This window comes from Dermochelys coriacea, chromosome 24 (assembly GCF_009764565.3).
Source record: "Dermochelys coriacea isolate rDerCor1 chromosome 24, rDerCor1.pri.v4, whole genome shotgun sequence".
NCBI classification, from domain to species: domain Eukaryota; kingdom Metazoa; phylum Chordata; order Testudines; family Dermochelyidae; genus Dermochelys; species Dermochelys coriacea.
This window is the reverse complement of record NC_050091.1, coordinates 9,179,355-9,292,473: the sequence shown is the minus strand read 5'-3', so window position 1 is coordinate 9,292,473 and position 113,119 is coordinate 9,179,355. Positions and strand designations below refer to the sequence as shown.

Genomic DNA, 113,119 nt, shown 5'->3' with positions numbered 1-113,119 from the left:
TGTACCTCAGTTTCCCCATCTGTAAAATGGGGATAATGTTACTGACCTTGGCATAGGAGCTGGCCGCTGAGCGGGTGAGGCACCCAGCCTATCTGTGACAGACTCCACTGAGGGGAATGAGCCAACCCAGATCTACCTGTGGTGAGTTAATAGCCTCACTAGCTGGGCAGGCAGTTAATTAGATAAGAAGCTGTTGGGCTTATGAGGACTCCAGGAGGAATTTAGCCCCAGAGCAGAGAAAGGTCCGGAGGACAGAGACTATTTAGGGGAGCTGGTTCGGAAGTGACTCCCAGTGGCGTCTGGCCTCACTGGAGAATAGAAGTTTAGGGAAAGAAGAACAGGTTTCCAGGCAAGGGATCAGAGCAGCCCAGGAGAACCAACTGGGCGTGGGACCTCCTGGGGGAGCTACCACGGTCTGGCTCAACAAGAAGAGGCTGGCATCTGGCCAAACACCCAGCAAAGGCCCAAGCTCAAGGCAGGGAATCCAGCCTGAGCATGCTCTGGTGCTAGAGGGGTGAAACATAAGACTGATTGTCCCAGGGCGGTGGCGGTCCGGTGGAGTAGTTGCATGAAGCTTTCAGTTATGCGTTTGTATTGTGCTTTTTCATTAAATAAGTGAGTCCCTCTGAAGAGGACACTCTTTAAGAGTGGAAACCCTGCATGGACTTGTTTATGCACCAGGTGAAGGGAAACTGAGGCAGGAGCTCACCTGTAGCACTGTGCCTGACCACAGGGGGCATGCTGGGGGACCACTCCCACTGCCCTGGGACAATCAATCTTATGTTTCACCCCTCTAGCCCCATAATAGACCTGGTTTGGTTTGGCCCCGAACCAAAAAATAAATCAAAACAAAACCAAAGAACTGCTTGGCTTGAACCAAAACTGAATATTTTTATTTTTTCTCACCAAAGCAAAACAAATTGTTGGTTTGGTTGGTTCGACCCAAAATATTTGTTGTCGGTATTTGGTGTTTCAGGTCATTTCAGGTTGTTTTCACCCCTTTTGTTGTTTTCGTTTTAGGAACTAGATCAGCTAAATGAAACCCTGCCTCGAAACAAAAAGTTGAAACGGTGCCTTTCCAAATGAACGGTTTCCACTTTTTTGATTCCCCCTTCCCCCCTTTTGCCAAACCTCTTTGCCCAGTTCACCTGAATTCATTCATAGGTTTGGTGCCCTGAAAAATGCATTTTTCAGCAAATTTACTATTGCTCCCACCCTAATATCCATCCTGCTCTAATAAGGACCCCCTCCTGAAATCCAGACCCGAGTACCGAGATAGGGTCTGATTCTCATTTATACTAATGTCCTTTTACTCCACTGTGGCAGGGTGTATGTTAAAGTGGGTGTATGTTACACTGCAGCAGGGGTAGACAATGCTGCTCGTTGGTGGCTCTGTTCCTGTTTCTGGGCTGAATGCTCTTTGCTTCGGGCACCCTCAGGGGAGGTTCTGCAGGGGTGCATTTTGTCTCCCCTCCTGTTCGATAGGAATGAGGGGCCAAGGGGAGGGCTAGGAAGGAGGGATGGGCTGCAGTGCCTTCAGGATGCTCATGATGCTCAGTATCTGATCTAGCCAGTGCTATTAGCTGTCTAGCCCAGGGTTTCAGGGAGATGAGAGCGAGCTGGCTGAAGCTCAATCTGAATCAGACTGAGGTGATGCAGGTAGGATGGTGAAAGCAACTGGATGGGAAGGTGAGTCTAGTATCTCCCGCTCTGACCGGGGGCCTGTGCCCACCACCTGGGACCCAGGGTTCACAATCTTGGGGGTCATAGTGGATCTCCAGCTGCAGTGGGAGGATTTGATAGCAGCGAGGCCCAGGAATGGTTTTTCCCTTCTGCACCTGACCAGGAGATTGCAGCCGTTTCTTCCAGGTGCAGGGGCCATGCAGCGTAATCCACATTTTGGCCAGCTCGAGCCTGCATTGATGCAGTGTGCTCTCCACGGGGCCAGGCCTGGGGCCAGTTTGGAGAGTCAAGCAGGTGCAGAATGCAGCAGCCAGCCCCCTAAGCAATGCCGTTTCGGGGCAGCAAGTCACTGGTGCAACGTGATCTGCGCTGATTGGTGTCCAGACTGAATCTGAGCTGCTGAGTTTGGTCGATAAGGCCTCAATGGGGCTGGGACTTTGCTGCCAGAGAGACCATCCTGCCACAGCTGCGAACAGGGAGACTGGACAGCCTTCCCCAGCGGCCTGAAATAGCCCAGGTCTATTGACCTTCAGGGCCTGCTGCAGGACACATCTGTTTACACCAGCTGCTGCAGAGGTGCGTGGGAGAGGCATCAGGGGAGGGCGGTGGGCTGCTTGGCGGACGATCTCATTTTGTTTTTCTCGATTATAGCAGGGGTGACTAGAGTCTAAGACAGGGCTGCTTTGAATTTTTTTTGTCTAAACCTAATAATCTTTTCCCTACACCTGAAGACTCCTGCGCACTGCCAGAGGAAGGGGAACAGGCCTGGGTGGAAGGAAATGAGAATCAGGCCCATCGTTTTTAATACCTCACTCCTGCCCCACAGTCCTCACCTATTCCCGTGCCGGGCTTCACGTAGTTTTGCTGCTGCTGAACTCTGCTGCTTTGGTGAGCCTAGCTCCTGTCCAACCAGCTCAGGGGAAACACCTAATGCCCGGCCTGCGCCACTCCTTGCTTCTCCAATCTGGCTATCCCATGAGCACTTTGGCCCAATGAGACCAAGCATTGGCTCTGATCCTGCAATAGATCCAGGTGGGGAGGCCCCTGTGCCCATGCAGAGCTCCATTCAGTCAACAGGGCTCAGCACAGAGAGCTGGGCATGTGGAGCTCCTTGCAGGATCAGGGCCTGAGTGGTTTTGGTGAGGTTAGCCAATGGGGATGAAGGCTCCAGCCCTTACTGGGTTGGGCATGGGGAGTGCAACCTGCCCCCCCCATACACACACCTCAACATGCACACATTTTCAAATCAGACAGGATTTGAACCCAGCTCTTCGCCTGCAGAAGGCCTAGCTGGCGGTGCCACTGGCTTCGCTTTTTGAACTCATTTCATTTGCACACACTTTAAAGTGAAATGAGCCCTTTGTGCATTGTATCGGCAAGGCACGACATGGCCCCGTTCAACCCAAGACCTGTGGTGCCCTGCTCTGGCGTGGCGTCTCTGGATTGCCCATTCAGGAGGACACAGCAGCACGGGGCCAGAGGATCTCGTTTTAAAAGCCACCACCACAACTGTGCGGATTTCTTCCAGACTATCTTTATTATCCCATGAGAGGGTACAGTAGCTACGAATCATGGTCAAACCCAAACCAGCTGCTGTCTCAGATTAACAAGAGTCTGGAGAACCCAAAGAGACCAATGAAATAAGATTACTAATGGAGCAACGCAGGGACAAAAGTGCGTGGAAACCCAAGGCTTCGGCTGCCCCTTTCATAGATGACAGCCAGCAGGAGGATGGACGTTAGAGGTGGACATGGACTGTATGTCCCACCTAGCCCATCAACCCGCTAAATCAAGCTCATTTCCTACAGTAGATTTTCTAGGGCTTTAGGCAGTGTCCTTGCACAGAAATCTGCCATGTACCCAGAGAAAAGGGACAGGCTGGACTGCAGAGGTGCAAGATCCACTACAGATATGCTGACCATGCCCTGGAGGGAGCATCAGAGAGGAGTCCAGACACTGATGGCTGGTTCATTCTTTGGCCTCTCTGTTGAGCCTGGCGACCACAAATAAGAAGGCCGAGCAGGGCCGGTGGTTTCTCTGAAATTACAAGGAGCTGGCTATAAACAGCTGATTGTCCTACATTGTTTCAGGAACAACCATCAGCTGTTGCCGTTAAGTTACAATCCACTTGGGCGGGTTGCAAGTTTAGCAATGAAAGGTTCTGTGACCTACCAGGCTGGTCCCTGCAGCTAAGGGTTGCAGACTAACAGGAGAGAGGAAACTTTCTTGACCTGTTTATTTCCTAAAAGCAAAAGAGGAGATGTCTGCTAAAGGGTGGGTGAGCTGGGAGCAAGATTGCTGTGGTTTCAGCCCAGTGCCGTTTCTGGAGAGACCTTCTGCTGCTCTTGTTTTAAAAGTCATGACCCCCATGTCTCCAGGGCTGGTGTTCTCTCCCTTGGGGATGGAGTTAGGAGCTGGTGACCTCACTGGCCCTCTGCAAAGGTGCTGGCCCTTTGCATCTCCCGGTGACCAGTGGGTTTTGTGAGTTCTCAGCACCTTGGAGAATCCAGCCTCGAATTATTCACAGGAGCACCAGCCTCATGGCTTTCCCCACTCACCCAATGCCAAGCTGGGCCAGGTTCAGCTCTGGTGGAAGTGGATCTAGCTGGCTGGAGCAGACATTGTTCTCTTCTGCGCTGAAGATGAACATCATTGTTCTGGAGGAGACGCAGAGGGAATGGCTGGCTCAATGATCGTGACTGAACAGCATTAGCTCTGGCTGAGGCCCCATCGCAGTTTGGAGGGGCTGTCTCAGAAAGCAGATCCTCTCCCCTGAACCACATGATGTTTCTTCCTGCTGCACAACCCAACCCTCCCAGCCCTGGTCGTCCGGTGCCAGCCACCCGGAGCAGGGCTGGACTCGGAGCAGCGGGTGCAGAACGGTGCATTAAGGCAGTAGTAACGCAGTAACCCACGTTGGTTGAGATTTGGCAGCCCACCAGTCAATGAGCATGGAACTGTCCCCGCCGCTCCCTCACAACTCCTCCGACCCCCCGCAGTCCCTGATTTCAAAAGCCAGCGACCGTCGCTGCTGCGGGAGAGGCCCCGCTGCCTCTTCCGTGTCCGACGGTTGCTGGCCGAGCCGGGGCATGCTCAGCCTGCTCCTTGCTGCGGGCACCTGGGCGAAGGGCAGTGGCTCCTGGCCAGGCACCAGGTGCGGTTCGCAGGCCGTGTCAGGCAGTGGCGGATGCTTGCCCAGGGCATCTGGAGACAGTAGCGCGCCGGTGCAGCTCAGCGGCCTCAGGGAGCACTGGCCCACAGGCTTTAGGGCAGGCCTGGGGAACGGCGGGGGCTTCTCCACCTTGGGAGCGCCGTGCATCTCCCGACCATCTCCCACGCAATAGGTCTGCATCCTCCGAACCGGAGCTTGGGCCAAGTGCCTCTCCTTGGCCAGGGCCACCGCCGTGTCGAAAGACATGCTGCCGCCGTTACGCCAGCTGGCTTGCCTCTGCTTCTGGAGGGAGGTCTTGGCGGGCTCACGGCTCTCTGTGCTGCTGGGGCACTTCTCCAGAGCGCCGGACGGGGGAGACTCCTCGTTCGACTCCATGCCCTCTGCGACTCGGCAGCACCCACCCAGGCTGACAGGGTGCGACTGCCTCTGGAGAGAGGCCCCCTTGCCCAGGCCGGTCTCCCCACCACCGGAGCTCTTCTCCGAAGCAGAGAGCTTGGGCCACGTGGATGCTTCACCCAGGTGCATATTCACGGTAGGAGGCATCCTGGCAAACTGGGGCTTGGGGGGCACTATGGGGACGGACTTCACCTGCTGGACTCGGACGGTGCTGGAAGTGACTCTCATGGGGGCACTCCCGTCAGGGCGCACTCCGGCCAGCATGTCAGGCTCGGGGAGAGCGGGAAGGTCTGTGGGGTTCAGGGGCCCAGATTCTAGGGGTAGGCTTGTGGGGCCACTCCCCAGCGATGGGGAAGTGTCAGACCTGGATGCAAGATCCGAGCTAGTCTCAAGCAAGGGAGCAGCCTCAGGGCCACTCTCATACCCAGGGGTGGTGGGGGCTTCATGGCCTATCCCTAGCAAGGAGATGGAGGCCTGGGGACCATTCTGATCCAGGGGGGCAGCGGTGGTCTCGAGGCCTGTCTCTAGAAAGGGGGTAGTGGACATGGGACCACTCTCACATATGGGGACAGCAGGGAGCTCGAGCCCCGATTCTGGTGGGAGGGCAGGCGTGATCTTCATTGCAAGAGGCTGAGAAGGGGCCTTTCCATTCTCCGGCTGTTTGGTCTCTGGCATGGGAGGAGCAGAGTCCCCTTGGCCCTCCTGCACTCTCACTTCCTCTGGGGCACGTCCGTTGGCCTCCTGGCCCTGAGCACATGGAGCCAGCTCTGCCTCCCGTTGCCTCGGGGCCTGCCCCTGCTCATCTCCAGCATGGCTGGCTCGGGCAGCGTGGCCTTCGCTCTCCAGAGCCCATGTGCCCTGGTGCTCCCCAACTGGCGCTACATCAGTGGTGGGCTCAGTTCTTGGTGGGCCAGGGCCTGCTTCCAGACCATCGCCCCCTGTTACCTTTTTGTCTTCTTCTCGCTGGCCGGCTGGGCTGGGCTCCGCGGCCGTTCCCTCAACCCCGTCCCCTTCGAGCCCCTCTGGCTGGCGAAGGGCACCATGGGGATCTTCGGCGGCCTCCTTGCTCCGACGTGGCCTGGCTAGTTCTGAAGCATGAGGGCCATCTGGCAGAGGCACCTTGGTGCTGCTGCCTTCTTTGGACGAAGAGGAGCCATTGGTGTTGCTAGGTAACGGCCCTTCAGCAGGTCTTGGGGGCTGGTTGCTCAGCATCTCTTGAGCCATTTCGCCACCCAGCACACTCTCTGGGAGAGGCATGTCCCACCCATGCGGCGCACTGAGCTGTCGCAGCTTCTCTAGGTCGGGAGCTAAGGGGCTCAGGTCATTGTAGGCTCTCAGGAACGGGTCCTCGGAATCCGTCTCCTTGGAGAGCTCCTCGGTGTCGAAGCAGCTGGTGGCCATGTAGTACTGCTCCTCGTTCATGCACTCCTCGATGGAGAGGTATTCCAGGGGCGGCTCCACTGAGAACTCCAGCTAGGGATTGAAAGCACACAGAAGGGTCACTACGCAGGCTGGTCACGCCATGACTGCAGGCGCTGTCACTGGCACGAGTGTGGCCTTGATTTGACAGATGGAGGTTTTAACAGAAGGGGCAGCTGGGGGTCTTCAGGGCAGGGGTCTTGCCTCCTTCCCTAGCACCCTTTGGGTGCTACAGAGATGGCATGTAGTAATGAGGGGACAGCGTTCCTATGGGGCGGCTGAGACAATGGGCCGATTTGTACCAGGTATGTAACCTGTAATTAACGTGCCTACAGGAAGCAGTAGCTGCATAATACAATCTATCCCCTTCATCTGGAGTGTCTGTCTGTCCATCTATCTAATCTATCCATCCTCCTACTCACCCCTCTGTCTGTCTGTCTGTCCATCCCCATACACAGTCCTTTAGCTGTCCATCCAGCCATGTCTTCCTTCTTCTCCAACACATCCCTCTATTTATCCATCCCCAGCCTCATCCCTCTAGCTATCCATCCAGCCATGCCTCTCTCCTCCCTTCCTCCCCATACATCTGCCTGTTTGCCCATCCTCACACCCACCCCTCTGTCTGTCTGTCTATCCTCATACACACTCCTCTAGCTTTCTGTCTGTCCACCCCCATGCACACCCCTCTAGCTGTCTGTCTAGCCATCCCTTCCCCTCTTCCTACAAATCTTAGCTCATTGCTGCAGTTTCTAATACACGGCTGGTGCTAAAGGCCAGGATCTAGATTTCAGCACAACAAGGAACTTACATTCATGAACCTGCTCTCCATGTCGTCATCCATTCCTTGGAAGCCATCCAGCATCTCCCCAGCAAAATCGGAGGTGGTCTCTTCCAGCAAGCTCTTCTCTGGCTGGTCACCTTCTGTGCTACAGTCCTGCCAGGTGTCCTGGTTGTCGAGAAATGAGAAAGAATCCTGCACCTCCAAGGACAGCCTGTTCTCCTCTGAGTCCAGAGCACTCGCCGGCTTTGTATCTGCTTCAACAATTAAACACAGAAGATGGATTCAGCGAGGGGTCCCCGCAGCCCTTCTAGCTGAAGGGGGTAACGCGGGACGGGTGTTCCTCACAGGGCTGGACTCCAGCCCTAGGCCCAGGAGAAGACTAGGCCTCCCTGCCCCAAGATTGTTCTACAGCAGCCAGGGAATCAGCCACCACAGCCAGTTACCATGGCAGGAGTGGTACCAAAGTTACTGTGAACTATGCCTACGCGGTGTGGCTTTCTGTCCCCCTCTAGCAGGGACTAGGCCAGTTTAAGATTGATGAGCCTGCTCCAGGCTTGGCTAAGTCTCTTAGTTCATGATGAGCTTGGAGGTCCCAGATTCGATCCCCATGCTGAACAACCTGTGCAGGCACATCAGAGTTACATTACCTAGCTTTTCCTTTCCAAAACAAAACCTGATACCAGGAACCCCAGGCAGAGATGGGAAAGCCCTCTCAGGTCCAATCCTGCTCCCCCCGCCCGCAAAAGGGCTGCAGTAGGATTGTTGACAGGTTCTCAGCTGGGCCTAGCTTCTGCACAACACAGCAGACTTGGGGCAGCATCAGAGAGACGGTCCCAGCTGCCTGATTCCCGCCCGTGATACAAGCCAGAGCAGCCTGGAATCTGCTTTAACCCGTGCTAGCTGGGTATGGTCTAGTGCCCAGGAGATGATACACCAGGTGGGGATTGCTGGTGCTCTTCCCACAGCAAACGCTTCCTCTCACCTCAATATGCCCCCTCTTTGCCCATGGCTCTGGGGTGGGAGGTGTAGGAGCCAGCTGTGGCTGTTTGTACCTGCTGGTGACTCGGCCGGAGCAGGAGAGTCATGGGAGGTCTCCACTCCCTTTCCGTTGCCTAAGCGGCTCACTGGGTGCAGATGAAGGCAGAGAATCCACCCCAGCATGTTCTCTAGGGCTTTGTCCAGTTCAGGCTTAGCCCTAGAGGGAGGGGGCTCCTACCACTTCCCCTCGGAGACTGTTCCACTGGCCAATAGACCCTCAGTTGGGGGGGGGAGGGGAATTCTTTCTTGGTGTAACTAGGTGAAGAAATGCTACTGCACCCCTTTACACCAGCAGAGAACTTGGCCCAGCTGCATATTTAACCTAAATTCCCCCTTTTTTAACTCAGGTTCACAGGCCAGCCCAGAATAATTCGTCTCTGTCCGCCGCACCCTCCGGACGCTTGGGGAGTGTTGCGTTATCTCCAGGGCTCTGCATGCTCGAGAACAAGCTAGCCCGAAATTCAGCGACAAGGTCCCTGGATTTGGGGAGGTGCTCCTATGCAGCTGGCTGTGGCGCCTGTAGCAGCTTCGTTTAAATATCCTAAATCTGAGGGTTTTTTAATGAAACATGTAAATGACAAATCGACCAATGGTGCAGCAACTCACGCCCGTTCCTGGGTTATGTATTGTGAAATGCAGCGGGATTTATTTTACGCCGTTCCCGACCCATTGGACGCAATGCAGATTTTGGTACCCACAATGCCTAAATGTTTTGTCGCAGCTGCTGGAAGGAAGCTGGGGGTTTGAGCAACTGGACTGGCAGGAAGGGAGGAAAAAGGAAGGCGTGTGAGACACAAAGGGGGAAGGGAAGTTTGTAGATGTTAAGGCCCAAATGGACCATTAGAACATCAAGTCTGATCTGTAGAGTTTCACCTTCTTCCTCCTGTATTGAGCCCAGTAACTTGTGTTTGGCTAAAGGATGTCTCCCAAAGGGCACCCAGAAGACATTTCGAGCTGGAGAATCCATCACTTCCCTTGGGTGCTTGTTCTGGTGGTTACCCACCCTCACTGTTAGAAATTTGCCTTATTTCTAACTGGAACATACGTGGTTTTAACTTTCAGCCACTGGATCTTGTTTTGCCTTTGGTTGGGGGCGGGGGGCAGGAGACCATTGGGACTTTCAACAGAACTGGGAGCCTTGGCTCTTGGGGGGCATACCCTTGGCCAGAGAAATCCAGTTCAATGTGGGCTCAGAGCATCAGGAGTTCTGTGCTGGAAGGAAGCTGACCAAGGGAGGGAGGGAAGAAAGAAAGAAAGAAAGAAAGGAGACAACAAGTGACTAGGTCCAGCTCTATTGCCTTGAAGTTCTGCTCAGCTTCTCCTGTGCCTAATTCTGGGTCTGCACAGTTAGAAAATTGTTCCTACTAATCCAACTGAAATCTCCCTTGCTGCAATCTAAGATGATTCATTCTTGTCCTCCCTCTTGGTGAATGTAAGAATGGCCAGACTGAGTCAGACCAATGGTCCGTCTAGCCCAATATCCTGTCTTCCGACAGAGGCTGATGCCAGATGCTTCACTGGAAATGAACAGAACAGGGCAACTACTGAGTGATCCATCCCCTCTCAACCAATCCCAGCTTCTGGCTGTAGGAGGTTTAGGGACACCCAGAACGTGGGTTGCTTCCCTGACCATCTTGGCTAACAGCCATTGATGGTCCTATCCTCCAGGAACTTATCTAATTATTTTTGGCACCCAGTTATATTTTTGGCCTTCACTATGTCCCCTGGCAAAGATTTCTACAGATTGAGTGCGGTGCGTGAAGAAATACTTCCTTTTGTTTGTTTTAAACCTACTGCCTGTTAATTTCATTGGCTGACCCCCGGGTCTTGTGTCATGTGAAGGGGTAAATCCTTATTCACTTTCTCTGCACCAGTCAGGATTTTATAGACCTCTTTCGTATCCCCCTTAGTCGTCTCTTTTCCAAACTGAACAGTCCCAGTCTTATTCATCTCTCCTCATGCGGAAGCTGCTCCAGACCCCTCATCATTTTTGTTGCTCTTCTCTGTACTTTTTCCAATTCAAATGTATCTTGTTTTGAGATGGGGCAACCAGAACTGCACGCATTATTCAAGGTTGGGGCGTACCATGGATTTATATAATGGTGTTATGATATTATCTCTTTCTTTCCTAATAGTTCCTAACATTTTGTTACTGTTTTTGACCGCTGCAGCACATTTTAACCTATCGCTTAAATCACCCTCTGTACCAGATGATGGACGGTAGCTAATGCAACATCTATTTTTAAAAAAGTCTCCAGAGGCTATCCCGGCAATTCCAGTCCAGTAAACCTAACTTCAGTACCTGGCAAATTGGTTGACACTAGAGTAAAGAACAGAATTATCAGACATATAGATGAACACAATACATTGGGGAAGAATCAACATGGCTTTAGTAAAGGGAAATTGTGCATCATCAATTTATCAGAATTCTCTGAGGATATCAACAAGCATGTGGACAAGAGTGATCCAGTGGATATAGTGTACTTGGACTTTCAGACCGCCTATGCCAATGTCCATCACTCGTAAGCAAAGTAAGCGGTCATGCGATAAGAGGGAAGATCCTCTGATGGATCAGTAACTGGTTAAAAGATAGGAAAGATAGGGTAGGAAATGGTCAGTTTTCACAGTGGAGAGAGGTAAATAGTGGTGTCCCCCAGGGGTCTGTACTGATACCAGTACTTTCAACATATTCATAAATGATCTGGAAAAAGGGGTGAACAGAGAGAAGGCAAACTTTTCATATGATACAAAATTACTCAAGATAACTAAGTCCAAAGCTGCCTGAAGAGTTACAAAGGGATTGCACAAAACTGGGTGACTAGGCAACAAAATGACAGATGAAATTCAATGTCAATAAATGCAAAATAATGCACACTGGAAAAAAATCATCTCAACTACATGTACGAAATAGATTCATAGATACCAAGGTCAGAAGGGGCCATTATGATCATCTAGTCTGACCTCCTGCACAACGCAGGTCACAGAATCTCACCCACCCACTCCTGTGAAAAACCTCACTATGTCTGAGCTAATGAAGTCCTCAAATCATGGTTTAAAGACTTCAAGGAGCAGAGAATCCTCCAGCAAGTGACCCCTGCCCCATGCTACAAAGGAAGGCAAAAAACCTCCAGGGCCTCTTCCAATCTGCCCTGGAGGAAAATTCCTTCCCGACCCCAAATATGGCGATCAGCTAAACCCTGAGCATATGGGCAAGATTCACCAGCCAGATACTACAGAAACTTCTTTCCTGTGTAACTCAGATCCCACCCGTCTAATATCCCATCACAGACCATTAGGTCTATTTACCATGAATATTTAAAGATCAATTAATTACCAAAATCACATTATCCCATCATACCAGCTCCTCCATAAACTTATCGAGTTTAATCTTAAAGCCAGATAGCTCTTTTGCCCCCACTGCTTCCCTTGGAAGGCTATTCCAAAACTTCACTCCTCTGATGGTTAGAAATCTTCGTCTAATTTCAAGTCTAAACTTCCTGGTGGCCAGTTTATATCCATTTTTTCTTGTGTCCACATTGGTACTGAGCTTAAATAATTCCTCTCCCTCTCCGGTATTTATCCCTCTGATATATTTATAGAGAGCAATCATATCTCCCCTCAACCTTCTGTTAGTTAAGCTAAACCAGCCAAGCTCCTTTCTTTTCATAAGACAAGTTTTCCATTCCTCGGATCATCCTAGTAGCCCTTCTCTGTACCGGTTCCAGTTTGAATTCATTCTTCTTAAACATGGGAGACCAGAACTGCACACAGTATTCCAAGTGAGGTCTCACCAGTGCCTTGTATAACAGTACTAAAACCTCCTTATCCCTACTGGAAACACCTCTCCTGATGCATCCCAAGACCGCATTAGCTTTTTTCACAGCCATATCACATTGGCAGCTCATAGTCATCCTATGATCAACCAATACTCCAAGGTCCTTCTCCTCAGTTACTTCTGATTGATGCATCCCCAGTTTATAACTAAAATGCTTGTTATTAATCCCTAAATGCATAACCTTACACTTCTCACTATTAAATTTCATCCCATTACTATTTACAAGGTCATCCAGATCCTCCTGTATGATATTCCGGTCCTTCTCTAAATTGGCAATACCTCCCAGCTTTGTATCATCTGCAAACTTTATTAGCACACTCCCATTTTTTGTGCCGAGGTCAGTAATAAAAAGATTAAATAAGATTGGTCCCAAAACTGATCCTTGAGGAACTCCACTGGTAACATCCCTCCAGCCTGACAGTTCACCTTTCAGTAGGACCCGTTGTAGTCTCCCCTTTAACCAATTCATTATCCACCTTTCAATGTTCAAATTGATCCCCATCTTTTCCAATTTAACTAATAATTCCCCATGTGGCACGGTATCAAACGCCTTACTGAAATCTAGGTAAATTAGATCCACTGCATTTCCTTTGTCTAAAAAATCTGTTACTTTCTCAAAGAAGAAGATCAGGTTGGTTTGGCACGATCTACCTTTTGTAAAACCATGTTGTATTTTGTCCCATTTACCATTGACTTCAATGTCATTAACTACTTTCTCCTTCAAAAATTTTTCCAAGACCTTGCATACTACAGATGTCAAACTAACAGGCCTGTAGTTACCCGGATCACCTTTTTTCCCTTTCTTAAAAATAGGAACTATGTTAGCAATTCTCCAGTCATACGGTACAACCCCTGAGTTTACAGATTCATTAAAAATTCTTGCTAATGGGCTTGCAATTTCGGGTGCCAATTCCTTTAATGTTCTTGGATGAAGATTATCTGGGCCCCCCAATTTAGTCCCATTAAGCTGTTTGAGTTTCACTTCTACCTCAGATATGGTAATATCTGCCTCTATATCCTCATTCCCATTTGTTATGCTACCATTATCCCTAAGATCCTCTTTAGCCTTATTAAAGACTGAGGCAAAGTATTTGTTTAGATATTGGGCCATGCCTAGATTATCCTTAACCTCCACTCCATCCTCAATGTTTAGCAGTCCCACTTCTTCTTTCTTTGTTTTCTTCTTATTTATATGGCTATAGTACCTTTTACTATTGGTTTTAATTTCCTTTGCAAGGTCCAACTCTACTCGACTTTTAGCCTGTCTCACTTTATCCCTACATGTTCTGACTTCAATAAGGTAGCTTTCCTTGCTGATCCCTCCCATCTTCCACTCCCTGTATGCTTTCTGCTTCTTCTTAATCACCTCTCTAAGATGCTTGCTCATCCAGCTTGGTCTACAACTCCTGCCTATGAATTTTTTCCCCTTTCTTGGGATGCAGGCTTCCGATAGCTTCTGCAGCTTTGATTTAAAGTAATCCCAGGCCTCCTCTACCTTTAGATCCATAAGTTCTTCAGTCCAATCCACTTCCCTAACTAATATCCTTAATTTTTGAAAGTCAGCCCTTTTGAAATAAGAAACCCTAGTTGCAGATATATTTTTGTTAATCCTTCCGTTCAGTTTGAACTGAATTAGCTCATGATCACTTGAACCAAGATTATCCCCTACACCATTTCTGCTATGAGATCCTCACTACTCACCAAAACCAAATCTAAAATGGCATCCCCTCTAGTCGGTTCAGCAACTACTTGATGAAGGAATCCATCAGCTATTGCATCTATCGCAAATCTGAGCCCTATTATTATTACTAGCACTTGTCCTCCAGTCTATATCTGGGAAGTTAAAGTCTCCCATGATCATGCAGTTTCCATTAGTATCTACTACATTAAAAAGGGCTCTATCCATATCCAAATTAGATCCTGGCGATCTATAGCACACCCCAAGCACTATCCCAGGGGATGCTCTACTAGTTTTCTTCCCCAGTGTAATTTTTGCCCAGACGGACTCTGTCTTATCCATTCCATCACTTCTTATTTCTTTACATTCTATCTCATCATTGATATACAATGCTACTCCACCACCTTTACCTTTATTTCGGTCTTTCCTAACCAGCACATACCCTTCAATACCTGTAGTCCAGTCATGACTGCTATTCCACCATGTTTTTGTTATCCCTATTATATCTGGTTTCACTTCCTGCACCAGTAGCTCTAGTTCCTCCATTTTGTTACCTAGGCTTCTCATTGGTGTACAAACATCTTAATTTTTGCTGTTTGGCCTCGCTCACATTCTGTACCCTATTAGGCATGGTCATTCTACAGCCAGTATAACGTATTAGACTGGTATCCACACTGCCCTTCCTCCTTATATACATTCTCCTACCCACGGCTGTATCCTTTCTTACTTCGTCTTCCCTCTCAATGCTAAAATCCGGCATGGAGATTACCTGGACATCTCCCAACCATCTCCCCCAAATTCCTAGTTTAAAGCTCTCTTAATCAGTTGTGCCAGCCTCCATCCTAGAAGTCTATTTCCTTCCCTACTCAGATGAAGTCCATCCCGAGAGAACTGTCCTCTGTCCATGAATGCCTCCCAGTTGCCATACATCCCAAAGCCCTCCTTATAGCACCATTTCCTAAGCCATCTGTTGATAGTCATAATCTTGTCACACCTTTGTTGCCCTTCTCTAGGAACAGGCAGAATCCCACTAAAGATTACCTGAGCCTCGATTTCCTTAAGCGTCTTCCCCAGCCTAGCATAGTCTCCCTTAATACTTTCCAGCGAGAATCTAGCCGTATCATTTGTTCCCACATGAAGGATAATTAGGGGATTCTTTCCTGCTCCCTTTAGGATCCTTTTCAACCTTAGATCTACATCCCATATCTTAGCACCTGGAAGACAGCACAGAAGAAATTATAGGATCTAAATTAGCTGTCACTACTCAAGAAAGATCTTGGAGTCATTGTGGATAGTTCCCTGAAAACATCATCTGCTCAAAAGCTAGGATTGGATGACCAGGGATGGATCACTCGATAATTGCCCCGTTCTGTTCATTCCTTCTAGCATCTGGCACGGGCCACTCTCAAAGATATGATACAGGGCTAGCTGGACCAGTGGTCTGACCCAGTCTGGCCGTTGTTATTTGAATGCAGTTGTGCAGGTGGGAACAAGGAGGCAGCTAAGCACCCCATCACCAGCCCCGAAGTGTCATGACCCACAAGTCGCAAACCCAGGTCTGTAGGAGTCCTGGGAGGGTCATTATGCTCCAAGCCTTCACCCAAACAGTTAGAGGCCTCACCTAGAACTGGGAATCCCCGAAGCCCAGCTCAGCTAGAAGGCTCTACTCCTGGGCCCCAATTGGTGGAACACCAGAGCCTCTGATTGGCCCACTGCCCCTACTTAAGCAAGAAGGTGAAACAGGAAGTTGCCTGTATAATTGGGCTCTGCCCCACTTTGGATTGCTCACCTAACGTTACCCGCTCTTGGTTTCCTCCTGCGGCCTGACTCTCCGTTCCTGACCGGGCCTCTTGGTTCTGAACCTTGGCTGCTGTGGGGACCCTGTCCCCCACCCTATGTTAACCATTAAGCCCAGCTGCCTATGTCCCAGCCCTGACACTTAGTGCTCTGTGGACACAGGTGGTTGTGGACCACTGTTTGGGAACTGCTGGCCTAGTGGTTAAGGCTCAGCAAAGCACTGCAATGCGTGCTTGAGTTTTGACTCCAGCAGAACTACTCACACTTTTAAAGCTAAGCGTGTGCTTGAGTGCTGTCCTGAAATGGGGCCTGCCACACCCGCCTGGGATTCAGAAGACCTGAATTCTCTTTCCACCTTGGCCGCAGATTAATGCTCTGTCTGCACTACGGAGACTATCTGGCAAAGCCCTCTAGCCCAGACGTTGCCCACGCCAGCAGACTGGCTTTTTCTGCTGGCATAACAGCACCACTAACGACACCAGCTATGTTCCCAGAAACCCTCTTTCCCTGACCCCTTAAATCAACAAGGCTTGAGCTGCATTTTGCCGACATGGCGATGCAGGCTAGGAACCTGACAAAAAATCACTCGCCCTAACCGCATATACACCAGGAGAAGAGTGCTTTTGGAAGTGGTGAGGCTGAGTGAAGAACTCTTTTTGCCATCTAGGGGGCTTTGCCAGCACACCTGTAGCAGCCAAGGCTCTGTAGAGTAGCCTTGCCCTCATTGCGTCCAGGTGGGCAGGTCATGCCTCTGTGCCCCTAAATGGGGATAGCAAAACCAACCTCCTTAGCCCAGAGTGCTGTTATCAGGTGTCATTCATGTGTGTCTGGGAAATGCTTGGAGCCCTCCCGTGCAGGGAGGTGCAGAAAGACACAGCATTGTTATGCTTGACAGTCTCTAGGTGCAATTAAACCCTCAAACTCTCTCTGCTGCCCGCCCCCCACAGGACACTGTAGCTAGCTGTGATACTGCTCTGACCTCCGGCACCGCTGCAGCTGAGGCAGGAGCAATGGAAGTGCCCAAATGTGGGAGGGCCACTGGCGCCTGAACCGTGGCCCTGCCCCCCCAAACGGAGCCACCGCCCCCGGGCCCTGCCCCCACACCGCCCCTTCTTTTCAAGCCTCTGTCCTCGTGCCTCCCGGGGCCCTGCCCCATGCCACCTCTTCCCCCCAAGACTCTGCCCCCCGCTCACTCCTCTCCACCCCCTCCCCCGTTCCTCTCCCTTACGGCTGGTAAAAAGTGCGGTGGCCATGTCTCCCTGGTCCCCCCTGTTCCAACATCCCTGGTCTGAGCCCCTCGCAATCTGTAAGGAATTGATCTTCGCCACTAGAGTCGAGTGGAAAATTGATTGGTCAGGGTGGGGGCTGAATCTGAAATAAATTCCCGTTCCAACCCAACCTGAAAAGCTTTGTTTTTTCTCCTCCAAACAGAACAGCAGCGAGCAAAGGAGTTTGGGGGCCGAATGAACCATTTTGTTTGACCTGAAACGGTTTGGTTTGATTTTTCATTTTGTTCTGGGATGTTTTTCACCTTTTTAAATAACTAAAGCTAGCTTTCAAAATGAAATAGTTCGGTTTGACTCGTTTGCATTTATTCAGCCAAAACTTTTTGCTGACTGTGACCCCGATTTGCAGATCATTTCGGTGCCTGCCAAAGTATGTGTGTGAGGGTGTGTGTGTGTGGGGGGGGGTTGGGCACATTTACTCTTCTCTGCTCACAATGCTGCAGTGAGGTAGGACAGGGCTACTGTCTCCATTGCAAAGAGAGGCACAAAGTGACTTGCACAAAGTCACCGAGGCCAGGGAAAGGAACGTTGCCCTCAGAAGTTCCAGGCTGGCACATTAATCACTGGTCGAGCCTGCCACTCTGCACAGCCATGCCCTTGGAGGAACTGCCAAGAAATGCAAACTCGCCAGGGCTGGGCAAACGGCACGGTGGAGACTGGAAGCTTGTGCCAAATTTGGCTACGAGACGACAGCCCTGCCAACTGTGGGGAGGAGAGGGGGGAAGGCCAGGTAAACCCCTAACCTACTCGTGCAGCTGTGGCAGAGGAGGAGAGCGGGAGAGAGGCACATTCAGAAACAACATGGGGTAGAGGAAGGGAAAGTTCCCTAAATACGCCCTGTGGGTCTGAAGTCTGGCTGCCTCATCACTGACCTGCCTCGACTCAGAATGGGGAAGTGAGATGCAACGAACTGCTTCAGAGGGCACGTCACCTGCCTCTCCTCCCACCCGCGCCTGGGTGGCTGTTGATTCTGTTGTGTACCATCTGGGCTGGACTATGAGCTCCCTAGGGCATGGGCTGGCTCCATGATTTGCGTGTACAGCACCTAGAACTATAGGGCCCTGATCCCTTTTTGAGGTCCTTAGACACTGCCACAGCAGAGCAGAACGCAGCCTGCATGTCAACATAAAGACGATTTGACACTGAAGTGGACCCAAGTTTGGGTCCCAGTCATAGGTGCCAATTTCCCCTCTTTCCTGTGGGTGCTCAACCCCCCTCTGCCCCCTCCCCCATTCCACCCCTTCCATGAGGCCCTGCCCCTGCCCCGCCTCTTCCCTGCCCCCATTCCAACCCCTTCCCCAAAGTCCCCACCCCAACTCTGCCCCCTCCCTGCTAACGTTCCAACCCCTTCCCCAAATCCCCGCCCTGGCCCTGCCTCTTCCTCGCCTCCTCCCCTGAGCGCACCATGTTCCCACTCCTCTCCAACCTCCCGGAGCGTGCTAACGCTACCAAACAGCTGTTTGGCGGCGGCCGGGCAGGAAGCGCTGGGAGGCAGGCAGAGAAGCGGGGACGCGGCACGCTCAGGGGGGAGGAGGAGGTGGGGTGGGGGGAAGAGGGGAACTTGGCTGCAGAGCACCCACTAATTTTTTTCTTCGCCTATGGTCCCAGTGCCTTTCGCAAAGTCTAGAGTTCTGGATCCAGGGCTGTCATTCAGGCCGACCTCTAGTTCTTAACAATCTCAGATGTTCCTCATCCTAACCGCGAGGTGAAATTTAAAACCACAAGTTCAGGTAAAACTTAAACACACAACAACTGCTGGGGATAAAAGTCTAATTCAACGCCAGGAGCAGGAAAGTCCTGATCACCCATTCAATTCCCCTGCAAAATACAGCACAATAACACATGCAACCAATGAAACACAAGGCAGGAGCAATCCAGCATCAGAACCAATTCTCACTGGCTGAGAGAACCCTCAGGCAGGGCACTTTACAGCTGATGAGAGCTGCTGCTTCTTACTTTTATAGCTGCCACCCTACATGTACAGCTGTTTCCCTGTCTGAACTTGAGCTCAGGTCCCCGTCGAAGCGGATGCCCTCACAATACTTAATGCACCATGGGCCTCCCAGTTCTGCATTAGGATGCTTCAATGTGGTGCCAGAAATTAGTGCTAGATCATTTGTTGCAAAGAGGGTGGTGATCATTTGTTCTCTTGGAGTTCAGGAGAAGGAGGATAGGCTTAAACTGCAGCAAGGAGGTTTAGGTTAGATATTAGAAAAAAGTTTTCTAACCCTAAGGCTAGTTAAGCTCTGGAACAGGTGACCCAGGGAGGCTATGGAATCCCCAGCCTGGTGATTTTTAAAAAGAGGTTGGACGCACCCTTGTCAGGGATCGGCAGGGTTTACACGATCCTGCCTCAGCACAGGGCGAAGGACGAGACGCCCTTTCAGCTCTATGATTCTACAATGTCGCAAGTATGCTCACAGCTTGAGCCCTGCGCGGACACAAAATTTGTATCCGCATCTGATCCGTGATGCGCAAACATGGTCCACAGCTATAAAGCGGAAAGCTGCAGATTTGCAGGGTTCTACTCACAACCCCAGTGCATCAGCTGCTGCAAAGAGAAATGGAAACCTGAACTTGTCCCCGGGCAAGGGGAGAAGCTTGTCAGTTTACCCATAAAATCTATTTGCAATTTTCACATTGTTGCACATTTTGGACTGAGGAGACCTTAAAACTCAGGTCAATTTAGGCTCCAAAATGCAGGAGTTTGGTACAAAACATGATATAAGAAAACCCCAAATCAGTAGTCACATTTCAATTAAATTTTTGGTTATTATTGTTTTTGTTTAAATTCCAATTTAAACAAACAGTTTTTCATTTGGATTTCACCCCCGTGTGGAGTGTGCAACCCTGACACTGAGGCATTGTGCTAGCTCCATGACACTCAGACTGACACTCGGGAGCAGCAAGTGGCTTGTTCATGTGGCTCCTGCAGCTCTTTGCAGCACCTGATATTAAAACACGGGGTGATTTAATTATTAACCAGTCTAGGTTATTACCCAAGCTGGATGCTTTTACTGTGTTAGTTACCAATTGGAGAATACTTGGTCAGTCATTTTGCTGTGAGAATAATATATTATATATAGTAAATGAAACCATGAATTCACACTCCCGTGGCTCTTTGGGGTAATGTTGATCACTAATTTGGCTCCTGAACCACTGAGGTCTGAGTATCACTGCGCTCGCATAACCCACTGGCCACCATGTATTACCTGCCTTCCCGGCTCTATGCCTGAGGATGCGAGTCTGTTACTACCCTGTATAGGCAGCCGTAGGTCTTTCATTCAAGCTGTAGCCACTCCTGATGCCAGCTCTAGAGATCTCCAGTACATCACACCAGAAAGTGAAACTGATGTATCTGTCTATTTCGCAGGAAGGAGTCAGTGGTGAAATATATTTTAGACTTCAGAAATTCTTTACATTTCTTTCTGCCCCTTGCACAAGGAACATGGGTTTGTACGGCACCTGACTAGGGGAGTGGTTTTCAACCTGTGGTGCACGGACCTCTGGGGCTCTGCAGACTATGTCTAAGATTTCCAAAGGGCTCTGCACCAGTATTCAAAATATCTTAGGGGTCTACAAATGAAAAAAAGGTTGAAAACTACGTGAAGATGCACTACGGTAATAACAATAATTTATAAGAGGTGGGGAATTTTTCATTTTAATTTGACAGCATCCTTATTCGTTCTGTTATTTTTTGCTTTTTAGATTATTAGTATTCTAAGGACCTTTCAATCCCAAGAATGATTTAAGGATTAGCAAACCTGCCTTGCAGTGATTGACTCCAGGAGCTCCATCTACTTAGCTTAACAAAAGAGAAAGTTAAGGGGTGACTTGATCACAGTCTGTGAGTATCTACACGGGGAACAAACATTTGATAATGGGCTCATCAGTCTAGCAGAGAAAGGTCGAACACGATCCAATGTCTGGAAGTTGAAGCTAGACACATTCAGACCGGAAATCAGGTGTGCATTTTTAACAGCGAGGGTAATTCACAGTTGGAACAATTTCCCGAAAGGGGTGGTAGATTCTCCGTCATGGACAACTTTGATCACGACTGGCTGTTTCTCTAAAAGAACGGTTCTAGGGATTATTTTGGGGCAGTCCTTCCCATGCCACAGGGGTGTTTGGGTGCCTGCAGTTTATTAACTCTCATCCTTAGAATTCTCCAGCAGTTTTCACCTGTACACTTTACAAAGCTGGGTCAGCATCATTGTCCCCATTTCCCCAAGAAGGCGACTGAGGTATGCATTGGGGCCACCCAGGGGGCCAATGGCTGAGCTGGGTATAGAAAGGAGGGATGAAATTCTGGTCCTCAGGGGAGTTGGGATTTCAATAGGGCCAGGACTTCAGGCTGGGTCTCCTGACTCCCTGTCTCATGCTGAGTCTACCTTTGGAAATTCAGCACCAAGGCCCAGATCTTTAAACATCAATGGGTGTTAAGTACCTAAACACCTTTGAGGATCTGGGAGTGACTGGGCCAAAGTCACCTAACAGGTGAGTGGCAGAGCAAGGGATGGTGGCGGGATGGGACACGACAGGACCCTCCCCTCAACATGGACCACGCCTGCAAAACAGATCCGAAATCAAACCAGCTGCTTACCCATGTGATCTTCCTCGGCAATGGGAATCTTAGCCCCCAGCTGCTCCTCTGCTTCTAGCTCCTTGGACGACCTCTCCAGAGCCTCCTTGTCTGAGGAGCTGTAGCTCAGGGCTGGGCACTCCAGCCCTCGGGTCAGGCGGGACAGGGAGATGTTGGAGGTGATGTGGAAGGGGACGGTGACCGAGAAGGGAACGGAGATATGGACCCCAGCACACTTCTCTGCCCGGTTCCGTGCAGTCTTGGGTGAGCGGCCCTGTGGCGCGCCCCCCACCAGCGAGGCCCGGCCAGCCTTGGGGGTCGTGGGCTCTGATTTGGCACTGGCTTCGCCCTCGGACTCCAGCGTTTGCTGCCCCTCCTCGCTCTTGAATTTCCCATCGGGGTACTCGTCCGACTCCAGGCAGCTCTCCTCCCGGGATGAGGGGCTGTCGAAACTCTCGCGGCGCTGAGGGGCCTGCTTCTGTGATTTCTTCCTGCCCAGCCCAGTGTTGTCTAGATGCAAAGAGGGAGACAGATCAGAGACCCGCCCCACATTCAGAAATAGGGCGGGTGCCCAAATCAAGGGGCACCGGGGCGAGAGACTGCAGCTGCCCTGCTCCGCATCACTAAGCCCCTGTGAAAATTGCGGTGTCCCAGACTGGGTGGGAATTGTGATATGAGCTCAACACCGCCATTTCCCCACGATTCATTGCAGCAGGAGAAGCTGCACAGCAGCTGGAGCCACCGGCACAGGGAACGCAAGTTGCCCCATGGGGTGGTGGAAGAGGGCATCCGTGCATGCCTGTGTGACGTTATTGACTTGAACTGGGACCATATAGAACATTATTGCAACCAAGGTCCTGTAGTGGCACCAAATCTTGTATAAAGAGGGTCAAATAAGGTGTCTAAGATGAGGTTATGGGTTGCTAGTTAGGATTATGCTATCTGTTTGCATGTGCCATTTTTGTATTTAAAGATATAAATATTGACTATCTACTGTCTGTATTCCAAACTTATGCTATGCTTCTGGGTGACACCCCAGACAAGTTGGTGTCAGCTCTGCCTAGCCTGCTTGATGGCCCATTAAGGACCATCAGCTATCCAAGTGACACATTGAGAGAAGGCAAACACGCCTCGTGACTCAGCAAGGTATGCAGGGACCTGCTTATGGACAGAACTCTGAGGTTTTCCCAGGCCATGTGATGGACAGCTTGTCCTTGGGACAAAGAAAGAAAGACCACATGGCAAGAGAGTAAAAAAAGCTGCTGCAGCTCCTCCATCTTGTCTTCAATCCTGCTTCTTACCTCTGGAGGGACTTTGCTACACTGAAGCTTTGAACCAAGGACTGAAAGACCCATCCCAGCTGGGGATGTTCTCCAGAGACTTGATTTGAACGTGCAGTTTATTCCATCACTGCTGCAAGCCTGAACCAAGAACTTTGCCATTACTGTATGTAATTGATTCCATTTAACCAATTCTAGCTCTCATCTGTATCTTTTTCCTTTTATGAATAAACCTTTAGATTTTAGTTTCTAAAAGATTGGCAACAGCGTGATTTGTGGGTAAGATCTGATTTGTATATTGACCTGGGTCTGGGACTTGGTCCTTTGGGATTGAGGGAACCTTTTTTCTTTTACTGGGGTATTGGTTTTCATAACCATTCGTCCCCATCACGAATGGCACCGGTGGGGATACTGGGAAACTGGAGCGTCTAAGGGAATTGCTTGTGTGATCCGTGGTTAGCCAGTGGGGTAAAACCAAAGTCTTCTCTGTTTGGCAGGTTTGGTTTGCCTTGGTGGGCATAGAAACCTCAGCCTTGGGCTGTAACTGCCCTGCTTTAAGCAATTTGTCCTGAATTGGCACTCTCCGTTGGGTCCCGCCAGAACCAGCCTCATTACAGTATCCTGCCGACTACGCCACTGTAGTTCCCTTAGCAGCTCCACATGAAAGACTGCGGGGCAGGAAAGTGGGGGATGGTATGCAGCTGGCCTCTGCCAGGCCAGGATGAGCCTGAGGAGCCTGCCAAGGCAGATCAGAGGGAAGTCCAGCAGCGATGGCTGAACTCAGGGGCGCTAGGAAGCCACGGGGCTGTCCTCCCACAAGGCCACATTCAGACTGGGTGTGAGCAGCTGCAACACTGGGGGAAAGGAATGGATTTGCACCAGATTATGGTGGAGACCTGATTCTCAGTTACACTGTGGCCCCTTCGCATCACTCCGGTAGAGCCGAAGGGGCCTTCAAGGGAGTGTGACTGATTTACCCTCACTGGAAGGCAACCGTGTAAAGGGGCGTAATGCCAATGGGGATCAGGCCCCAGGTCTGAATTTGACCCCCTCAAGAGGACTGAACCGAAATGGAGAGAGAAGCAAAGGCTATAGCAAGGGTTGGCAACTCTCTAGGATTGTCCTGCAGTTATGTCACGTGATGAAGCCTCCAGGAATACGTCCAACCAAAATTGGCAACCTTCGCTATAGCAGATCCCCAAGCATACAAGAACCAGTTGGACTGCAGAAGGCAGGGCAATTTCCATCAATATTTTGGACAAACTTCATTAAATGATGTTCAACCTTATCGACTGACATTTCAGTGTCCTAGGAGCTGGTTGTATTAAATATGCACGTTTAGGTGTCGGTGGGCTTGTACGTAACTTGTCTAGGAGCCATGGCTCATGTAAACCTTATTATGAGCTTCAAAGGACTCTTGAAAACAATGGGCTATGAGAGAAGCGAGCTGTTCGGTAAGTAGGTTTCCTAGGCGATATTTGGGAGGAAGGGAATGGAAATACCCACCTCTGGACCCGACCTTTAGAAATTTTGCCCTGGGGAGGGGAATTTTGTCTATAAATGACCTATTCCCAGGATTAAAAGGCCCAAATGGCATAAAGGAGGATCTCAGATTCATGGGACTCTTGTTCTGAGCAAAAGGAGTAATGAACTTGTAGCCATGGGAAAACCCCTGGCTGGGTTTGATGAACTGTTCCAGCCAGAGCCCTTGCTGGAGTTGGTGGGGGGGGATCTCTGGCTATTAGCATGCGGGTAGGTTCTCTGATTGTTTTTAATATGTTTCTTTGTAATGCTTTTCCCTTACGAATAAACATACTTGCTGTGTGGGAGCTTAACTGTGGCAATTACGTTGTTTACCATCTCCGAGGAGAAAAGTAAAGAAGCCCGGCTTAGGCAGTCTGACTGGGCTGGGAGCGCAGACTGGAAATACCCTGGCCAGGAGGGAGAGGAATGCACCCCTCTGCCCAAGAGGGGTGACTCCAAGGGAGTCAGAAGCAAGACAGTGGGTGTCCTTGCTGGACCACAGAGGGGGATATAGACAAACATCCATAAGTAGGGGCCCTACCAAATTCATTGCCATGAAAAACGCGTCATGGACCGTGACATCTGGTCTTTTGTGGGCTTTTACCCTATACTATATAGATGTCACGGGGGAGACCAGCTTTTCTCAAACTGCGGGTCCTGACCCAAAAGGGGGTTGCAGGAGGTCACAAAGTTATTTCAGGGGGGTCGCGGTATTGCTGCCCTTACTTCTGCGTTGCTGCCTTCAGAGCTGGGTGGCCGGAGAGCGGCGGCTGCTAGCTGAGGGCCCAGCTCTGCAGACAGCAGCACAGAAGTAAGGGTGGCAACACCATGCCCCACCATCCTTATTTCTGCATTGCTGGTGGCAGCGACTCTGCCTTCAGAGCTGGGCTCCCGGCAGGGCCGTCCCTAGCATTTCGGTGCCCTATGCAGCCCCCCGCAGGGGTGTGTGTGTGTGTTTGTGGTCCCAGGGTTTCGTTGGGTGGGGAGCTCATTCCAGGCCTCCCTGGGGGCGGGCAGGAGCAGGCTTGGGGGGGATGGGGGAAAACCGCCCCCCAGCACTCACCAGTGGAGCGGAGAGGGTTGGGGCCAGGTCGATCCTCTTCCTGCCGCCCAGTGAGTGCAGGGTAGGCCTGACCCCGCACTCACGGGGCAGTGGGAAGTGGAGTGACCCGGCCCCAGCCCACTCCACTCTGCTCCCCTGGCTCCCAGCCTTGGGGGACAGGGGGAAACCGCCCCCCAGCACTCACAGGTGGTGCGGCTGGGAGCCAGCAGCACAGAGTGGGCTGTGGCCAGGTCACTCCACTTACCATCGCCGGTGAGTGCAGGTCACCCTATCCCTACTGCAGTCCTCAGAGGAGTGGGGCAGGGGTGGAGCAGGGGCTTTGGGGAAGGGATGGAGTGGGGGCCGGGCTGGGGCGGAGCAGGATTGGGACCCATGGCGAAGAGGCAGAGCAGGGGCTGGAGCAGCATGCAGCTGCTTAGGGCAACAGGAAATTTGGTGCCCCAATTTTCCTGGTGCCCTATGCAGCCGTATACTTTGCGCATGGATAAGGACGGCCCTGGTTCCCGTCCAGCAGCCGCCACTCTCCAGCAATGAAGGCAGCGCTGCCGCCAGCAGCAGTGCAGAAGTAAGGGTAGCAGTACCGCAACCCCCCCTACAATAACCTTGCAACCCCCCCCCCAGTCTTTTTTGGATCAGGACCCCTACAATTACCACACCGTGAAATTTCAGATTTAAATAGCTGAAATCATGAAATTTATGATTTTAAAAATCTTATGACCGTGAAATTGATCAAAATGGACCGTGAATTTGGGAGGGCCCTGCCCATAAGAGGTGGTCGGGGGAAACTGAATCACCCCTTAGCACCGGGGCATGGGCTAGGCGGCCTCCCGAGGTTCTTTTCCGCCCCACATTTTTACAACTCCCCAGGATTTCTCCACCTACCATCGTTCGTGTCCGGCACGGAGCTAAGGGAGTCCATGCTTTTGGCCGGCCGCAAGCTCATTTTAACGGATCTGTCGTCTGCAAAAGAAAGACAGGACACAGCTAAACAGGAGTGACTGTCCATCAGTGGACGGAGAGACTCTCAGGGCAGGTCTCCACTGCAGCCGCTACGGAGACACAGCTACAGCGCCATGGCTGTGCCGCCATGGTGCCATAGCGGGGATGCTTCCTACAGCGGAAGGAGGTTTCCGTCACTGTAGTTAACCCACCTCTCCGGGAGGCGGTAGCTAGGGCTACATCGGGGGTCAGGTTGACCTAACTCCGGTGCTCAGAGTGCAACATTTTTCACAGCCCTGAACGACAGAGCTGGGCCGATCTAGTTTTTAAGCGTAGACCTGGCCTGAGCTGCCAGTCGGTAGGAGCAGCTGCAGAAGCAGCCAAAGTAGGGAGTGGGGGAAGGAGTAAAATGGGACCCAGCCTGGACCACCCCTCCCCACTGCACCTCACAGACCCAGAACTGTGCAGAGGAGACCCCCCCCCCAATGCACACACATACACACAAACTCTGGAGACCGTATCGATTTCCTCCAAGTGTTGGATGAAAAATTATCAAAATGTTTCGTTTAGACTTTATCCTTTTAATTGCATTGCATTGAATTCTGTTGCATTGCATTGTATTCTATTGCATTGCATTTCATTTCATTCTATTGCATTGTATTGCTTTGCATTGTATTGCATTGCATTGCTTTGCACTGCATTATTATAACACTGAAACAAGTGTGTTCACCTTATCAGAAAGAACCACTTGGATATTTCCAAACCAATTTTTTTTTCCAGACATTTTGGTTTGTGGGGAATTTTGAAATTTCAGCTTTTCCTTCAGACAGAAGGAGATTCTGAAATGTGGGGATTTCCCATGGGATGGACATTCCGAGTTCCAGGCAGGGCTATTTCTGTTAGCAGAGGCCAGTCATCATGGGAAAGGCCCTTGTGGAAAGTCCAGCAGTTGCCTGGGGAGAGCGAACATAACCAGCAAGGAAGGGAAGAGCCCCCAGAACGCCAGATCCAATTAACCCCTCATTCTCCACTCCTCTAGCCTGCCGTTTCCTCCCTCTGTTCTCTTCCTCCCCACCCCGTACCTTTCTCCTCTGCCTTGGCCAGCTTGCGTTTGGAGTCAGTGCTGGATCTGCCCAGGTTGAAGATCGACCTCCATTTCTTTACCTTCAAGGAGCCTTTTCTTCTGTGAAGAATGGCAGAGCTTAGAACGGCACCCACAGGAGGGGACTCCAGTGCAGAGGGAGCCCATGTCTGCGGGGTGTGGGTGTGTTTGCACCACTGGGCCCTGTTGGGTGGGCCATGTCACAACTCTCCGTCATGGTCTGTGCGGATGGTCTAGGTAAGCTCCCTTGTGGGCTGTGTTAGGCCAGCTTCTGTGTATCTCTGATCCTCTCATGGTGTGTGCATGGACACATGCATGGGTATATTCACTGTCGCCCTCTAGTGAATGGAGCCTGTCAGTGCTACTTGTCTACAGGCAGGGCTGGCGAATCGACCAGCTCTTTGCCCAGCAGACACGGACCTGTGATTTCCATTTCTCCTCCCGTGTGCCCCAGTCTATAGATGGTCAGGGACCATCCCCCTGGGGAATCGGGTGCATTAGAGCACAGATGATGTGTGAAAGTATCTAGCGCTTGATGCATTTCCTCGTTCCAACCCCCCCGCTCCCAGGGACCGATCTGCATCTGGGGCACCAGGGATTAAACCCAGGCAGCTGGCAAAGCCCAGACGGAGAAGAGAGGGGAGGGACGGGGCCCGTACTTGTGGTCGTTGAGCTCGATGATGGTGTGGTAGGGGCGGATCTGCGGCGGGCCGTCTCCCTGGTTCAGCATGGCGGGCAAGTTGTAGGACATGGTCTGGCAGTCGGGGTGGACTCCTGGCAACCCCAAGCTGGACAGGAGGAGGGATTTCCGGAGGCTCTCGCGGTCACTTCCTAGCTCGGGGAAACAAACACCCGGATGATTCAGCTGGCGCTCGCGGGGCTGGGAGTGGGTGCCAGCAGCTGCCAGCAGGGAGTCTCGGATCCAAAGACAATCACAATGTTAAAGCCAATGGGAGCCAAGCACCTGCCTTCAGGCTCAGGGGAAGGAGCCACCCAGCCCCTTAAGGGAGTAAAACCAGCTAGAGACAAAGGGAGCGACCAGCCAAGACACCAAGCCGCCTGGCCAGGCCAGAGCTAATGCAGGTGGCTAGCGTGGCTGAGGATAACTGCTGCAGGTTGTGGGTGTTGGAGGCAAAAAAGCCAGGAGAGGCAGTTGTGAGTGTGATACTGGGAGGAAGTGAGAGGCAGTGATTCCTGGGCACAGAGCTGCTGGAGGGGCAGACATGGGGATTTCTGAGCAAGGAACCTCCCTGCTGTTTGTTGTTCCTCCTGCGGCAGGAGTCTGTGGACGTGCTCTGTAAACAAACACGATTCCACTACAGAATATCCCTGCCTCATAGCACCAATCTCTTCCACTATCGGAAATAGCCCCATAAGGCCCTGAATACTGGCAACCCCTTCGGGCCAAAGGGGCAACACCGCCATGAGCTCAGAGGCAGTGTGGTCCAGTGGCAAGAGCACTCAGCTGAGACTCTGGGAGACCAGCGTTCTAGTCCCAGCTCTGCCACTGATCTCACTGGGTGACCTTGGGCAAGTCACTGCCCTGCCCTGTGCCTCTGTTTCCCCTCCCACTTTGACCTGTCTGTTCAGACAGCAAACTCTTTGGGGCAGGGACTGTCTCGCTATGTGTCTATGCGGCACCTGCCATGATGGGATCCTGATATCGTTGGGGCCTCTAGGCAGCTAGTGTAATATTAGTAACATGTTACAGTTGTCTCGTACTTCAGTGACTCTTCTGGGACCCCTCCAATTTGCTTCAAGAGGCTGAGGGGCCAGAACCAAACAGACGAAGAGGCAGATACTTGCCATGCCCATCAGGGCAGAGGGGAGAAGATGACAGATGGAAAGATATAGCCAGGCTCAGGTGGCTGAGTAAAATCACCCAGGTCCCTGCGTCTGTGTCTGCATGGATGGGGAGGGTTTCCCCGCCCCCAAAGCTGGGTACTGATCAGGGTATCGCTTGGCACATTAAGAGCAGTCACCCTCTCTTGGCACCCAAGGTGGGGTGACACCGAAGGGTGCTTGCCCTGGCCATACTCTGATCTCTTTGCAGCTGCTGGGTGTTTCACCACTGATTGTACAGGAGCACGGCCAGGCCAATGCAAGCACTCTGAGACGCTGCTGTGTATGCCAATACCCCAAGACGCTGCCCGGGCCCAAGTAATCGTCCATGTCCTTCTCAACCCCAGGTGGGCGGCCTGTGCCAACAGTGCAGGGGCAGGGAGGGCAGAGTCCCAAACCCTGATCTCTCCATGGGAGGGTGCTCACGGGGGAGTGTGCATGCTGAGTACCTCACTAAACTCATGTCCAGCTTTGGCAGCCAGGTACTGCACAGGGCAGGAATGCACAATGCTTCTGCCAGCCTGACCCTGGCTGGGAGAGGGGGCTTGGCATAGTGCTTAGGATATCGGCCTAGGGCGTCAGGAAACAGAGATTCAATTCCCCACTCTACTGCAGACGCCCCGTGCCTCAGTTTCCCAGCTGTACGATGGATATAATAGCCCTGCCTCCTAGGAGTGTATGTGGATAACTCCATTAAAGACAAGCAGGGGCTCAACACTAAGATGAAGGGGGTCACAGAAGTACCTTAGGGTATGTCTATATGACAATGTAAGGCCAGGGTTTGAGCTCAAGACTAGCCCCCGCCCCATCTGTCTACACACAAATTGCTCGGGACCGTGGAGGGTTCAAGCCCTATTGCTTTGCAGTGTAGATGCAGCCCCTCTGGGAGACAGCCTGACTTTCTTCATCCTCAGGACAGTCGAGTTTTCCCACAACAGGCCACCTTTTGGGAGAGCGCTCGGGAGTCTGGGATACGGGTGGCTCACTGGACTCCGGCCCGCGTAATGCAGCTTAGACACAGGAGCCCCAGGTCAGGACCCAGGGTTCCCCCGACCCGTTCCTAACCTGGGGGTTACAAATGAGTGTAGCCACTCAAGCCCTAGGTTAACGAACCCAGACTCTGTGAACTCGAGTTCTGCTAACCCAGGGCTTACGCTGCAGCGTAGACAGACCTTCGGCTAAAGAGTAGCTAAGGTCCAGATCCCCACAGCTTGAAATGCCTAACTCCCCTTCATTTCAAGGAGGAGGAGCTGGGCCTGTGTTCTCCGAATGGTGGCAAGATGGGTGCTCGGCACATGACCGCAGCCAGGACTCCAGCCCCAGTGGCCTGTCTTTCCAGGCCCCAGTGTCTTGAGAAGGGCTGGGCTGGCCCTGCGGTGCAGAGCCAGATGCAGCAGGGCCTGCCAGTCACCTCCATCCAGGGAAGGTGACCTGGGTGGCACGAGGCCCCCAGAGCTATCGGGGCTCAGCGCCAGGGCAGGGCACCGAAGGACCTACCGCTGAGAGGGGCGTCTCTGAAGAGCTGCTCCACGTGGGTGAGGATGAACTCCACGACGATGGACTGCACCCGCACCTCCATGAAGGCAGCTGTGCCGTTGAACCCAGAGGCCTCGATGTCCTTAGACCTGGAGGGGAGGGACAGGGAGGCGTGGCTGAGCAAGTGAATGCTGCTGAGATCTGGCCCACCTCTTCCCCTCGCACTCTGCCTGTTCCCCACCGCGGGGCAGAGATTCCAGGCAGGGGGGCACCCTTTGGCTTTGGGTTGGGGCTAGCGTTCTGCTAGAGGAGACCTGGTGCGTGCGGGGAGAGGAGCGCAAAGAGAAACGGGTGCAACTCGCCTGGACATTTGGAGGTCACTTGGTGTCTCGGGGGAACGTGGCAAGAGGGGGATGTCCTGTTAAAATGGTTTCCTCTCCCCTTCCCTCGCCAGCTCCCCCGCACACCCATCTCCTGTTCCTATCTGCTCTCCCCAGCCTCACTTCCTCCCCATCTTACCGTCTCTCCAGGCTGGTGTCACACTCCATCCCCATCCCTCTATAGCACCGAGGCTGGTCCCCTTCCCCCAGGAACCCTCCTCCCTGCCTCTGACACTGCCTCAGCGTGCACAGTGTGACCAAAGCAACAGGCATCCCTGGCGCCCCCCTGGCTCTCACCTGAGCAGGTTGGGGGCCCAGACGATGGCCAGGTTCCTGGCATGCATGTTGGTCTGGGAGCTGTAGGAAGCTATGTGAACCAGATGTCTCATCAGAAACTCCAGGGTCCTACGGCAGCCAAGGCAAGAGAAGGAGACGCTCACATGAAGATGGCACGGCACGGTACAAAGGGTCGGGGGGATTCAAAATTCTGGGCTGGAGACCGGTGGCACACAGGGATGCCAGGCAGGATCAGACCCATCTAGCCCAGTGTCCTGTCTCTGACAGCGGCCAGCACCAGGTGCAGCCGGGGCAGCTGTCACCACCACACAGCAACGGTTGTGGGACAATCTGCCCCCATAGTCCCACCCTGGGCTCTAACAGTCGGAGATCAGTGATCGCTCTGGATCAGCGTTGCTCAAACTGGAGTCCTTGGACCCCTGGGGGTTCTTGAGGGTATTCCAGGGGGTCCGCGGGTACCGCCGATCAACTCCTCCCCCGCCGTCCTTCAACTCTTCCCTCTCCCTCTATTTCCCAGAGGCTACTGAAGCCAAACCAGGAGATTTTAGGCGTTAAAAGTCCAATGACCAGCGGGGCTAAGGCAGGCTCCGTGCCACTCCCAGAAATGGCTGGCACGTCCCTGCAGCCCCTGTGTGGGGTGTTGGGGGGGGAGCAGGGGGTCTCTGCACACAGCTCCTGCTCCAAGCAAGCGCTGACTCCGCAGCTCCCATTGGCCAGGAACTGCGACCAATGGGAGCTGCAAGGGCGGTGCCTGCGAGCAGCGCACAGAGACTGCTGGCTTCCTGCCTAGGAGCCACTGCTACAGAGATGTGCTGGTTGCTTTCGGGAGCCACCCAAGTTAAGTGCCACTTGGCCAGAGCCCGCACCCCCTCTCGCACCCAAACTCCCTCCTAGAGCCCGCACCCCCTCCCGCACCCAAACTCCCTCCCAGAGTCCACATCCTGCACCCCAACCCCTTGCCCCAGCCTGGTGAAAGTGAGTGAGGATGGGGGAGAGCGAGCGATGGAGGGATGAGGGATGGAGTGAGCAGGGAGCAGGAAGAGGTGGAGCAGGGGCAGGGCCTGGGGCTGAGCAGGGGGTCTTGGGGGTCTCCAAAAATGTTAAGTCAAAATGGGGGTCCTCGGTTGCTAAAGTTTGAGAACCGCTGCTCTGAATAGTCCTGTTGCCCAGATCCTGTGCAGTCCCCCTGGGAATCTTGTTGAGTTCTGGGCATCAGTGACATCTTGTGGCAGTGAATTCAATAGGCCGATCACATGATGCATGAAAATGTATTTCCTTTTATCAGTCTGGGATTTCCCATCTTCCTGGGTCATTGCCTGTCCCTTAAAGAAAAGGAGGACTTGTGGCACCTTAAAGACTAACAAATTTATTTGAGCATAAGCTTTCGTGAGCTACAGCTCACTTCATCAGATGCATTCAGTGGAAAATACAGCATCCGATGAAGTGAGCTGTAGCTCACGAAAGCTTATGCTCAAATAAATTTGTTAGTCTCTAAGGTGCCAAAAGCCCTCCTTTTCTTTTTGCGAATACAGACTAACATGGCTGCTACTCTGAAACCTGCCTGTCCCTTGTTCTTGTGTTATGAGACTGGGCAAATGGAAGCCCCCAGTTTCCCTTCTCTAGACTATTCAGTCCCCTCTCATTCATCCCCTCTCTAACTAACAGGGTTGACCTTGTCAACACTTTTCATAGCAGATTGTCTCCGCGTCCTGGATCATCCCATCGCCTTTGTCTGACCCCTCTAGTTCTGCACTGTCCCATCTATGGCAGTGAGTCCAGGCCTGCACAGTACTGGACTGGCGGCGCTGAAGATGACATGCCCTGTTTATCCACAGGACACACAGGCCCTGGTTTTCACCCAAGCCCCTCAGCTGGATCCTGGCCAATGGCAAATCCCCCTGGCAGAAGTTGTGGAGAGGCTCTTAAGGGACCACATACCAGTGGCAAAAGTTAAAGCAGCCCCTAGGCTGCTCTAATTTGCATCCGGGCTGGCACAGACCAGCATGCTGACCATGGGGCCAGACCCACTCTGCAGCCTGGTGCTGAGCGAAGGTCTGACACAGGAGAGACTCTGGCTCACAGAGAGTAGCAGCCGCGGAGCCAGGTTCCCTCCCACTGCCCTGCCAACGGCTATCAATCCAGGCCACGGCCCCATGGGCTGGCTCCACCTCGGTGACGTCTCTGCCAGCTGAGGGCAGCAGGAGGGGCAAGGCCTGACTGGAGAGAGGCTTTGCTCAACATTGTCCTAGCTCCACTCCAGGGATCAAACTCCCGCTCACTCCGATGGAGGCCGACGCTGAGCGCAACAGACAATGCCGCCAAAGTGTGGGGAGCCCCCCAGCCCACCGATCAGCAGCCGTGCTGCAGGAGCTGGCCACAGAGAGGAGAAGCTGGCCTTTCCACTCCCTGCTTGGCCAGAGAGCTCCTAAGCAATCCCGCTGCAGGCTCTCCTATGACTGGATGGCCAAGGGGCTACATGGGCTACAGCAGAGGGCAGGCTGAGAGCCTGAGCTCCCCGCTGGGCGACGTGCCCCCCCATATGACCTGCAGCACACGGGGGGATTAGCCAGAGCTCTTGGGCAGTGGAAGGGGCAGAGAGCAAGGGGCTGAGGCTGGGGCAATGTGTGGCTGACCCAGGTGACTGCTGCTGATTGTTATGACTGATATTGGGGTTGGGGTAAATTAGTCTGGGACCAACATCCAGCAGGGACCCCACACCACAGCTGGTGAAAGGCACCTGACTGGCAGCCTGGATAGCGCAGGATAAGGGCAGGCCAGGCAAGTGTGTTCCATTCCAAAATGCCCCAGCCCTGACCTGGAGGGGCCAGCCTGGGAGCAGAAGGGGAGCTGGCTCCCCCATGGCCTGTGCCCTTCCATCTCCAAAACTCAAGGGTTTTTTGTATGGCTGAGCTCAAGTAGCCATGCCCCAGCCACCCCCGAGGCTTTTGCTCATGCATCATGCTCACTCTGAGGGGCCTTGGGGTGGGCGGTGGGGTGAGGATCACCTCCCCACCCCCAGTACCTGTAGTGTGGGGATGGAAGCTCCTTCAGCACCTCTTTGATTTTCACCAGCCGTCCCTCCTCCATCTGTATGGCCACGGCATCCTGGGAGAAAAGCAAGAGTCATAAGAACATAAGAACGGCCAGACTGGGTCTGGTCCATCTAGTCCCATATTGTGTCTTCCGACAGTGGCCAATGCCAGGTGCCCCAGAGGGTATGAACAGAACAGGCAATCATCAAGTGATCCATTCCCTGTCACACATTTCCAGCTCCTAGCAAACAGAGGCTAGGGACACCATCCCTGCCCATCCTAGCTAATAGCCATTAATGGACCTATCCTCCAGGCACTTATCTAATTCTTTATTGAACCCTATTATAGTCTTGGCCTTCACAACATCCCCCGGCAAGGAGCTCCACAGGTTGACTGTGCATTGTGTGAAGAAATACTTCCTTTTGCTTGTTTTAAACCTGCTGCCTATTAATTTCATTTGGTGACCCCTAGTTCTTGTGTTATGAGAAGGAGTAAATAACACTTCCTTATTCACTTTCTCCACCCCAGTCATGATTTTATAGACCTCTCTCATATCCCCCCTGAGTCGTCTCTTTTCCAAGCTGAAAAGTCCCAGTCTGATTAATCTCTCCTCACACGGAAGCCGTTCCAGACCCCTCATCATTTTTGTTGCCCTTTTCTGAACCATTTCCAATTCCAATAGATCTTTTTTGAGATGGGGCGACCACATCTGCGCGCAGTATTCAAATGTGGGCATACCAGGGATTTAGATAGAGGCAATATGATATAGAGAGAGGAATCCAGACTTTTCTCTCCACTCCCCCTTCTTGGCCATCTCTTGCCAGCATCCTCACAGCATGGGTGGGGTGGGGTGGCTGCAGGGTCCCACCAAGCCCAGCCCAGCCCTGGACCAAGGACAGAACCTAAGGCCGCCATGACTTTGGAGCAAAGCCATACAGAGCCTCACACCCGCTGCCCTGGAGCTCTGGGATCTTTCCTGTTTTCCGCTGACCCATCTCTATCCACTGCTCTCTGATCCAGAAACATGACCTGGGCCCCCCTGTTTTCCTCCATGGCTCACACCAGCCCGACCCAGCCCTAGAGGAACCCAGTTGAGCTCAGCAAGTCGCTCCTATGGATAAGTCTACACTGGAGCTGGGGCTGTAAAGCTGCCAGAATATACTCCAGTCCTGGACTCCAGCCAGGTACCTGGACAGCTAGCCCCTCCTGCCGTCTGTGCTGTCGTGGTCACGCTGCTATTTTTAGTATGCCAGCTTGTTCAGAGCTAGCTCGCGTACGTCTGCCCGTCTGCCACAGCAGCTCCAGTGTAGACACACCCTTAGTCACAGGGGAGCCCATTTCGGCTTGGGTTGAGAACAAGCCTAAACAACCCAGCCTCCAACTGCTGCCTCTGGCCATGTCTGTTCCTCCCAGATGGCATCCAGGTGATTCCTGAGGGACAGGGGCAGCTGAAAACGGAGGAAATTGTGGGTCCAGGTTTGGCAATGGAGCAGCAAGTTCTGTGGCTCTGACTGCAGCCTCCACCACTTCCAACCCCCTTCCAGCAGCCAGGGCTCTCCAGAGCCAGCCAGGCCTCTCCACCTCACGTGGGAAATGGCACCTTGCTGTTTGTGCAATGGTGTGACAGCAAATGCCCTGCCCCAGGTCCCAGGAGATGCTCCATCCACTCCCAGCCCCGGCAGGCCCAGCCCCACTTCTCTAGAGACGACACGAGCACCATTATTTTTGTTTGTATTATGCGGCATCCAGAGGCCCCAGTCAGTCTCGTCCTACTGAAATCCTTGCTATTAATCATTCATAGAATCATAGACTATCAGGGTTGGGAGGGACCTCAGGAGGTCATCTAGTCCAACCCCCTGCTCAAAGCAGGACCAATCCGCAACATTTATTGACTAGCGATCATTTCTATGGCACCCTTGGGAGCAGGCAAGCGGGGAACGGGGGCAGCCTGCACAGAGATACCAGCAGGGATTGAACTCACAAACTTTAGCCCCAAAACCGAGAGAGTCAGTAACAGATGGTTACAGTCCCTAGCACTGGCCATTAGAGGGTGACATGATCACACCCAGGGCACCAGCGACACATGGCCCGCTGCAGTGGTTTGAACAGGCCAACGTGCAGACTCCCTGCACCACATCATCCATTTCCTCTGCACTCCACGGCAGAGAGCAGCGCCCCTAGGGCAGGGGTGGGCAAACTACGGCCCGCGGGCTGAATCCGGCCCACCAGCATTTTAATCCGGCCCTCGAGCTCCTGCTGGGGAGCGGGTTCTGCGGCTTGTCCCGCTCCGACACTCCAACTGGGGAGCAAGGTTGGGGGCGGCTCCACGCAGCTCCCGGAAGCAGCGGCATGGCCCCCCTCTGGCTCCTACGTGTAGGGGCAGCCAGGGGCCTCCGCTGTGCACGCTGCCCCTGCCCCAAGCGCCGCCCCTATAGCTTCCAATGGACAGGAACCGCAGCCAATGGGAGCTGCAGGGCTGGTGCCTGAGGAAGGGGCAGCGCGCAGAGCCCCCTGGCTGTGTCTCCACGTAGGAGCCAGAGAAGGGACATGCCGCTGCTTCTGGGAGCCTCTTGAGGTAAGCATCTCCCAGAGCCTGCACCCCTGAGCCTCTCCCCATGCCCCAATCCCCAGCCCCACCCCAGAGCCCACACCCCCAGCTGGTGTTCCATGCCTCGGTTTCCCCATGTGTAAAATGGGGATACTGATCCTGACCCTCCTTTGTAAAGCATTTTGGGATCTACAAATGAAGAGCACCAAATAAGAACCAAAGATGATGAGAATGAAGATTAATATCAGGGAAATAACATTAAACATAGCAAAATAAAGCCTTCATTATTGCAGGGTCTAACTGCCTGTGGTTATTAGAATGGAAAGAATGTTAAAGATCACATGGAGTGTCACTGTTCATCTTACTAGGATCCGGGAAGTGGGCAGGCGAAGCCCGTCCACCGCTAAAGGATCCCCCCCAGCCTAAAAGGGGGATCCACAGGACCTAGATACCAAAAAAATCCAGGGGACAACTAATGAAATAACAGGAACAGGAGTGTGGTCAAAGGGTCAAACGAAGGGAACCGGACGGGGACACTGAGCAGAGAACCCCAGACAGCGCCCACTGCTCCTCAAAGGCGTCAAGGGAGTCAGAGGACGCCACCCAGAGGAACTCTGCCCGGATACGTGAAAGGACCGAGGATCGGAAATAGGCCCTACAGTCACAGGAGACTCCATCGGCCAACCTCCTCACTCTGGTTTTATAGATGGCCATTTTAGCTCGGGCCAGGAGGAGGGCCAGGAGGAGATCCCGTGACTTTGTGGGGCCATGGATAGGGAGTGCATAGATAAGAAGGTGAGGGGAAAAGTGCAACCAAAAGCGTAATAAAATATTGGTGAGGAGCCAGAATAGGGGCTACAGCCTGGCACACTCCAGATATATATGTGCCAGGGTTTCCCTCACGCCACAAAAGGGGCAGGTGTCTGGGATTGAGATGAACCACGCCAAGTACACACCTGTGCTCACGGCTCCGTGAAGGAGCCGCCAACTGACATCCCCGGCAGGCCTCGGGACTAAGGTGGAATATAGGCTGGCCCACCGGGGCTCCTCACCCTTCAAAGGTGGCAGGAAGTCCCGCCACTTTGTATTGGGGCGAGACAGGAGGGTGAGGGCGTGAAGGGTGTGGAGCACGAGCGTGTATAGATGTTTTCTTGGCGCGGTTTGAAAGCAGACCGGCTGCATCTCGTGCAGCCAGATTACAGTGAAGGGATGAGGGGGTTGGTTGGGTACATGGGGCAGGGGTCCAATTAAAAGGTCCGGTGGGCCTGGGGTAGGGGATGGGCGGGGGACTGTCACTGTTCATGCCAGGCCGTGACTTTTTGCATTTCTCTAGCTCAGCTCACTGAGTTTCACTTTGGGTCTAGGCAGTTTCAGTTTCCAGATCACTCGCCCAATGAGCTTCCAGCTGTTCCACATGGCAGGTCACATTTGAATAGAGTCAGAAATTCTAGATTCATAGGTTCCAAAGTCAGAAGGAACTACTATAATCATCTACTCTGACCTTCTACAGGCCATGGGATTCCCCTGAACTAATTCCTGTTTGAATTATAACTAGGGCCCTACCAAAGTCATGGTCAATTTCACGGTCATAGGATTTTAAAAATCGTAAATTTCATGATTTCAGCTATTTAAATCTGAAATTTCACAGTGTTGTAATTGTAGGGATCCTGACCCAAAAAGGAGTTGAGGGGTGGGGGTCGCAAGGTTATTGTAGGGGGAGGGGGATTCTGGTGCTACTGCTACCCTTACTTCTGTGCTTCTGCTAGCGGGCCACTGCCAGCAGCTGCTGCTCTCCAGCTGCCCAGCTCTGAAGGCAGCACAGAAGTAAGGGTGGCAAAAATAAGCTTGCGACCCCCCTGCTACGCCCTTTTGGACCCCCAATTTAAGAAACGCTGGTCTCCCCCATGAAATCTGTATAGTATAGGGTAAAAATCACACACAAGACCAGATTTCACGGCCCATAATGCGTTTTTCATGGCCCTGAATTAGGTAGGGCCCTAATTATAACCGATCTTCTAGAAAAACCTCTAATCGTGGTTTTAAAATTGCCATGATGGAGAATCCACCACAACCCTTAGGAAATTGATCCAATGGTTAATTCCTCACACTGTTAAAAATTTATACCTTATTTCCAGTCTGCATTTGTCTCGCTTCAATATGGAGCCCCTGCCATCTGATTCGCACAGCCACAGCTGTGCCTCAACTTTTGGGGATTTTCTTTCCCCCCTACATGAACATTTCAGCAAAACCAACACGAATTCGAGAAAACTGTCAGTGGCGCAGAATCTGCATAAAATTTCTCCCAATTCTAAGCCTAGCCCCTGCATAAGAACATAAGAACGTCCATACTGGGTCAGACCAATGGTCCACCTAGCCCAGTATCCTGTCTTCTAACAGTGGCCAGTGCCAGATGCCTCAGAGGGAATGAGCAGAACATCCTCTGTGTGATCCAAGTGATCTATCCCCTCATCTATTCCCAGCTTCTGGCAAACAAAGGCTAGGGACACTTCAGAGCATGGGTTTGTATCTCTGCCCATCCCGGATAATAGCCATTGATGGACTTATTCTCCATGAACTTATCTACAGTAGAACCTCAGAGTTACGGACACCTCGGGAATGGAGGTTGTTCATAACTCTGCACAAACCGTAACGGGATGCTCCTCAGGGCGGGCTGCTCGGAGCGGGGGCTCTGGATCTGAGGCTCCCCTCATAACAATTGCTGGGACCTTTCAGCAGGACCTAACTCAATCTGATATTGTTCAAGAAGTGGACACCCCAGCGATTGTGGGGCATTTCACTGGGAAGAAAACTTACCCACAATCTCATCTGTCCCACAGTGGCAAGGGCTGCCCTTTCTCTGCTAAGGCTCACGTCTGCTAAAGTACGGGTGCTGAATGGAGCATATACCTGTGCCCACGCATGGGCCCCAGGGGAAACACAGAAACACCCTGATTTGCACACGCAAGTCAGAGCACACGCAGCTTCACCCACGCCCTGCTGGGAATTTGCCTGTCAGAGTGCTGGAGGGACGGGCAGGATGCCAGCTGCTGATGATTTAATTCCTAGTGCTTCACCACTGTGAGGACCAAGGCGGACGTGAAATTGCCACAGCGGGTAGCCAAGACTGCTGGGTTCTGTCTTCACTGCACTACAAAGGCTGTTGCTCCCGTCCACACACAAATCCTCTCACCCCCAGTTTGGTGGTACATTAAACTTAGGCTAGCTGGCCCAGCTAGAGTACAGACTAAAGGCTGAGTGAGGCTTTTACTAGGGCTAGTAACCTGCCCACTTTGGAGTGTGGACGCAGGCTAAACCTCGAGTGCTGATAGCCCTCCTGCGTAGGGTGACCAGACAGCAAATGTGAAAAATTGGGACGGGGTGAGGGGAAATAGGAGCCTATATAAGAAAAGGACTCCAAAATCGGGACTGTCCCTATAAAATCGGGACATCTGGTCACCCTATTCCTGCGTCTTCCCACAATTCCCCCTGTGTGCCCAGAAGGACAGGCAAGTTCTCCCACAATGCACTGGGAGCAAACCACTGCACTTAGTACTCACTGCCATGCTAAGACCCATGGCGTTCCCCCCCAAGCAGCCCGCCAGCGGGGGTGACACACACAGGGGAGTACAGAACAGGGCAGACACAGGCACTCGGGTCAGGCTCTGCAGTGTGGCTGCTCGCTCCAGCAGTAAGCCGAGCCCGGGGCTCAGCCCCAGGTGCCGATCACTGGAGTTAGCACTGTGGCGGAGGCATCCCCGGAAGGCAGATTGCAGGGCCAGACTCACAGCAAACTTGTCGTAGAGCTGGTAGGTGAGCAGCGGGTTGGGGAGCTCCCGGAAGTAGGCTTTGCAGAGGGAGCTGACGCAGTGGATGTCCTGCAGGTACACATCTTTGTTGAGATCGGGGCAGCGGTCGCTGTCAAACTCCTGCCTGCGAACCAAGAGAGGGAGGAGAGTGATTGCACTGGTGGGCCTGGGGGAGATGAGACTGGGGAGCAGCTAGGGTTGCCAGCTGAGGCTGGACGTATTTCTGGAGGTTTCATCACATGACATCATCTTTAATGAAAGATCAGTCTTTGATTCCTGGAGACTCCAGGACAGGAGTGGCAGAAAAGTGTGTGTGTGTGTGCGGGGGGGGGGAGGAGGACAGGTGCCCGAATCGTGGCCCTGCCACTTCCCTCGAGACCCCGCTCCCACACCACCTCTTCCCCCCCAAGACCCCACCCCCTGCTCGTTCTTCTCCATCCCCTCCCCCCAACCCTCGCTCACCCTTATGACCGGTAAAAAGTAGGAGGGTCATGGCCCCCTGTCCCTGTCCCCCTGTTCCAGTGCTCCTGCTCCAGGACAGCCCTGGAGGGTTGGCAAACCTAGGAGCATGTGTTCACATCAGGGCTCCATGGGCCACATGCACAATCCCCACACAGGCAAAGACACCCAGACCCAGTCCCCGCACACCATTGGCTGGGGCCAGCCAAGTTCCCTCTGAGCCCTAAGACCTTGGTCCCTGTTTCTCTTTGTGTGCGTCACACTGGAGCTGGCGGTGGCCATATCCAGCTTGGGGAGACATACCTGCTCTAATGCTGATGGAGAGAGTGCGCTAAAACTTGCAGTGGAGCTGTGGTGGGATGGGCTCCCTGCCCCACGTACCAGCTCACCTGAAGCCCTAGGTACTCGTCTCGCTGCTCGTTTTAGTGCACTTGCTCAACCCGAGCTGGAAACGACACGGCCAGCTCCCATCCAGAGGCCCTCTTTGCCCTGTAGCGCTGGTCACCAAGCCAAAGGGACTGCCATCATCCAGGAACCAGAAGCCAGGTGAGCGAGTGCAGAATGCAGCTGCCCAGTGTGGTGTGAGTCCCCAGGGTCATGTAGCACCAACTGCCCCCAGACTGCCCAGGCTCCCTGTCTGCTCCGGGGGCAATTCCAGGTGATGACGAGGGGTCTGTCTAGACATGTCGACATCCCTGAGCTAGCTTTAATGTAGCTAGCTCGGGTCTCAGAGCAGTAAAACCGTGGCAGCATGGGCTGTAAAAGCCCACCTGAAACTCTGGGTAATTGCCCCGAGGTAGCTACGTCAAAGCTAGCTTGGGGCTATCTACATATGACACAAAGGCCTAGTGGTGCCAATGAGCAAAGCGTTCACTGTTCTTTGCAAGAAACTCCTGTCTCCAACCTGACAAACTCACTACACCTCAGACACCACTCTCATGGTATTTATCCACCAAGGGTAGCATGTGAGGTCTCTACTGAAAGCTTGTAATGTAACGTAACGATACTCCCAATCATTTCGAGATGTGCGTACGACTGATCATTAAGGAATAATGGAACTATATTGAAAACTACGCCTTGGAGGAAAATGGAGTCACCAAGGAATCATATGTCTTGGTGCGGGCCCGTTCCAGTGGGAGGAAGATGTTGCCCTTCCCTGGCTAGCCCATGACATAATGTATCGCTCCATTGTCCGCCATCCCAACAACCCAGAGAAGTCAATGGAAAACCATCAAAGGTAAACTATACACACTAAAGCCACGGGAGGTGAAAAGGAGCATGATACTGCCAGGAGGTCACTTCATTCGGGAGTGAAGGCAAAAGACTGGTTGAGACACTCTGCAGCCATTCACTGAGGAGACGTTTTGTTGGGTGGCGATGTTTCAGGAAGGATTGGACCCCGGTTCCTGGGAAGCCACCCAGTTCTGCAACCATCTGAATTTTGCAGGGGGAAACCTACTTTATTGGCTAGGAAAGGGAACTATTAATAAGGGTGGGATCCAGGTCCTGTTTTATGATGTTTCGTATTGTAACCATCTGCTTCCAACACTCTCTCTTCTTTCTAGTGAAACCTCTGTTCTTTCTTAAATAAACCGTCTTTTGGTTTATTATAAGTGGGCACAAATGCTGTGTGTTACACAGGAGCGAAGATTTAAGGTAAAACTGGGTGCAGTGCTTCTTTGGGGTAGAGGATCTGGGATTTCTGTGAGTAGCGTGTCAGGGGCTGGACATCACAGGGGATCCGTCAAGCTGCCGATGCTTGAAGGGGATTAAGGGATGGGGTGCACTTCTTGTTAAACTGCATAGCCTGGAGGACAGCGCTTGAGTGTCTGACGGCTGGTGGTGGTTAGATGCTTACCCCCAGCTATCATTAGAGGCAGGGCGTAAGAAGGTGACTCACAGACCGGGATACCCTGAGAACTGTCACCATACCCGTCACACCCCGGGCCTAGAGCTGGGTGAAAATTTTTCAGCGGAGCAGTTGTCTGTCAGAAATTGTAGTTTCATCAAAATCTAAACATTATGTGGGAACGTGTCAATTTCAAGGACATTTTCGATGGGAAAAAGTCAAAACAAACCATGTCAGCTTACTTGTTTCAGTAAGGAAAAAATGTTTCATTTCAACATTCCCATTTCGCTTTGATTTTTACTTTATACCAATATATTACTTTGTATCTATATTATACTTCATATCTAATATTATATTACAGGGCAGAGGTTTTCAAACTTTTTCCATTGCGGACCCCTACAAAATTTCAAATGGAGATGCGGACCCCTATGGAAATCTTAGACACAGTCTGTGGACCCTCAGGTATCCGCAGGCCATAGGTTGAAAACCACTGTTACAGGGTTTTGACATTATCCAAAAGAAAAAAAATGTTATCTGACTGAAACTCAACATTTCAACATTAGCAAAACGAAACGTTTCGCTGGCTCCAGATTGGGTTTTTGGTTTTTTTGTTAATTTTCTTCTGAGGAAAATTTCAAAATTTCAGCTTTTCATTCCAATTTGGAGGAAAAACCCATTTTGAAATGGCAGAATTTCCTGTGGAACAGAAATCCCAGTTCCCAGCCAGCTCTAATGATCTCTAAGGCCCTGCAATGTCTGGGACCCAGTTCTAACTGTGCTTCATCTCCACAGTTCAGATCGGCTGGGACTCAAATAACAGGCCCTAGATTTGCATTTTCAGAGGGGCTGTCTTAGCTTTGCAATCTGCTTCCTCCACAGCTCTGCAGGAGTCTGAGTCTGTTTGACATTCAGAGCACAAGGTAAAGGTTTGGCTCTTCCCCCAGTCTTTTGTCCTTCGGGGCAAATTTGAGGCTGATCTGTATTTTACTGTTGGATGTGAGTTTTCCAAGGTTGAGATGACCTGCAAGTGAGGTGTGTTGTTTTATTAAATACTGTTCAGTGCCTAGAGGTGCGTTATGGGAGATTTCAGGGAAGAAAGAAAGAAAGAAAGAAAGAAAGAAAGAAAGAGCTCAGCACCTTTAAAAATTCCTAGATCATAGAGTTTAAGGCCATTAGATCATCTTGCTTGACCCCCTGTATTACACAGACCAGAGCATTTCACCCAGTTACCTGTATATTGGGCCCAGTACGTTGTGTCTGACTATGGTGTATCTCCCAGAAAGGCACCCTGGCTGGGTTTGAAGACAACAAGAGATGGGGAATCCCCCACTTCACTCAAGAGTTTCAAACTGGCCCTTTTAGGCAGGTCCCTAGATGTGCATGTAGGAGCTTTGGGCACTCAACTTTGAAAAGTTCACCCACAGCTTTTAATGAAGGGCCCCTCAGAGCCATGTGTTGTGTCACAGACGCCACGAGTGCATCAGACACATGGGAAGCCCCCACACTCGTCTCACACGCACGCGCAAGTGTCCCCTCCAATCAGAGGCATTTTCAGCCCGTCCTTACCTCAGCTTCTGAATGTTTGAGGAGACCCCAGAGAGCCTGTATATCCCGTCCACAATGCCGTGCTGCTCGACAAACTCGGTGCAGCTCCTCAGCACCTGGGGGACTGGGGGGAGAGAGGAGAGTCAGCCGGAGCTCGGCAGCAAATCGGGGGGGGGGCAGACTAGAGCCATGGCCACGAAATGGCCAGAGCCCCAAACTCTTCTCTTCTGGAGCGGGACAAGTCCGCTGCGATGTCCCCCTTTCACTGCTCCTCCCCAGCAGACACGCATGATGTCTTGCTCTCAAGTGGACAGCTGGGGAGGAGTTTCCACCTCTTGGGGCCCAGCCACAGCTGTCAGACCCACACTGATCTCCCAAGGGAGGTTGGATTCTCTAAAGGGGTACAGTAGCAGCAGGCAACCACCAGAAGGAGACCACTAATGTGGGGCTGTGGAGTTAATGAGGAACAGCTAATCTGCTTTAAATTGACACCTGATCTTACTCCAGATTAATTTTCCTGTGTAGACAAATTCCTGTCTGCAGGAGCTCTGAGAGGCAGCTGCCCAGGGCATCACAGCAAAAAGGCCCTGGCTGGGAGAGCCCCAGGGGCACTCACCCCAGAGCCAGTGTTGAGCCGGGGCTGGGGAGTTTCTGCTCCCGGGCTCCCCGAAAAGCGGACTCTGCTCCGATTCAGTCTTGTGTGGCAAGGGGGGTGGCCCCCCAGAATCCTTTGTTCTGACTGTCCTGAGCCCTCCTTGCAAAGGGTTCTGGGAAGCATTTGGAAAATAACTGCCCCTGCCACACAGGAACCAGCAGACCTGGGGGGCACCCTGCCGGATGAGGGAAGGGGGTCGGGAGTGGGGTCTGGAAATGGCTGGCAGGGAGAGAGCAGCAAGTGTTCATGGTCCACCCCTGCACCCCAGTCCCTGCAGTCCTCGGAGGCCAGGCCTGGGAGCAGGGTTCCCCGTGGACTGTAGCACCTGTCACACCTGAGCTCAGCCACCCTAGCGGGACCTGCCTCTGCCTGGGGCAGCCTCACAGCTCTCAGCCATGCATGGCTCCACTCCCGCACAGCGTCTCCCTGCTCCAACACCAGGGCTGCTCCTGGGGGGTCTCATGGCCTCACGGGAAACCCGCTGCTCCCCGCCTTCTGCGTCCTGCACTGCATGGATTGAAGTCTGTATGTGTGTGTGTGTGTGTGTGTGAGTGTGAGAGAGAGAGAGAGAGAGAGACCATCACCCCCTGTGGGCTGGGATTAGAACGGCATGTCCAGGCCTTACAAGGCTAAGGGATGACATTAGCTACCCTGTGTGCCTGTGAGCGTGACCAGTCACTTACTTGACCCTGTGCCTCAGTTTCCCATCTGTGTAATGTCCATTTAGATTCTTTTGGGAGCTGTCACTTATATGTATGTACAGCTCCTAGCGCTGCAATTCAGTTGGGGTCTCTACCATAAAATAACTAACAAATTGTAACAATGTACTCGTTGCAATTACCATGGAAACGCATGGATTCTGTCTTGCACTCTGCATCACATGCATAGCTGTACCTAGGGTACAGCCCCCCAGATCCTGCTTACAGGGACCTTTCAGTACAGTGGATGGGCGTTAAGTGAAAAAGGAACAAATCTGCGTCAGTTGGCTTGGTGTCTGGTTGGAGAGGTTTGACTGGGTGGAGTCACCGGCTGATTTCATTTCTTCACCACACACAGGAAATGAAATGTACTCCCAGTATGCGGTGTGAAATTGCTGTGCTTAGCCAGCGCACACACGCGTGTGTTTGAGTGCAGACAAAGGGGCTAGAGAAACAAAAAGGGTGAGACACCCATTACCTTTATTCAGAAGTTGCATTGACTCAGCTTAAACCAGTTTCAAAACCCTTTCTAGTTAAACTGGTGCAAATTTGTGTGTGGATGTTCTTGTATCAGTTTAAAACTGCTCAGAGCGGTGTTGTGACTGTAAATTTACCAGCCCAAGGTACCCCAATATGTCAGGTTTAAATCAATCTACAAGCAACCACACACAACTGTGCACGAATTCCCAGTCTCGTGATATTTGGTGTCTTAAAGCTCCAGCGGCTGGAGTCAGGGGATTGCATGAAGATCTCAGCTTTCATGCAAAAATTCCTAGGTTCTTCAGGCCTCACAGTTGCAGAGAAAAGATGGAAAATGTGACCCCTGAAGTCGGCAAAGAAAGAGACCCCACAATGTATTATTTTTAAAAACACTGCATGATTTTGAAGCCGATCTCAAGTTGTTTTAGTGGCCAGGCTCCTGATTTTTCAATGCTTGGGATAGGTGATCCTGGAGCTCAGCACTTGTCTACACTCAGACTGGAACCAAAAGAACTACAGCAGGTGTCATCCCCCCTTCTGGCTGTCTCAGACCCAGCCCACATGTGGAGACTCCCGGCTCGATTCTGAACATCTTAATTCCATTCATTTGAGGCTGATTTTTTACCAATTTCAGATGCTGGGGGAGGGGGGGAGAGAGAGCAGGGCCAGAGAACTGCAATCCAGGATCCTAGATCCAGCCTCACTTGGGGGTCCCCACGATCCCATCCATCCCTCTCTTTAGGGTGGCAATTGCAGGGGCACCCATACAAGAGATGTCTTCTGGGGGCCTAGCACTAGTCTCTGGGCGCGGAGGGGCGCTTCCCCCTCACCAGACCAATGCTCCCTGTCTTAGACGGCTTTGGTTTGTCCCAGAGGAGGGAGGGCTCTGCCCCACCCACCCAAGCTGAGGGATCTGTGGGGGGGGACACATAAAGACCCTCCACCCTGTAGCAGAACCATGAAGGGGCTAACCCCACCCCCCAGTAGACACCCTAAACATCTCTCCCCCGGTGCTCATCCTAAATATCTCCTCCCCCACATGGTGCTCACCCTCCTGGTGCTCACCCTAAACTTCTCCTCCACCAGGTGCTCATCCTAAACCTCAGCCCCAGTACCCACCCCAAATATTTCCCTCCAGCACCCAATTAAGGCAACCTGTGACCACAGCCTCTGCACTTCTGCCCTGTCCTGTTTGGTTTGCAGTATCAGGAGCTACCTACACAAGAGATGGATTTGTGGGAGCCCTGCCCCCTTTCCTCTCTGGGCACCCTTGGGCCTCCTGCCTCCACAGAACAATAGCCCCTGCCTTAAGCAGGTGTGGCCCATCCCTGAGAAGGGAGGACAGAGTGCCTTTACTTGCAGAGGACTTTGGGGTGGGACAGGCTGGAGATGTGACCCCAGCAGAGCCAAATGGCTGCAGAGCGAGTCCCTGCTGTGGTTGTGACATTAGGGACCCCAAAGCAGCAGGTTTCAGCATTAACCTGTTGAGCTGCATGGGGCAGCACCTCCCCTCAGAGCGATGGGCTCAGGCTCTCTGCAAACGCAGGGCTGCATCGCTGTAGCACTTACACCAGGTCACATTTTCAAGCTTCTCTTTGTGGCCATAAGGGTCACCTTTGTGTCATCTTTTCGAAAGCAAGTCCTGAGACTCTAGTGTTATCACATGCCTTTGGGAGCTGGGGCCCTAAACTGGGGCCTGTAGTGACTATACCTTCATCAGGCCTTGGGTGCGAGACTAGATCTGTTTGTTCTATGCCTGCAGCCAGTTAAAGGGGATTCCTCTTTGGTGCATGGAGCAGGGGCCTAGATCACACAGCTCTGAGTGACCATACCTGTGGCTGGCTGTTACCATATATACAGAGTCTTACACCTGCCACCTTGCAGCTACTGCCTCTGCAAATGCCCACCTACCACCAACTCTTCCGAGTGTGTCAGTGAGCTCAGAGGCCCTCCAGAGCAGGCGGGGCTAGAGCCCAGCACTCCATGCACTCAATCACCCACAGCTGCGATTGCCACGCTGCGGCACGCCTGACCAGCCGCTGTGATGACTGAGCAGCTCAGGCATTCGCGACCATGTGAGTTGCGGATACCTGGATGGGCTTCGCGCTAAGAACCAACGCAAGCAGCACTTCATCGCGTGCTGATTTCACAAGGCGCATGCCAATGATCTAGACAATTAATAGATGCCATCTAATTACGGCCAGGACATGACTCTTTGCCTGCAACATTTCACTTCAGAAGTGGCACTGTAGGAACACCAAGCAATCGCCTGCTACCATCGTCTCTGCCACAAGAGACCGAAAATGGATCGCAGTCAATCAGGGCAGAGCAAGGCCTCTTATAACCTTTAGCCCCCCTCCCCCCTCGATCTCCTCTCTCTGGGCTCATCAGCTACATAGGATTGACCTGGTTAATACACAAATAAGGGAAAACCCAAGGTACTGCCGGAAGTGGCGGCTGTGACTTAGAGATGTATCCTTTTCTTGTTCTCATTACTGAACAACTCCCTGGCACGGTGCTAGGGGAAGCATCCTCTGACTGAGGTCCTGGCCACTTCTGTAGATTTGACATCCCATGGCACTGGGCTGGTCACTTTTTATGCTCATGTCCTGCCCACGTTTCAACTTGGGGAAAGAACATTCTGATCCCCTATGTTTCCCCCCACTTTCAGTTGGGCACAATATTCCCCACCATCACCTTCTAATTCCAGACTGCCGTGCGAGCATTGGCGTGCAACTGTTCAACCTTCCACCCCAGAGGTGGCTGCATTTCATCTTTGGGTGAAGTGCTACTTGTATAGAGTTAGGCCCAAATTGTCCAAAGTGCCCGCTGACACAGTTTGGGGGAGCCCAGCGTGAGACACAGAGGGTCTGGTTTCCAGAGGGGCTGCAAACCCACTGCCCCATGTGGAGTTGTGGGTGCTCAGCGCCTCTGAAAATCACATCTCTCTGGTCTCACGTTGGATGCCCCAAAACGGACACCCCATCTCAGTGGCGGCTGCTTTTGAAAACGCTGGCCTTTGAGGTCACTTGGGGCATGACAGTCTCTCTTCTTAGCTGCTTCCCACTGAGGAGCATGGAGCCATTAACATCCCAGCGAGGGGTTGTAATTCACAGTCCAGGGCCTGATTTGTCTACTGGAAAGCACTATCCACAGGATGACTGGCACTGTGCAACTGGACCTTTGACGTTAGTGGTCCGGACTTGCTAGTTCTTGGGAACCTGGGCCTGGAAGGAGCCCAGTTCCTGCTATCAGAGGCAGCCACCTCATAGCAACCCATTCAGAAATGCATCAGGCTCCATCTCAGAGCTAGTTAGGTTGTTTGCCCCCTGCTCTTTCCACCAGGAGGCTGGTCCAGAACCTCCCCCTACGCCGGTTTTCATTTCCAGCCTAAATTAATTCCGGGCCAGTTTATCCCCATTTGTTCTTGTACCAACTTTGTCCTGTGGCTTTAATAGCTTTTCTCCTTCCCTGATGTTTTCCCCGCTGCATATTTATAGACAGGAATCACATCCCCTTTCCTAAACCAGCCAAGCCGGTTGAGTCTCCTCTTGTAAGACAGGCCCTTTATATCTCTGATCATCCTAGTTCCCTTCTCAGCACCTGGAATTTCCGAGGTCATTCGGGAACAGGAAACAGACATAGGTAGAGTATCAGGGGCTTCTGGGCACAGATGAGCACCTTGGAGTGACGGCACACGGTGCCCTCCTAAGCTACCCCTGATCATATCACTACAGGTCAGTGACTCCTGATGTAGCCGACCTGCCTATTCGAGAAGCAGTTTAGCAGCAAGACCAGCCTGACATCAAGAGGCAGAAACTCCCCTGCCTCCACCCCAGGCACGGGCTGCCACTGACCATGCCTGTGGCTGGAGGAGAAGATAACGCGCTCGCTGAGCAAAGTTCCTGGTGCACCAGCCTCCTGCAAAATGTGTTTCCTGCCCGACCAGGTGATTTCAGCTCAGGCGGCCTTCCTGGAAAGTGACTAACAGCTGCAGGCTCTGCCCTCGTGGGGACAGGAAAAGAACTGGGAAGCCACTACAGGGCGGACACGTGCTGATTCCCACACCTGCTCCCACTCAGGATCTCTGGCAGCCCGGGAAGCCTTGCTGGGTCTGTCACGGAGTCCGGGATCCTGCATCCACCCCCCTCAGTGCTGCCCAGCGACTCAGAAGCAGACCAGAGTTACTGCAAGGTCAGAGCCTTTGCTGTAATCTGATGATCACATCTGTGACCCGATCTGTGTGTGACCAGGCACCTGGCTCTTAACCCCTGCCTCTTGCTGCTCACTTGCCAGGGGATGACGAGAGGCCAGAATAAGCAAATTGAGGAGTCTAAATCCAGATTTAGGAAGCCCACTACGACTAATTAACACCTGGAGGCTCCAACCGCGATCGGAGGCCCCCACACACTGAAGGACAGCCCCCTGCCCCAAAGAGCTCACAGTTTGAATAGACAAAGTGTGAGGGGGAAACTGAGGCACAGAGAGGCCATGACTTGCCCAAGGTTGCACAGCTGGTCAGCGGCAGAGCCGGGACTAGACCCCCTAAAGTGTCCAAGTCTGGTGCTGCGTCCATTAGACCACGCTGCCTTTGTGGAGTTAAATTGAAATCAAAATATCTTTGAGGATCTGGGCCACTTCAGGGGGAGATGCTGCAGGCAACCAATCAGGAGAGGGCGCGATAGGTGAAGCTGTCTGGCTTCTGGAGGTGCTGGGTGTAACCCACTGCGCAGGGGGTGGCAGGAGACCTGTTGGAACCCTAGGGGCTTTGCGCAGGGGTTTCAACAGCACCCAGCGCCTCAGGAGAGCTGCTCGGGAATTTCTCAACAAATGGTTTTTTTCACCGAGAAATGCAGATTGGTCAAAACCAAAACTGGCTCATGGGCCAGGGTCTGATCCGTCGAGTCTCCCAACGGGATAAAACCTTGAGGAAAGCTGCCCTGAAACGGCCAGCAGGGTCTGACATTTTCAAAATGCACCAGACCAGTTTTCTGTCTCAATGGGACTTTTTGGTTTGAAATTTAAGCTAACATGACCAACAGAAAAAAAGGTTGAAAAAAAGGTTGAAATCCAAATGAAAAATGTTTCCTCTGACCCGACAGGAACAAATTCACTTTTTTCACTCATGAGAATTTCCAAGATTTTGACTTTCCGTCCCAGTTCGAGAGGAGAAAACATTTCAAAATCACCAGAATATATGTGGGACGGAAAACTCGTTCCCACCCAGCTCTGCTAGGGAACCCCAGTCCTCTGGCCTTTCCAGCTGCACAGACCCACCTGCCAGCTCTGGAGGGGCCTGGCGCAAGTCTGGCTGAGATGATGGCCATTAAAAGAGCTTTCACAGCTCCCAGCTCACAAGGACAGCTTGGGGAGGGACAGCTCAGCAGTCTGAGCACTGGTTTGCTAAAACCCAGGGTTGTGAGTTCAATCCTTGAGGGGGCCACTTAGGGATCTGGGGCAAAAATTGGGTATTGGTCCTGCTTTGAGCAGGGGGTTGGACTAGATGACCTCCTGAGGTCCCTTCCAACCCTGGTAGTCTATGATTCTAAATTGGATCCCTTACCTAGCTGCCTGTGGGCTCCTGGCTTTGCCAATGTCAGCCATAGATGCCCTGTGCCTCAGTTTCCCCATCTGTAAAATGGACATAGCCCTAATCACCCCCTTTTAAATGGATCAGAATTCCTCAGGCGATGGGCACTGGGATGTAACTGCAAGTTAACATAGTTCTAGCACAGGTATGGCTGCTGGTGACAAGACATCCCAGCATGCAATGCTCTAGCCAGCTCGAAGCAGCCCAGCCAAAGCAATGCATGTTGGGATACCTACCACTCGATCAGCTGCACCTCAGCATTGGGTCTGCTCCACTTCCCATGAACACCTGCAGGTGTTGCTCTCAGGCTGTGGGACAGGGCCCTGAGGGGCACCCCCTGTGGTAGCCCCGGGTCCCTCAGCGTGTTTACTAAGCACTTCCACTAGGGCCTTGCTTGCATTTCCTTCCGCAGCTCCCGCTGTTGCTCAATCTGCAGTGATGCAAGCGCCCTTGTCAGCAAGACTCCAAAACCATCAGCATGATTCATGCCTCCACCTCCCTCTTGCGGTGCATTGAGTGGCCTGTTCTGCCCAGTGGCAGAGCCTGGCACCCAGTACACAGAGCCAACGTCCTGTGTGTAACATGCCGGCCTCCTCCCCATCACCACCCTGATGCCACCTCTGTCAGAACCGATCCTGAGAACCAAGGGGTGGGGCAAGGACATTGCAGTGAGGGCTCCGTCCCCGTGGGGTACCAGGGGCACTGCAGTGTGGACTCTCTGTGGGGTGCCAGGGGCACTGCAGGGAGGGGTCTATCCCTGTGCGATGCCAGGGGCACTGTGGGGAGGGCTCTATCCCTGTGGGGTGCAAGGGGCACTGCTGTGTGGACTCTCTGTGGGGTGCCAGGGGCACTGCAGGGAGGGGTCTATCCCTGTGCGATGCCAGGGGCACTGTGGGGAGGGCTCTATCCCTGTGGGGTGCAAGGGGCACTGCTGTGTGGACTCTCTGTGGGGTGCCAGGGGCACTGCAGGGAGGGCTCTATCCCCGTGTGGTGCCAGGGGCACTGTGGGGAGGGCTCTTTCCCCGTGGAGTGCCAGGGGCACTGCAGTGAGGGCTCTCTCCCTGTGTGGTGCTAGGGGCATTGCAGTGAGGGCTCTATCCCTGTGGGGTGCCAGCTCTCCCAGGACTCTGCCCCTCACCCCTCCAGCTCTAACAGGGGAAGGGGAGCCATGTTGCCTATGCCAGGCCCAGCCTCCAACCCTGGCACTGGCCACATCACCAGATCTGAAATCAGCAGCTAAGGTTCTGTCTGTTTTACCTTTGGACTCCAGACCAAGGGGCTCCCTGGGCACTGGAACCCCGTGGTTACCCCACAGAGCATGCCAGCCTCCCTGCCAACGGGCCCCAAGCTCTGACAGCCCCTAGGGAGGGCAGGGGTCCCCCTGGGCTGGGATGCTTTGCTTTGAGACACGGCCCATGGGATGTGTCTGTTCCCTGACTGCAGGAGCCCAATTCTGGGACCCAGGTTTCCAGTGGGATTGTGGGAACGCTGCGATTCTACATGCCAAGCTGGCTTGTACTGACGGCTCAGGGCCAGCCCAACGCCCGGCACGACGGGGCCCTGTGACGGCTCAGAGCCAGCCCAACGCCCGGCACGACGGGGCCCTGTGACAGCTCAGGGTCGCCCCCATACCCGGCACGACGGGGCCTTGTGACGGCTCAGGGCCGGCCCCATATCCGGCACGACGGGGCCCTGTGACAGCTCAGGGCCGGCCCCATACCCGGCACGACGGGGCCCTGTGACGGCTCAGGGCCGGCCCCATACCCGGCACGACGGGGCCCTGTGACAGCTCAGGGCCGGCCCCATACCCGGTGCAGCCTTGATTCTGCAACACTGGCTTAAAGCTGCACCTGGATGGCTCCTGCCCTGACCCCTGGTCCATCTGCCCAGGCTGCTCTCAGGCAGCAATGCGGGAGGCTCAGGAACACGCCCAGAGAGGCTCCGTGCAAAGGCAAGCGGATGCTCACAGAAAACCACTGCTCCCCCAGCCCAGCCCCACTGCCGGTGGCGAGGATGGCTCTGGGCTGGAGACACCAGCTCAGCAGGACTTGGGGCTCTGGCAGGGTGCCCACCGAGCAATGGGTCACCACCCAGAGAGGTGTCTCCTGGCCCATTCCCTGCCGCAGCCCCCGGGGCGGAAGGTCTGCCACCGGAGGAGCACACCGCCCTTACCTTCCTGGCCAGAGTGTTGGAGGTGCTCCAGCAGGTCACACCCAAAGACCCGGTCCTTGGCTGCTCCTTTCCGTTTCACCTTCTGCCGGGCTTTCATGGCGAGAGACATGGGGATGGTTGGACCAGCCCAGGGGCTTCCAGGCTCTAACACACCAGCCCCAGCCCTTCCCGCTGCTGGGACCACCTGGCCCACATGGGGCGGGGCGGGCCGGTGAGGAAATCCTCAGCCCACGGCCCCTTTGATGGCTGCCATTAACCGAGCAGCCCTGGGGAGGTGTCTCTTCCTCAAATCCACCCCATAGTCGCCTCTACAGCATCAATCTCTGGCTGCCGAAATCTTCAGCTTGGGCTGGATCCAAACTAGAAATCAGTCCAGAGAGAGTCTGTGGCCTGGGAACGAAGCCCCAAAAGCCCAGCCCCAGGGTGTGGGGAGCCCCCAGCCGGGCGGCTCAGCAGCGGAAGCAGCACCCAAGAGAGGAAGCTGCTGAGGCCCAAGCCTGACGTAAAACTCGTTGCACCGTTGCACTCCTGTTCGCTGTCAGGGCTGGGGATCGGCACCCGGCAGGAAATGAGTTCTGCTGCCTCCAAGTAACTTCCTGCCCAAGCATCTTCAAGAAACCACAGGGCGCAAAACAGATACCGCACACACACAGGCCCACCCTCCCCGGGGTCGCGCACACTCCCATGGACGGGCATCCAAAGCTGGCACACATGGATTCACACCTACGGCTTGTCAGCCTCAGACACACAGAGTCATTCACCCATGCATTGGCTCCCATGCACACAGGGACTCACACAAACATGGACTCGCACACAGATTCACACCACCCACCCACCACGGAATGGGATCCAGATCCAACACACGCAGACACACACACGGCCACATACAGAGAGTCACACATGCACACCTTGGAAAGGGATCCAAATCCAACACACACAACACAAACACAAGGGATCCAAATCCAACACACACACACACACACACTCCACAAATACAAGGGATCCAAATCCAACACACACAGTCACATACACACACCTTGGAGAGGGATCCAAATCTAGCATACGCCCCCACAGACTCACACACCCAAGTTTTGATGTGAGTGGTGTCTTCTCATCTTCTTCTCCCTCGATACCAGACCTGTGGTCTTAGACTCCTGCCAACGCTTTGTTAGCTTGGGAGAGAGTGGTGCTACTACAGGCCACCTCCTTGGATGCAGCCCCTGCCGCCCACCCCCCGGTTCACTTCCACATCGGGAGAATTGGGGATGGTGCAATCCCTGCATGTACCAATAGGGGCGCCCTTAGGAACGAGTCTTTGCGTGGGTCACCAGGCCGCGGCGCTGGGTGCTGTCAACGGGGAGACCCCAAGGGTGGGCCTTTTGCACTCTCCACAGGCAGGAGAGCATCCCTCAGTCCAGGCAGGGTTCTTGCCCGGTGGGAGGGGAGTTTAAAGGCCAGCAAGGCCGGTGCTAGTGAGAGGCAGGTAGAAATGCATTGTAAAGGGCCCGCAGCTTTCTCATCGCTTTCGCTCTCATGCCAATTTCACATTTCACAGGGTGGGAAGAGCAGGTTTCGACACACGCCCGCCCGCCCCCACCACTGCCGTCCCTGAGCGCCAAGGCAGGAGCTGCTCTGCCTTTCCGGAAGCCGAGGGAGGCTGGCCCAGATCCCAGCTCTCAAGAGTTTCCTCAGTTCCCTTTATAGAGCTGAGGGGCTCCCACGGCTTGTGTCACAGCTCTGTCCTCCAGCGCCAGCCTCCCCTCCGCCCCTAGCCACGCATGCTGCACACCGGGAAGATGCTGCGTGACGCAGGACATGGATCGGCTCTTCCAACAGCATCGACTTGGGCTTGGAAGGAAACATTTCCATTGGCCCGGAGACTTTGACACACACTGATACACTGACACAGATACTCATAAACAGATACACACACACACGGATACACACACACAGATACTTATATACAGATACACACACACATTGGTACACACACACAGATACTCATATACCGATACACACACACACACTGATACACTCACATGGATACACATACACAGATACTCATATACTAATACACACACACATTGGTACACATGCACACACTGATACACATATACAAATACACACACACAGGTACACACACACACTGATACACATACACAGATACTCATCACATACAGATACATACACACACAGAAATACTCTCATATACAGACACAGATACTCGTATACAGATACACACACACACACACGGATATATACACACACACACACTCATCATATACAGATACACAAACATACTGATATGCACACAGATACACACACACACATACTCATCATATACAGATACACACACACACTGATACACACATGCACACAATGATACACACATACACTGAAACACAGATACACACACAGATATTCATCATATATAGACACACACACTGATACACACACACACGAATACACACACACACAGATACACACATGCACATGGATACACATACACATGCACATGGATACATACACACACAGATATACATACACACACGGATACATACACAGATACTTATCATATACAGATACACACACATACTGATACATACACGCACATGAATACACACATAGATACACATACAAAGATACTCATATACAGATACACACATGTACTGATAAACACACGCACATGGATACATACACACACACATACTCATCATATACAGACACAAACACACAGAGATACACACAGGTACACAGATACATACACACACAGATACTCATATACAGATACAGATACACACACGCACATACATAGATGCTCATCATATACAGATACACACTCTGCTACACACAGATACACATACACACACATCAAGCCACATACACACTCATCATATACAGATACACACACACTGATACACACACACACAGACTTTGACACCCACCCACTCCTGCATCCACACTGCAGAGTGGTCGTGTTAGCAGCTGACAGGTTGGGCTCACTTGGGCTTTACCATCTAGCCCTGCAGGAGTGCCCAGCCTGAGTGCCCAGCACCACTACTCCCAAGGGAGGGGCTTGTGTGTGTGGATGAAAGGCGAGTTGACAGACAAGCTGACTTTGCAGTGAAGCCAAGCGCACTCCCAGACGCAATCGCACTAACAAAAACCACACGCGTAAAACATAGAATCACACAAGTGTGCACACACAAACATACTCACATGCATGCAAACACACGTGCATGCATACAATCATGCATGTAAACACAATCACACACATGTAAACACACAATTACAAGTGCATGCATGTACAGTCACATGCATATGACCATGCGACCACATGTACACACGCACAAGTCACAGGTCACTCTCGCTTCCTCTCTCTCTCACAGTCACACACAACCCTGCCATGGGCACCAAACCCAGTCACTGCCCATGTGGGTGAAAGCCAAGTGCTTGTATTCATTCCTTTCCTCCTCTCCAGCTCTGGGCCGTTTGCTCTGAGGTTCTCTGAGCTCCCTCCTTCTCTCCCCCCCCCCGCCGCCCATTTGGCTCCTTCAGCCAGGCCAGGAGCCCCCGAGGAGACAAGCAAAAGGGACTAACCCGGAAGTCCCAGGGTGCCAAATGGGGAATTTATTTACAAAACCAGCAGTACATATAACAAAAAGAACAGGCATATACATCTATATACACATAGATAGGGAGCTCTATATACACACACATTTACAGAACATACACAGGACAGGGAATCCCCGCCGCTAACTCCAGAGCCTACCCCCAAACCCCTCAGAATCAAAAATGCAACACAATTGCCCCTCTGAAATCAACCTGGGCTTGTGCCCAGTGTAACACTTGGGAGATGGACATTTCCTTCTCTGCCAGGCAAAACCATGCTCAGAGAGTTGCTACCCCTGGCTAGGGTGCAGGCAGGCAGCCTGTCTGTGCATCTCTGCCGCTGGTGGCTTTGGAGACAGGAATCCAAATTGCGCCTTTGGGATTTTTTTTCAACCTGGTTTAATTCCTTTCCCAAGGCAATTTGAAGTAAGACACTCTCACCGCTTTGGGGTGCCAGACAGCAGGGTCCGGAGGCATGGCACAGCTGGCTACATGCCCAGGGCTTGTCTTTACTGAAGGATCATGTATTGGCCCATGGGTGGAGGTTGGATGCTGGCATGGATTCTGCGCCAATAGTCCCCAGAAGTCAATGGAAAGAATGCCCAGTACGTCGGTGGGCTTTGGATTGGGGCCTAGAAGAACCCATGGGCTGATCCAATCTCACAGGGGGTGAGGAGACGGGATGAGACAGGCCAGGGCTCTGAGCCAAGGCAGCAAACCCTCTGTATCTACACCGTGGAAAAGCCCCGTCCCTACTCCTCCACTTTCCCATCTCACTCAGATCCCCCAGGGCACAGCCCCGGCCCCTCTTCCTGCTGGCCAGGCGGATTGGGAGCATTAGCTGCGTTCCAAGCGGGACTTTCTTGGAGCCCTCAATCCACCCCTGCGGGGGCTTTACTTCAGAGCTGGGTTAGGCCAACGCTCATTGCTTTAGACTTCACCACTCTAGGTCTTTCTTGCCCTGAGAGTGGCCCATGGAGGGGCAGCAAAACATAGAAATAACCCATACATAGAAACGTTATAAATAGCACCACCAGGGGGCAGCAGCATTCCGCACCAGGCGAGACTGGGCCTGGCGTATTCTTGGTCTGATTCCGGGTACCCCCCGCCCCCAGGGACCAGGATCCAAATCCGTCCCCGGCACCCCTCCATGGATTTCACACTGCGGGAGGTTCCACCCAGCCTGACGCTAAGCCCAGCCACTCCTCCGGGGCAGATGTGCTCTCCCGCTGTCGGGGGGGGAGGGGCGGTCTGCTCTGGAGGGGCCCTCCCCAAAATATCGGACGTGGGGCAAAGAGGACACAGAGCCTGATCCAAAGCCCTGGGGAGCAAGGGGGGTGTCAATGGCAAGGCTCTGGTTGGTCCCTCCGTGGAGCCACGAGTTGCCCTCCTGTGCAGACCTGCAGCATCAGCGTCCCGTGGGGATGAACCGGCCTCTTTGCCAATGACCAGATGGGGGAGAGGGCTTGCAGCCCAGGAGAGGTTTGCTACTGACTCCGAGGGGAGCAGGGTGCGCCCACCTTGGGGGAACCGTGGCCCAGCATCCGCTGAAGGGTCACTGGGCCGCTGTTCTGTTAACGATTTAGACAAATGGCCCAACTCCTCCCTCCTGCCAAAACTTCACCCTCTGGTGAGTGTTGGATCTGCAAACAGGCCCCTATCCCAGCAGGAACAAGACCATTTCTGGGCAGGAACAGCCCTCAGGGTTCAACCCCAGCTGCTCTGCCAATGCCAACACCCTGCGTGGGCACAGAGGAGAGCGTGACCGGGGGGCATGATGATCTGGCCATGGGGCTGTGTGGACCGGGACTGGGAGAATGCGCTGGGCCCAGGTTCAACCCTGCTGGGGTCCCGCTGGGGTCCCACTCAGCCTGTTTGTACTCTGCCAAGGAGAGAAACCCCAGGGAAAGAATCAAACCCAGCCCAGCTCTGTAACCCAGCGGGCGTCACCCACATCCAGCTGCTGGGCCCGGTCATGCAGTGCCTGCTGCTCAGGGGTCTTCACCTTTTGGTTCACACTCAGCCTGTTAGCTCTGCAGATCCCCAGTTCAATCCCTGCTCCTGACCGGGCACCCAGGGTGGGGCTCAGCTGTGTGGGCTGGGGCCCCCGACATGGCTGCCCCTTTAACTAGAAACCCAAGGGTTTAAAATACTTGTGCATTACACTGAGGTGGGGGAGGGAAAAGCCCCATGGCTTTAAACAACCAGGAAAAAAACCTTTCGTGAACTTCAACCCTCCCAAAGTATTTGGAGACCCTCAGAGCCCCGCTCCCCACACCAGGATCCCAATTGCCCCAGGACCAGAGGAGTTTTACCTCCATTAAACCACCCAGGGTGAGTGCCCCTGAACCCCGGCTGGGCCCAGATTAGCTCCTGGGGCCGGGCCCCGTGGCGTTGGGGAGCCGGTGAGGCCAGGGGGGCAGCGCTCTCCGGTGTTCTGAGCAGCCCCGTCTGTAGCTGTGGGACCCAGGCTGGGATCTAGAGGGCGGAGAGACCCACAGGGTCTGTCTGTGTCCCTCAGTCTTGGTCCAGACCTTCTCACACCCCAGTGTTCATTGCAGCCCGGCCACAGGGGTGCCGCACCCCTGCCTTGCCAAGATGCGAAGCCCCAAGGGGCAGGCTGTGTGCATGGGGCTGAGGCAGGCGCTTGGGTTCCTCTTGCCCAGCAGGTGGCGCCGATTCCCTCACCCCCAAGTGTCCCCCCAAGTGCCCCTGCTGGTGTGTCTCCGCGCTCACTTGCCCTTGACGCTAGTCCGCCCGCGGCCACTGGTGGGCACCACAGAGCGCAGAGACATCCCGGGAATGGCACAGGAAGCCGGGGGCTCTCCGGGGAGGGCCTGTCCCTGGGGTCGCCCAGAGGACAGACTCGACAGAGGGCTGGGGTCCCACCCTCGCACCGTGCTGGGGGCGTGGCTCCGAGCGCCACCTGGGCCAGATGCAATGGCTCTGACAGTGCCCCCTACAGGAGGCAGCGTGAAGTGCCCTCCCCACCTCTGACCCAACAGTTGTTACCCCCAGTTAGGATGTAGGCAGCTCCCTGAGTCGTCAGAGCCACTTCCTGGCTCGTCCTGCCTCTGGGGATAGACAGGACAGGGTAGGCACGTACCACATTCTCCAGCCCCACTGCGGCGGGGGTCGGAGGGAGGAGCTGATTTGTGAGCAGCATGGGGCCCTCGGGGCCAGCCGGGCAGGAAACATCCCATGCAGAAAAGCTAGGAGGCTGTTGCAGGAAGCAAGGACCAATGCGGGGGCAGGGGACCCCCCAACTGGCCAGAGGCCCAGAGGGCTTAGTGGGTCAGTCCCAGCGGGAGGGGCTGGCAGGTTGCAGGAGGCATCTGTGTGTCCAGGGCCCGGCCCTGCGCGGCACCAGGCCAGTCTGTGCCCGTGGCCCCGGGCTCACACCAGGTGGCCCCGCCCGTTGATGTAGATGCCGTTGGTAGTGGGCTTGGCCCGCAGTGTGCCGTTCTCCTGTACAAAGTGGGTCATGGCTGCTTTGATGGTGTTTTCCTCCCGCTCCTCCTCCTCCTCTTCCTCCTCCCTCTCTTTCTCCTTCTCCTCCTCCGGGGCCGCGGGCTGCTCCGTCTGCGTTTCAATCTCCCGCACCGTTGACAGGGTGGAGTAGCTGCGCCCCTCTGCCTCCTCGCTCTGAGCCGGGGGAGACAACAGCTGAGCTGGGGGGATGAGGGGCAGAGCAGGGAGTTCCCCTTCCCAGAACACCTCCTCCCACTCCCACCCTCCGGCTGCTAGCTAATCCCTGGGGAGATGCCGGGGCAGCCACTGGGTGGCGCTGTGGCTAGGGAGAGGGCAGTCTAGCCACTGGCTGAGCAGAACAGGTCAGGACTCAGAGGAACAGCATTTCCCTCTGACACACACACACACACACACACACCTCTGCTGGGAAACCTTCTCCCCTCCTGGGGAAAGCCACAGGAGCCTGAATATCCACTGTCAGTGCATGACTTGTGGTCCTCCCTGCCCAGGCCAGTAGGAGTCAGCATAACCTCAGCCAGAAAACCTGCTCTCTGGGGGCTGGGTGCCCCGCCCGGGTGCAGTGGGGTCTGAGCGCAGCTGCCCTTTGCTCTGCTGGGGTTCAGGGCCCGAGGCACCAGGGGTTTGCTCTGGGCTGAAATGTGATGATGGTGAGCGTGCATGCACATGGGTGGGTGTGGGCGTAGGCTGGGCGGGTGTGCGGGCACCAGAGGGGGGCAGGCTTGTGAGTGTGAGATGCACAAATGAGTCCCCAGTCGGAGGGCTGTATGTGTGTGAGCATGGGTGAGCTAGTGGGTGTGAGGATCTGGGGGAGCCAGCGCGTGTGAAGACGTGTGTGAGGAGGGGTGCGTGTGAGGGTGTCCGGGTGTGAGCTAGTGGGTGTGAGAATGCGTGAGCGTGTCCACACGTGTGCCAGAGCAGGGAACCCGTCTCTGCAGGAGCCCACCCTCAGCAGCCTTGGCCTGGGGGAGTGGTGGGGGGAGTGCATCCTGGCAGCCTGGACCCTCGCTTTCCAAGGCAGCCTGGACTGCAGTAGCTCAGGCCAAGCCACCGGCTGCAGGGGCTCCAAGGGGTGAGAGGGGCCCCCCGGATGCCAGTCCCCATCCGACTCTGCAGGGGGCTCCCGCGGCCACCTCCCCAGGGGCCGTGACTCCGAGCTTGAAGGGAATCAGCACAGGACAGGAGCAACAGGAGCTGCCCTGCAGGGCGAGCTGAGAGCCCCACCCCGCCCCCCGGGCCGCCCCTCACCATGACGGAGCAGATGCTGGTGCCACGCAGGCTGTCTCCCCGCAGGCTTCCCTGCCGGCTGTCCCCCCGCAGGTGCAGGGTTTCCTCTGTCTGAAAAACGGAGAGCGAGGGAGGGTGACCAACGCCTGGTCCCGGCAGTCTCCCTCACCCCCAGCCAGGGCCAGCCAGGGCAGGACGAAAGGGGCACTTTGCCCCAGCCCCATGTTCGAGAGGGCCCCCGAGCCCGTGGCACAGGAATCAGAGGCGCTGCTGCTCTGTGGGGCAGGTGCAGCCAGGCCAAAGAGGAGCAGGGCTGCGACCCCGCGTGCTGGGTCCCCATGCCCCACACAGGGAGCCAGGCCCAGGCCCGCGGGATGGGTGAGTCACCGCTGCAGGGTCCATGCTGGGCGGCTCCCCTCACCTCCCGCCAGTGTCTTTGCACCCGCAGCCAGAATTCTTCTTTTGTCTCCAGGGTCATTTTTGGGGGGCGGGAGGAGCTCAGTTTCAGATTTTGCCCTGGGCACCCAAAAACCTTTGTGCAGCCCTGCCCCCAGTTACCTTTATGGGGCTCAGTAGCTGCCCCCAATGACCCCTTATAGGTCCCAGGCAGCTGCCCCCCAGTAACCCCTACGGGCTCTGTGTAGCCGCCCCCAGCTATCCCTCATGCAGCCTGGGCAGCTGCCTCCAGTTACCCACCATGGGGTTGGGTTGCCCCGTCTACTGTCTCCTAACAAGCCCCAAACCTCACTCGTGTCTTTCCACACGTTCCCTGCAGGGGAGGCTCGGTTCTTCACTGAGCCAGCTCCCTTGAAAATCGGATGGGGAGAAAATTCAGCATAATTGTGGGAGGGGGAGGGAGCTGAATATCCCCAGCAGGGCCCCACTCCCTCCCCATTGGGCTCCCCCCACTCTCCAGGCCCCCTCACCTGGTTCCGGGTGCTGGTGCTGTGGCTGGAGTACAGGCGCCGGATGGAATTCTCCCTCGTTATGGTCAGCTCCTCCTCGCTGCCAGGTAGAGAGACACCAGGGTGAGCAGTGAGATCCGCGTCCTGGTCAGCCCCAAGAGCCCCGTGGCCTGGCTGAGCTGTGTGCTCTCCTCAGACCCCATGGCTGGTCCTCCAAGGCTGCTCCTGAGACCTGCTCCCAGCCTCCTGTATCCTGGCTGGCAGAGGTTAGCGCAGTGATAAGGGAAGCCTGGGGCTCAATTCCCACCGGGAGCAGCCTGAGGCAGGATCCGGGTGCCAGAGTTTGGGTGGCTGCCTAGTCAGGGGCAAGGAGGGAGAGGAGTCTGTCTGCAGGGCCTGGATCAAGGTCTCTCTAAGCAGGGCCCAGGTCACAGTCAGTCAGCACCTTCTACATCTCCAGGCAGGGTGGAGGGGTTGTACGCCTGCAGGGGCTGAACCGACCGGGTAAAGCTGAGCTTTGGGTCATCACTGGGGTGAAGGGCAGCATTTCAAACCGCACGAGGCCCAGTCGGGGGCCAAAACGACTCCCAGGTGGCGTCTGATGTGGTACCAGAAACGCAGCACAACTGTCGCGGGCAGTTTTAATGTCACCTCGACCGGCTGGCAGGGGTTAAAGCTACAACTGCCTGGACCATGCTAGGACTTAGTGACGGGGGGAGCCCAGAGCTGGGATAGCAGGGTCTGCGGGTCGGGATTGAGGGGCACCAGCAGAGCTGTACGGAGAGCCAGGGCTGGGATAGCAGGGGGCTACAGGTCGGGATTGAGGGGCGCTGGCAGAGAAGTGGGGGCAGAGCTGGGATAGCAGGGGACTGCGGGTCAGGATTGAGGGGCACTGGCAGAGCTGTGGGGGGGGAGCCCAGGACTGGGATAGCAGGGGGCTGCAGGTCGGGATTGAGGGGAATTGGCAGAGCTGTGTGGGGAGCCCAGGGCTGGGATAGCAGGGGGCTGCGGGTCGGGATTGAGGGGCACCAGCGGAGCAATGGGGGCAGGGCTGGGATAGGAGGTGGCTGCGGGTCGGGATTGAGGGGCACCAGCAGAACTGTGGGGGGAGCCCAGGGCTGGGATAGCAGGGGGCTGCAGGTTGGGATTGAGGGGCAACGGCGGAGCAGTGGGGGCAGGGCTGGGATAGCAGGGGGCTGCGGGTCGGGATTGAGGGGCACTGGCAGAGCTGTAGGGAGAGCCCAGGGCTGGCGTAGAAGGGGGCTGCAGGTCGGGATTGAGGGGAATCAGCAGAGCTTGTGGGCTGGAGGGGGGCAGAAGCTTGCCCAGCCACTCTCTGCAGTAGACCCAGCTGAAGCCAGCACCATCTGTCCCATGCTGCCCACTGGGCCTCCCATCCTCTGCTGCTCGCTCAGCCCAGCCCAGCTCGGGAGCTGGGTCCCCAGGCCTGAGGCTCACCACCCAGCGAGCGACGGTGATGCTGGGGCAGGCTCCCTGCTGTAATGATTTGTGCAGGAGCTCAGCTCTTCTCTATGTGGGTCCCATGGATCCCGTCAAGGGACCCTTTGGAGGCAAGGCAGAGAGGCCAGGCGAGGGGGGTTGGTGTATCTCCGGGCCGGGGGCGGGAGAGGGTGCGCCAGGGAGCTGCCCCTCCCCCCTTGCTCCGTCTCTTACTATTTCTCGGAGATGCGCCTGGTTTTCCGTCGGTGGTAGAGGGTCATGAACACGACAACCAGGACCAGCACGCAGAGCAGCACGGCCGCAATGACGCCCACCACCACCACCGAGGCTGAGACCACGTTCACCTTCTGCAGCTTATTCTCTGTTGGGAGGGACAGACAGGAAGAGGCTGAGACTGTGGCTGTGGGGGCAAGGCACAGCTGGTGTCCGATCGACATGGGTGGGCTGGCAGGAACCCAGACTCCAGGGCTAAAGGGGCATCAGACTGGATGGACAGATGGATGGACAGACAGATGAATGGATGGAGAGATGGACAGATGGATGGATGAGTCAATGGATGGACGGACGGATGGATGGGTGGGTGGATAGACAGATGAGTGAGTGGGTGGGTGGACAGATGAGTGGATGGATGGATGGATGGATGGGTGGACAGATGGATGGGTGGACGAGTGGACAGATGGACTGAGGGACAGATGGATGGGTGGATGGACAGATGAGTGGATGGATGGATGGGTGGACGGATGGGTGGATGGATGGATGGGTGGGCGGATGGATGGACGAATGAGTGGACAGATGGACTGAGGGACAGATGGATGGGTGAATGGACAGATGAGTGGACGGATGGATGGGTGGACGGATGGATGGACGGATGAGTGGACAGATGGACTGAGGGACAGATGGATGGGTGGATGGACAGATGAGTGGATGCATGGATGGGTGGGCGGATGGATCGATGGGTGGGCGGATAGATGAACGATGAGTGGACAGATGGACTGCGGGACAGATGGATGAGTGGATGGATGAGTGGGTGGACAGATAGACAGACAGATGGGTGGACAGATGGACACCTGATGTTTAATTATCAGCCCCAGCTGGTGCTAGCTCTGAAGATCCAATCGGCTTCTGTACGGCTAAGGATTCCCCACCCTGCTCCCTGCAGCACAGCGCCCCCTAGCATCACTCAGGCTCAGCACTCGGAGCGCTGTCTGCTGTATCGCCATCCCTGCCTCGTGCGGTGCTGGGCTCTCCAGGGCGGGCTCCCTGCCCAGGTGCTAACCCAGCCAAGCCCCGACGCTCTCCTGGACTCCGGAGCCCCCCTGATGCTGAGCAGCACTAGGCCCTAGAGCAATTGCTGGGCGGAGGGGACAAGACGGGCAGATTCCCCCAGGAGAGCTCAGACCCTGGTGAGGGGTGGGTGCCCGAACCCAACGGGGCTGGATTTGGACCCACATGAAGAGGGCCCAGGGCGAGCCCAGAGCCAGCACTCTGACTGCACCACCAGCCGGTGGGCAGGGTAACCCACAGCCCCCTCTCCAGCTGCTGGCTCCAGGACGGGACTGAGGGTGCCCCCATGTGATGACACTGGACATCACAGGTGGGGAGCTGGAGAGCCCCAGGGAGTGTCTGCATCCACCAGCCCTGTTCTATCCATCAGAGCCAAGCCCCCCCATCGCAAGGGGCCTTATCAACCCCACCACAAGGGGGCGCTGCCACCCCGCCTGCCCCAGACTCTACCTTTTATGCTGATGCTGGCCCGAACCTCCTTGGCTGCAAATCTGTTGGCGACCTGGCAGATGTAGACGCCAGTGTCGTCGGGGGTGAGGGGTCTCTGGAAGAGGAGGGTGGCGCCCTTGACCTTCACTCCTTCGGGCATGGGGCCGTTGAGCCTGGGGAGCAGAGGGGCAGAGTCAGCGGGGGGAGCTAAGGAGGGATGGCAAGGGGTTGAACGAGCAGGGGGCAGCGATCCCACTCGCTTTAACCAGGGTGCTCTACAGTAGCTGTTCCCAACTGCCATCACTGCCCTAGAGCAGGGGTCTGCACTGGGAGGGGGTTGCCCAGTGGAAGGAGGTGCTAAGGGGGGCTCTATGGGACAGGCTGGAACCCCTGGAATAGAGGGAGACACAGCAAGACACATGGATGGACATGAGAGAGCCACACGGAGAACGTCTCGCGCCACCCCCCCCCCCGCCCTGCGTCCCATGGCTCTCCCTGCAGCCCCGTGGCCGCCGGTTGCCTCCCCTGGCCGACGTGCCTGGACGGGCGGCTGTGGTGGGCGGGGCGAGCCGGGACACCGTGAACAATAGGTGCTGAAATCAAAGGGCTCCCTGCCTTTTCCCACGGTTCCCGCACGGCTGATCCGCTGCCAGAGCCCAGTGCCGGGGCCTGCCCAGACACAGCCCGGAACGCTGCACGGCTCCTTGCGTCACCGCACTGGGGCTGAGTCGGCATGACCCGGGCCACCGGTTCCATCCCACACGCCAACACACGGACACACGCACATGTGAACAGAGGGACATGCGGACACACACACACACAACACGAACCCATGCACAAACACACACACGTAAGTGCCTCAACACATGCACACGTACACACACACACACGTTCACATAGACACCCAAACACAAATACAGCTCCCCAAACCCATATACACAATGTATAGTGTCAAGGTGCACAGAAACACATGCCATTCCAGGCACCCACCCTCCAATTTACACACACATGGGCACAAACACAAGGCAGACACATGAGCACAAATACAAAAACACGTCCTCACGCAGCCACACAACCAGACCCCAAAAACAAACGCACATGTTTGTATACAACATCACATCCATAGATCCAGGCGTATACACACACACAAACAGGTACACATAAGAATGATCACCTAATCACAAACATGCCTGGGTACACACATACCCAGGTACTCACACACATGAACCCAGGTACACCCAAGAACGATCCAACACACATACACTAATTCTTGAGTATGGACCTGCACATACTCCCAGGCCCAAACACATGGGCCCACATACTAAGACCCCGTGGGATGCCACCCAAATAGGACCCTTCCTTTTCCCCTCTACAGGGGTCGCTGGGTCTATTAACCATCTGGCTGCTGCTTTGGCTAGGAAGCACGTCCCTTTGGCCCCGTTTCAGGCCCCACAAAGCAGGATCCAGGGGTTCAAATCATAGAGTCTCCAGGGGCTTGGCCCCTCGGCCCCTCCCTCAGCTCAGGAAATCCCCCAGGGATGGGAAAATGCCTGTGGAGGGAAAAGGAAAAGGGGGAAGGGGTGTGCCCCAAAGCCCCACTGTGTTTCATGCCTGGCTTTCGGGGGGCAGCGTGGGGAGAAAGCTCCAACCATTGATTATGTAGCACGCCCAGAACAGTAACACCTGGAGGCTGACCCAGGCCAGCGTCCCATGGGGCCAGACGCTGGCACATCCCCTCCTTTTAATAGCAGCGGTGGCACTGTGCACAGGCCCTCCTTGCCAGCCTCTAGGCATCCCAGTCAAAGCCCTCTCCCTGCAGGGCCTGGCCAGAGCCCTGAGGGATCCTAGCTCGCCCCACGTTCCCCCATGCTGCCCCTTAGCCGCACCTTGGGCTGCCTCCAGCGACCTATGGCATGTCCCAGCCAGTCCCTGCCGCCTCAGGGCTCCCAAGACAACAGAGATGGCTGGGCGATGACTCAAGTGTTTATGGAGGTTAAAGCTTCCCTTGAATGGCTCCGTGGGAGCTGTGCACTCCAGCCTCCTGGATTCCCAGCCTCTGGGATCACGAGCATTGTTGGCTGGGAATGCAGCTGCAGGTCTGGGACCAGGCTAATGGGCACCCAGCCTGGGCTGGTAGGAAGAAGACGGAGGTGAAATTGATTTTGTGGGCTGGAGTGGCAGGGCACTGCTCAGGGGAAGCTCGCAGCCTTGCAGTCCCAGCTGCCGGAGGCTTGCCCGTGTGAAATCACAGCTGGCCCAGGCAGCCCCTGGCAAACCTCAAACTCAGCTGGGACTGACCGGTTGACATGCAGAATATGCCACGCAGCTAGAGATTGTGAAGAGCAGGTTAGATAAACCCGTGTCAGGGATGGTCTCAGATCATACTTAGTCTTGCCATGAGTGCAGCGGACTGGATTAGATGACCTCTCGAGGTCCCTTCCAGTCCTACGATTCTATGTCACCAACTCGCTGGCTTTGAGGTAGCCAGGAATGAAGACAGGCCTATGGCTTGGCCAGGGAGGGCAGCCATCGACCGGCACTTTGACCCAGAACACAGCCCTTCTTGGAGCTCCGCCCCGCAGCGTGAGCTGGTTGTCACCAGAATTCGAACCCTGGACCTCCAGAACTAAAACACCAGCTGCTGCCTCCTGCTGCAGAAGTAACTCCGCTAACTGGCAGCTGTAGTAGGCTCTCGTGTGGGTCACACCGGCTCCTCATGCCCATATTCTGGCTGGAGGCAGGTGGGGAATGGGCACCCCCTTGGAGTCTGCAACCATGGCAAACTCCCCTATGAGACCCAGAGCCCGGTCTGGCTGACCCTCTGAGGCTGGGTGGCGAGTCCAAACCTTGGGGTGCTTCTCAGACCTGAGCCCCCCCAATCCTCCAGCGCCAGCCCCCGATAGAGGCACAGGCCAGCCCTGCCCACTCCTCTGCCCCCGGAGCTGTGCTGGGAAGGAACCCTGCCCACAAACGGTGGGCTCACACTTACCGGGTCCAGTTGTAGGTGGGTGGGGGGTTGCCCTCGCCGAGGCACTTCAGCGAGACACCCTCCTTGCCCGCCTGCCAGTCCTCCTCCTCCTCGTGCCCTCGCACTGAGGCGTCCGAGAGATCTGGGTGGGGGGAGGGCAAGGACCGTGAGGAGGGGGAGAGAGAAACGCTAATCTGAGACCCCCTTCACCCTCCCAGCCTGCGCTCTTTCCATCACTGACCCCATGCCCACCTTGGTCTGTGCAAACGTGTCCCCCGCCCCAAGCCCCTCAACTAAACACCTGGGGCCCCATCTGATCTGGGGTTCCCCTTCAGCCCTCCCCCACCAGGGGGTATATGCCTTCCCACTCCGACAGCTGCTCCCCTTGGGTGTCTCTGCTCCTCCCACTGCTCCACAGCACCCCCCAGTGGGTCTTTGCCCCCCATGACAACCCCCAGGGGCCTTTGCCCTACCCCATGCCAGCCCTCCAGCACTTCCATGGCAGGCCCCTAAGGGTCTCCACCCCACCCCCCTGGCACCTTCTGGGGGGATCTCTGCCCCCATAGCAGCTTCCCAAGGGGTCTCTGTCCCTCCCCCATATCACCTCCTGGAGGGGATCTCTACCCCCCATGGCAGCTTCGCTGTGGCTCTCTGCGCTTCCCCATGGCAGCCCCTCCCTCCAGGGCTGTGCCCCCCATGCTGCCCTCCGGGCTGGGACGTACAGGCGACGCTCAGCACGTGGGTGATCCTCTTCTCGTGCGGCAGCCCCGGGTGGCTGACGACGCAGGTGAGCGTCTTGCCGTTCATGCTGCGCCCAGGCACCAGGAAGAACTCGCTGGTGACGGAGGCTGAGCGGGGGTGCGAGGAGTGGCGGGTGCTGTTGGTGCCACGCACCTGCGCCTCCCAGGTCACTGTGGGCATGGGGTTGCCCTCGGCCGTGCAGGAGGCGGCCAGCGTCCTCCCCTGCCCTTCCTCCAGCGGGGGGCCGGGGTTCAGGGTCGGCAGCGGGGGCACTGCGGGGAGAATGCAGAGCGGTGACGGGGGTGTAAAAGGCAGCATCCCCCGGGACCCCACGCTGTCTGGGAATTTGCACCCCCCCCCCCAGGCCCCACGCAGCCCAGCATTTGCACACCCCCACGGGACCCCACGCAGCCCAGCTACTGTTCCCCTCCACAGGGCCCCATGCAGGCCAGCTATTGCCCCCCACCCCCATGGGGTCCCGTGCAGCCTGCCCCCCCGCCCCCCCCAGCCCCTGCACAGCCCAGCTACTGTCCCGGGGATGAGCAGTTTGGGGTGCAGGAGAGAGCCCCAGACTAGGGCAGGGGTTTGGGGTGCAGGGGAGGGGAAGCTCCAGCTGGGGGTGCAGGCTTTGAGGTGGGGTTGGGGATGAGGGGTTTGGGGTGCAGAGGATAAGGGGGTTGGGGTGTGGGAGGGGGTTCCAGGCTAAGGCAGGGGGTTGTGGTGTGCGGCGGTGAGGGCTCCAGCTGGGGGTGTGGGCTCTGGGGTGAAGTCGGGGATGAGGGGTTTGGGGTGCAGGAGGGGACTCCAGGATAGGGCAGGGGGTTTGGGGTGTGTGGGGGGTGAGGGCTCCAGCTGGGGGTGTGGGCTCTGGGGTGAAGTCGAGGATGAGGGGTTTGGGGTGCAGGAGGGGGCTCCAGGCTAGAGCAAGGGGTTGGGGTGCAGGGGGGGTGAGGGCTCCAGCTGGGGCTGTGGGCTCTGGGGTGAAGTCGGGGATGAGGGGTTTGGGGTGCAGGAGGGGACTCCAGGATAGGGCAGGGGGTTTGGGGTGTGGGGGGGGGGTGAGGACTCCAGCTGGGGGTGTGGGCTCTGGGGTGAAGTCGGGGATGAGGGGTTTGGGGTGCAGGAGGGGGCTCCAAGCTACAGCAAGGGGTTGGGGTGTGTGTGAGGGTGAGGGCTCCAGCTGGGGGTGTGGGCTCTGGGGCAAAGCTAGAGATGAGGGGTCCCCGCGGCCTCTAGGCACATGGGCGGCCAGGCGGCTCTCTGCACTGTGCATGTTGCCTTTGTGCCCGCAGGCACCGCCCCCCGCAGCTCCCATTGGTCATGGTTCCTAGCCAATGGGAGCTGCGGAGCCAGCACTCGGGGCGCTGGCAGTGCACAGAGCTTCGAAGTCCCTGGCTGCCCAATGTCCCAGCGCCTAGGGGCTGCAGGGGCCTGGTGGCTGCTTTTCTGGAAGCCGTGCAGAGCCAGGGCAGGCAAGGAGCCTGCCTTAGCCCCAGGCCCCCGCTGTGCCGCCGACTGGTGCCAACCAGAGCCGCCAAGAGCCCTTTTCGACCGGGCGTTCCAGTCGAAAACCGGATGCCTGGCAACCTTAGCCCCACGCAGCCTGGCTACTGCCTCCCCACAGGGCACCACGCAGCCCGGCTACGGCCCCCCCCATGGAACCCCACGCAGGCCCAACTCCTGTCTCGGGGTGCCTTGCCCAGGCCCTGCTCCTGCCCTGCGGGGGCCACTCAGGCCTGGCTCCTGGCCCCCAAGGGGCTCGCACTCCAGGGGGCCCCGAACAGTCTCAGCTCCCCCCTCAAAGGGCCCCCCCAGACACCCTGCCCCCCCCCTCCAGGGCCACCCCTGCATACCCAGCTCCCCCTACACTCACTGTATAGCCCCCACCCCTTCGGGGTCCCTCTCCCCCAACGCAGGCCTGGCCTGGAGACCAGGCGTTCAGGTCCCCTGAAGGCTGGGGCTCAGGGCTGCTCCCATCCCAATGGCTGGGGTGGCCCTGCGTGCCCCCGATCTCTGCAGTGGCCTAGCTGGCTGGAGTGGGGAAGGCAGCTCTGCCCACCGCTGGCCCAGCAGAGCCAAGGGCACCTGTAGGGCAGAGCAAGGCAGCCCCAGTGCCCCGTGCCCGGACCCTCACCCAGCACGCTGAGCGTCATGCTGCCCTCGAAATTGCCCGAGGGGAAGGTGATGAGGTGGCATTCGTAGGCGCCCTCGTCGGCCTGCACGGCATTCTTCAGCACGATGGCGCCGTCCTCCAGCGGCCCCGGCGCCTGTCGCAGCACCCGTCCCGCGTAGGGCTCCTGGATGTGCTCCCCATACTCCAGGTTCAGCACGGCGATCTCCACATTCTGCCCCTCGGCGCCCTGCTTCAGCCACGTCACCTGCACCACCTTCTCGCCCTCCTGAGCCCGGTAGCGGCATGGCAGCACGACGTCCTTGCCCAGCACCGCCGTGACGCTGCGCTCCATTTCCAGCACCCCTGCCAGGGACCCTGTGGGCACAAGAAGGGGAAGGGTTAACCCACAGCCCCCAGGGCGGGAAGACCCCCCGCCCCAGCCACTCAGAGCCGGCCGGGACTGTGTTAGGCTCCATGAAGGTGAAGTCCTTTCTTTGCCCACAGAAGAGCACAGGCTCTCCCCCCGCACACACAAGCCCCCCGCCTGGAGGGGCCCTACACACAGTGGGGTCAGCTCCCATAATGCCATGGGCACACCCTAAAGCACTCATGATAGATGGACTTTCCAGGGATGTGGCCACCTGAGCTGGTCCAGAGGCAGAGCAGGGGCCGGTCTACCCAACCTCAGGGGATGGGGACTCTCTGGGCTCAGCCCAGGTTAGACCAAACTGGGCCAGGGGGTCCTGCTCCACAGACAGGATCCATACCCCTTATGGGATCAGACGTGTCCCAGAAGGTCAGATCTTGCAGGACTGCAGCGGCACTGCCACAAGCCTGTGGCTGTGAGTAACAGGCCCCTGAGAGGAGAGGGCAGTCACTAGTTCCCCTTCCTGGCCACAGAGACAGTGGGGGGTCTCCTGGGACGTTCCCCCATACCGGGAACAAAGTTCTCTCAGGCAGGCACAGACGGGACAGATAGTGCAGTGGACTAGGAGTCAGGACCCTGGGATCTATTCCCGGAGCTACTACTGATTTCGTCCGAGACCTTGGGTAAGTCACATCGCCCCCTTGTGCCTCAGTTTCCCCTTCTATGAAATGTGGATGCCTCAGCCTTGCCTCCCAGCACCCTTACGAGGGATGAATTCCTGCTCCAAGCCTGTCAGAGGGCAGGCAGGAGAGAAAGGGAGAGGACTGTCATTCTGGGGCGTTTCTGTCCGGGGGAGGCAGCTCTCTGAGGTGAGTATCATCATCCCCATTTGACAGTGGGGGAAACTGAGGCACCAGGGCGGGGACGTGCCTTGCCCAAGGTCACCCAGAGAGTCGGCAGCAGAACCAGGACTAGAACCCAGGAGTCCTGACCCACACCTATGCTGTGCCCACAAAGCACTCTTGCTCTTCCACCCCCCAGCACCACGAATCCCTCAACACTACACAAACTCGCACCACTGAGTGGCTGTTTTGCCAACAACACTACGTGGGCGTCCTCTCTGTTCCCTGGCACTGGGCTGAGTGGGTTCCCTGGGAGTCACGCCAGCTACATGGTGGGTACTGTACCCTTGCGACCTGACTCCCCACTCCCCATCTCCTTCCCAGCCCTGGGCACCATGCCAGCACCATGCCAGTGCTCAACAGGATGGGAAGGGAATGCAGGATGGGGGTCAGCGAGAGCAAGAGAGTCCCCATGTGGGTGGAAACATTTCCAAAGGACCCAGGACGGTCGCCTCTTCACCCAGGAATCGTTGCACCAGGTCAGAGCAGCGGTTCCTCCAGCCTGGCATCCACCAGCATCCAAGGCCAGAAGGGACCGTTGTGATCACTGTCTGGCCTCCTGCCTGGGACAGGCCCAGTGCAGTGAGGGACTTTTTACCATTTTCCGAAGCGCCAGCTGGAGGCAGGATAATTGGTTCCATGCACCAACCGGCCAGTCTGATCTGACAAAAGCTGCATTCCTATTACGTGCCCTAAGGCCATGTAGTCAGACAGTCAGCCAACTGGGACCACTACTTGGGCCCCTCCTCTAATCACAGGATCTCCCTCCCCTACAGAGCTGGGAACAGAACCCAGAAATCCTGACGCCCAGATCCCTGTGCACTAACCACTAGCCCCCACGCCATCCCAGAGCTGGGAACAGAACCCAGGAGTCCTGACGCCCAATCCTGGTGCACTAACCATATTAGAACCCTGCAGCCATCTCAGAGTAGACCAATGTGCCATTCAGCCCCCTATCTTTTCTCCAAGTTTCCTTGACCTCCCCTCATCTGTCTATATTCAGCTGTTATCTCTTGACTTACACTCAGATTGTCAGCTCTCGGGGCAGGGAAAGTCTCTGTTCTGTATTGGTACAGCACCTAGCGCAATGTGGTCCTGGCCTGTGACTGGGGTGCCCAGGTGCTACTGTAATACATCTAATAAATAATGTGCCTGCACTATGGGGCCTGGTCCACAGCTGGGGCTACAGTAATGCAAACAATAAATAAATAATAAAGGATGGCAAAGAACCCTCAGTCCTTCCTGACCCGCAGCTGGTATCAGCCCCCCGCCCTGAAGCATGCTGGTGGATAGCCCATGCGACTGTGTGTCCTTGCCGATGAGTCTGATGAAATCAGCTCCTGTGAGGAAGGCGCTGACTGCGTTTCTGCGGGGCCAGCCTGCAGTGCACCCCTCTGCAGATCGCTGCCTCGTGCAGCGGGAGGGCATGCTGTGCTCAAACCTGGCCTCTCTCCAGCCGGAGCCCTGGGCTGAGGAATGCTGCTTCCTCTGGGGAAGCGGATGGGCCAGCGAGTCCAGATAAACCGGCCTGCTCAGATACCAAGGGCCGTGCAGCAGCTTGTGCAGATTCCACTCCCGTCCTCTCCCCACATCCTCCCCTTCACCCCCACTCGAGGAGGGGCCTGCACAGCTGGCTCAGAGCTGGGCGAAGGCAGGGAGAGCCCTGCCCCGCTGAAGGGGGCTCAGGTACTCCCCACCTCCTTGGTGGCTTCCCCGGGAATTTCGGAATGGGGCTTGATGCATTTCCCCTGGTTCCCCAAGGGCTCCCAGGTGGAGACCACAGCCTCTCTGACTTCACAGCCACCTGCACTGGAGTCTTGCCCACCCCCACCATTCCCAGCTGAGCAACTGACACACACAAGGAGGAAAGGGACAGGTCCCATAGTTGGGCCAGTAGCCCGGGAGTGCTGGGGGCAGAGGAGTCAGAGCCCAGCATCCCCCACGTGGCCCTATGGCTGCTCGTGGGAGCTCTCTCCAGGCCAATGGGCCCCCAGGGAGGGGAAAAGTTGCTTTGTTACATTTAGAAGCCACTGAAAATAACTGATTGGAAAGTCACCTTCCCGGGAATCAGGGGCCAAGTCCCCAGCTGGTGTAAATTCAGCATTCCTAGCGCGATGCTCTTTGACACCAGTCGGGTCTGGAGTCCTGGCATCCGGATTTACCCATTGAACAGCAGGGATTCTACATGGAACCCAGGGAAACATGCAGCTCTAGAATGATCCAGTCCACCAGCACGGGTTCTAGGTTTGCCCATTTGAATACAGCACATGAGCCTTTGGGGTTCCAAGATCCATTTTGCTTTGGAAAAACCTGAACTCTTAGCTGCCGCTGCTTTTATATTAATTATTGTTATTATTACTCAGTGCTGACTTCCACTGAATTGGAAACTGGTGGGTTTTTAAATCTCCTTCAAAATAAGTTTTGATCAAGTGAAAAATGGCTCCAGAAAACTTCAACCAAACTTTTTTTTTTTTTTTTTTTTAAAGTACAGATTTGGTGAAACCCCAAAGGCCCATGCACCCTCCCATCACAACTCTGAAAGGCACCGTCATAGGAATGGGTTGGTCCCCTCGCTGGTAGCAGATAGTGGAATTCCCAGGTTGTAATTTTTATTCAATGCGATGGAGAGATTCCGTCCCTGTACGTTCTCTGTGTGGAGATGGGTCACATGAATCTGATGATCATAGATTTTGAAACTAAGGGAAGGTTAGATCCTCTTGCCGGAAGCTCACAGGCCAGTAAATGCCAGTTCCCCCTGGACTGAGCCCAATAACTTGAGTTTGGCTAAAGCGTATCTTCCAGAATGCATCCGCTCGGCATCTGAAGACATCACATGATGGAGAATCCACCACTTCTCTTGAGAGTTTGTTTCACTGGTCAATCACCCTCAATCTCAGACATTTGCCTGCCTTTAACTTCCAGCCATTCACCCTTGCCCTGCCTTCCTCCACTAACAGGCCGGTTCATACCCAGGGTTTTCTCCCAGGCTGTTACACCACAATCAAGTCACAGGGAGCGTAAACCAAACACACAGTTTGCGCTATATAAATTAGTTACATAAATCGTCTAATCAGCTAACAGCAACGAGGCCGCGTGACTTAGTGTAACCAGCTGACAGCACGAATTGCAGATCTCACGGGAATATAAAAGGGATCCCCATCGGCTACGCCGTATGACATTCAGGTGCTAAAAATGATTCGCCCTGCCAGCCCCGGGACCTGGGAACGGCCCCAGGTGGGGAGCGTGGAGGGGTCACGCTTGCACGGCTGGATCAAAGGAATAGAGCGTTCCTGGGAGCCAGTCGTGTGGGGCGAAACTGAAAATCTCCAAGTTGGAGGCTTTGGAACTGTGGTTACCGACATTCTTCACAGCCTGGAGCTTCCCATGGGAGACCTTACCCCATCCTGGGGCTTGAGCGTGGGGCAGCTGCTAGGGTGAAACCCTGACCCCAGTGGCACAATTCCCCTGACTCTGATGGGGCCAGGGTTTGACCCTAGCGGTGCCTTAGGGAGATGCCCTCCCTGGAGCCACTGGCCTGTGAAATTCACTCCTGGGCAGAGGGGCTGCAGATCCTGAGGGGTTGGACTGCAGCCAGACTGGGGCCCAGCCAAGCCTTACCCGTTAGAAGAGACCGTCTGCAGCACAGCCAGGGCCTCCAGCTGGCAGGTAACTGAGCCTAGGTAGCTACTACACTCGCTGGCAGCCCAGATCCCCAGCTCCTCCGTCAGCGCTGGCAGGAGACAAAGAGGGAAATGTCCAGTGTTCCCATTGGCAGGCAGTGCCCAGGCCCGGTGCCCCCTGCCCAGCTATGGCCAGTATGGGTCGCCCTGCTAGTCTGAACTCTTGCCAAGGGACCAACTCAGCTGGGCACAGGTCCCCACTGTCGCTGTGCCCAGGGGTGTCGCCTGCGTCCGTGGGTACGTTCATCCCCACGTGAAGGTGGGATGGAAGCATGGATAACAGCGGTAGTGTGGACACAGCCGTACGGGCTTCAGTGCCGGCTAGCTCCCGAGCATCCTGGCAGGCGTGTTCTGGGGCGGCTAACCCATGCTGGAGCCTGTGCGCCGTGGCTAGCTGTTACCCCAGCAAGGTTAAAGCTAGGGCTTGCAGTGTAGATGTACCCTGTCTGCGTGCCTCTGTGCGTGCCTGTGTGTGCCTCCTGGTACGTAGCACGTGGCTGTACCGTGCCAGCTGCGTGTGTGCATGAGTGAGTGCATGTGGGCATGTCTCTATGTACTGTATGGACCCTGTACCCAAATATATACACAGGGCCATACTTGGGGCAGCTCGCCCATCCCACCACCCGCACGCCAGGACTATGGGGCTGTTTTCAGTGGGAATTACCTCTCCAGGCGCAGCACAGACCTACTCTGTGTGTCTTTGTGTTTCTGTGTTTGTCTGTGACCATGTGACCATGTGTGTCGGTGTGCGTCCATGTCTCCGCATGTGGGTGTCTGTCCATGTTTTTGTGTCCATCCATGTGCATATGTCCATGTTTCTTTGTGTGTCCATGTCCGTGTGTGTGCACGTATCCACATCTGTTTATGTCCATCCATGTCCATGTGTCTTTGCTTCTGTGTATGTGTCCATGTCCGTGTGTGAGCATGTGCAATACCCCATCACACGCTGCAATCCCCCATGACCCACCCAATCACATGCTGCAAACCCCCATGTCCCACCCAATCACATGCTGCAAACCCCCATGTCCCACCCAATCACGTGCTGCAATCCCCCCAGCACACGCTGCAATCCACCACGATCCACCCAATCACATGCTGCAAACCCCCACATCTCACCGAATCACACGCTGCAATTCCCCACGACCCACCCAATCACATGCTGCAATCCCCCACTTCCCACCCAATCACACATTGCAATCCCCCATTACATGCTGCAATCCCCCCATCACACGCTGCAAACCCCCACATCTCACCCAATCACACACTGCAATCCCCCATCACAAACTGCAATCCCCCACATCCCACCCAGCCACATGCTGCAAACCCCCACATCCCTCCCAATCACATGCTGCAATCCCCCCATCACATGCTGCAAACCCCCACGTCCCACCCAATCATACACTACAAACACCCACGTCCCACCCAATCTCAGGCAATCCCCTCATTACACTCTGCAGTCTCCCACGTCCCACCCAATTACACGCTGCAAACCCCCACGACCCACCCAATCACACGCTGCAAACCCCCATGTCTCACCCAATCACACGCTGCAATCCCCCACGTCCCACCCAATCACACGCTGCAATCCCCCACGTCCCACGCTGCAATCTCCCCATCACATGCTGCAAACCCCCACGTCCCACCCAATCACACACAATCCCCTCATCACACTCTGCAGTCCCCCACGTCCCACCCAATTACACGCTGCAAACCCCCACGTCTCACCCAATCACACACTGCAATTTCCCATGACTCACCCAGCCACATGCTGCAAATCCCCACATCCCTCCCAATCACATGCTGCAAACCCCCACGTCCCAACCAATCAATCGCTGCAATCCGCCACGTCCCACCCAATCACATACTGCAAACCCCCAGGTCCCACCCAATCACACGCAATCCCCTTATCACACTCTGCAGTCCCCCACGTCCCACCCAATTACACGCTGCAAACCCCCATGTCTCACCCAATCACACGCTGCAAACCCCCACGTCCCATGCTGCAATTCCCCCATCACATGCTGCAAACCCCCACGTCCCACCCAATTACACGCTGCAATCTGCCACGTCCCACCCAATCACATGCTGCAATCCCAATCACCCATCCCACTCCGGCCTCATGCCATACAATGCCTCTCTGCCCCTATACAGCCCCTGGCAATGCCATGCCAATTACCACCCCGGTGAGCTGGCTCAGGATTGTCCTGATTTTACAGAGGCAGGGCCTTGCCCAGTGAGTCAGTGGCTGAGCCGGAGTAGAACCCAGGCGTCCGGCCTGCTCTGCGCTCTCCAGCGCAAGCCAACGTCAGCGCCCCTGGCGACGCACAGCCCAGAGCTGTGCAGCAAACATCCCGGGGCCAGCGTCGACAGCCCGTCTTTGTTCAGCCTCCAGGAAAGAACACACCGCTGTGAAGAACCTTCCTGGGCGACAGAGCCCCAGCCAAGCCAGTGCCTCCGTCCTCCGCGCTCTTGCACCACGGGGATGGGTGCCCTCCCCAGCAACACCGTGAAGGGAAACAACTGTCCAGCAACATTAGGACTCCGTCAGGAACCACAGACACTCGTTGGCCTCAGGACATTTTGCACTGAGGGGGCCCTGTTCTTGGTTAGGGTCTGGGCAGCACCGGGCACAATGGGGCCTGATCTCGGTCAAAGCCAGTGCAGAACCTGGCACAACGGAGCCTTGATCTCAGTTGGGGTCTGGGCAGCACCGGGCACAATGGAGCCCTGATCTCGGTCGGGGCCTGGGCAGAGCCTGGCACAAAGGGGCCCTGATCTCAGTTGGGATCTGAGCAGCACCGGGCACAACAGGCCCCTGATCTCGGTCAGGGCCTGGGCAGAGCCTGGCACAATGGGGCCCTGATATCAGTTGGGATCTGGGCAGCACCGGGCACAACAGGCCCCTGATCTCGGTCAGGATCTGGGCAGAGCCTGACACAACGGGGCCCTGATCTTAGTTGGGATCTGGGTAGCGCTTTGTGTACAGGGCACCGACAATAAATAGGCGGCACAATTTTGTAATAAGCCCTAACCTTTTCAGGGTAGATCTCGGAGTGCTTTACAAAGCAGGTGAGTGTAATTATTGCTATATTTCAGATGGGGAAATGGAGGCACAGGAGGGGAAGTGACTCACCCAGCAGGCCAAAGGCAGAGCCGGGAACAGAAACCTGTTTTCCTAGATCAGTCTAGTGCTCTATCCACGAGACCTCGCTACTTCCCTGGGCACTCTGGAGATACTTTCTCAGGACCCCGGGGGCTCTGCTGCCACTGGAGGATTAGTAATAAATATGCACCATTCTTTGCCCTTCCCTGGGATCTCCCCTGCTCCCGCTTGACACACCTTCATTCATCAGCCGCAGTATTGTTCTGCCCGCCCAGGCAGTCAGATGCCACCAGCTCCATGCGATTGGCTGGGAAAGGCGTGGCATGCCCAAGGATGATGCAGGCACAGGGGGATGGGGAGTCACCTGGCTGGTACCTTGCCCTGCACACACACACACCCACACACACCCCTGCACTCTGAAAAGCAAGGTCTCTGAATCAGCTGAATGTGAGCTCCCAGTGCGATGCTGTGGCCAAATGGGCTAATATCCTGGGATGTATAAACAGGGGAATCAGGAGTAGGAGCAGAGAGGTTATTTTACCTCCATATCTGGCGCTGGTGTGATCCTGGGTCCAGTTCTGGGACCCACAGTTCAAGGATGTTGATAAATTGCAGAGGGGTCAGAGAAGACCCCCCAAGGATGATTAAAGGGTTAGAAAACCTGCCTTAGAGTGACAGACTCCAGGAGGTGATTTAGCTTAACAAAGAGAATGCTAAGGGGTGACTTGATCACAGTCTATAAGTACCTAGATGGGGAACAAATATTTAATAATGAGCTCTTCGGTCTAGCCGAGAGAGGTCGAACACGATCCAACGGCTGGAAGGAGAAGCTAGACACATTCAGACTGGAAATAAGGTGTCAATTTTTAACCATGAGAGTAATTAACCGCTGGATCAATTTCCCAAGGTCGTGGTGGATTCTGCATCACTGACCATTTTTGGATCACGACTGGCTGTTTTCCTGACAGATCTGCTCCAGGATGTTCTCTGGCCTGTGTCATGCAGGGGGTCAGAGCAGATGATCACAACGCCCTTGGGATCTGAGAATCTCTGACTCTCTCACACACAGACCCAACCTCCCCCCAGTTTCTGCTGCCCAAGCCATATTGTTGCAAACTTAGCACAGCCCCTCACCCTGTTCCCACTGCCCCAGCCACTGGGGTCCTTCAAGCAGCACTAAAGCAGAGTCTCCTTCCCAGAGTGCTCCTGGCCGTGCTATCTGACGGGGATGGGACAGAGAGGGCTGCGGTTTTCTTGAGAACAGAAGAGATGTTGGGAAGGGGTATCGTCTGCTCGAGTGGCCTAACATGCCCTGGGTGAGTCTGGGCAAGGGGCCTATGGAGCCACTTCCAGCAGTGCCCAGAACTGCAGGGCAACGGGGAATCAGGCTGTTCATTTGGTAGAAAGGGACTCGGGACTTGCCAGACTGGGGGCCCAACTTGCCTAACATCCAGTCTCCGACAGCATCCAGACCAGAGGACTAGAAACTCCCTAGTGGGCAATGGACGAATATCCTGCCCAGACACATAGCTCCTGTCCCAGGCTCCCCAGCAGAGCACAGAGCGAACTGGGGCAGGGCAGATGGGACCCCACCCCACAAGCTTCAGAGCATCAGCAATTTCAAAATGACTTCCCCAGATGCTTGGCACCTCTCAGGATCGGGCCCTTTGTACAGCCCCTCCCCGCTGCCCCACTGAACTGACCACCAGGCGAGCAAGTGACCTTGCCCCACTGACCCTGGAACATGCCAGCCACCCCCAGCAGGGCAAAGGGGGCTCAGCCCAGAACACCTCCCTGCCACAGATGCCAGAGGCAAAGCCAACCCGCTGCATCAGCCCCACGTCGCCAGGGCATTAACAGCTGTGCTCAGCCCCCTAGTGGCTTCCGGAGGCTCAGCCAAGGGGCCCGAGGCAGGACTCCGATCCCTTCAGCATTTCTGCTGGCTCAGCACTTCCCCCCAGCTGAGGAGGTGCCCTGGAACTAAATGCCCCATTGTAGCAGAGAATTGTGTGCGAAAATGGGTGCAAACACTTAGCTCCACACATTACCCTTAACTCTGACCCTGCATCCCTCGTGCATCTTCCTCACTAGCACAAAATCCCCATCCCAGCGCCACAGATCTGGGCACCCCAATGTCCTCCGATGCAATCTGGAACTCCCCTCCCAATGCCTCCACAACCTGCTGGTGCTCTTTAACCTCCCCACAGAGAAGAATGAATCCTTGCACTGAACACGAGATACTTCACTAGCGCAAGGACTCACGCTCAGCCGCAGAGCACGTGAAGAACCACGCACCACTATGCTAGGCTAAGGCCAAACCACAGAGCTTAGGGAGAACACTGGGCACATCAGAAATCTGCAGAGACAGGCCAGTGAATTGAGTGCAAAGAAGTGCACAGCAGCTCACCAGCTCTCCTGGGTCTGGCCCACGCACAAGGAACCGTGGAATCTGGCAGGTGTTTCTGTCACATCAGCCAGTGCACAGCTGGCTTTCTGAGGCCTTGGGATTTTGTTTCCAGCTTTTCACATCTTTCTAGGATCAATCAATAACAACCAAAGCCCAGCTCCCAAACCCCAATCACAGAATAGGCTCAATTCCACCAGGACCTAGGGCCAGATTTTTAAAGGTATTTCAGTGCCTGAAGATGCAGACAGATGCTTTGTGGGAGTTTCAAAGACACCTAAGTAAATCTGGCACCTGACACCATTTGACTTAGCATAGGAGTTAGGCACCCAACCCGGGAGTTCCTTCAATGTGTGCACGGGGGGAGCAGACTTGCAAAGTGAAACCAGCACTCCTGTCACCCCAGGGCCCGCGGGCACCATCCCCCTGCCTACCCCTGTGGCTTCAATGCTGCATGGCGAGGTGGGACCTGAAAGGCACTTTTCCCAATTGAAGCTTCCATGGTGTTAGCTTAACATGACCAGACAACAGCCCCCTTTCGGCCTCAGAGGGAGATTTCCTAGCTGGGCCTAGTGCTGGTGCTGATTGAGGCCCAAATGTCTTCAGCCAGCCTGTCGTCAATTGCACCAGCAGCCGCAAAAACTGTCAGGCAGCTAGGAGCAGGCGCAGGCTTCGGGGACAAGGGGCACAAGGGCCACCCGGCCATGCAAAGCTCCTGGCCCTGCGAGGGCCAGAACAAACAGCAATGGCCAAAGAGGTTTCTGGGAGATCAGCGCCGCCCTGGCTGAGCTGCCAGCTTCATGCGTCAGCAGTGCTGTATGACATCACTTAGCACCCGGGGCAGGAAGTGGCCTGCAGCGCCAAGCACTGGAGCAGGAACCGCGCCCCCCTGAACTCGAGTCCCGGCAGGAGCCGGGAATGAGCTCCAAACACTTGGTTTCTTCGGCACTTTTTACGCCCGAGACCAGATCCTGCCTGTGGTTTGAGATCTGGAGCAAGGAGCCCTTTGGGTGAGCCTGTGTTCCAATCAGCTGTGGAGCCAGCTCCCCTTGCAGCCTGTCCCCCCAGGCCGTCTCCACCAAAACTGGGTGAATCAAAAGGAATCGCTCCCCGGTGCCTGAGAAAAGAGTTGCCAAACCAGAAGAACCAGATCTCCGCCCGGGTCACTTTCCTTTAACCCTGTAATCCCCTGCTAGCTGCAATGCCGAGAAGCCTTCCACCAGGGTGGGGAGAATCCCGAAGGGAATGGAAACTGGCCCAATCTTAGCCATTGTATCTGCTTCCTGGCGCTTGGCTGCACCAGCAAAATCAGAGCTGCGATTCCCTCCTGGTCCGGCCCCCGTCCCTGCAGCACCCCTGCTGGGAGAGGCTGGAACTGGAGCAACAGCGGAAGAGTTAGTTTAGACAGAGCTCGGGTACTCCCAGCCTCTCGCAGCAGGGGGCGCTGTGGGGGGGGCAGGGTAGGAGCTCCCGGCTCGTCCCTCCCAGCCTCCCCAGCAGGAGGCGCTGCAGGGAATGATGTCCCAGCTTCAGCACTCCCACTTTCCTGCAGCGGCAGGTCTGCAAGCGGGGACTGCAGCAGGCTGGGAGTGCCCGGAGTGGGGGTCGAGCCTCCATTGACCCCAGGGCCATTGACCCGGCCACATTCCCCACTCTGGGAAGTATAGACCAACCTGGCTCCTGAAGTCTGCCCGAGCCTTCCCATGGCAGGTGGCCCTCCCCGCCCAGCGGGGGAATGCGGGGCATGCCACACACACGCCACACGCATGCATGTCGGCGGGCACCCGTGTAGGGAGAGACGGGAAGGCGACAACCAAGGAAGCTGCTCTGGGGGATCACCCCTCTCTCCCTCCCCCACCCCCATCACCTCTCTATGCCATGTGAAACTTGGCGAGGCCCTGGCTGCTGTCTGCAGGGAGCCCAGCCGCATGCCAAGGGCTTGCCCCGCCCATTCGGCCCTGCCAATCTCCCTTGCCTCCCTCGCTGTTGGTGTAGCCAGGGCTGCTGTAAACAGAACCGCCCTAGCCTGGTAAATGAACAGGGGTAGGGCTGGGCACCTGGCTCTTCCTTGCCACCCCCAGGGAAGCCCACAGCCAGCTGGGGCTCAACAGTCCCTGCACGTGGGAGAGGTGCTGCGGGCGTGACCCGGGTCCTCTCCCAACTCAGCAGCTAGGCATTAGGTTACGTCTAAGGGCTGTTCTTGGGCACAGGCAGCAGAGCTGGGATAGCCACAAGGTCTGTGCTCCACGGGGAGGGTAAAGCAATGCCCCCTGCCAGCTTGGCACAGAGCAGGCACCTTCGGACTGGTGGCCCATCCTCCCTGCTGGCTGCTCTGTCCACAGGAGCCCCCATTACACACCCCATGGCCCCCTCTAGTCCCGCACCCCAATCAGTTCCATCTCCCGGAATGCGCCTTGCTGATTGTGCTGGGCGGCGCAAAGGAGGCAGTGTGGCCTGGTGGTTAGCGTGGGAGACAAGTCAGCGAGACAGCTGGGTCCCGCCCTGCTCCTGTTGGAACCTCCCACGCCACGGCCCTGGCTTCCCTCTCCCTTACACCACTGCTGATTTACCCCAGGGCATGCAAGAGGAGAGACTCAGACACACACACACACACCTCAAAGACTTCAGTGGGGGGCAAGTTGGAGCCCCGGGGTTCTGCTTCTAGCTCTGCCCCTGGCCATGCACAAGTCACTGCACCTCACTGTGCCTCAGTTTCCCCATCTGTAAAATGGGGACAACATTCCTGCTGCACCTCCTTCCCTAGCAAATGAACATCTGTAAAGTGCTTTGAGCACCTCACGATGGAACATTCCATAAAGAGTCTAGTATCACGTGAAGGGAATCCTTCCTGTCCCCTGGGGTGCTGCCCTGAAGCATGACAGTGTTACTCCTCCCTCTGCAGAGATTCTCCTGCAGACCAGAAGCACCGGTATCAGTTACATGCATTCTGGTAGCACCTAGGGGTTCCTACTGAGCTCGGGGCCTTGTCGTGCCGGGCGCTGCACAGACCCCGACCGATCTCGGGGGCCCATTGTGCCAGGTGCTGCATCTGGGAAAAGTGATGATGTAGAAAGATTCTCATTTTCATGCTGGACATTTTCCCTCAAGCCCCCTGGCTCCCATGTCTCTATTCCCCACATCAGCTACCTGTAGCCTGTGGGATAACACCTAGAGTATTAATGTATTATTAATTATTATTATTATTATTTGTATTACAGTTGCACCTAGACGCTCCATTCATGGCTCAGGACCCCACTGTGCCAGGTGCTGTACATTTTAGTAGGTGTATTACGGTAGTGCATAGGCATCCTGGTCCTACACTGGGACCCCATTGTGCCAGATGCTGTACATTATTTATTAGGTGTATAACGGTAGCACCCAGGAGCCCCAGTCATGGTCCCCCAGGTGCCAGGTGCTGCACAAACCCAGAACAGACAGACTTTCCCTGCCCCAAAGAGTGTCCCAGCTAGTCAGGTTCCTTCCGATCCTGCCTGAGCTCTCACTTTGGTTCCCAGCCCTGCCCTGCCCTTTCCGCTCCAGCTGAATAAGAGCAATAAATAACCTCGGTAGCACACTCAGCCCATCCGCATTATAACAACATCGCCTTGCTCCTACCCAGCGCAATTCAAAACCTCTATGGTATCTACACGGCTCACTGCGCCCAGGCTCGGACACAGGTTTGAGCCCAAGTCACCCTTCTGTCCGCATCCACATCAGCGACCTGGGTCAGCGAGCACTCAGGACCCGGGTCCTAGGACCTGCTGGGGGGTGGATCAGAGCCGAGTCCTGCTGTTGCTCAAGGCCAGCCCTGCTATTCTGCAGTGTGGACGCAGCTTAAGCCATAGGCTGGAGTCAGAAGGTCTGCTCGGTGCAGTGTGGACGTGCTAGCACGGCTGTGAGACCCAGGGCCAGCCGTGGAAGCCCAGGTTTACAATGCAAGGTGGGCGCTCAAGCGCGGACTTGGAAACACTGAGTCCACTTACCTGAGTCCCCTGCTGCTGGGACCGGTCTGGGCCCTGCACAGTCCCCGAATGTGGGTGGGAGGCCTGATTTGCTCATGTCCTGCCGCTGGTGCAGGGCGGCAGGGGAAGGGGGTGGGGGTTCTGTGTGATGCTGGTGGGGGAGGCGCTTGGACAGAGACTGAAACATCAAGGGGCCTAAATCACCAGGCGGTACTATCCCAGCCCCAGGCTGCGTGGAGGGGAACCAGGGAAGCCTGTGGACAGAGGGGTTCCTGACACGGCTTTTCCTTCTGCCCCTACCCCAGGGGACAGGAGGGCTGCTTTAAATGCCTGCTCCTGGAACACCCCATCCAGCCTGGCACACTTGAGCAGCTCCTGGGCAGGGGTTGGCAGCTCTGTGGGGGTGGCCTTAGCAGCAGAAGGCCAGATGCTGGCACGGAGTCTCCCCACTCCTCCCCTCTCTGTTCCCCGAGCCCCTAGGCTGCGAGGTCACCAGATGGAGCCAGACTTGGCTTCCTTGCCCCGTTGCACGGGAGTCTGGGAGCAGCAGCTGTGTGTGTGTTGCATGCATGTCCCCACGTCTGTGCGTCCGCACACATGTCCCAGGGTGTGCGCACAGGACTGCACATGCATGTAACTCTGCAAATGTGTGAGTGTGCATGCACATATCTGTGTGAGTGTGAGCACACAAGTATGCCCATGCAAGTGAGTGCACACATAGCCATGCTCTCACACATGTGCTTGCGTAAATGCATACACACGCTTATCTGGGCAACTGCACGAGCCCACCAGCATGCGCACCTGCTTGGGCACACAAGTGTGCATGCAAGTATGTGAGCACACAAGCATGTGTACCTGAGTGTGCAAAGTCCATGCACGTGCAAATCTGCACTGGCATGTCTGAGTGCGCCCAGCAGAGACCCAGAATACAGGTATGTTCAGGAGGGTGCACTCAGAAGTTCTGCCACGCAGGTGTGCGAGCTGCATGTGCACGACGGAGGTTGTACTAATGAACGTGCGAGGGCACACAAGAGCACAGATATGTACCCCTGTGAATCCATGCTCTGCGTGTGTGTGCAGATTGCCATGGAGGGGGGCAAATGCCACACAGCTGGGCTTAGCCCAACCCTCGCCCGTGCCACTCTCTGCCCATGGACAAACGTGACCTAGTGCCATTCCATATGGAGGGGCATGAAGCCATCTTTGGCACTGAGGGCTCAGCATGTCAGGCTCCTCCTACCGGGAGGAGGGGGCACCGCAGGCTCTAGACATCAAGATCCACCCCCCCAGCCCTATGGGGCACAGCCAGCTCCTCACACCAGCTCCCACACACTGCATGAGCCTGCCAAGCTCCCGGCTGAAATCCCCAGAGGCTGCATTCGCCATGGGGTGAGATGGGGGGTGGGGAGGCACGGAAACCACCTGCCATTGTCTGCAGCTCTCAGCCCCATGTCACCCTAATCTCCGCTCTCAGACCTGGCTCCGCACCCCGCCAGGCTCGCAGCTGCTGCTTGAAAGGTTTAGCTGCTCCCAGACACCTAGCTGGGGCTCCAGGAATCCCCAAGGGTGGAGGTGGGGAGAGGCACCTGCCTCAGGGAGCCCAGAGCCACCAAGCAAGGAAGGGGGACGTCAGCCGGCGGTGTTATTTGCTCAGGAGCAAGGGGGGCCATTACACCCTCCCCCCGAACTTGGTTCCCCCCACTTTTCACAAGTCTATATACTCCACTTCCTGCCCGCCCCCTCCCCCTCAGGATGCAGTTTAACCCCACACAAGGTCCACCCCACAGCACTGACACCACTTAGCCCACCCCCAGAGCTGTTCAGCCCCAGGGGGCTGGATACACAGACCACGGAGGGGCCCGATCAGAGCCCAGGATTAGGCTTCCCTCCTGACCCCAGCTGGCACATAAGCCCTGCAGGCTGAAGGTGGCTAGGCCTTGAAGCCGGCCCCCTTCCCCTGCTAACCAGCGTAAGTGCAGACGCTACATCTGCCTCCCCCATGTTAGTTAGGACATGGCGCCCCCACCCCCACTGCTACCCTGCCACCCAGGGTACGGGCGAGGGAGCAGGTCGTGGAGCCCTAGAGCGCTGGTTCTGCCCTGGCATGGAGCCTCTGGGGGTGGCTGGGGCAGCGGGCATGCAGAACAGGGCCTGGAGGGCAGTGGAATGGGGGAGGGACGGGGCACAATCACTGCCAACTTGCCAAGGGTTGGTCTACACTGGGAACCTAGCTGTGGCTCCAAGGGGGTGAGAAATCCACTCCCCAGCCTAAGCCAAGTGCAGCCAGTGCTAAGTCAATGGAAAAATTCGTCTGTCCACCTCGAGGCCGGGAGACCCCCTCCGGCACTGTCGGGAGCATCTGCACTGAAGCGTCATGCTGCAACGTTTCACGTGTAGACAAGCCCGGAGGGTTTACACTGATTCGGAGCATGGAGCCTCCCAAATCCCCTCTCGCGGAGCCAGGGGAGGGCCCCGTGCTGTTGCCAGCATGGTGGGTGGTTGGTGTGGGGAACCCCAGCTCCCCTCAGCCCAGCCTCCTGCAGCAGAAGGAAATTCACAGCGGCTCTAGACCCAGCAGGGGGTGCTGTGGTGAGTGGGGCCAGAGCACTCCCAGCTACGCCAGCCCCAGCTCTCCCAGCAGGGGGGCGCTGTGGGGTTGGGAGTGGGGCAGGAGCCCCAGCCTTGGGGGGAGCCCTGGGTGTGAGTAAACACCGTTTTACTTTCTCAGATCCTCTGAAGGCTTACAGAGAATGAAGCCAAAAGCCCTCCCAGCAGGGGGCGCTAGGCCCGGGTGTGGTCCCTAGGGGAGCCCTTCCCCAAGGGCTCCTCCACGCTAGATCCCTCCTCTCCCCGCAAACAGCCGGTCCCTTTAATATCCGATGGGCTGATGGTGGCAGGAAACAATGGGTGCCCCAGGCCCTACCTGCTGATTAATGTCATGCCGGGTCTTAAGGGGAATTAGCTGCCAGCTCAGCTTATGTCAGTTTCCCATTGTTCTGGGTCTCCAGATCCAGCCGGGACCTTCTGGAGCCCAGACCCTCTGCCTTTCACACCACAGAAGCATCTCACCTCCCTGCACCCTCCCCCCCCACTAGCCCTCTGGCTCCCCTCACCAGCCAGCAGGGCTGTCCCGCTCCAGTGTGACTGCTGCCTTCTGAGCCTCCATCTCTGCTCTGGGATGGTCTGCACGGCCACGGAGAGTGGATGGAGTCCCGGATCGGCCACCGCTCCCGTCTCCGCTCAGTGCCTCAGTTTCCCCCCATGTAAGAAGGTTGATGCTGCTCTGCTGCACAAGGTTAATTTATCCAGGCCTGAGAGCCTCCCGGGGAGGGGCCTGGAGAAGGGCCAGGGCTCAACAGCTGCCAGCATCAGACACGCGCAGGCTGCCAGTGCTGCCGTGGGGTAGCTCCCTGTCCAGACCCTATCCTGCCTCGTCCAGTGTAACCCCCCAGCTCTGCCCACCACCGGCTGCCCAGCCCAGGGGCAGGCCGCAGATCTCAGGGCTGGGAACCCGGCTGCTTGAGCCCTGAAACTGATGGGGGCCAGAAAAGGAGAGAAACAGGTCCCTGATCCTGATCCCATCCTATGTGGAGGGGGTCTCCCCGCGTCGCATGCCCCATGGCACAGGGGCAGCGCGCTGCTGGCACAAAGGAGCAGCCTCTTCCAGCAGCTGCAGCCTTTGCTCTGTTTGCACCAGTAAAGCCCGACCACTGGGGAACACGCACTTATGGCAAGGAGCCGCCCGGCGACCCACAGGAGGCAGGGGAGCTCTGGAGGACTTGGCATGCCAGGGTGCCATTCTCCACACCCACAGCAGCGTTCCGGGCAGGGAACACCACCGAGGAATCCCTGAGACCCGCCAGGATGCCCCGTCCCTTCCAACCAGATGTTCCCACAATGGGGCAGAGCCAAAAGCTGCTGTCGAGCCATAGGGACGAGAGACCCCAACCCCCTGGGAAATGGATTGCTCTCTGCCGATCACTTGCCAGTGCACTGATCTAGCTTGGAGCATCACAGGCTGGGGCTCCCTGCTCTTCCCGGCGGCTCTGCTATCCACTGGATCTTGGCGATCCGGGAACAGCTCCCAACACCAAGCAGCCAGCGCAGCTCCTGCTCATGGCCCTTGCTGCCTCCCTGGGGCAGGCAGCCCGAACACAGCTCTCCCCAGCAAGCGTTCTAAGCAGCCCCTCCAGATCCAATCTTCCAGCCAGATTTCCAGGAAAAACAAGCATGCAAAGGCCCCAGCAGGACGATACAAGGATGTACGCAGACATCGCCCACAATTGCATGCACCGCGATTTACCGCACAGCAACTGCATGCATTGTTTCTCTGCCTGCATTTCTGTGCTCCCCATCAGCCAGCCCCTTCCCCCCTGCCCTAGGAGCTGGCCCAGCTTCACAGAAGGGTTGGGCGTAGTGGGCCCTGCATCCCATCGCTGGCACACGTGCCGACGGGCACTGCTCTTCGCACTCGCTGCAAGCGGCCTGGAAACGCTCCTTCCCAGCTGAAAGTCAGGGAACAAACAGCATCAAATCCCTAATGCTGCTTGCGCAGAGGAGAGCTTCCCCTGCTGCTCCCAGGGAAGAGGCCTGTTGCTTTGGAAACAAAAATCTAGAGTTCTAGTCCCGGCTCCGCCAGGGTGAAAGCGTGTCTGGGGTCTGGCGCACGTTATAACGCCCCTGGCGCTCTCTAGTGCCTCTGCAACATGGCACCTGCATGCGTCTCCTCGCTGCCTACTGCTGCCCTAGTGAGGGGATAGCCTGGCCTCTGCAGGGGACGGAGGTACCCAACGCCTTTTGAGATGCTGGACTCTGAGAGCTCCCAGCCTAGGCCATGTGGTGTCAGGGGTGTCTCTGGCAGCTCTGTCCGGGCAGCTGGGTTGAGAGCAGCACAGTACCTGGGCGCCAGAGGAACAAGGGTAAAACAAAACTAAAGGATCCCCAAACTGGCTCCACCAGCTCTCAGCTCCTTTGGTTCGTCAGCGAAACGCAAGGCAATTAGCCCTGTATTCCCAAACGCTTGTAACATCAAAGCCCACGGGGCTGCAATCAAGTTAATTGGCCAAATGATGGCTGCAGCCTGCAGGTTTCGCTGCCTCAGTGCTGGTTGTCCAACCCGCAGAGGGGATGGTTGGGCTGGGTCCCCTCCCCAGCCCCCTCTCACCTCAGGCCCCTATAAACCTCTGCAAGGGCAGGGAATGAAAGGCACGGTAGCACCCATGGGAGAAGAGGGAGGAAAGCGGGCTAGGTCTAGACTCTGCAGAGGGGACTATGCTGGGGCTGGGGGGGACCATGCTGCTGGCACCCACTCCCTAGAACACCTGGGGGCTTGGGGGATCTGACTGTTGGAATGAGAAATCAACCCCCGCCCCCTATGCTGTGGGACACCCCCCGCCCCGTTTTGGTTCATGGCCCCATTGCACAAGCACCTTTGTTTTGCTGCCATGGGGAACCCGTCATAGGAAGAGAGGCGGCCTGCCAAGGCGCAAGCTGGCAAAGCTGCTGAGCCTGGCACAATCCCCGAGAGGGCAGGAATGCTGCGGGCAGGAGACACCTGCAGCTGACTGCAACCACACGCCCTTCACAGCCCCTAAATGCCCTTCATGTCACCCCCACCCCTTCACGCCCTCCCACCCCACGTCACACCCCCACCACCTCCATTGCCCTTCACACCATCCTTGGTCTCTCTGCCACAGCTTTCCAGGAAGAGAGGAAGGTCAGATGCCAAGCACAAGAGATGGGCATCAGTGGGCAGCCAGAAGGGGGCAAGACCTTGCTGACCAGGGGACAGAGACAGCTGCTCTGGGTTCCCTTGGGCAGGGCGTGCAGTTAGCGAATCTCACTGCACTGAAGGGTCACCTCAGCCTTCACACTGCAGCGGTCTGCGCCCTGTCCAACAGATGGACAGACAGACAGACAGACGACTGGGAGCCAGACCTCCTGGTTCTTTCCATTGTCCTGGCAAAGATTCAGCGAGTGGCCCTGGGCAAGTCACTTTCCCAGCTCTGTGACTCAGTTTCCCCACCTGGGGTTAATGAGACAAACTCAGCTGTGGGGTGGGTGAGAGGACAGACTCCCTGACATTCTGGGGTCCTGAGACAACCAGGGTTACAGACAGGGCTCCTTCCTCCTTCTCTTGTTTGACCCCCAAGATCAATGCACAAAACCCAGAAGTAAGCACCCCCCAGCCCCTGCAGTGAGAGTGGGGGAGAGTTTACGGGGCCCCTCCTGCTTTTCGCAACCCAACCGGCCTGTCCCACCCCCAGTCCCTGCCTTGCGAGTTCCTCCCAGCTCATTATCCCATAAAGCTAACTGCACGCGCAGCCTAAGCCGGCGAAACACACCCACCCAACCAGAAAAACAGCCACCTCTTGCTCCTACCACCAGCCTGCTCCTCCCCAGCTCCGTGCCCAGCGCTCCTTGGGCCTGCAGGCAAAATGCAACACAAAGCCGCACAAAGTAGGAACCAGGAGTCGGTTGATTGTTGGCCTACGTGAGCCCAGCCCCGGACCGCAATGGGCTGCCTCTTTTGGATAGGCTCAGCAGACAGGCCAGGCTGTGAATGAAGGCAGCTCATGGAAGACGGGGAGCAACACGTCCACAGCCTCTGTCCAACGGCCCCGATGAAGGGCTCCAACGGAACGGAGCGAACGACTGTATCCACCCGCGCTAGAGCGGGGCGAGACATTTATGACAGGCCGTTGGAAACCGCCCGTGCCTCGGCGCAACCGACACGTTCCATGCGGAACGAAACGTCCAAACGAAACGCTTCCAAATGATTCACGCTGGGAACGGGGGAGCTTGTTTCGCCTTCTGCCTTCTGTTTCATTTCACTTTGGGGGCCATGCACCGGTTGTTGGATCTACCGGTACCGACAGTGGTTGTGCTAATCGCATGGTAGGGCCCCCACTCTCCCCCAATCCTCCCGCCCTTCCTGTTTTCCAGGTTTCCCCTGCACCAGTAGGGTTCCACCCACTGGTGCCTAGAACGTTCCCTGAAATTTTGGAATTGATCATCCGTGGCATTGCAAAGTTGTCACCATGTGACAGACAGACGAGGCAGGTGAGGTCATCCCTGTTATCGGACCAACTTCTGATGATGAAAGAGACAAGCTGTGGAACTATACAAAGAAGAGCTCTGTGTTGCTCGACAGCTTGTCTCCCTCCCCGAGGGAATTTGGCTCGATAACAGGTATTCCCTCCCCCACCTCCTCTCTCTAACATCCTGGGACCGACACGGCTACAACCGCACTGCATACATGTCACAGACAGACAGACTGACAGACACAGAGATGCCGTCAAATGGAGGGTAAGACCCTCGCCAGCTCACCCAATGAAATCGACTGTATGATACCGTTGTGATATTACTGGCTCGTTTCATTTCGGTGATTCCGAACCGGAATGTTTTGTTCTGTCAAATATTTCGAGTTTTGGACTTTTCGTCACGAAAAACAAACTCGGGACCGTTGGACTGTCCCCAGGAGATAGAAATTTTCTTTTCCCACCAGCTCTGGTGTGCCCAGAGAGCCGGCTCAACACACGGGCACCAAGGGTGAACGGATCCCGGGCCGTCTTTAGACATACGCAACATACATGGCTGCATAGGGCACCCAAAAATTACGGCACCATTATGGAGCCAATTGATTCCTGCGGACAGGGGCTGGCTGGCAGGCCTGGTGGTTATTTGAAATTCTGCGGGAACTTTTTGGCCCAAGTTTTCTCGTTACGGGTGGGGCCTCACCCCCTGCATCCGATGAAGTAAGCTGTAGCTCACGAAAGCTTATTCTCAAATAAATTTGTTAGTCTCTAAAGTGCCACAAGTACTCCTTTTCTTTTAGTCACATCTGAAGGTTCAACCAGGGGGGAGCCTGCTGTCATGCCAGGCACTACACAGATACATAATAAGAGACACTCGCAGGTCCATTGAGCTCACATCCAAGTCCCAAAGTCAGATTAGAAGTTGCCAAACCCTATAGAGACTGGCCCAATGGCTGTATCCAGACAGTCCCGGCCTTGGCAAGCTCACAGTCTGGGTAAACAAACCACACCCAGGGTGATGAGCAGGAGATATCACCGTGGGAGGTGCCGGGCACTTTGGAAAATCCCCCCACCCCACCCAGCACAGCCTGCTCGGACCCTGGGGAAGGTGAACTAAGCAGGCGGGGTGCAGAGTTGCCAACTCTGAGCGAGCCAGACCCCTAGAGAAGCACCACTGAGAAATTACTGCAGGCAGGGAAGCATCCCGGGACCCCCAGCTCTGTGTCCCTGGAGGCTTCAGACAAAGGTTGGGGCCCTCTGGCCTGGGCAGAAACTCCCTGGCTCATCCTCCTCTTCAGCTGGGAGCCCTGCGAAGGCTGGTGCCTGCTGGCATGCCATGCAGGAGCGGCTAGGCTTGGTCTCATCCCCTCGCCTGGCAGAGTTAGTGCCCTGCTATGCTGGAGACTCATGCCCAGCCCTGGTCTCCTTCCTGCTCATCCCTCCCAGTGCTACCAGCTGCTGTCTCCACAGGGACCGCTTATGCCAGACCCGCTCCCCCTCCCACACACCCCCTGCATTCAGACCTGCCCCCGGGAAGCCAGTAGCCTGCAGCTCTCCCAGCGAAGTGGACAGGGCGATTTCTCCCTGGGAGGTCCAGGCCAGTGGGTGGGTTGGGGTCCATCCCTCGTCCGCGGGCTTTTGCTAGAGAAATTAGCCCGTTACCATATGCCCCTGGGCAAGGGGGAGAAGCGAAGGAATCCTGGGGCTCCGACCTTCCCAGATCTTTCTCGGGACCAGCTGAGCTGCCCGACAGGTGCATGGGAAAGACATGGCTAATTGGGCTGCTCTGCGCAGTTACAGGCCTGGGGAGTCAGCGGCTCTGCAGTTTTATTGGTGGCGACAAACGACCAGCTACAATGGCTGGGGTAGGAGTGGTTTTGCCTCCTGCCCACTCTCCGGCCACACAGGTCCAGTTAGGCTGGGTTTGTGCAAAGAGTGCAGTCCCGGGGCCTCACATTTCCTCCTGCCCTGCAGAAAGAATGCCACTGAATCATGCAGAGTCCTGAGGAACTGCTGGAGGTTTCAGGCCCTGGGTCTCCCCAGCTAGCCATTCAGGGGAGCCCAAGGCTCTAGCCCTGTGGCGGAATCCACCCCGATTGGGTGCAGGGTCTGTACTAGGGCAGCCAAAGCGGGATTGAGCCCCTCGCAGTGACAGAGAGCCCAGAGCTTTTCCCACTGGACCACTCATTCCACGTGGCCAGGGAAATGGGATCCAAAACCCCCATCCTTACGCAGAGCCACTACGACAGATCTGAGCGAGCCCCCTGGGAGGGAGCCCTATAGCCATGCTCCTGGATTCACTGAGCCAAATCCCGGCCCCATTGAGATCCGTGGGAGTTTTGCTGTTGATTTCAATGGAGCCAGTTCACCCTAAGCTCTCAATGCCAGACGGACCCATGCTGACGATCTAGTTTGAGCACCTGCATATCCCAGGCCAGAGACCCTCCCCCAGGGATTCCCATACCCCCGTTGCTCTGGTGCGAGCCTGAGCGGCTCTGTCAGACAGAGATGCCCCGGCTGGAGTTAAAGATTCCAGGTGACAGAGGCAGCATCCTGCAGGGCAGCTATTCCACTGGCTCTTTCCCACCGTGTAAGCACCTTCAATTAGTCTGAATCTCTCTAACCCACCGACCTCCTCTGTTCCCTAGAGAGGGCGGAATGAGTCAGCAGGGGTGTAGGAGCCAGAGACAGTGGGGCTGTACAGTGTCGAAGTCCAGGCTGGACTCCACAACAGCCATTGGGTTATGCCAGCAGACGAGGAAGTCTGAGCCAAGGAGACCTCCCTGGCATCACTTCATAGACTCCAAGGCCAGGCAGGAACATTGTGATTGTCTTGTCTGACCTCCTGGTTAACCCAGGCCAAAGATCTGCTTCCCAAATAATCCCTAGAGCCGATCTGTCAGAGAAATGTCTCCTGTTAACCAAGGGATGCTAGACACACAGGAATGGAGACAGATGAGCCCCGAACAGTTGGAAAGAGCTGAGCATCTTTATACCATAAATCAGGGAGAATTATTTTCTGTATTACATCAGGGTCTTGCACAGACACCCAGTGAGAGACAGTCCCTGCCCCCAACAAGCTCATAGTGTAATCAGACAAAAAGTGAGGGGGAAACTGAGGCACAGAGCAGGGATGGCACTTACCCAAGGTCTGTGGCATAGCCAGTAACAGAACCCTGGTGTCTTGAATCATAATATAGTGCCCCTGCCACTAGGCAACACTGCCCCTTGGCAGTATAGTATAACAACTCACTCCTCATCTTGAATCCCTCATGGAGCTGTGAACTCCATCATAGGGCACCAGCAGGATTTGAACAAGGACCTTCAGCAAAGAGATCAACCACTGGAGATAAAGGAGCAACTCCAATAGCTGGTAGCAGTAGCAGGTTGTTATCCTCTAGTGAAGTAGCCCCTGTTGTGGGAAGCAACACTCAACACCGGCGCATAGTCAGGGGAGCTAAAAGGTAAGCGTTGCCTCATTATGAACGGGGGAAGATCTGGCCGCAGAGCGATTCCCAGGGGTGCAGGGCATTGTTGTGACACAGGCTTGTCCACCACACTGCACCCGCTCCTGCCCACCCATCCATCTGCACTCCCACAGCCAATCGGCTGGTGCAATAGGCATGCCACATGCGCACGCACACACACTCGCACACACACACCCCCCTATCCCAGCTGGCTGCTGACTCCCAGCACGGGGAGTGACTGACTCCTTTAGTGCTTGGGACTGGGGATCATGCTTCTGGGGCCTGATCCAATCCCCACCAGAGTCAAAGCAGAAATTTCCTTGGAGACTGGACAGAGCCCCAGGGTTGAAGGGCCAGCGGGGCAGGCCACTTGCACACTGCCTGCCGCTTCTCTCTCACCCACACCCACCCACACACACACCCCCTCCCCCCGCACTGTTTAGCAAGACCCACGCCGATCCTCACCAAGCTCGGATCATTAAACAACTAGCAGCCCTCTGGCTGCTGAGAGCTGATTACGGAGCATGGCTTTTGGAGGAGACGCCTGGCTTCCCCTACAGCAGATATTGCGTGTGATCAGAGTGAGGATGTGCCTGGACACATACAATAGGCAGAGAAACCAAGAGAAAGGGAATAAGGGAGGGGAAGACAATGAGTTCTGGAGCCATCTCCATGCCCGAGAGTCACTAACACTGGGAGAGACAAGCAGAACATGGGGAGGTGTCAGGGAACCCTGGAGCTGGAAGGAGGAAGGAGATTATAACCTGGCATCTCCCGCCCCACCAGCTTCCATCAGCCCATGCCAGCATCTCCGGGGAGAGTTGGGCTGGAACATTTGGATCCAGATCCAAACTGGTTCCTGGGAGTCGGGGTTTGGATTCAAAACATGCAGCTGGATTTAGGTTCTAAAGCATCTCCCGTGCTGGGCTAGTAGCTAGTGTCAGGCTGGCCCGGTCTGGGTTCCAGAACCTTCCTCCCTGGCACAGTCACGCCAAGTGAGCGAGTCACAAATTCTGCCCCAAATCTAGTTGGTTTTAACCGCCCCCCCCCACACACACACACACTGAGATGGAACGAAACACACCTAGGATGGCAGGTTTCATATGCATCAAGCGGGAACAGGTGGCTCCAGGTGTCCCCCTCAGGCTCAAGCTTTGCAGTGCAGGGGCTTGCACTTGAGAACCAGGAAGTGAAACTGACTAGGAAAAAAGAAAAGGAGGACTTGTGGCACCTTAGAGACTAACAAATTTATTAGAGCATAAGCTTTCGTGAGCTACAGCTCACTTCATCGGATGCATTTGGTGGAAAAAAAAAAAAGGTTTTTTTTGTTTTTTTTTGTTTGTTTGTTTTTTTCCACCAAATGCATCCGATGAAGTGAGCTGTAGCTCACGAAAGCTTATGCTCTAATAAATTTGTTAGTCTCTAAGGTGCCACAAGTACTCCTTTTCTTTTTGCGAATACAGACTAACACGGCTGCTACTCTGAAACCTGTCATTGACTAGGAAAGCGTCTGTTTTCATCAGGCCAGCTGGGAGGAAAGGGTGAAAAGAAAACAGCAAAGAGGACCCATGATTTGGGGGGGAAGGATAGCTCAGTGATTTGAGCATTGGCCTGCTAAACCCATGGTTGTGAGTTCAATCCCTAAGGGGGCCATTTAGGGATTTGGGGCAAAAATTGGGGATTGGTCCTGCTTTGAGCAGGGGGTTGGACTAGATGACCTCCTGAAGTCCCTTCCATCCATGATATTCTATGATTCATTCCGTTCTTTCAGCTCAGAAGGGGACAAGGGGGGGACAATCATCAAATCATAGACACGTAGGGTTGGAAGGAATAGGGACAGGGAGAAGTCATCTGATCCATCCCCTGCACTGAGGCAGGATCAAGTATACCCGCAATAGCTGGGTCCACACCTAAACGCCGGATCCAGACAGCCTCCAGCTTGGAACCCAGATCTGAACTTGGAGGATCAGGCCCTTCTCTAAATGAAAACAAGCAACGTCTCTTGACACAGTCTGCAAAAGCGCAGAATCTCCCATCCCCTGTCTGAAAAGCAGCTAATGACTGGGCCATGATGAAACGGACGAGATTCTTGTCATGGGACAGGAATGTACAGGCAGAGCTGGCTTATCACTCCAGCCTCCCACTAAAAAGCAACAATATACGAAGACAGCCTTGAAACTGATGAGGAAACACCTGCTCCACCCCAAGAGCTGATGGAATGAAAGTGCTCAAAGATTGTTATCAGCACAGCCCCTGCCACCCATCCCACCTGGGGTGAACAGCAAACCAAGTTAAACACCTCCAACGTTCTTCTGCTGATAAACAGAGGAAACCAGAAGCCTTCCCCCATAATTAATAAAGGATCATCATCATTATTATTAATCTGTATCAATTAGAGTGCATTTATGGAAGCAATGATTAAAAAAGGTGGGTGTCAAATAAACATGCAAATTAGCACTTCGTGGGCATCCGGGGCAGTGGGCTGTGAGCCCCAGAGAATCACAGATTGAAAGCTGAACCTGGAGGCTCTTGGGGACAGCTCAGCAGCCCATGGGCAGGAGGCCGGGGTCATCCCCCCTGCCCAATTTGCCCCTGGTAGGGTCAGGGTTGGAGGTTGTTTCTAGCAGAGCAACCCTGAGCCTGGTGCCCAGTGACAGAGACACAGAGAGCGGTCACCCTGTTTAATAAGAGCCTGGTTGGACAGGACCACACCCTGCCAACTTGCCACCTAAGAGTCAGTCACCAGCCACCAGGCCAGCCCTGGAGACAGGTAGCCACTGCATCCCGGTCACATAGCAGCTTCCACTCAGCTATGTGAGACAGGGAAGGCCCGAAGCCTGCCCTGAGCACACGCAGTGGGCCTGGTGCCCCGGCCAGGGCATTCTCTAGGCTCCCTCCCCATATCAGCTACCTCTTCCCCATCCCTGCCTTTGCCTACTGCAACAGCTGCTCTCACTGCTCCTGCTTTTGGTGTCAGCATTTCCCATCCGAACCACCATGGGGTGCAGAGACTCCGCAGCAGGTCAGGGCCCCGTTGTGCCGGGCACTATACAGGCACAGAGGACCTGCTCACCTGCCCGGCCCTGCCCAGCCCAGCTTGTTATGATCCTGCCATGTTCTGAGTCACGCGGGTGGCTTGGAGCCACCACCGAAGGGCTAAAGCCTGAGTCAGCAGCTCAGCTGACAGGGGGCAGGGCTGGGAAGTGGCAGCATTTGTCGAGTCACTGCGAGGCTGCCAGGGAGGGCACCAGATGGGTGCCAAGCACGTAGTAATGGGGGTGGGGCGGCAGCAAACCCCTGCTAGGGTGAGCCTGGGGAGCAGCTTACTCTATGTGGCCCATCTCTGGGGGGCTCACACGCACACACCCCCCCTCGGAAGGCAGCACCAAGGAGTCCATGTCTAAAGAGCCCTCTGCAAGGGGACAAGTTTCTTACCCCTTGGAAGTCCCTTTAGCCAATGGCCCACTGCCTGCACCCCACCCCAGAGCTAGCCACCCATGACCCCCATGCGGAGACCCAACAGCTCTGTGGCCAATAGCCCCGAGGACCCCCGAGTTCCAGGGGTGCATGAGCTGGTCAAGGGAGGGAGGAGGGGGATCAGAACCTTGACCCAGTGGGAAGGCAAAGGCAGGGACTTAATGCTTGTGGAGGAAGGAATGGCGGTGCCTGGTGCTTAGTTTGGGGGGGGGGTTGCAATGGGGTGGGGGGGCCTTGTAGGGGAAAAGTGTGTGGGGGGACCTCTTCATGCAGGAGAATGTTTGAAAACACCTGACAACCAAAGGGCACAACAATATCTCGCTGCACAAGCACACGGGGCCCGATCCTGCCTAGGGGCCCGAGCCTGTCCGGGTTCCGCCCCCCGCACTGGGTTTCTTGCAGGATCTGAGCCGCAGGATGAACTGCAGTCAGGGGGCGACACAAAGGAACCCCCCCAAAACCCGAAGGGGATTCTTGAGCAGAGATCCGGGACCCCACATCGCTGCAGGGTGGGGGTGCATAGAGGGCAGAAGGCAGGAGCCAGGCAGGCAGCTCCGGATCGGTGTTTATGGGGGGCTGGGAGGGCGCCGGGGAACCCCCCCGAGTCTGGCCCCCGCGCTGAGGCAGGACCAAGGCAACCTCGTCCGAAGTTGCTCAGGAGCCTGCCGCGGCTCTTTGGCCCGGGAGCCCCGAGCCTGGCGAAGGGACCGGGCGACTCACCGGAGGCTGCGAGGCAGAGCAGCAGGAGTTTCCAAGCCGCGGGGGCCGGGGCCGGGGCCGGGGCGAAGGACCCGCTCATGACGCCGCTGTCACGACACGCGTGGGGAACTCACAGCGGCCCCCCCGGGCCGGGATCTTCCTCCCTGAGCGAGCGGGTGCCGGGGGGGGGGGGGCGATGTCTCCTGGGGGGAGTCTCCGGGAGGGGGGTCCCCCGAACCTGGGCGCGCGGATCCCCCGGGGGCCGGGCCTCGTGCGCTCAGGGCCCGCTGGGTCGCTGGCTCATGCCCGGCCGCTGGTTGCGCTCCCCGCTCGGCCGCGCTGCGCTTCGAGGCTCCCCAAGCTGCTGGCCCAGCATCGCCGGGGCGCGGGGGGGGGAGGGGGGAGGAACCTGTCTGGCAGGTCGGAACAGGTGTTTCTCCGAAAAGGGGCGCGGCCTCGGCCCGGGGAAACCAGCCCGAGCCCTCCCCGCTTCGCTGGGCAGACGTGAGAGGCTCCGGCTCCGGGCCCGACTCGTGGGATCGGGGCCCCGGGTCTGCCAGGAGGAGGGGGTGGGGGGCGTGAGCTGGCTGACTGCCCAGCCTGGCCCGGAGGGCTCAGTGGCGGCTGCAGGACCCCCAAGAACTGGGGAGGAGGGGAGGGTGAAGCCAACAGAGAGTGGGGTGGGAATACAGAGGAGGGGGTGAGTCCACTGTGAAAGGGAGCAGGATCCTGGAACAGCTGAAGACCCCGGGCCCGTGTCCTCGGTGTGCCAGGTCTGCCCAGTATTAATACCCACCTCTCGGCATCCACAGCTTGTAAAGGGCTTTCCTGAGGAAGTGTCACTGTCACCGTTTTACAGACATGGGGAAACTGAGGCAAAAGGGCAGGGTGGGGTTTGCCCTACATCCCCCAGCAGCAGAGACAAGAATATGGCCCAGCTCTCCTGGGTTTCTAGGCCAGACTGCCTCCATTTGAGCTAGGGGAGGGTGGATTTCCCCCCAGGGTACACAAGGCAGAGGGTGGGCTATGTGATAAGCCCCAAGTCACCAGCAATGGAGGAGGGGCTTGCGCTCAGGTCCCATGAGTGCTACTAGCGCCTTACCCCCCGGGCTGCCCCTCCACCCCTCCTGGGCTGTCTCCTGTGAGCTGGGCCTGGCACCATCCAGCTGCCTCTTAGGAGGATGGTTTCTAAAGAGTGTGTCTGTTTCCCTGCTGTATCTCAGGGAGGTGGGGGAAGGGGCGAGGGTCGCCGAGCCCAGCCCGGACCCACATGCAGAGTCCAGCTCCAGACTAGGTCCCAGCGCATCAGCCTGGCATGTCCCACCCAGGCACCAGGGCAGGGATCCTGCCAGGCAGAAGACAGGCTGGGAGAGGCATCGTGTGGGGAAGCGTGTGCTGTGGGGCATGGAGCCCAGGTTCCAGCCCCCGCTTTAACATGGGCTCACTGCGGGTTTGGACATGAGACATGGCCCTTCTGCCTCACCCTCCTCCTCTGGCTGGGATCCTGGCTGCCCCCCGGGCTGCCACCAGGGCTCATCCCATAGCCATGAAGGCAGGCCCAGGGGTTAGGGTGTGAGTTAACAGCTGTGGTTCAATTCCCTGTCCTGCCACAGACTCCCGGTGGGACTTCAGGGCTAGCTTCACGTGGGCTCAGTGGGCAATGTCAAATTGGAGAATGGGCTGCACAGAAGCCAGAAATAGGAGCAGGAAATGCCAAGGAGAGGGATCTGGCCTGAACCCTGCCCCGCAAAGAGCTTTAGGCACTTCTGTCTGCTCTAGAGGCTCAGTCGTGAGCCCTCTCCCGGTGCCGAAGTCAGGACAGCCTTTGCTCATGGAAAACCATTGGGCTGTGGGGTACGCAGGGGAGCCTCTCTCAGTCTCTCCCGGTGAAGCTGGTTCACGTTGTAGGCAGTAGTTCAATGACAGGCCGCTGTCCCCTGGGCTGGAAGGGAGCTCAGAGACTTTCAAACACCGGCTGCAAGGTAAGTTCGGCTGGTGTAAAAAAGCCAGTCAATCGCACATTCAAACCAAGGTCTAGCAAAACCAATGTCATGAAAACAACAAAAGCAGAATTAGTATCTTCCGGAGGGCCCAGCGGGCGGGAAGTAGCTGTTCACCAGCCTGCTCTGGATTTGACTCACAGGATGGGAAATCTCTCATCTTGGCCAGCTGCCAGGGCTGCTCTTGGGTGGCTGGTGGGCTGGGGTTGGAGTTTGGATCTCGGGGAGATAATGTGGCGAAACCAGCAGTTATTGGGCCTTGCAACAGGAAGGTTGGATTCTGGTCGGGACTGCACAGCTCAGTGCGACGTTGGAAACTCCTGTGATATTTTGTGGGTTTTTTTTTAAAGGCCTCAGCTCCAGGAGTCCCGTGATGATGGGGCAATGTCTGCTTCACTTAAATGAAAAAGTCAGGTCCCTAACTCTTGTGGTGCTAGAGAAAAGCTTGAAAATGTGATTCCCCAACAGCTCAAACCCCAGAAGGCAAATGTTGGGTTCTGTTAAAAAATGTACTCATGCAAAAATCTCCTGATCTTGAAGCTGCTCTCAGGATTTTGAGGGTGCTTGGTGATTCTGAGACAGACGAGATGATTGTAACTGTCCCATCTGGCCTTCGAATCTAGGAATCTCGGCAAATGTCTGAATTACAGCCGCTCGACCCCGATTCTCCTCTCAGCCTCACCGGTGTAAATCAGGAAGAATTTCTCTGGCACAAATGGAGCAAGGCATGTGTGTGTGGGAAGAGAATCCAGAGCTGATTCCTTCTCTTGGCAATTCCAGGCCTAGCAGGGCCAGTAGAAACTTTATCAGGAAAACAGCAGCTCCCAGGGAGATAAACAGTGGCTCCAGTCCTTGTGTGTGACCACCGCTCACCTGACCTATGACAACTGAACTGAGTGGATCCCAAACAGAGCTGGGGAAAATGTCTCCTTGAAACAAGCAAGGCAAAAGGCTCCATCTGCAGAGGCAGTTCCTGGTGCACAGAACACGCCTAATGTGTCACAGTGGGACTTTTCTGTAATGTTTTTAGGAACCCTATGTGTGCCTCAGTTTCCCTTATATTTTGCATGGCTACCCAGGGTGGGGAAAAGGCCTAATTTGCTCTCAGGGCAGGCTGAGAGAGACAGGCATGCCCGTTGTCTAGCCGCCTGAGCCTCATTAAAAAGGACTGGCCGAGGCCACCCCCATATCAAAGGAGAATCCGAGCCGACAATGGCGAGGCCAATCATCAGGCATTGACACCCAGCAAGCAGTGCCCTAAAGGGAGATGGATTTCCCCACCTCGCAGCAGGGAGGCTGACCACAGACCCCCCCAAAGGACTTGGAAGGTGTGAGGTGGGGGAAGGGGGTAAGAGTTGGCTACTGGAGGGAGTGGGGGGCTCTCGCTGGGGAATTGAGGGGGTCAGACAGAGATAGAGCCTGAACATGGGGTTCACTGCAGCATGTCTGTGCTGCAGCCATCTGTGCTAATCTAAGGATTTCCGCTGCTGGGTTCCAGGTGACTAACACTGCACACTGCGAATGCCGGGCGAGGTGCGTTAATCCCTGCGGAGTGGACACGTCTGTCCCAGGGGTCTGTCTCAGCCAGACTCACTGAGCAGAGCTCAGGTGGTGAATGAAGCTGGAGGGCTGGAGCCCCAGAGGTTCAGTCAAGGAGGTGGTGAGGCCCCTGGAGGAAGAGTGAGACCCGTTGGGGTCTGGCCCACTGAAGGGCTCCTCCAAGAGACAGTTCCAAAGCTGGGGGGCATAGCGCTGACCCTATGGTCTGTGGCACCCAGCCTGCTGCATTCCAGACCAGTGTTAGCTCCTGGCTCCCTGCTGTAGCTCCCAAGCCCAGCAAACCCTGCCCGGGCCCTGCTAACTCAAGGAATACAGTAGCTGCAGTATTAGGAGGATATTTGGCACCTCTGTTTCTTTAAAAAGTTGTTTATTTTGCTGCCAGACTGGAAGATCCGTAAGCGTGATCATGAGCCAAGGTCAACACCACCCTCAGCAGCAACAGGCGTGGCTGGGGGTGGGGGTGGGGGGTGCAGGGGAGTTGTGGAACACAGACACACAGAAGGTGAAATTCCCCCCAGCAGGGGCCCAGCAAACAGCCTCTGTGGAATCCAGACAGTCATTAGCCTTCATCCTCTCCTTGCTAGAGAATCCAATAGGATGGTTCTAAAAACCTAGAGGATGGGTCTGAGCCCCTGGTAATTTCTGCAGGCTCTAGGAGTAGCTTGTATAATGTCAGTAGCGTTGTTGTGGCCGGCATCACCAGGTGGCACTGCACCGCAGCCTTCCAAGTGTTTGTTCTTATCATGTGAGCACCTTTGGACTCTTGGGAGACGTGATGTGATGGAGTTACTGTATGGATGACGCAGGGTTTGGTGCAAGCAGCAGGAGTGGTCGGAGTCAGTAACGGAGGCAGTCCCACGCCCTGGGACCCCAACGGGTCTCACTCTTCCTCCAGCAAAGCTTTTGACGCGGTCTCCCACAGTATTCTTGTCAGCAAGTATGGGCTGGATGAATGGACTATAAAGTGGATAGAAAGCTGGCTAGATTGTCAGGCTCAACGGGTAGTGATCAATGGCTCCATGTCTAGTTGGCAGCTGGTATCAAGCGGAGTGCCCCAAGGGTCGGTCCTCGGGCTGGTTTTGTTCAATATCTTCATCAATGATCTGGAGGATGGTGTGGATTGCACCCGCAGCAAGTTTGCAGATGACACTAAACTGGGAGGAGAGGTAGGTACGCTGGAGGGTAGGGATAGGATACAGAGGGACCTAGACAAATTAGAGGATTGGGCCAAAAGAAATCTGATGAGGTTCAACAAGGACAAGTGCAGAGTCCTGCACTTAGGATGGAAGAATCCCATGCACTGCTATAGACTAGGGACTGAATGGCTCGGCAGCAGTTCTGCAGAAAAGGACTTAGGGGTTACGAGAATCTGGATATGAGTCAACAGTGTGCCCTTGTTGCCAAGAAGGCCAATGGCATTTTGGGCTGTATAAGTAGGGGCATTGCCAGCAGATCGAGGAACGTGATCGTTCTCCTCTATTCGACATTGGTGAAGCCTCATCTGGAGTACTGTGTCCAGTTTTGGGCCCCACACTACAAGAAGGATGTGGAAAAATTGGAAAGCGTCCAGCAGAAGGTAACAAAAATGATTAGGGGACCGGAACACATGACTTATGAGGAGAGGCTGAGGGAACTGGGATTGTTTAGTCTGCGGAAGAGAAGAATGAGGGGGGATTTGATAGCTGCTTTCAACTACCTGAAAGGGGAGTCCAAAGAGGATGGATCTAGACTGTTCTCAGTGGTAGCAGATGACAGAACAAGGAGTAATGGTCTCAAGTTGCAGTGGGGGAGGTTTAGGTTGGATATTAGGAAAAACTTTTTCACTAGGAGGATGGTGAAACACTGGAATGGGTTACCTAGGGAGGTGATGGAATCTCCTTCCTTAGAAGTTTTTAAGGCCCGGCTTGACAAAGCCCTTGCCGGGATGATTTAGTTGGGGATTGGTCCTGCTTTGATCAGGGGGTTGGACTAGGTGACCTCCTTAGGTCCCTTCCAAGCCTGGTATTCTATGATTGTATGAACCAGGTGTGAGCACTGGGCAGAGATTCCTTGGAAATGCCTCGTGCGCTGTTTGTGGCCATCTGTGCTCTAGAACTGGTGCCTGTGTGTAAACCCACAAGTTACACTTAGAATAGCCCTGGACTCCAAGTCACTAATTTCTCCTCCACTGGCCAGGCTGAACTGCAAGGCCCCAGACACCAGCTACTGCCCAGCAAAGGGGTGACCATGGTGTCAGAGCGGCACGCTAGTGACGGAATGAGCTCTTGGGTCTAGGCTTGGCTCCTGGAACGTAGCCCACTCCTCACTGGCTTGAATCTCACTTTGGCATTTCCTGCCTGTGTTTGTATCACGTTTCCTAGCTCCTGCTTTCCTTTGACCTTGTCAATTGCATTACCGTGCTGTTCGCCCCATCCTCCGACCATTGACTGGAATCATAAGGATGATTTCTATTGTACGATTGAGTAGGGGCCCAACCAGAGATCAGGGACCCATTGTGCTGGGTGATGCACAGACTCGGACCTCAGATCAAGTGTACATTTTGAATAATTAACCACTGGAACAATTTACTAGGGCTCTGGGAATTATTTTGGGGCAGTTCTCTGGCCGGTGCTGTCCAGGAGGTCAGACTGATGATCACAGAGGTCCCTGCTGGCCTTGGAATCCAGGAACATGTAAATCTTTTGGCCGGACATGGTAACAGGTGTGGTGCACTGCACTGGCCTCACACTTTTGTTGTTCAGCAGAATAGTTTCAGTTGTTGGGTTTTGTGTGTGGGGCTGGGTTGTGTTGGTGGCCTGTGGAAGACAGGGGGTCAGACTACATGATGGGGTGGTCTTTTCTGGCCTTAAACTCTCTGACTTTATGACTGAGATCATGGTCTGGTTGAGCCGCGGCATAGACCTCAACCAAGATCAGGGCCCCGTTGTGCCAGGCGCTGTACAAAACTAATGCTCACCCTCCGTTCTTCTACAGCACTTTTCATCCAAAGATCTCAACCCAGGGACTGATGCTGGTCCCTGCCCTGCCCTGGACCCTCCTCCCCAGATGTGATACAGTGCTATTTGCCATTTCCTTCCCATCGGCCAGGTGGGAACCTGTGCATCAGCACCTGGGACTGTCTACATGAGACAGATGCAGCGCTCTGATTCCAGGAGTGATTAAACTGGTGCAGAGCCCTACGTGGAGGTGCGTGTTTCTGTTTCAGGAGGGTTATTTCAATTGAGTTATTTCCTGACTCAGTCAGGAATCGACTTCAGCTAAACCACAAGGAGTCGCTGTTAACTGAAAGAGGAGCGCCCACACAAGGCCTTGCAGTAGTTTAATTCTAAATCTGTTTTAAAACGGACTTGAATTAAATCACTGGAACTTCCCCACATAGACCTGGCCTGGGAAAGAGTCAATGAATTTTGTGACTAAGGTTTGGTGAGGCAAAGACCTGATTCGAAAGCAGGAGCTTCTAGATTCTGTTTGGCTGAAGGTGGTGCAGCCAGGGGTCGGGGAGAGGGTAGATTAGATCGAGTGTATCAATTTGGATTAGGACGGAGAAGGTTAGGGCAGGGGAGATTAGATAAGAAGAGGCTGAGTGTGTCCGGTGTTTACTAAACTCTGGATATGTTACATTTGCTCCACGTGGTGGGTAATTCTAGCCCAGATCCCATCAGGGTTATCCGGCTGGTGCTTTCATTGCTCAAAGCCAGCTATCATCTGGGTGGGAACAGGCTGTGCTGGGTGATTTCACTGGGACTGATGAGATTTAGCAGGTGGTGATTGCTAGGAATTGTTCTCCTCTTCTCGCTGGCAGCTGGGTACCACACACATAGAGTTACTCTCTCTCTCTCTCACACACACACACACCCCTCCCCAGCTCTGTGTTAGTTTTTCAAACAGCAGGGGTTAGCAGTGGGTTGGGTTCTGCGGATCTGCAGGACGCCCCCGGCTGTCCAACATCCAGCCCCACTGGTTTGTGCACATTCATATTTTCCAGGCATTCCTTCAGCTGTCCCCACCCCACGGCTCCTGGGCTCGTCCCTGCTGCTGTCGCCCCAGGACCCGCTGGATCATCCAAAGGAGGCACCACTCTGGGCTGGACTGGCAGGGCTCTCTAAAGGAGTGGCAGGTACACAGAAACACACAACGATACACAGATACATATACACACAAATACTTGCTGATCCATACAGACACACTGATCCACACACACACACAGATCCATACACAGAAATGCTGATACACATGCATACACCCATCCCATCCCCACCTGCAGCGAAGTGTAGACACAGCAAGGGGCACTCCAGGGGTCCCAGGAGTCACCCGGGCTGGTAGGAGGCCAGTTTCCCAGCTGGTGACATAAGGGCTAGATTGAACAACCTTGGGTCTGAGAGTCCCATGGGGTGGGGTGGGGGAATTGGACTCCTGACATCTCAGCTTCCTGAACGGTGGAGACAGGCCGACTCCTGGCAGTTATGGGGAGTGTTTGATGTGCACAGGGGGAGTTAGCCATGCACTGGGCAGGGCCATCAGTGCTAGCCCTGCCCTCCTTTTGGGGGGAAAGGAACCCCCCCCCGGGCTCCCTGCCCAACCCTGGGGATGTGCCTGGGCAGCTTTTCCCCAGTTCTATGGCCCCTTCTTAGGGTACCCAATCGCACCAGCCTGGTGGGAGTGACAGGTACCCCTCCCTGCGCTGACCTCTGACCTCCAGGGTCCCTCCCGCTGCTCATTTATTCACTGTGAAGAAAGCAGCTGTCCCCAGCTCTCTCCAAGGACCGAGACGAGGGGCGCTCATGGCAGCCCCGGAGCATTTGCAGCCTCAGTGCCCCTGGGCAGCCGGGGAGGAAGCAGGGCATTAGGGATCCCCCACATTCCCACACGGAGCTCAGAGACAGGCCCGAGGAGGTGATCGGGCCTAGCCCAGGCTGAGAGGTCTTGGTCCAGGACAGCCTGGCAAACTGTGTGCCCGGTTGCCAGCTGAGCCGTGGCCCCAGGGTAGCCCCGGGAGCATGGGATGCAAAGTGCAACCTCTGCCACACACCCCAGTGGAGCAGTCCCCCTGCCACTAATAGGGCTTTTATCCTCCCTAGGCGCTGCAGCCAGTGGGCACCAGCGTGTGAGGGAGTGTCTGTTGCACACTCACACATCGTTTTCACTGCCCTTGTCCAGTGCACGCCGTGAACTCCCCAGCAGGCTCATTGCTGGGTCCCAAGTGCAGCCCACCCCATCCCCCCGTTAGCAGCTGGGACGTATTTCCCTGCCATAAGGATTGCTGGGAGTGCCACCTCCCGAGGGTGCCCCCAGCCCAGCTTCTCCTCTGGCGCCCCAGTGGAGCCATGGCAGCCCGAGGCGCATGGCTGGGGGCTGTTACGGAGACTGGCGCTGTCATGCCCAGACACCGAGCGCCTCAGTCCCCGCCCGGAGCACTCACAGGCTACAGGTTATTGTCCCCATGTCACCGAGTGTAACTACAGCCCAGAGAGGCTCAGCAACGCCCAGGGACGCATCGGGTGCTTGTGCCATAGGCAGAGATTGAACCCAGAGCTCCAGAGGCCCTGACCAGCTAGGCCGTGCTGTCAAGGGCCTGGAAGGGGCGGGGTGGGGGGGCTCCTTACTGAAAGCCTGAGTTCTGCACAAGCTGATGGGGTGCCAAGGAAGCACAGACCCAGACCCCCAGCCCAGCCCACACCCAGACCCCCTGCCCCAGCACTGCAACCCCAGCCCCCTCCCCCCCCCGGTTCAGGCCCCTAGCCCAGCGCCACAGCCCTTGGCCAGCCTTCACCCAGCCCTTGGCCCAGCACCCCAGCCAGGCCCCTGTCCAGCTCTCCCCCCCCTTACCCTCCAGACAGCAACCCTTCCCCCCGGACCAGGCCCCCCGACCTGGGCAGGCCCTCTGAGTCTGTCCAGCCCTCCTGGGCAGTAGCCATGAGTCAACGCAAGACAGAAGCACTGAAACCTTGCTGTTACTCAGCCCCGTGCTGGGCGAGCCGCCTGTGGCAGCCTGCAGCTGTCAAACGCACTCTGACTGCGCCAGGCTGTCGCTCAAATGCTGCTGACTAGTACCCGCGGCACTTCACCACCCTCCCTCCCCTGGGCACGGCCTCCCACTCCACTCCCGTTTCCTCGGGCCATGGCTGCTGGCACCTGGCAGCCCAGAGATGCTGCGTCTGCCCCACGCTCTCCCCAGCAGGGCACTGGGGGGCAAGGTCAGAGTTCAGCTTTAGGGCCCAGGAAGCCAGCCTGGGCTAAATGGCCAGCTAAACCCATTGCTGCTTGGGGGGAGGGTGGGGAACACCCTTGAGGGCCACAACTAGGAGCTTGAAGAGAGGCAGGAGGGCAAGAAGATACTGCAACAACCACCTGCCCCAAGAGCGCAGGCCCCTATTGCCCACTGGACCAAGGAGAATCACCACTCAGAGTGGGCAGTATAGAGGCTATGAAACACAGCCCCACAGTTCCAATTCCATCTAGCAGAGGGCAGCAGAGACTCAGCCACACCAGACAGGAGGGCACAATCCGTGGAATACATAGTGAGGCCGCGCTGCTCGTACAGGGGACGCTAGGTAAGGCTGGTAGGCAGCGCCCTGGGTTGGGCTGGGGGGAAGGGCCAGGGCATTTCAAACCAGACCAAAGCCAGGAGAGGCGCCCATGGATGCCAGGGAGGGGCTGCCTGGCACCAAACAGCCTTTTCTATCTCTGGCATATATCCTCAGTGACTCCAATGGAGCGCCACCCATTGACACCAGCTGCAGGGAACGTGACACTGCCAGACCCGCTCCGAACTGGGCACCGTGCAGGCCAGGCAGGGTTGGCCTACAACGGTCGCTTCCTTCCCTGTGCCCAATGCATCTGGAGTGGGGATGGCAGCGTACAGCTGGGTTCCTGGCGCCTTCCTTTGCAGGACAGATCCCTCCTGGGATTTCACCCTCGCAGCCAGGGGGTGGGGATCTGCTTTTTAAGCTCCTTCGCCAGTGTCCCTGTAGAAAATGCCCGGCCCCCAGCTCAGAGTGGGCGCCGTGACGTGGGGGAGCCTGCTGGGGGAGAGGGGGGTCTGCACAGTGGGTCATTGCATTGATGTAGCAGCGCTGATGCACTGGCCTAGGGTTGAAGGCTGGGCTAGAGATGAAGCATTGGGCTGACACCCCTTGGCCTTGGCCCCTGTTCTGCGGATGCTGCTTTTGGGCAAGTCCTTCAGGACCAGATCGATAAAGGAGACTAGGCGAGAAGCACCCATGGGAGTTAGGCACATAGATGCTTTTGAAACACCTTTAAGAATCTGGCCCTACATCTCCCCTGTGCCCCAGCTCCCCCCTGCACAAGGGGGATGACGGCCTGGCCCTACTGCACCATGGGGACCACGTACCAAGGGATGGGCGGGGCAGAGTAGTGGTTTGCAGTGGTGGGCTGCAGCGGATGGTGGGAGTCGCTCTGTACCAGACCGGCTTGTCTGCCCCAGGGTGTGATCAGGCTCCCCCACGTCACGGCGCCCACTCTGAGCTGGGGGGCCGGGCATTTTCTACAGGGACAGCTGGAGCGCCAAGGAACTGGCCCCATAGGAAGTTGTCAGCTTTAGAGTGAAACTCCAGTGGTGCCAGCTCTGGCCAAGCTGGGCTGGGAGGCAGCCAGCCCCCGTTGCCCGTTAGCTACAAGCCTTAGGCAACATGGCCTGGAACCGGCTGACTCCAGGGGCTGCCGGGAATCCCCTACTGTTCCTGGAGCCGTGTCAGGGAGGAGCGGGTGATCCTGGCCCCGTGTGGGCATCACTCCCACTCTGTGTGTGGTTCCTGGTGTAGCCAGGGCCCTGCCAGGGTGTCGCAGCCTGAGTCACCTCGACTGACGA

General features: G+C 55.6%; 2 protein-coding genes across 5 annotated transcripts; both read right to left on the bottom strand.

Annotated features, from left to right (window-relative positions):
- Positions 1–3,906: 3,906 nt before the first annotated feature.
- On the bottom strand, positions 3,907–54,962 carry ARHGAP30 (Rho GTPase activating protein 30). Of its 4 annotated transcripts, none has more exons than XM_038383337.2 (12): positions 54,405–54,962; positions 44,831–44,933; positions 40,936–41,080; positions 34,593–34,675; positions 31,571–31,678; positions 30,915–31,042; positions 28,235–28,406; positions 27,556–27,656; positions 26,417–26,494; positions 21,689–22,177; positions 7,479–7,705; positions 3,907–6,724 (listed from the first exon to the last, which is right to left on the bottom strand). In XM_038383337.2, the coding sequence occupies exons 1-12, from the start codon at positions 54,511–54,513 to the stop codon at positions 4,658–4,660; spliced, it is 3,810 nt and encodes a 1,269-aa protein (XP_038239265.1). In that variant the 5' UTR covers positions 54,514–54,962; the 3' UTR covers positions 3,907–4,657. The 4 variants fall into 4 exon arrangements, with proteins under 4 accessions (XP_038239265.1, XP_038239266.1, XP_038239267.1 ...); XM_038383338.2 differs by having other exon boundaries at positions 27,556–27,653; XM_038383339.2 differs by having other exon boundaries at positions 7,479–7,702; positions 54,405–54,951.
- A 3,057-nt stretch (positions 54,963–58,019) lies between these two features.
- NECTIN4 (nectin cell adhesion molecule 4) lies at positions 58,020–102,106 on the bottom strand. Its single transcript, XM_038382771.2, has 9 exons — positions 101,753–102,106; positions 72,655–73,008; positions 70,502–70,792; positions 69,801–69,921; positions 66,833–66,984; positions 65,312–65,459; positions 63,659–63,737; positions 62,754–62,843; positions 58,020–61,661 (listed from the first exon to the last, which is right to left on the bottom strand). The coding sequence occupies exons 1-9, from the start codon at positions 101,829–101,831 to the stop codon at positions 61,413–61,415; spliced, it is 1,563 nt and encodes a 520-aa protein (XP_038238699.1). The 5' UTR covers positions 101,832–102,106; the 3' UTR covers positions 58,020–61,412.
- Between the last annotated feature and the right edge of the window lie 11,013 nt (positions 102,107–113,119).

Coding starts and splice junctions, on each gene's coding strand:
- NECTIN4 (XM_038382771.2), bottom strand. CDS start 101,831: ATGAGCGGGTCCTTCGCCCCGGCCCCGGCCCCGGCCCCCGCGGCTTGG. Junction 66,985..69,800: donor CCCACCTACAACTGGACCCG/GTAAGTGTGAGC, acceptor TCTGCTCCCCAG/GCTCAACGGCCCCATGCCCG. Junction 61,662..62,753: donor CCAGCATCTGCTCCGTCATG/GTGAGGGGCGGC, acceptor CCCCCGGCTCAG/AGCGAGGAGGCAGAGGGGCG.
- ARHGAP30 (XM_038383337.2), bottom strand. CDS start 54,513: ATGTCTCTCGCCATGAAAGCCCGGCAGAAGGTGAAACGGAAAGGAGCA. Junction 28,407..30,914: donor CAGAGACGCCCCTCTCAGCG/GTAGGTCCTTCG, acceptor TCCCCGAGCTAG/GAAGTGACCGCGAGAGCCTC. Junction 27,657..28,234: donor ATCGAGCTCAACGACCACAA/GTACGGGCCCCG, acceptor CATTCTTCACAG/AAGAAAAGGCTCCTTGAAGG.